Source organism: Meriones unguiculatus, chromosome 8, assembly GCF_030254825.1.
Source record: "Meriones unguiculatus strain TT.TT164.6M chromosome 8, Bangor_MerUng_6.1, whole genome shotgun sequence".
Taxonomy (NCBI): Eukaryota; Metazoa; Chordata; class Mammalia; order Rodentia; family Muridae; genus Meriones; species Meriones unguiculatus.
The window spans coordinates 98,022,403-98,150,989 of record NC_083356.1 but is presented as its reverse complement, the minus strand read 5'-3'; the positions used below and the strand labels follow the sequence as shown (position 1 = coordinate 98,150,989).

The window sequence follows — 128,587 nt, the reverse complement described above, 5'->3', positions numbered from 1 at the left end:
AAATCCACATATGTTTAAAGGAATTGTATCACCTGGTACCGACAAGAATAGAGACAGTATGTCTGGAAGAGGGAAGCAGACAATGAGAATGATTCAACTACAAGAATGACCTACATCCTCTGGCACTTTTTAAGGATGTGCTAGTGATTGAGACTAAATGTAGAGCAAAAGGCCGTGGAGAATTCCTTGGTAGTAGGTCTGAGCTCTAGTCAAGAAGCTGGGAACATGTACTGGGCTATATTTTTTGATTATGGACCAGTGCCTACTGTGTTTTATCTTTTGGCTCCTTTTCAAATGAGCACACTTCATGCTCCTCCATCCACCACCATCACATGCCAGGCATGTGTGGAGTAGAGAAATCATCTGTTCAGCTCACATATCTTCAGATCAACAGGGTTAGCATCCAGCGTGGAAACCTCAAGGGAATGTGCTCTAAGACAGTGGTCCTCAATCTTCCTGATGCTGTGACCCTTCAGTACAGTTCCTGATGTTGGTGACCCTCCAACCATATTGTTTCTATTTTTACTTCATAACTGTAGTTTTGCTACTGTTAGAAGTCTTAATGTAAACAGTTGTGTTTTCTAATGGTTTTAGGCGATCACTGTGACAGGGTCATGACCCACAGGTTGAGAACTGCTGCTCTAATGACTTTATCTAAATTGGAGATTAAAGCCACATGGCAGAAGAAGAGAACTGATGGCCTGAAAGTTTTCTTCTGACCACTACGAGCATGCAGAGGCACCCAGCCCCTCCCACACTGCCCTTCCTGTTCCCCCCCACACTCACTCACACACACACACACACACACACACACACACACACTAAAACAATTTTTAAAAGATATGTATTCACTATTAGTGATTAATTTATTTCCATTTGAAGAAGTGACTTCAACTGTAGGTGGTTTCACACTCAAGCACAAGCATTTCTCTCTGCTGGTCCATGAAGGATCACGAGGTAGAAACTGCACAGAATAGAGCATAAAATTAGAAGGGCTCTGGGAAAGCCGTTTGTTTCCCTTGTTAGGAAACATGCATGGGCGATTTTCACAGCTCAGAATTATCAGGGAGAGAAAGAAAGGGAACAGGAGTGGATCCAGCTTGTGTTGTATCACACATTTTTATTCATTAATATTGTCCCCAAAATATATGAAATGAAATGTAAAATATATTGCAATTTAATAAAACTATAAACATGTTTTGTACAAACAATATCGAACCACCCCCCACCCCCCTGAATCTTTTGGCTCTATTTATAGGCAATTTACAGTTGCCTGATTCGTGACATCCTCTTGGGGGCAATGTATCCACCTCATGATCTTTCATGGACCGGCACAGAGAGATGCTTGGTGTGTGAGTGAGACAGCACCTGGTGTAAAGCCACTTCCTCAAATAGAAATCAGACAATTAGGTGGCTCTTCCTTTTGGTCAAAGTTTCCTGTCTTAGGATAACTATCTCGCCACTTTCTCTAGCTTCCATCACCACCAATCTCTGAGAAGGGGTCAGGCTTTTTTTTACAACACATTTTAAGGAATATTTATTTTGTGGTATAATTTCTGTTTTCAAAATTGTATTGACTTATATTCTGTGTTTTTCTTATCTAAAAGTGTACACATTTTTCTGCACAAGACTCTCAACTGCTACCATTAATTTTGGTGTTTTTTTTGTTTGTTTGTTTTGATTATTTATTTTTTCTTTATTAATTACACTTTATTCACTTTGTATCCCCCCCTGTGGTTCTCTCCCTCCTCCCGTCCCAATCCCTACCTTCCTCCACCCTCCATGCATGTCCCTCTCCAAGTCCACTGATAGGGGAGGACTTCTTTTCCTTCCTTCTGATCCTAGTCAATTAGGTCTCATCAGGAGTGGCTGCGTTGTCTTCTTCTGTGGCCCGGTAATGCTGCTTCCTTCTCAGGGGGAGGTAATTAAAGGGCAGGCCAATCATGTCAGAGACAGTCCCTGTTCCTATTACAATGGAAAATGGAACCCACTTGGAAACTGAACTGCCATGGGCTACATCTGTGCAGGGGTCTTAGGTTATCTCCATGTATAGTCCTTGGTTGGAATATCAGTCTCAGGAAAGACCCCTGTGCTCAGATTTTTTGGTTCTGTTGCTCTCCTTGTGGAGTTCCTGTCCTCTCCAGATATTACAGTTTCCCACTTCTTTCATAAGATTCCCTGCACTCTGCCCAAAGGTTGGCCATAAGTCTCAGCATCTGCATTGATAGTCTGCAGGGCAGAGCTTTTCAGAGGTCCTCTGTGTTAGGCTCCTGACTTGTTCCCTCTTTTCTTCTTCTTCTGATGTCCATCCTCTTTGCCTTTCTGGATAGGGATTGAGCATTTTAGCAAGTCAGGCTTGTTTTTTATGTCACTAAGGTGGCAGCACCATGTCAGCCCAAACCTTGCTATGTTTGGTTGTGTGCCAAAATTTCCTGGAGAGCTTGGGAAAATTGCAGGTTTCAACGGTCCATGAGCTTCTGCATGTCATGCTTTTTGCACCTGTCCCTTCTTTTCATGCCCAATAACACTGTTCTATTTAAAAATGTTTTTTTTTTTCCTCCAGAAATTTGGAATTGTGTATTAATTGGTGTCAAATCACTCTTATAAGACTGCTTTTGCGAGGTCAGTCTTTCCAAATTTCTACATCATATATGTTGTCCCAGTGTTAAGTAACTGTTGATACACCACTCTTTTCCTTGAGAATACAATCAGTTATCTGTAGTCTAGAATCTAGCAATACACCATTACCAGGGAGGACTTTTCCAATATATCTTAGTTCTTCTCTAATATAATTTCACACTGGTACCAACAGGTTAACGAGCCTCTTAGTTTTGTTCCAGGATGTTGCTGTAAAACATCACAGAGTGCACAGATCAAACAGCAAACATTTATTTCTCACAGTTCCAGAGGCTGAGAAGCCTAAGGAAAGGTTAACCAGGAGACAGATCTTCTGCTTTGAATCCCCTTCCTGTTTTATATTAGTCATAACAAAAGGCAAGTGGCAGAGGCAGGTAAGGAAAGGAAGGCACATGACTCCCACAGAAGGCACAGTTCATTAGACACAAGGGCATGGAGACCATGACTGGGCCTTGAGGTGCAAGGAAGATCATTAGACAGAAATAATACAAAATGGAGACCGAAACACGATAGAACCTTAAAGGGAAGTACAGACTTCCTTTGAAGGTCAGGAGAGAAGATTCATTAAGGAGGATAAGGGCGGTGGAGCAGGGGATTACCTAGCTGACAGAATGATGTTAGCAGGGAAGCTAGAGGACCCTCTTCAAAGAGCAGTCTTCCTTAGGAGTGTCTGGACCAGACCTGAAAACAAAGGAAGATTTTGACTTTTTATAGCCTCTTTTGGGGTGGCAGGAATTTACATATCACATGATTTGGTTCAATATAGCCTACGTGACAAAAAAAAAAAAAAAAAGAAAAAAGAAAAAAGCCTGGAAGAACAAAACAGTGCAATTTGACAGCTTTTGATTCACAGCAGAGGCTACTTCTTAATTTTCTGCCCCATACAGAGCTGGGGGAGGCATAGGGCTTGATTCTTTCAGGCTGTGAGATCTGGGGTCAGATCAGATACACAGGCCTGGGTTCTAACAGTTTGTAGTCAGCTGTCTTCTTTCTTGAGGTATATTCCAGAGGGGATATTGAAGTCTCCTGTTCTCATGAAGATCTCATACTATTTATGGCTCTCCACCGTCATGATCTCATCTGGATTTAGTTAACTCTCAGGGGCCCCACTATCTAATGCCACCAGCTAGAGGGTAGGGCCTCAACCTGTGAATATCAGGAGAAAGCAATCATTGAGTTCATAACACATTTCTCCTGATCAAGTTTGTTCTTGCTAATGACTGGTTTGATATAAACTCCTTCTCCTTTTAAAATATTCTGGTAAACTAGAAAGGTGGAGGTGCGGAAGCTGCAAGTTTGAGGCTAGCTTGGGCTACATGGTAAGACACTATCTCAAGAAACAAAAGCCAAAATGGAAACAAAACAAGAATCGATGGTGACATAGTTTCATACTTAGAAGTTTCTGGAGCAAATGATTCCCAGTTCTTATCCTTGGCTCAGACAGATTCCTTAAGGCTGAAACTCACTACATTTCTCTCTTTCTATTTGACTCTGTCTTACTCTTCTTCACTTCTATTTCAGTATCTTTTAAATTCAGAGGCATACTATTTAAGAAATACAATGAAATAATCAAATAAAAAAATAAACATAGTCACAACAATGTCTTCTGATCTACAGAATCTGGAAAGAAAAAAAAAATACCAGATGAGCAATGACACTGCCGAAGTGTGTACCTGCAAAGGCCTTGAATTCCTAATATAAAATAATTCACTGTTCAGTTAAAAGAGGATAAATGCCCTTTTCTTTGTCGGGCCAAAGATTGGTACACAAAGAAAAATGAACTGTTAATACACATGTGTAGAATGAATGAAAACATCCCGTATAGAGACTGGCATTTAAATATCTGGTCCTTGGTTATTGACACTGTTTGGAAAGGCTTAGGAGGCATAACCTTGCTAGAGAAAGTATGTCGCTGGGGGTGGATTTTGAGAGTTTGAGACTCTTGCCATTTTGAGTTCACTCTCTGTGTTTCCTGCTTGTGACTGAAGATGTAACCTCTCAGTAGACCCTGATGCCATGCCTGGTGCTAGTTGCCACACTTTGATCCCTCTGGAATTGTAAGCCAAATAAACTCTTCCTTATATAAGTTGCCCTGTGCATGGGGGTCTGCCACACCTATAGAAAAACAAACTAAGACATTCAGTGTTAGAAGTGAAAGGGAAAAACCAAGAGGTGAAACCCATACATACTCAAGAAAGTATGAAAGTGATGAAGACACTTCAGTATACTAGGATGCTGGGAAAATACAGAGCAGTTGGATCTATCATTCATTAATTAGAAAAATAAAATTCAACCACTATGAAAATTCCTTGCCTATTTCTTATAATTACATATTTGCATTTTCTCTATGGCCTATTAATGCCATTCCTCTTTAATCATTCAAAAAAAAAGAGTAAAGATATATGCCCACAGGATGATACTATCTTCATAGATATAAACTAATAATTGGGATTCTCATAAATGCCCATGGACTTAGAAACAGAGTTATGCTCATGTAGTACAGTAAATAATGCAGTAAGAGGAGAAATTCCACAATAATTGTATCATACATCTCAGATAAACGATTCTGAAACCAAAAGCACAACACAAAAGAGAAGACACTGAAACCGGGTAAAACTAATTTATGGTTAAAAAAGTAACAATTTTTTTTGTAATAAAAATCAGAACAATGCTGTGTATCTTAACTAGCATATGGCCTTTCCTATGTAAATATATAGGCTGGTTCCTATTCATGCCACATATCATTTATACATTAATAATAAGTGTAAAACAAAAGCTGTGCTTGGGGTGTACTCAAACTACGAGGGTATTTATGCAAGAATCTCAGTACACTCGAATGTTGGGCTTCTGGCCACTAATATCTCCAGACAGCAACTGCTTCAGGTGGTAATAGAGTGCCCCAAAATTCAGAAGGAAAATGAGGCTACTCTATAGGCCAGTGAGCTGACTTCCACTGGGGACAGAGACATTTTTAAAAGACTTAATTGTTTTAGCTTGAGTGTATGAATGTTTGTCCACATTCATGCCTGGGCTCTGCATGCGTGTAGTGCTCTGGGAGGCCAGAAGGCAGCAATGAATCCTTGGGAACTGGAGCTATGGAGTTGTTAGCTCCATGAAGGTGAGGGGAATGAACATGAGTCCTCTACAACAGTAAGAGCTCCAGACTACCGAACCATCTCTCCAGCCAAACCAGCACAATTCTTTTCCGGTTTACTTCTCAAGACAGGGTCTCTCTATGTAGCCCTGGATGTTCCGGAATTTCCCATGTAGACCAGGTTGTTCCCAGATTCATAGAGATCCACTTGCCTCTGCCTCTGCGAGTGCGGGAATTCTAGGTATTCACCATCACACGTAGCTAGCAAAGACAACTGTTGTAAGAATGAATCAGTGAATCAAATATCCAGAACTCAATTCTTCTTTTAGCATAACCTATTATTTTTCCATGTTCAGGAGTAGACTCACAGCTCTGCACTTAACAGACAAGCACTCTACCATTGACATATGTCCCAGACCTTTGCTTTTTTTGTATAACTTCCAAAAGCACTATTTAATTATAATCATAATGAGGGTGGCTTGGCTAAGAGAGTCTACTCGCTGAGAGTGACCTCAGTGTGTTAAGGACGTAGGAAAGGAAATGAATAGAATTATCAAATTATAATTTGTACTGCCAGTGAGGTTATGATGGCAGGAAGGATGGTGCAATTTTAGTAGAATTAGTGAACTGTCAGGCCTGGAAGAATCAAAGGACCGCTGGAGCTGGGCATTGGCAAAGGTGTTTCGCCAGTGAGATGATGGAAGGCTTTCAAATAATGACAGCAAAATGCCAAAGGCATATGCAGGGGAAAATGCTAAGAATAGAGGGAGTACAAAATGATTAAGAACACAAAGTCAAGGAACTGAACAATTAGAATGACTGAAGGATAGATCTGCAAGTATATATATAGATATATGTATGCATATAGATCTAGACCTAATATATAAAATACACATTACTATGTAAAAACTATATAGTCATTTAATATATGACTAATATATAATACATTACAATAAATAATAACTTGAAGAAGGGGCTGAGGATTTAGCTCGCTGATGGAGTGTTTGTCTAACATGCATGACACTGGATTCAAGTCCCTGTACTACAAAATCAACCATGACCCAGAAAGAATTGTGATGATAGATCAGTAGTAAAAGTGAATGACATGAAAGTATGATGTCCTAGGGTTGGACCCCAACACTCATCTAAAGATCCAGGAGTAGTGGCATTGCTAGTTATTGCAGTGCTGGGAAAATAGAGAGATACAGATCCCTGAGACTACTTGACCAGTTAGCAAATCCCAATTGATGAGCTCTGGGTCCCAGTGAGAAAGACGCTGTTTCAAAAAACAACAACAACAAAAAAACCAAAACCAAACCAAAACAAAACAAAAACAAGTAAATGTCTCTTGAGGATGGTACCTAAAGTTGACCTCTGGCCTTCACATATAATCATACATGTGTGTACATCCACATACGTGGACACACACACAAACCTGTGTACATATGCACCAAAAAAGTATAGGAATTATGATGTGGTGGAGAAAATGAGAGACAGAGCTGGATTCTGAAATTTGCAAATCAATGGATGGCTAGGGTTCTGGAGAGAGCCTTCAGGTACCTGCAAAGAGAGGTGTATAGACTAGTTAATCAGTATATAACTAGTTAGTTAATGTATAGCTGTTAGTGTGAGCCATTCTTGCTTTTATCTCTCTTGGCCCCTGGAGTCAGCAAGTCACTGAGTCCTGTTAAGCTATTCCTTTTCTCAACATTAGTTCCACTTTAATTGTCAGTAGAGTTTTTTTTTTTTTCTTTTTAAAACCATTTCTCCCTGATTTAGAACATTAGTTTTCTAATTGGTCTCACAGTATCTATTCTTGTCAGTCTAGAATCTTTGTTGCTGCTACTGAACTTTCCTCAGTAAATTTTGTCACGTCTTTTAAGCCCACTTATCTTCTTCTTCAAAGCCACCACTTAAAAATTTCTGCGGCCTTAAAAGGACCCAGGTGATCTGGTTTCAGCTCTCCCATTTCAGTCCCATTTAGCGATACTTCCCACCCTAATATTGTTGTCCTCCAAAGCCAGAGTGTTCCCGCTCACTCTCCCGGGTTATTGTACGTGCAGCGTGCTTTCTCTGGAACATTCTCTCCTTCCCCGTTCTGCTTCCTCCAATTTAATTCATAGTCTTCCGTTAAAGCTCAGTTCAAAAATCACCAGCCTAAGGAAGCCAGGTCAATCACTTCTCAGACGAGGGTTGTCTGTGCATGTGTTCACACATACCCATCCATAGCGACAGCTGAAGGAACCTTTAGATTGGCTTGAAGTGGAGGTTTCTGGTTTCCTTGAAGACTCACTTTTGTCAAGTGAGCTCTCATGTGCAAGGGGGGTGACTTTGGCCAGCTGAGAACATCCGTGGGGGGACTCTGAGGAGAGGAGATGTACAGATGCCTACACATAGAGAGACATAGTTTTGCAGACCCGTCGTTTCTTAGATCGCTGGGCTGATCTTCATGCTTTGGCCACATGATTTTGCAGAAAGGAACATTCCAGAGAAGTTCTCGGGGCTTGAAGCTTTTGCCGACTTAGTGTTGCTGCTTTGTGTTGGCCTTTGAACTGCGCGGCTGGTATCCTGCAGACCGAGTTTGGTAATCCCCCAAGGACCCTTAACCCTAATCATCGGGAATTAGATATAAGAGGTTTGCAGCCCTTTTCCCTACTAATCTCCTACCTAAGGTGGGGTAGGGTGGGGGCTGGGGGATTGGAAGGGAGGTGAAGGAGTCTAAGAACCCTAAATAAAGTCGGTTTTTTAGGTGAAAGCCCTAAGCCTACATAGGCTCATACGTGCAGAGGTGAAGTAGTGCCATAATGACCACGTACAGACTGAAGAGACAAGAAAAATGAGGCGCTTGGTCTATGAAGCTAGACATCTCAGAAAGAGAAGATTCAATGATGGAGCAGTAGAGGATAAACACCCAGAAGCCCCCTGGACGTCTACTAGTGCAAGTCAAGGTCAAAGCTGAAAAGGTAGCAGTCTGATGGCCACAGGTGGTGGTGCAGTAGCAAAACCAAAAGCAATGAGCAAATATCAGTTGAAGAAGAAGTTAGCAAAACATAGGTGAGAGCTTCTCTTTTCTGATTTTTGCTCCGCCTGGGTTCCTAGATGTATGTATGTATGTATGTATGTATGTATGTATGTATGTATGTGTGATGTGTGTGTGTATGTGTGTGTTTAAGTATGCATCTGTCATCTATCATATATTTATTATCTATCTCTACCTATCATCTATTTATTTATTATTTATCTGTCCATTTACTATATATCTACCTATCTGTAATCTATCTCTATTTTATCTATCATCTGTCTATTGTATCTATCTTTCTATCATCTATTTATCATTTATTATCTATGATCAATCCATTTGCCATCATCATCGTTACCTGCCATCTATCATCTATGTAATTATCTAGTTTCTTTCTCTTACCCTCTCTCTTTCTCCAGATTATATCTTTAAGGGAAGAAAACACACAAGTTTATCTACAGTGTGATATGTTTACTACTGTTACAAAATGCGATATAAGAAAACACACCTATTTTTCTTATTTGCGAAAAAGGAATTATGAGAATGATTAAATTATGAGTTGATGTGACTGGTTGCCAACAGGGATGGAAGGAATGAGAAGGAAAAAAATAGGGGACTGAAAATGGGTAGAAAGGATGAATAGGGACACTTCTCTAATGCCTGTGACTTTCTCATATTTGTAAATGAGAAGTGTTTCAGTTCTTATAAAATATTATTAATTGGTATGTTGGAGAAACTCAAATAAGATGCAAACAGGATCCAATGATCTAGTTGCACTAAAAATGAATACCCCAACCATGACCAATGGACCAAAAATAAAAAAGAATAAACATAAAAATCAGTGGAAGACAATGTAATAATTTTGTGATGAGTAACTTTTTACTGACGTGGCCTGTTACAACAGAGTAAACAAACAACAAACAACACAAGATAAACCTAGATTGAATTATGGTGCCAGAATATGTACTCAAAATGGTGGCAGAACATTGAAAAGACTAGAAGTCTATCTGAAGGATGTTTTGATGGCCAAACCAAGGAAAGAGAGGATGACAATAACAACAACAAAGTTGATTATTACTCATAGAAGATAAATATGCATGAGTTCCTACTGACAGATAACTGAATAAATAAGGAAATGTGGGAGAAAGGACAGGGAAGCTTTGGAATTACAGTAGAGTCTCAAAGAATAAGTGTGGAAGGAGTGACAGAGATACAGCATTGTCATTTGATGATGCCAGAGAAATAACTATTTCAGAGAACACTCGGTGGATGCTAAAACTAATAAGCAATAATGCAGTTCAAATTAAGATGTTGTATAATCTCATGCCGTGTAGTATGTGGAGAAACATGATGGACACTGACATCCTGTGTTTCTTGATATGATGTACCAAGAAGCAGAACTTGTTTCTGTGATGTTCTTTCCACAAATATGCAACTCCAACGTAACTGTGATAGATTACTGGACAAAGTCAAAGAGTATTCAATGTAACAACTGACTATGCTCTTCAAAATTGACAAGGTCATTAGAGACCAAGTGTACCTAAGGAACATTTGTGTATATATATATATATGTGTGTGTGTGTGTGTGTGTAAATATATATGTATCTTTTATATTTGTGTGTGTGTGCATGTGTTTTTTTTTTTTTTGTGTGTGTGTGTGTGTGTGTGTGTGTGCATTTCCATATTTCAGCAACTGTGGAGAGCAGATAATTGAATGCAGTGCAGAGGACCAGCAAGGGCCAAAAGAGCAGGGCTACAGTCTGGTTTTGATGCAACAGATGGAGCTGTTAGTTGAACACGAGCTGGTGAGTAATCTGGGTGTGTGTGTGGGGGGGTTATTGATCACAGAACCTTAGTGCCTCTCCTAGTACTCTATTTATTTGACATGACATTTGTCAAGACATAATTTAGGTCTGTTTTTCCTAGAATGTAAAGTCCATGAACACAGGTAAGTTTCACATCTATCTTGTTTGCAACATGGTGAAAGTTCTCAATACACTGCCCTGCACACAGTGGTGTTCAGTCAACACACTTGGAGAAATACGACCTCCACCTTCTGCTGACCAAGCCTGTGGGAGCAGCATTATGCCTTGTCTTTGCTCTGGTCAGATGTGCTGCTTGGCTGCTCTGTCTACAGGTGACTGAGGGCTCAATCTCTTTATTGCATGTGTCTCTCTCCTCTAAGCGGCACACAGGTCAATCTTACAGTAGCTGTGCCTTGGGGTTTAAAGGGTAGGTAGGATCAAGTTCACTTCCTTCCCTTCCAAGTCTGTATTCTAGGCTTCTGTTCAGTTTCTACTGCCAGTTGCAACCATGATCACAGTGGTCTATAGTGGGAGTGAGGGTACTCTTCCTTCTTCTGCTGCTACCTTTTGAGCTTAAAGCTGGAAGTCTTGTCTTCTTTGTAGCCAACTCAGCCTGTTTTGCCTCTGAGTTCTACAAATAGGCAAATGATCACTAGGAGAAGCTTTTATAAGGGTGTAAAGGCACAATATTGGGGATAGAACATGGAAGTGTAGCCTCCAAGAACAACGAGAAAAGACAGTATGCTGTTTTCATAGCCAGAAGAGTTGGGTGGCAGTCTTGTGCGTGGATTACAGTTTCACAGATCATAGGAGACTATTAACTTCCATCCAATACAAACCTTATGTCAGGACCAATCACAAGCTCCCATAGGCACTGCCTCTTCTGACTATGACACGTATGTTGCTGAGCACTAAGAGCAAGTGCCTGCCTCTTTCTGACTTAGTCAAGGAGTACATACAAACTGGAGCAACCAGAGCTGGGGCCTTCTGGAGCAACAGCTGCTGCAAATACCTCCAACAGGTTGATGAGGCTTGGTGCTAGTTGGGACATTTGGTTTGTATTAAGACCTTCTGACACAGAGTGACTTGGGAAGCAGCCATGATAATAGTTGGGTTGGCTTCCTCATGGCATCCAGGAAGTGTTCAAAGCAATCTGGATGACATGTTGATAATCCAGCCAGTGGTCAGAGAGGTTGCTCAGGTATCAGCTCCCTGCTCAAAGTGGCTGAGCAAAAAAAAGTGGGTCCTGACAGTTGTTGAAAGGCCACATTAGTCTGGCCCCACCATTTTAGCTTATTTCAAAAAAGGGTGAACATTAAGAGGCGCTTATCATAAAAACCTAGGAACAATGGAAAGACTCTTAGGAGAACTGAGTAGCGCTTACTCCTAGCTGTACCCGTGGGTACGGCTGATCACTCTGATTTTTCTCACAGACGTATTTTAGGTTCATGGTTTCCAACTTCTAAAATCCAGTAAGACTCAAGGCCTGGTACAAAACTGCTCTTACATCTCAAGCATGGGGGCAGGACCTCCCCACATGTCCTCACACCGAGTTTGCTCAGTCAGAGAGGGGGATTTGAGTAAGTGGAGCTCATGTCCTATCCAAGGGGAGGTACAACAGATGAGAAGCCACATGCTGGGGAGCTGCTGACAGTTTCCAAGGGCAGAGGGATAGTCACTGTAGGCTGAGTGGTGGCACTGAGGCAGGGCATGTGACGACAATAACTCAAGTTTGACAGAGGCAGCATTAAGGCAGAATCCTAAATTCATTCCCTGCACACCTTCCAGCAAGACTGGAATTGGCTACAACCCAAGTTTCTCAAAGATCAGATTACCAAATAGAACGTGAGGATGCTCTGAGGCATCTTCTCCTTCCATCTCCAAGTCTATGACCTGCAATTTCTATTTTCAAGTTGATGAGAGACTTAATCAGATTCCTGAGAGAAAGCGAGGCAAATGTTCTTTCCTCACTAGAGGCTGTAGCCAGCTGGCCTTTGTTGGTGCATCCTGCCCTCTGCTGGATCCGGCTAGCAAAATGAGTCTGCGTTGCCTTATAAAGAATTAATTAAGGCTGGAGGCGTTTAGATTTATCTGAAAATAAATATTTGCTTGCATGCTGATGAGGTTTTAATTAACCAGGGGATGCACTTGTTACGTGATGTCTTCATTCTCAGAGGATTTCCAGGTATCCAAGAAAACATCACCATGCACCAAATGCATTCCCCTTGCATAACAAACACTCTATGCCACCATTTTCAAAGACATGCAAACAATCATAATAACTGAAAATCTGATAGTTTTTAAAGGAACCACATAGTGTTTTGGTGTCATAGGAAAAGTTCCAGGAGAGCCAGAGCTGATGAACTAATTCTCCAAGGTGCCAGAGCTCTCTCGGGCTCAGTCTGTCAGGAATCAGAGATGGAGCTGTTAAAAGGCTGCTGTGTGGTCAATTGCTCTACCACTGAGCTATACCCACGGCCAAGCATTAGGTGGAGCTCAGGGAATCCAGCAGAATAGGGGGAGGAAGGCTTGTAGGAGCCAGAGGGGTCGAAGACACAAAAGAAAGCCAAAGAGTCAACTAACCTGGGCTCATGGGGGCTCACAGAAACTGAACCAACAATCAGGGAGCCTGCATGGGTCTGACCTAGGCCCTCTGCATATATGTTATGTATATATAGGAGTTGTGGGACTCTTAACACTGGGAGCCAGGACTGTCTGAATCTTTTGTCTGCTTTTGGGGCCGTTTTCTTGCACTGTAATGCCTTGTCCAACCTTAGTATGAGGAGAGGAGCTAGTGTTATTGTAATTCGATATGCCAAATTCCATTGAGATCCCTTGGAGGACACTTTCTGAAGGGAGATGGAGAAGGAGTGGATGTGAGGAGAAGGGAAGTTTCAGGGAGGGCCTGGGGGGAGAAGAGGATTTAATACATGAGAAAAGAATAAGTAATTTTTTTAAAAGGCTGCTATGGGGCCACTAGAAGCACTATTTCCCCATGCTCAAGTCAAGTGGGGTAAAGCACATCCACATGGCACATTTCACACAGGTGCTAAGTGAGCCATGTTAACAGCAGTGTAGAATTAGTGACATCCTAAATTTCAGTTTGGGCAAAGCAGAAACTCGAATACTAATATAAATCTAGAGAACTCTTTCTAAAGGAAGGAGAATGCCCTAAAAATAACTTTTTTGGTAAAGGCTGAGGAGACAGAAAGCCTTGCTATTCACTGTTGATCATGGGGTCTTGTTCAATCTACATACGCACACGTACGTCTCACTTTTATGAAACATTGGTGAAAATAATTCTAAGAATAATGTTTTACAGCAGCCAATCTCTTCCAAAGCTGTTCTTTTCCCTTTCCTTCTGGCTCCTTCTTGAGCTTTCCGCCCTGCTTTCTTGTTTACTTTGAAACCAGATGGAAGCGGTTTTAGCTGGCACTCTCTGAGCTGCAGGACACTTGGCTGTTCCACAGGTGTGTTTCCTTCAGTGCTGTGGCTGTGATGAGAGCAGACTCCACAGCATCCAGCTCCTGGCCACCTTAGGGGTGTCGGGATGAGCGACTGGGAGCAATGATGATGTTAATGCAGCCATTCTTTGATAATAGCAACAGGTCTGCTTGTACCGTAATTTGTTTAATTGATTTTGTTTTCTTCATTAGCAGCTCCTCTTAATCAAAACTCTTTTAAACTCTCATCTGGATGTCCTGCCAAAGAGCAAAGCCATGTACAATCGATCACCTTGCCAGCCACAGCCAGTGCTAAATTGATGTGTTCTAGAAAGTCCAAGTTCAACAAAGTTTCTACAGTAGTTGCTTGAGACACAAAGACATGATATGATCTCAACACACAAAATGTTGAATGCTCAGGTATGTATCTGTCTAAATAAATAAATATGCATTAGGCGGGTGATAAGGGAATTAGGAAGGGAATAAGCAGAAGCTGTCTTCTGACTTTTTTCTTCTGAATTCTGCTTTACTAAATATACACGTATATTTATTTATGCATAGTATATATTTATGAGATGCAGCGTAGAATTTTAATTTTATCTTTACAATGTTTAATGATCTGATTGGAATGACTAATGTGTGATTTATTATTTCTTTGGATGGGTAACATTCAAAATCCTCTCTCTTAGCTATTTTTGAATGATGCCATCAGATGTCAGCAACTGGTTACCCTGCTTTGATACTGAACATTAGAAGTTACTCTTCCTGTCCAAATGACCTCCTGTACTCATTTACCCCCTGCCTCTGTTCCTGGCTTACTTCAACTTCCAGGCCCTAGCAACCATTGATGTGTGTTTTTTTGTTTTTTATTTTTATTTTTTTCTTTCACATCGGTTTGAGCTTTTACATATACATAAAAAATATACTTATCATCTATCTCTGGCTTATTTCCCTTAATATAAAGTTCTTTAGTTTTGTCAGTGTTTTGCCAATGACAGAATTCTGTTCTTTGTGTAGACACATCACACTTTATTCATTCATCTGTTGATGGCAACTGTGGCTGATTCCCTTTCTTGGCTCCTTGGCATGCTGATATCATTTCCTTATTTTCTTGGGGTATATACCTAGTAGTGAGACTGCCAGGTCATTCGAGAGTTCTATTTCTGCATTTTCTGAGGAAGTTCCATAATGTTTTTCACAATAGCTGAAGAAATTTAGTTTCCCAGCACCAATGTGGGAGAGTTCCCCTCTGTCCTCTTACTGACCAGCATTTGTTTTCAAAAATATTTTGGGTATTTTAATTGAACTTGAAGAGTGATGGTTTCTATGTCAATAAAGTGTGTGGTGTGTGTGTGTGTGTGTGTGTGTGTGTATGTGTGTGTTAAATGACAGATTGATGTTTTACTTCCTTGGTATGTCATCCAGTTAAGCACATGTTTACCAGGGAGAAAAGATCAGTTGTAAATGATGTTACAGTGTCTTTTGACGTTTAAAATATAAGTCAGTTTCTATCAGAGACTTATGGCTTTGTTTGCTGCAAACTGGGCTGTGCTGTTGACCGCCTGAACTTAAGAGAATCTTAGCCTCATACTGATCAGTAGAAGACAGCAGGGTGAATCCCTTTTGATCGATTAGAAACTCATATAACCTAAGAAGGAACTGCCAGCCCCCTTTGTCCTGTTCATGTCACACAACCATATACTCTATGAGCGGTTCATGGTCTGAGGAAGATTTAGTAATGGCCTCAGTCATTTTTCTGTATCTAGCTTGCCATTTTGTAACAAAACAGCTGGGAAAGTCCTGAGGACAAAGGTCGTGATTCACCAGCCAGGTTAGCTTATCTGGCTCAACATAAATACAGATCATTTATATGAACATCTCAGTATTACAACAGTGACTTCAATTCCGCTTGTCTCCTATAGCAATTCTGCAAGTGTTGAAAGAAACAAAGATTATCCATACTAAAACTTTGCTTATGGCTTCTTGAAAGGAAGCCATTCAAATTCGTGTCTCTAAATTTCTGCGTTTGTAATAAGATTTATAGGCAATTTAAATATATTTTTTTTTTGTCTTGTGCTTGCTCAGCACTGCACACAGTAGGAACCTTCTAAGGAACGGAGCACATTGCATTCAACAACCTAAACAGAAATAAGTACTAATAAGTAGCTGTAGCTTGGTATGTAGTGACCTGTGCAAACAGGCAAACTGACGAAAGCCCCACAGGAGTCCATTTACCTCCAGTGCCATGCACACAGCAGGTACTCAGGAAAGATCGAGAAGGGAACAAGAGTGTGGCTTTTTGAACAATTTAGCTTGCAGTCATTATCTTAAGGGTGTGTTCAAGTAAAAGTTAAATCATGACTACTTAGCCTTATGAGTTAATGTTTACAAAGTGCTTTGAACCTCTTAAAAAAAAAGAATGTTTTTGTTGGCACTGTGGCATACTTGCCAAGGTGCAAGAATTCTTCCAGCTTCAGCTGCCAGGGCTGTGCCCTCCCTCCGCGTGAGGCTGGGCTCTCCCATTCCTGCCACCTCTAGGCTGCTCCAGCACAGGTAGGGAAGGAACAAACTGTGGACAGATTGCTTCAGGACTCCTGGGAAAGTCTGGGGGAATGAAGATAGGGTCTGTAATAACGTTTCTTAGAGTGATTGGTGTCAAGAAGGGTGCAGGAGCCTGGTCAGCCATAGGAGACGTCAGGAGACACACAGTCTTCGATGGGACCATCCAGCTCAACCCTCATGGGCGTAGAGAGGTGTATAGACAGCCTGGAGTTGATGTCAAAGTTGCCTCTGTGGATTTTAGGTAGATTATGTGCTTTGCTTGACTAATGTCTGGCTTGCAGTTCTGTTAGCAAGTACCCGTAAGGCAGATTTCTGTTTAGATGGGCGAGGAATATATCTATTACAATTTCTTTCCTCGTAGTTTTTCTTCCTTGTGTTTCATAATTGCAAACAGCAGTGTTCAAGTCCACATATGGTCAGCCAGAGCTGTGATGTTTCACAACCTGTTTGCCACCGTCTCCAAACACACTGACTTTAGGTTTGGGAATGTGGTGATTGAACAGGTGAAATGAGGTCTGTGGCACTCAAGCTGTGGTTTCTACAGAGAATGGATGTCCACGGGAGTAAATTCAAACAAAAGAGTTTATTTTTATTTATTGTTTTTTATTTTTGGAGGTTATGACACACTAACTTGAAACTAATCACACACAATAAAGCTTTCAAAGTAATGCCACAGCGGGATGCAAATAAATAGAGTGGCTCCCCGTGACAGAGCTAGCTTTAAAGGTAGCAACAACGCCTATTTTCCACCCTGAAGCAACTTGTTTTCCAACGCAGACCGTGAGGGTTTCTGTGTGGGTGGAAATTTTCCATAATACATATTTATACCATAGCTGTTGTCCATGTGGCACATTTGCTCTCAAAACTGTTTCTAGGGACTGGAAATGAATGTCATGTGAGCAAAAACCAACAGGGTATGTATTCTTTTAAAGCTACAGATCACACACACACACACACACACACACAAAAAGAAAGAAAGAAAGAAAGAAAGAGAGAAAGAAAGAAAGAAAGAAAGAAAGAAAGAAAGAAAGAAAGAAAAAAAGAAAGAAAGAAAATTGATGCCTGTCTTCCTTCCGAGAAGAACTCAGGTAAGCCTGGCTTTAACTGAATGCTAAAGAAGTTAACTAGCAGTAGGGCTCTAGGGTTCCAACAAAAATTATAGACAGAAACTTCCTTCTAATTCTATACCTGAAAGAAAAAAAAAGTAGAGTAAAATTTATAGTTAGAGTATAATAGGCAGCTTTTGGCAGTCTGAAAACTCACAGTCCACATGAAGGAAAACCACAAGAAAAACATCTGTTTGGGAATGGCTCGAGATAAGAAGCCCCCCTGATTCATTGGTGAACGAATTTCCCTTTTGGACAGGACTGTGGATCCACGTACACAGCATTGGATTTCATATTTATTTATTTATTTACTGTCTGTTTGTAACAATCTGTCCCTGTTTTGGAAAAAAAAAAAAAAGGATGGGAGTTCCTTTAGGAAAAATGAATTGGGTAGAACGAGCTAGGGCCAGATGGTGTTTCCTTTTCTGTCTGTAAGTGTCTTGTGGCATTGCAGGGGGCTGCAAACGCCCAGGAGTAGAGTGGGCAAGACCTCATTTGCTCTGCCCTGGAGAGCAGGAGGTGTTCCTACTGATGTTTGCTAGCTACAGTCCTATGGTGAGTTTGGATGGGAAAAGTGGGGTTTGATTCTCATCATGCATTCCTCTACCTGATTCGAGGGAGGGGAGAAAGTGAACACATTTTAACGGGGTCTTGTGCGTTGAGAGAAGTAAATTGTTGCCACTAGATCTTTGGGGTTTCTTTTCTAAATATTTTGGCCTTCTACACTTGCTTGAAGATCTGTTTATGCATATGAACATATATATCTGTGAGTGTGTATATATATATCATTTGGTCAGTGGATTTGCTGGTGGATTTATCTTTCAGGGTAAATACTGAGCCGATGACATGTAGATAAAGTTTATCACAGTCAGTAAGGTTTAATGACTATGAGAGTGTGGCATCGCTTCAAGAAGAGCAAAGACAAAGACAAAGGTCAAATATGGTGTTCCGATAATTTAGATAGGACAAGGCAACTAGTGAGAATTTACTTTGTGTGCATACAAGCACATATGTGTGTGTGTGTGTATGTATGTGTGTACTTTTGTTTAGGGAAATTAGACATCCATTCTTCTTGTCCTTTTAGCGCTGCATCATCCGTAAGGAACAAACATTTTAATTAACAACTATCACATTTTGTGGCTGTTACAAGAACAAGTCAGTGAACTCCTTGCTTTTAGATGTGCCCTGAAGGCAGGCCTGCCTGAGATGCTCAGAACTCAGGCAGGAACAAGTGACAATCAAATTTCCAGCCAAAAAACTGAGATATTAGCCAGACACAAAGAATTCTACCCTTAAGCCCTGTTGTGTTTGAGTTACACTTTAGGGTTAGACCACCAGGGGTCAGGCCATTGTGTTTAGAGAGCCTTTGTTAAGTACTGTTGGGTGGCTTAGGAGAAAGACACAACGCGGTGGGTCTCAAATTTTGATGCATGTAGGCCGCTGGAGGGCTGGAGGAGAGCACTTAAATAAGCATTGGCCCTGGATCTCAATCCTGCTAAATCTGAGTCTGCAAATCTGAGTTGGAGGATGTATGCCTCTGAGAATTTTCGTGTTGTAGTAGACACAGGCATTAGGGAAAATGCCTGTTTTCCTGTAGTGTGTGTGTGTGTGTGTAAGCCAAAGGTTGATGTCCAGATGTCTTTCTCAGTGACTTCTCCACTTTGTTATTTTTGAGACAGTCTCTCAGCGTCTCTCAGTGAGCCAGGAGCTTTCCATCTGAGATAAGCTGCCCTCTATCTGTGCCCGACCACCAAGGCTACAATCATGCATCGCCACACCCAGATTTTATTCAGGTGTTGGAATCAGAACTCAGGTCCTCATACTTGCACTAAGATTACTTTATACACTGAGCCGTCTCCCCAGGCTCCTCTTTTTTTAGTTTTGTTTGAGATAGATTCTCATCCAGGCTGGCTGGTCGCTCCTGAGCCTCATGCTTTTGCTGCCAGAGTACTGGGAACGAACCACCACACACTCAGACAGCCTGGCTTTGAAAGAAAAAAATTGCAGGGTTCTCTAGCCCTCATATAGTAAAACAATTATCAAATGTTAGAGGAGGAATGTCAGGTGTGCCTTGTGTGGAAGGAAAATGTCACAGAAAGGGTATCAACAACTAGGGGACTAGGTCATAGGTTTTGAGGGTCAAAGGCCTATGTTTTGGGATAGATCCTACACTGGACAGTAAATAAGGACAGCCCCAGGAATATAGCTCAGTATTAGCATGCTTGATTAGCATCCTTGAGGTCCTGGGTGAGATCCACTGCAAACTATGATATAAATAGGAGACATCTTTCCCTAACACTTCGTGCTTTATTTTTTCTTTCTTTTTTTTTTTTTTTCTAAGACTAATAGTGAGTAACCAAGATGGCACCAGTAACTGCAACTATAATTGATCCCACAATGGTATTTCAGTCAATAGTTGAATTGATTTCCTTTGGGAAGATCATTATGAGAGCCACTAAAAGAGAACAAAGTGCAGTGCATCCAATTCTGTGATTTGTTCACATCTACCGCTCACCATACAGGGAGGCGACACATGAAGAGAAAGGTGGTAAAGTAAAGAAAAGCTTAAATACACCAGTGATACTGTGTACAGTAGGGTCTGTGAAACCAGCAGGTCATCTCCCATGCAGCTGGTCCCAAGAACTCTCTTCAAATCACAGCTCTGATAGTAAAACAAACAACACTGATATCTCAGGTGCTTTTCTTCCTTCCTTCCTTCCTTCCTTCCTTCCTTCCTTCCTTCCTTCCTTCCTTCCTTCCTTCCTTCCTTCCTTCCTTTTTAGTGTTGGATAGCTTTATTAGGATGTAATTAAATATATAAAATTAAATACGTTTTTAATTTTATTTTTTCACAATTTTTTCTAAATTGTGGAAAGCCCCCTTCCTCAACTCCTCCCAGTCCCACCCTCCCTCTCCCCCCATCCCCTTTGCCTAGTCCACTGAAAGGGGGAGTTCTCCACCATTGCCATCTGCTCATAGCGTGTTGAGTCTCATCAGGACTGACTGGATCCTCTTCCTCCGTGGCCTGGCAAGGCTTCATCACCAGGGGTGAGTGATCAAAGAACAGGCAACCAAGTTCATGAGAGAGGCAGATACAGAAATTGTGGTACATCTGCACAATAGAATACTATTCAGCTATTAAAAACAAGGAAATCATGAAATTTGCAGGCAAATGGATGGAACTAGAAAAGATCACCCAGAGTGAGGTGATCAAGAAATAGAAAGACAGGCATGGTATATACTCACTTATAAGTGGATATTAGCCGTATAATACAGGATAACCATCTACAGACCTAAAGAAGCTAAACAAAAAGGGGGCCCCTAGGGAGGATGCTGAAATTTCATTCAGAATGGCAAATGGGATAGACACCAGAAGTGGTGGAAGGGAGGAAACAGGATGGGAACCTACTATAGAGGGTCCTCTGAAAGCCTCCACCCAACAGGGGATTGAGCAGATGCTGAGACTCACAGCCAAACTTTGGGCAGAGCATAGGGAGTCTTATGGAGGGGGGGTGCATTTAGAGGGAAATGGAGGGTTCAGGATTTCCACAAGGAGACCAACAAAGCTAAAGAATCTGAGCCCAAGGGGTCCTGCAGAGACTGATGCACCAACGGAGGACCATGCGTGGAGAGGACCTAGACCCCCTGTCCAGGTGCTTTTCTTAAAGACTAAGATAGACTTGGGGAAACTCACACGATATGATCAGAGCACCAACAAACTGCTACATACAGAACACACAGGACAGTGGGGTGAAGTGGGACACTGTCACAGTTTCAGACTAACCAGATTAGGTCCTTTCTTTCGGTCTCCATCCACTGTAACACAACATATTTGGTAAGAGTCGCACCTTATTGTATGTTTTTCCCACTTGCAGAATAGTCCTTGAATTACCACCTAGCTATTTTGAGGAATTTTGTATGAATTATTAATTTTTTAATTTCTTTTTCCAAAAACAAAAATTTAAAATTAAATGTAGTTCTTAAACAGCACATTGCCGGTTCCATTTTATCTCTAGATAATGTTAGTATATTGCCCTTTTCACAGTCATTGAACGTAATGAAGACAAAGGGGCTCACAATGGTAGGCACCATTTTTGAACACCTGTCATTTGTTGGGTTACACTGCAGTAGTAATCCCATTTAGGAGGTATTTCTGTCGCTGTTTCCATATGAATTATGAAATATCACACAGCAAGAAAATCTGATTAATGTTCTTCAAACCACCCTGTGTCCCCACTCTTTACATATTTCTGACCTGTGCACTGCTGAAAAATTGCTAGCTAGCACATTTCCTCATGTCAAGTCCTGCCTACCAAACTAGAAACCTGTCTTGATATTAGACATGATTGTAGTTTACCAGGACATTGGTGTTCTACGAATTACATTACAGTACTAATTTGAATATATACATATTATTATTCCTCTCTACCTCAGATTAGAGTCAGAAATTGAATCCATTGCTTTCCTAGTCTATAACCTGTTTTCCCTCCTATGGTACATTACAAGCCCTCTGTTCCAATCCTTCACAGCCCGATTAATTCAGAGTTTCTGCTTCATCTTGCTGCTTACATGCGATGTTAATAGCTAAGGGACTGACTCGGTTTTCGCGTGTGTTGTCTTCTGTTGAAGAGATGGATATCTCATGTTGTTTCTACTTTTATTAATGAGTTCACCGAATAGTCAACTGCCAGGAGCACAACTATTGGAAGCAATGTTTACTTTTCCAATTACTTAAACTTTGCCAAGTTTATCTTTTCCTTTGTGAGGCTTTGTTTTTCTGTAAAAATAAAAACCGAAAACCACACAGCACAATTAAGTACTACGAGAGTTTCAATCCCAGCCCACATAAAGGTATCCCCTTCAACCTTGCCAGTCAAACACAGGCTTCTGCCTTGAAGACAAGATGTGCACTTCTTTTGGGATACAAGTATGTGGTGAGCTCAGGGCTGGGCCTGCCGTCCTTTCCAAGTCTTCTTCTTCCCTCAGAGGAGGAGGATCCTACAGGCTATAATAGGTGCATGTTCAGAAGCTAGTGCCGGCTCTTCTTTCTTACAGGTTTAAGAGTGCTTCTCTTGTTGGTCCGTGTACTTGGTTCAGTAGTGAGAGGTATGCCCTTGGGAGCAGATGGAAAAATCTTGAGCATCGCTTCAGTCTTCTCTCTCAGGCTGCCTTGTTCTTTCCCTCTTTCCATCTTCTTTTTGATTTGACTCATAAATGGAAGGGCACAATTTTGGGTGGCAGTTGAGAGCCTAGGAGCCATTGGCATGCCCTTTGGTAAGCACTGTAGAAGGTGCCTTCCTCCAGGTACTATCAGGTGTGTATCATTTTTAACTCTGATTTTGGGAGTCTATATGCCAACCCTGGTAACAGAAAAGCATGTGCTCAACAACCTATTGCATTTATGACTATTGTGGAGGGGCATTGGGTGATGTAACATTGAACCTTTCTTATCTTTATAAAACACTGAATCTGGATGTGCACATCTGTACTCCTAGCATATGGAGACAGAACCAGGACCATTGAAATATGGAGTCATGCCTGGGCTACAAACTACATAGTGAGAACCATACCCCCCCAATAAAAACAAAATTGAAAGAGAAAAAGGTTAAAGTTAAAATCTATTCCAGGAAGCCATAGAACTCAATATTAAAGCATACAACTTGGCATCCAAGAGGACCAAAAGCATGTCTCTCAGCAGGAGATTAATGGAAAGCACTCATCAGCACAGGATTGCCATCAAAACATGAAGATACCACTATACCTCCTACCCCTTCCCCATCACAGAATCCCCAAACACTGATTCAAAACGGTCTCTGACAATGAGCTATAACAACAGAAACCTTCATTGCTGATGGTAATGCAGAATGGCACGGCCACTTTGGAAGAGAGTCTGGCAGCTTCTTTCAAAACTAGATATAGTCTTACTGTAAAATCTAGCAATTGTGTTGCTTGCTGATTTTCAAATCAGATGAAATTCATGTCCTACACACACACACACACACACACACACACACACACACACACACGCACATCTTTGTAGTGGTTTTGCTCAGGATTACAAAAACACAGAAGAAACCAGAACGTCCTTCAGGAAGTGAATGAATAAACAGATGATGATAGACTCTGCAGTGAAATATTATTTAGAGCCAAGATGAACAGTTATTGTTCATTCGGGTGTGAAAAACACAGAGGAGGCTTAACAGCATATCACTAGATGAAATGAGCCAGTATGAAAACGTTACACACACACACACACACACACACACACACACACACACACACGCAAGCACAATCACAGCAATATGACATTGTGGTAGAGAAAACACTGGGGCACAGTAAAGGTCAGGGGTTAAGCAGGGGACAGAAATGAATGAGATGGGACTCAGAGGACTTTTAGGGCAGCACATTACAGTGTTGACTGTCATGATTATACACTTGTCAAATCCATAGAATGTAGAACAGCAGGAGCAAGTGGTAATGTGTCCTCTGGAATCTGAGTGATGACAGTGAGTCAGGTATAACCTCTACACCACTGAGAGGCAGGATTTTGGTCATGGTGGAGGCGGTGTGCCAGTGGTGAGTGGGCACGTGAGAACTCTCTGAACTTTTCACTCTTTTTTTTTTTTTTTTTGGTAAGCCTAAGTCTGACTTAAAAAGTAAAACATATTAAATCGTATTTTATATAGATAATACTATCATAGTCACATTTAGCTGGATGTAGCAGACTTTATCATTTGTGTGGGACAGAATGATGTTATATGACTCCACTTCTCAGACAGAGGCTGTTTATAATATATAATATCACAGGCATGATTTGATCCTCTACCTTCTGCCTATAGTTTATTTACTTGTTTTTTGACAGGGGGAGGGAGAGACAAGGTCTCAGTGTGTCATCCATACTGGTTTTGTACTCAACAGAGATCCGTCTGCCGCTGTCCCCTGAGTGCTGAGCTTAAAAACCACCACTGCACCTGGCTTCACCTGGGTTTCATTCTGAGGTGACTGGGGAGGAGCACCACAGGTGCAAAGAGCCCACCCCTTCCTGGAAACCTGGTCCTGGGCAGTGAACACACTGTACTTTCAGCGTTACAGAGAACTGTACATCACACTTAACTGTTCTAAGTGATGCAATTCTACAATGACTGTTACTCAGAAGAACGGCAGTCCCTGGAATTCCATTTTCTTAGAAAACTTCTGCGTTCGTAACTTGAGCTGGCTTCTGAAGTAGGTTAGGAGAACCAGAAGAAACCCGAAATGGAAGCTGGCAAGTTGGACAGAGTGGGGGTGGGATCTCCTTTATTTTGCAAATTGTTTATAGCAAACTCGGAGGTAACCATGGGAGATTGGGCTCCTTTAAGGTAAGGGTGGGAAGAGAAACGCAGTGAGTCAGATTGAGAAGAAAGATCAGGTGTCAGGCACAGTGGCAGGTGCAGCAACTGACCACACAACAGAAGCCAAGGCTGAGCTAGACAGGTGCTTAGACTTAAAAAGCTGAGAATGTTGGAGACGTTGGCTAGCTGGGTCAAAGCAGGGCAGCACACAACATGACTACAGGAATCACCAGCGCATCTCTGTGTTGGAGTATGTTGAGACATGACAGAGTGCTTCTGAAACAAGCCTGTTTGCAGACAAACATTTCTTTTAATAGATTATATAAAATTTCAACCTTGTCTCTGAAATATTCTAGATGAGGTGTTTCAAAGGGATGGGTCTTGGGATTCAGTCTACCATTTTCTCTCTGTTTTTGACGCTGACAAACTTTCTCGGTCATGGTAAATTAGAAATTAGGGGCTGAGGTAAACAACAAAAGCAAATGTGATTTGCCCATTTGCTGTTGCTTTACTCTCTATAGTCTAGACGTTTGGAAGTTTTCAGCTTTCCTTTTAGTTGGACGTCCTAAGACATTTTCTAGGACTGAGAGAGCCTAGCTATTTCCTTCAAACATTTTCTGCCCCAGGAGCATGTACTCACTCACCTCTTCTTGCTTCTTACATTGCTCTATGCGTAGGAGAATTTATGGTCCATAGTTTCAGCTCTCCCCTGCCTATGTGGTTTCAGCAAACCTTTCCAGAGCCAGACCCTTACATTCATGTTCACATTAGAGCACATCCATGGTTAATATATTGAAGTTTCTATCTTTGGTTTCAACTTATCTTCTCAAATTTCTTTGGGGTGCAATGCTGCTCTTTTGTGTGAATCTGATTGCCACCACTCAAAGCACAAAGTCTAATAGGGAGTGAATACTTAAGTAGGTCACATGGAGAAGAATGGTGTTTCCTCTCATTTTCTTTCTAGAAGGCATCAATACATTTTCAAAAATTAAAATATAACCAGTTATTGACACCTAATAAACTTGTACAGAATCAAAGTATTCAAAATCTAATTTCCATTGAGTCATCGCTGAATTATTTTTATGGAGAGAACACTTTCTTTCCACTCAGTCTCAGGATATTGTATCAAGTTCCCCACCCAGGATGAGAAGTTAGTTCATACAAACAAGCTGTCATTGAGTCCCGGGGGCATTAATCACTATGGTACACACAACGTTGCTCTGCTTCGCTGTGCTGAGCCAAAGAGATGATGCCTGTGGGTTCACACTCCTCCACTCTCATCTTTCATCTCCACCTTCTCTCTGAAGGCAGTTTTGGCTGCCACCAAAAAAAAAAAAAAAAAAAAAATACCCAACTGCCAAATTTTCAAATGCAATTTGTGTTGTGCTTATTTCTGGGACATTACATACCTCAGAGTAGTCATCGGGGCATATTCCTACTGGCATATTGTTTGCAATTTTATAAATATCAAAGTTACAATCAGAATTACAAAATTCTAATTAAAATTGGAATCTGATTAGGTAGTCTCGGGTGTGTCTGGAGTATTAAGTGTGTTTACAAGCCAGGAACTATATCAACCTCACATATCCTTTTACCATGAAACATAAGCCCTGTCTTTTACCTTTTAGCAATCCATGCTGCCATTAACTTCTGACGTGTAGCTCTATCATCATTCAGTCATTCCGCTGGGAAGAGCAAGTAACCATTTACTAGGCTCTTGGTTTAGGTGTGAGAGGGTTAAGAGCAAAAACCAAGAAAGATTTTTAACCCTCAAAGAATGTTAGGCTAGTGTAAATGTTTTTATTTCCTCAGATGAGGGGATGAGATGAGGGCCAATCCCCAGCCTTTATAGCTCTTTCTGAACTCTCACTGGCTGGTTCAAATCAGATGTTCTGGCCTAAACTATTCTCCACGCTGACTGATTCAAACTGGCTTCTCTTTGCTTCTTACTGAATTGCTCTGCCTGGCGTCAAACTAATTCAGGCAATATGTTTTAATCTTCTGGCTCCTTCTCATTCTCTGGCTCATTCTGTCTTCACCTGTGTCTAGCTTGTTCTCTCTGCAACCCATCTTTGTAAAACTGTCCCTGCATGAAGGTTCCTTGGCAATCAGAGCATGGCTCTCTCTGACATGCACTCTGTTGCCTGCTTTTGGATCACTTTTTTGTAGCTGGGCTGACTTGTGTGTGTGTGTGTGTGTGTGTGTGTGTGTGTGTTGGGGGGTGTTGGTCAGTGGAAGAGGATGTTCCATATTGACTTGATGTACAGAGGTGGGTTGGGGGTGGGGCTTCTCTTTTCTGAGGAAAATGGGAGGGGGGGAGGAGAAGAGAAAGGAAGGGTAGGACCAGGAGGAGAGGAGGGAGGGGGCTGTGATAGGGATACAAAGTGAAAAACTAAATAAATTAAGAAAAGAAACTCTCAGTAAAAACTCTTTCTCTCCCTGTGCTGCCTTTTTTTTTTTTAAATTTCATTTTATTTGCTTTACATCCCAATGGTTCCCCCTCCCTCCTCTCCTTGCAGTTCCCCCTTCCTCTTATGCTCCCTTTTCCTCAACATTTCCTCCCAGAAAAAGAGGAGCCTCCTCCCAATGTATCAGCTCAGCACACCAAGTAACATCAGGACTCAGCATATTCTCATCCCCTGAGGCCAGGCCAGGCAGCCCTGCCAAGGAGAAGTGATCCAAAAGCAGGCAATAAAGTCCATCTTAGAAACAGCCCACCCCCTCCACTTGCTAGGTGCTCCCTATGAGACCAGGCCACTCATCAGCCACGTATGTGCAGGGGGCCTAGGTCCAGACCATGCATGATCCTTAGTCTCAGTCTCTGTAGATCCCCATGGGACTGGGTTAGTTGTCTCTGTTGGTCTTCTTCTGAACGTCTTGTCCCCTCTAAGTCCTTCCACCTTTCCTCCAACCATTTCACAGGACCCCTGGAGCTCTGCCCCATGCTTGGCTGTAAGTCCCAGCATCTGTCTCATTCTGCTGCTGGTTGGAGCCTCCCAGAGTCTGCAATCATGGCAGAACATCATTAACAGTATCGAGGGCTGGCTCTCTACTATGGGGTGGGTCTCAGGTTGGGTCAATTATTGGCTGGATATTTCCTCAATCTTTGTTCCCTCTTTATCCCTGCCCTTCTTGTAGGCAGGGTAATTTTTGGATCAAAGTTTTTGTCGGTGGGTTGGTGCTACCCTCTTTACACTAGTCCTGCCTGGCTAGGAGGTAGTCACGTCAGTTAAGGATAGCCTCTCTTTCCTGTCCTGTTCTTGTGAGAGTTAGGTGTATCCTATCTCTGACTCATTCTGTCAAATCTTTCTCTGCTTTGTCACTTTGTCTACCCCTCAATTAGACATTACTTTCAAACATGACTGTTTCGTTTTAGAAGCTAACTTGACTTCATTTTTGGGGGATTAAAGGTGTGTACTAAGGGGGTGTCTGCATAACAGCCAGATTATACCATAATCCAGGGTGATTCTGTATTCCAGCCAGATCACATAGACCTGGAAGGTCTTTGGATGTTATCCCTTGCCATGGCAGCCATGTTGCTGGATTAAAATTCCTCCATAGGCAAATAATAGAAAATGAACATCTTAGATTTCTGATATCTTGCTGACAAAGTGAAGTATTTATAATGGCCCTGCCTCAGAAGGCTTGCAGTATGAGATGAAGGTAAGGTAGGGGTCTGATTATGTCTCATCAGAGAAATGAAGAGGGAGCTGTGACGCCCTGGTGATCTGGAGGCTAAAAATTTAAGAGGTGTTTAACCACAGTGTAGGCCACTGGGGATTTATTTCTTGGTTTTCTGAAGTAATGCACCACTCAGTGGCCTCCCTGTTGAAGCAGCCCTTGTACAGATGACTCATGATTGAAGGGTACTTCAAAGATCTCAAAGCAGTTGGCTCTCTGTTGACTGGCATGATTTCTTTTTCCAAAATGAGAAGAAAATGACTAGGAAGACCAGAGCGGACAGTGTATCATACAAATTCTATGAACAATTTATCTACTAGTGAAATTAACTGCTTTCCAAGTATCACTGAATCCTTGTAGGTGATTTCCCCCCTTCAGTAACTTCATATAGGGCTAATTAAGGACTCTTCACTCCCCTATGCAATCATTCCCCTGTGTCATTGAGAATGTTGAGTGTGTAATTTGCATGGACCTCTACAAAGTTGTTATAATTCTCATACACATTCATTTATATTCACCACACAGAGACAGGCAAGGGAGATTTTGTGATTAGTCTATCTCTTCATTTATTTAATATCACCTTCATTTTATTCCAAAGGGAATTTCAGTGGCTAAGTTAATGAAATTCAGAAAGCGATCCCTTGACCACACTAAACAATTCCTCTATTCTTTAGAAAGCTTTCACACGAAAACATTCCTTGTGATGATGGAGTTATTACCAGTTAAAGAAAGAAGCACAGATATATTTCTTTTTCTGAAGTGCTAGAAATTTACATGAGGTGAAACTCTTGGGTCACAAGGCACAAAGTCAAGCTGAGACCCTATGAAAACCAAAATACCATTTCATGCGTTTCTAAGTTACGTGCTAAGTTAAACCAAACAGGAAACAACAGAAGAAGCCCGAGTCACAAATGAATCACTCTTTACTCATTTGAGTCTACAGGCAGTGCTATGATGCTACAGTCCTGAAATAATGAAATTCAACTGACCTTCATGGCGCAGTTACCATGGTTTCTTTCTCATATCGGGGAATGTCCTGAAAACTCCACTATTTTTCTCTCCCTTAAACTCCAGCACTTCATATTTCTGTATAGAATGTATTTTTGTAAATTTTTAAGAGACAGACACTTTGGTAAGAAGATAAATGCCCCACTCAGTCTTGCAAGTGACCTTCACACTAGATAATTTGACCAGGAAGGCTACATCTAAAAACAAATGAGAAGATCTCTCTCTCTCTCTCTCTCTCTCTGTGTGTGTGTGTGTGTGTGTGTTTGTGTGTGTGTGTGTGTTTGACATACTTGAAACAATACCGAGTCTCTTAAAACTTGTGGAAAGCTTAGCGTTAGGTGCAAAGCTATTGGAAGCACAAATCTCCATGGCCTGTGGTTGATGAGTCATCTGTAATATGCAGAAAACTTGTCACACCCAATTAAAATAGTGAAGAAGGGGAAGCAAGCTGGGGAAGTGGGAAGCGTGTATAACTGTACTTGTCTTAGTGGTCTTTAGGCATTTGGAAAATGCAGAAGTTGGCATATTGTTTTCAAAACCTTAATTTCCCTTCCTTTGCGAGGACACCTCTGAATGCTATTGACCTGTAGATCTGTGTTCTTCGGAGGAAAGAGAATGCCTTTCTTCCTAAAGCAAGTCTGAATCCATCCATGTTATACCAATAATTTGCACCTCTGAGTTCTTTGAGTATTTCTACTAACATTTATGGAGTGCATACAATGGTGTCAAGTACTTCTCAAATAATTTGATTTAAAAACCCTGGAAATGTTATTATTTTTACATAGACATGAACATGAAGGCATACAAAGACAAGACAGAGCTACGGCCAGTATGTGTCTTACATGTTGCCCTTCTAGGGAACTTGCAGCATTATTTATTCCTTTCCTCTATCTCAACATACACTTCTGTGTATCTCACTGCCCACTTAATATACCCACTTAACATCTCTCAAGGTAGGTACATTATTTCTTGCTATCCTATGGTCATTGTATGCTTGTCTCCTTGAATTGAGTACAATCTGTTTGAAGTCTAGGATATTTCTTTAAAATGTTCTGGCCATATACTTAGTCAAAAAGGAGTTCAAGACTTAGTGGTGTACATAATCAATAGCATTCATTTTGCCCACACATCTGCAGTTTGGGTTGGGCTCAGTGAAAATACACAGTCTTCACTGCACTTAGGGTTAACTGAGGCAGCTCAGAGGCTAATGCTGGGCTTGGATACCAGCTCCATTGCTCGCATATACTGTGGTTGATCTTGTTCTTAGCTGGAATCTCAGGAATGGCTATGGTGGAATCTATGTGCAGTGTTTCTATGAAGTACCTGGCTTCTTCAGAACACAGTGATTGCCTTCCAAAGATCCCAGGAGAACTGGGAAGAAACCTTCTGTAATTTCTCTGTGAAAACGCTTCATTTCTGTGGGCTTAGTCGGGTTTCAGTGGAGAAAACATCTCAACACCTACAATGTAAGGATGGCATGTGCGATGGGATAAAGCGATGACCCTATCTTAGCTATATGTGTTATGATCATATGTATTTTTATATGTGTCCTATCATATGTATTATGATCAAGTATACTTTCATCTCAGGCTCATTTCTCCATACTCTAGGCTTACATTTCTCAGTTTTATCAACAGTACATATTCAGTCAATGTCCAGGAAATATAGCTGGTGAATCAAAATTAAAAGGAGGTATCTTTCTGCATTGAGTTGGCCAACACTGATGGCAGATGTGCACCATTTACAAAAAAACCCTGTGCAAGGTATAAGGTCCCATTCGGAACAATTTATGGGCCTTGCCAGGAAAGGCACATAGAGTTTTGTCTTCATCTTGAAACTCTTTAGTGGTGATAGTTTGCTTGTTTGGGGGAAATGGAAGGATGTGCTGGGTTGAGCTTCTAAAGAACGGACACCTTTGGACTCTCAGTGAGTGAAATAATCTATAACCCTTTCAAAAGAAGCATGCTTAAAGTATCCAGGGCCCCAATATATGAAAATCATTTTATTAGCAGGAACAGAAAAAAAATGGAAATGATGAACACCAAATATGCGCTTTGGTTTGTGTTGGCATTAAAGTTGATTTTACTTACCTGAGGAGCCTGTCTGAGTAGAATATGAAGAACTGCCACCACTGTTGATTTTTCTCGCATCAAGACTGGGTCTGTAATACCAGTTGAGGCCTCTTGTTAACATAAAAAAGTGTATCTGCTAGCCAAGCCCTCAGAGTCAGTTGAGAGTAAGAAAAGTGCACAGGTAAATGGAAAGACACAGTCATACATGCATTTCAGAACTCATCCGCGTTATGACTTCGTCTTTCTTTTCCTTTTGTCTTTTCTGCAAAGTCCTTCATCCTCTGTCACATGGGATCTCCCCAGCCTGTGTCAATTTCCTCTGCTCTCAGAACATTAAGGCAGTTGCTCATTCTTGGGATTCTATCACTTAAAATGATAATCTGTAAACCAGCCCCTGCAAATCTCCCTCCCTCACTTCACACACATCTGTGTGTGTGTGTGTGTGTGTGTGTGTGTGTGTGTGTGTAAAATACACCCTTTCTTCCATTTTAGGTGTTGCAATTTGAGGATGAGAGCTCCATGGGCTGTTCTCATATTTCTAGTCTGGCTTAACTAGCTTTAAGGCTAGCAATCAGTAAATATTTGTAATAAAAACTTAGATTTAAACTGAAAAAGAACTTAATGTGTTCATGTTTAACTATGTTTGGAAAATGTCAGTCAAATCAACAAAGACAATATTATTTCCTCAAATTCTCTGGCTATGTGTACATACAACTCCAGCCAGGACTCTGGTTCCAGGTTTACTTGTAGGAGATGAAAATCCTACTGTATTTGTTCTTCATTCATATGGGTATTCAAAGTATGAGTTAATTTTCCTCCTAGAATTTAGGAATATTTTAATCTTTGGAGCATTGCCTTCTAACACATCTTTAAAGGCAAATTTCACCTACCCACCTGTCATTGTTTGCATGTGTTCCTCAACTGATAATATTCAGCAGCAGAGTTTGACTTCATGGTAATCACTGGAAATTCTTCCTTACAGGAAGAAGAACCACAAAAATGAGTTTCATAATATCATGAGAACCTTTGAATATTTGGGTCAGATTCCCTAATGGGAGATTGATCCAAAGGGATGGTTGGATTCTCAGTTCTCTAGCTGAGTTCAAGTTGTGGTTTTAAGAACAATTATTTTTTGAAAGCTACAAGATCTCGGTGCTTAATGACTACATTGCCAATGGCTTCAGTAGGGTAAAAAAAAAATATTATATTTTCCAATGTGGCAAGATGTTGTAGTTTAATTTCCAGCTCTTGAAAGTTTAGTTCTGGTTGCTGGAGTAATAACTGAAATACTGGTAATGAAATTAGGGCTGGGCAACAGAGCAAAATATTCAGACTCACTACCATCATTGTTCATGACATTGTCTTCTCTGTCCCTGGAGACAAGTCAGAATCCTGTGTCCCTCCCTTATTGCTCCTTAATCCCCCAAATCACAAAGTTCTACAGTCCTACTGATTACTTATTGGAGGTGCTTCTCATTTCTACTCCTAACGGCCACCCATTGTTTTAATTCAAGTGCTTATCACCCACTTTCAATATTATATGGCAGAAGTTTAGTTGCCTTTCAGCATCCCCTCCACCACCAAATCAGTTCCCTTAAAATTAGTTAACTTCTGGGGGGAATAAAAGCATAATATTTACTTTTATGGTAGAATCAAGTCCAAAGTATATAGTACACAATTCCCAGGAAGGTGGCTGGTCGTTGTCACCTCTACACCACACTCTACAAACACCAAGCCGCATTCGTTTCTGGTCCTTCCACTCTGTTTTCTCCTCTTGACAGCTTCCCTGACCTCATTCACCCTGACCACTGTTTTTCACTATTAAAATTATCTTTCTCTTTCAAAGGCAACTCCTGTTTCTGTCTAGAGGGGAAAGTCACATCTCTGCTGGAGCTTCTGGAAGAAGTCCTTTCATCCTGCTCTGTGGAGGAGGACAGCGGAGATGTTCTCCTAGACTGGCTCAGGAAGGACAAAGCTGGGACATCTCCATCCTTAGCACCATTTTCCTGTTGTTAGAGGCAAAGGGTCAGCCTTAGCTCAGTGGAGTTCTTTGGAATTGATTTTTTCACAGAATCCTTTTGAGAAGAGGTTAAATCTAATACAGACTACCAACCTATTATTATTTTTTCTGCATAAAGAGTATGTAAAAATGCAGTAAAAATGTATGGCTGGTTTGGTATCTAATAACTCAAATTATATTTAAAAATAAAAACTCAAAATGTGATTTTATAAAGACTATTTAAAACATGGTAGACAAAGAATTTACATCCTTGGGCTTAGACGGCAAGCCCCTTTAACGGCTGAGCCATCGTGTTGGCTCATAACTAATCACTTAAAGCTCTAAACCCAAAGTATATTAGTAATGTCAGTGATTGTTTATCCAGTACATCGGCACAGGGAGTCTTTAAGATTCTGAAATACAGTGGAGGAGGCTTCCCCTTTCTCCACAGCCTCTCCAGCATGTGTTGTCACTCGAGTTTTTCATCTTGGCCATTCTGATGGGTGTAAGGTAAAATCTCAGGGTCGTTTTGATTTGCATTTCCTTGATGGCTAATGACGTTGAGCATTTCTTTAAGTGTTTCTCTGCCATTCTATATTCCTCTACAGAGAGTTCTCTGCTTAGCTCTGTTCCCCATTTTTTAATTGGATTACTTGGTTTGCTGCTTTTCAGCTTCTTTAGTTCTTTATATATACTGGATATTAGCCCTCTGTCAGAAAAGGGTTGGTGAAGATTCTTTCCCAATCTGTAGACAGTCATTTTGTTTTGATGACGGTGTCCTTTGTTTTACACAAGCTTTTCAGTTTCATGAGGTCCCATTTACTGATTGTTGCTCTTAGAGCTTGTTCTGTTGGTGTTCTGTTCAGGAAGTTGTCTCCTGTACCAATGAGTTCTAGGGTCTTGCCCACTTTTTCTTCGAATTGATTTAATATGTCTGGTTTTATGTTGAGGTGTTTGATCCACTTGGACTTTAGTTTTGTGCAGGGTGATAAGTATGGATCTATTTGCATTTTTCTACACGTAGACATCCAGTTAGACCAGCACCATTTGTTGAAGATGCTGTCTTTTTTCCATTGTATGGTTTTGGCATCTTTGTCAAAGATCAGGTGTCCATAAGTGTGTGGGTTTATTTCTGGGTCTTCTGTTTAGTTCTGTTGATCCACCATTCTGTTTCTATGTAAACTTGTACAACCACTCTGGAAAGCAATCTGGCGCTTTCTCAGACAACTAGGAATAGAGCTTCCTCAAGATCCAGCCATACCACTCCTAGGCATATATCCAAAAGAGGCTCAAGTATACAATAAGGACATTTGATCAACCATGTCTGTAGCAGCCATGTTAATAGCCAGAAGCTGGAAACAGCCAAAATGCTCCTCAACTGAAGAATGGATGCAGAAATTGTGGTACATCTACACAATGGAATATTACTCAGCAATGAAAAATAAGGAAATCATGAAATTTGCAGGTAAATGGTGGGACCTGGAAAGGATCATCCCAGGAGCAGAAAGACACACACAGTATATACTCACTCATATAGACATGTAATATAGGATAAACCTACTAAAATCTGTACATCTAAAGAAACTAATCAAGAGAGAGGACCCTGACTAAAATACTCAATCCCCATTCCAAAAGGCAAAGAGGAAGGACATCAGAAGAATAAGAAAACAGGAAACAAGCTAGAAACCCACCACGGAGGGCCTCTGAAAGGCTCTGCCCTGCAGACTATCAAAGCAGATGCTGAGACTTATGACCAACTGTTGGGCAGAGTGCATGGAATCTTATGTAAGAAGTGGGAAATAGTAAGATCTGGAGAGGACAGGAACTCCACAAGGAGAGCAACAGAACCAGAAAATTTGAACACAGGGGTCTTCCCAGAGACTCATACTCCAACCAAGTCCCATGCATGGAGATAACCTAGAACCCCTGCACAGATGTAGCCCGTGGCAATTTAGTGTCCAAGTGAGTTACATAGTAATGGGAAGAGGGACTGCCTCTGACATAATCTGATTGGCCTGCTCTTTGACCACCTCCCCCTGAGGGGGGAGCAGCCTTACCAGGCCACAGAAGATGACAATGCAGCCACTCTTGGTGAAATCTAATAGACTAAGATCAGAAGGAAGGAGAGGAGGACCTCTCCTATCAGTGGACTTGGAGAGGGGCATGCGTGAAGAAGGGGGTAGGAGGGTGGGATCTGGAGGGGAGGAGAGAGGGTGGGGAGATACAAAGTGAATAAAGTGTAATTAATAAAAATAAATAAATAAATAAGTAAAAAGATTCTGAAATACACAACTTTACCTTTGTTCTCATCATCATGTTTAGAACTGAGCTCTGCTGTTGCGTATTTACGAGAAGAGGAACCTTCAGTGTTTGTTTTCCTCAGGTACACGAAGAAGCTCAGGCATAAGAGTAAGGGAACCTGAGATTTAGTGTTATGGAAAGTTGTTAATCAAAACCATCAAATCTTTTTTATTTTTATTTTAAAGGGAAGCTTTTTTTGTTGTGTCTTTTTCCAAGTCTTTCTTCTACTACAGGGTCTAGATTTTAGAGCTGGCTCTCCTTGTATGTCACAACTGTCTGTCAGTTACCTGCTTTAGTTCTGAATGGTGTATCATTTTTCCATCAGTATCTTCGGGTATTTTGCATTGTTTTGGGTAATGTTATTTATAATAGCCCTGCTATTTGGCCTCTCCAACACACATAGCTAATATTTTGGGCACAGATCTTTCTTTGAAGCCAGTGGGAGATTTATACACAGATGAAACATGCAGCAGGGAGAAGAGTGTTTCTCCCTTACTCTCTACTGGACGGACTCTTTCATCATAGCGGAAAAAGTACATAAGAAAAAGTAGATAAGAATCTTTGTTGTACATTTTCTATATTTAACACCGAGTCTAAAAGCTGTGAGGTAACAACAGACTTTTTCACCACATCCATGAAGATAAGCAAGCCAGACAATTAGGAGAGTATGGCGGTAACTGTGACCTGCAAACCAATAGATTTTGATAGTGTGTTCTAACCTGTTCTTGAGGAGAAACACAAGGAGACAGAGTAAGGCAATTTCCTCTGCTCCTCCATCTCATTTACATAAGGAAGATGGACTGTATTTTGCTTTGTCCACTTTCTTTGTTCTTTGCTTTTTAGGACTTGATAGATGGAGGCAGTGGCTCAGCCACACTGTTCAAGCTCTTATGTTTGGTCACTGAATTGCTTCCAGCTTTCCTTCCCAGATGCCTTATTTAACTTTGTGGAATCTCTGATGCTCTATGAATTCCCTCAGCAGTTCTTGTCAATGCTGAATGGACTTCTCTTTCAGCAAAGTGCCACCTAACCTGGTTGCTCACGGTGATTGCCAGCTTGTCCTTGTCTAGATGCTGAGGGTTCACATACTCGAAAAAGATGCGTAGCTGAAGTCCTTGTGATGGTCTAACCACTTTGAACCCTGTCACTGAGATTGTAACTTCTTCACCGCTTCTTTGTCTGAATTGAGACCTCCACAAAGTGTAACAGAAGTTTCCATAATGAAGTTCTCCTACATGCTCTAAACTTAATGTGTGTAGTTGGATTTTTCCCACTGAGATCAGCTCCAGTTGTTCTCTTTAAGAAACACCACAATGTGGAGCAAGGTGGTGGTGGAACACGCCTTTAATCCCAGAACTCAGAAGCAGAAGCAGGTGGATCTCTGTGAGGTTGAGGCCAGCCTAGTCTGTAGAGCAAGTTGGAAGACAGCCAGAGCTACACAGAGAAATCCTGTCTCAAAAAAAGCCAAAGCCCCCTCCACCCCCAAAAATTCACAAATCTGGGAGGGACAGTTTTTTTGCATGCAGAAAGAACCTCAGCCATCAGGCATGACAGGGTATACCAGGGACTGCAGCACTCAGAACAGAGGCAGGAGAGCCGTCAGTTCTAGGCCAGCCTGGGATATTCTGCCTCAAAAAATTAAAAACCAACCAACAAACAGAATGAATTCTGAAAATTTCAGTCTTCCAACATAATCTGCAGAGGACAGACCACTGGGCGATAGACAGTAAGTGGCTTCTAACTACTTGGTTATGTTATAGTAAGTATGGGATGAATCCAAAGATCCTTCATAATCAAGAGGTTTTTTGTTGTTGTTGTTGTGGTGGTGGTGGAATATAGTTATGTTTTCTAATTTATTTACAATTACTTTCCATGTATTTCTGAAAGTATTTTCTTTTTTGAAAAAGAGAGCTTTTCTAGGCAACACAATAGAAAGTTTTTGTAAAGATTATCCTCAAATTCTTTCTTTTTAGTGTATCAATGCTGAGCAAAAAATACTATGTCAATATCTATATGTGTTTTTAAAACTTATTACTGTCATATCAGAATCTTTGTAGCTTCCCACTTTAGACATCAAGAGTTTAGGATGGGGAAATATTCCTTAGTGCATTAAGTCTCTCTTTCATAGCCATGTGGTTCATAAGAAGGGGTATACAAATTCACATGTCCATATGGGTTATGATAGATTTTATTTCTTTGGTGTGCTTATTATTTTATTTTCAAATAAAAATTTGGTTATCATGATTTTCTATCTTCTCTTAATCATTGCAAATAATTGAGTTAAAAAATAAATAAAAGTTCTAGATTCATTTAGTTCCAGAGGACTTGAAAAGAGAAAACCTGTATTTCATCTAGGGCTATCTTCATGGGCTTCTCCCATGCACCTGAAGAATAAAACATTTTTGCCTTGCTTTTCTATAATTAAACTTCAGCACTGAAGACTTTTTTTTTTTTTGTCAGAATAGATGTCAAGTAATTTGGTAGATGCTGTAAAATCAATCAGTCTTTAAAATTTTTGTCCTGCCAAGACTGTAAAATACATTTGTACATATTCATTTCTGAATTGATGGATGGATGACAGGCAGTAGGCAGCAAGATTGAGCACTAAACGATCCTTGTGTCAGGCTTTAGCAGTCTTAGCAGTCTGATCCGTAGCACATGAAAAGGCATAGGAAAAGAGCAAAACCAGAAATATGTATGAGAATTTGGTCTTAAGTCAGGAAACAGCAGCAAGGAATTATTTTTACTGGGAGATACAGAAAAATAGTAAAGCTAGAAGGCTGGGACTTTTGATGAATAAATGAACCGATTATTTTATGTTTTATTGAAAACTTATGTTATCTTATGCCAGGTTGGACTCTTAGAGATGAGCGGAAAGAGAATAAAAATGAGTGAAGGGTTGGGAGGCTGATTTTATGAGGCAAATTAAAAAAAAAAATAGGCCAAGCTTTTCAGTAGATGATAGTGTGTTTCCTTGAGAAGAGTGACATTCCAGGAAGCAGAAGGCCAGTCCTCATCGACTGCTCCTTCCAGTGGCCCATTGTATCTTCACACAAGTGGCTACTCCTTTGTCAGACTCTCCAGTCAAATGTGGCATTGCATAGGAACTGAATGTCTTCCCACCTTCTAATGTAGTCAGAATACAAAGCGAGCAGAGGGGCAGAGTGTCTGGTGTCCGCTGGAAAGGGAAAGGACATCATTCATGTAGCTGGAGATGCAAAGACTTTGGGGAGCATTTCCAGTCTGTGCCGTGGCATTTGTGCGGCTCCCAGCTCTTCTTCCTTCTCACTGCAGAATTCCTCGGTGTCTTTTGTATTCACAGTCATGTCCAAACATCAGCTCTGAAAAAAAAGAATGAAAATAGAAAAATTAATGCAAGTTCAGTATCTTCTGTGGCATCTACTGGTTTGTTCTCAGCTTGCCCTACTTTTTCCTCAAACCTGGCTTGCATACCAATTTGGGGTGTTTCTTTGCAAATCTTTTCAGAGTTTTTGCAAGAAATAGCATGCGGTTATTTTTTTTTAATTTAGGAAAAAGAATTACAGTTATTAACCTGTATTAAACTTTTAGACTACGCTTCTGAAAGCAAACAACTCTGAAGTGTATTTCTTTCTGCTCCTAAGTCCTTCAGGAGTCCATGGACCAAGTAAATAATTAACTACCTACTGTATGCTCGGAAAATGGCGCAGAGGGCTTCAGGGTGTGTTGAACCAGCATTAGATGACTGCCAATGTTGCCTGTACTCCACATGTTCCAAAGTATCGATTCTGCCCTCAGGGAAATCACATTTCAAAACTGGAGGAAGGGGAAGCCTAAAGTAAGCCAACGTGTTTCACTGGAAAACAGCAGAAGCTGCTCTGCCCTCACCCTGTGTGTATGTTCCTGAGCACTTCCAACATTCATTTTAGAAAAACTACATTTTATTTTTCTACCCAAGGCATTCACCATTTTAGGTGACTTGGTTTTTCAGTTTCTTGGAACATGAGCCACCTTCCAGCCCTGAAACTAGTAAGCAAAGTGTGGCCAGTGGCCAGCAAGGGACACACTGGAGGCTGGAATTTCCAGAAAGCAACTCGTGGACTATTTACAATTTAAAGGGAATGTTGACCTTTCGAAAAAGTCAAATCAGATACAAAAGCAGTAGAACAGTGAAGGAGGAACTTCCAAATATTAACAAAGGCAAGGCTACCTCAGCGGAAAGACTGGTGGCTCTAACTCTACCTGGGTTTCAGTTAGCCAGGAGCGTATGCTCAGAAAAGCCTGATGTTTCACGCAAATTTGGGAAAGGTGTGGACTACATTAACGACCCATAAAAAGTCACTGGAGATCACCTCAGTCTTTTATGCATTTTTTTTCTCTCTCTCTCTTGGAGCCAGGCCACAGAGGAGGCATGACACACCTTCAGGCCCCTCTTCCCCTTAGTAAACTATCTGGTTTCTGGTTTCTGTGCCTCTACAGAATTATAAAGAGGCACAGGGGTATGGAACCTTCAGGGTCTGTCCTATTGACTCACACCTGTGCCCGTGATAGTATCAGTAGTTGCAAAATGAGCAAAGTTAATTGTCGTGTGTGTGACTGATCAGGGCTCTCCCTGCACTTGAGAAAAGATTCCTAACACACTGGGGGAGCAGTCTCTCCTTGGAAGGGAGTCAAAAGAGTATTCAAGGCCCACCTTGCAACCCCGGCATTTGCAGGTGAGAACTTGGGCGGGCATCTGGAGTGAAGAGGGAAGGAGCACGTCCTGTGGTTAAGCACTACCGTGCTATCTATAGAAAGATGGTTCTTATGAGTGAGAAAACACATGTGGTATGAACACACAGGCCTTGAGACAGCTACCGTTCGGGGAGGTGTACAGCAGCAGCATAAGAAAGACGAGGGAATATTAGCAAGCCTCTTCCTTGTTCCTGAGTGCTGTCTTACACACTGACTGTGGAACTGAGTGCCATATCCCGGAGGGGAGCGACAGATCGATACAATCTGGCTGCTTCTTCATTCAGTTTCTTAGCTCATGGCGAAGAGCCAGGGATATATTTTGCTCTTTGTTCCTCACTGCACACGTGCTCTGGCAAGCAGCTGCTATGTCTTCCTTTCAGTGCTCAGCCATGATCAGGGTACTTCTGTGAGGTCCTAGCAAGAATTTACATCAGTCCTGGCCAGTAATTACTGTCTCTTTCCAGACACAACTCTTACACGTTCTGCATTTTAATGCTCCAGTGCTGTGGAGTAAGTAGAGTGAGGCTAAAATGCTTGCTGTCATAAACCTTGGAGTGCTACCGCCATAAGCAAACAGTGCATCCTCTCAGCCAGGTGTAGTGGTGCATGTCTGTAGTCTCAGCTTTAGGATGCAGATGCCCACCAGGCAGAAATGGAGGAGGATCTGGAGTTCAAGGTCAGCCTGAGCGATAGGACATCTTGTCAAAAACATCAAAAAGAAAGGGGTGAAAAAGGCATCCTTTCTCCCTGTAACACGGACAAAAGCATCTTTTTTTTCAGATGCTGTTAATATAAGATGCTGGCATTTGGATGACTGTACTTGGCCTAGGTTGTTGTTTACTGACGCTCCAAATATTCAATAATCACATCTACTTTCTCCTCTGTTCTGCTCTGTTTAAACAACACACATCTGTCAGGGACAATGAGGATATTGTCTCCTCGTGTTCTCCTAAACATGCCTAGCATTCCTGACCAAGCTACTGAGTATCCTACCAAAGGAGCATGCTGTATAGTCTGAAATAAAATTCTTCCATTCAGTCTTTTCTTTATCTGCCCTGTGTCCTTCCTCCTCTCCCCAGAAACCTCTTTGTGAGGTTTAATTAAATCAACTATCCATTTCAAATAATTTTATTTCTGCATTTGCCATCTAGTCGTCGAAATTTTACAACAACATTGCTTAAGCTGGTGGGGAGGTGCCACCAAAGCATATAAAATGAGGTAACTAACCCGGAATGGTGATGTGACTAAGTGGGGATGTTCCAGAGGTAGTGTGAGGCAAATGGAGACTTGCTCAGGAGTTCAGGAGTGGTAAAGGCATCTATACCTGCTGTTGCTATAGAAAGATAGTTCAGAGGAGCGAACATCTGAGGTGAGGCACACAGAGTGCGCGGAATTTTATGAGTGATGAAAAGCAGGTTACAGGCAGGGAGAAGAGCTTAAAGATACTGAAGGGTGACTCTCCCAGGTGAACTGTCAGAAGGAAGACTAGTACATCTTACAGCAACGAGCCAGTTTGTTTAGATTAAAATTGACAGCTGAACAATTAAGTTGAAGAGTGCCCTGTAGATGAGTTTGAATGTAAAGATAGGAAGTGAAAACTCAGTTTGACGGGTGTGAAGTCACAATAAATTCAGGTGACAACCTTAGAAGATGGATAGCTGGGGACATCAAATGTAGGGAGACCGTTTTGTGGCTTGTTGTGTTGTGCTGAGGGCTGAGCCTTGAGTTCAAGACGAGGCGGAGACAGATGAAACAGTAGGACATTCAGAGGAAGAAGGGATAAACATGAGGCCCTATCATATAAGAAGAGACATCTGAGAAAAGTGGGCTGGCAGATTGTATACAGCTCTTATACAGCATCACCGCAGATAGTCTGGTTCTATCTATAGCTTAGTTTATGAATATCTTGTGGCAAGGAGAAAGCTGCAAACTATACTCCGTCAATTCTGTTGCACATCTTCCTATCTTTATATTTATGATATTAGGGTATTTCTTATTACCCTTGGGAACATTCAGCGTGATTATTTTTTTCATTGAAAAACAGTTAGTAAATCAATGGAACATATTTTAATTGATAGTGCCTTATTGACAAGGTGTAATATAAAATGTGCATTATTAAAATATTTCAGTTTTGCCTTAAAATAGTCATATTTGTTGCAATCAAGAGAAGCAATCCATAGTATAAACTACATTTACATATTAAAAACAACATGACTATCATTCAGCAAGCATACACATTGCCCTAAGTAAATAATCACAGAAAATAAATCAGCCTCCAGAGCTTTAAGGAAATTATAAATTCATCACTACTCACTGAGAACTCTGATAAATGTGTTTGGCTTTTAAGTGCTAGAGAAGGATACAATTAATGAGAAAAGAGCAATGTTTTGGTCTGGGGATACATGCGCGGAGTTCAGAAGAAGAAGAAAAGGCAAAGGTACTTCGTTTGAATAAGGCAGAATATGATGCATGATGGGAGACTTCCTATAGGTATTTTGGATTGTCTGAGAAAAGACTCTCATTGCTTTTGGGGGCATCAGGTGAAGCTTGGAGAAGGATGTGAAATTTAAGTTAAGCCTTGGGGTATGGGTACCAACAGATAAAGGACATGAATTCTGGTGAACCATGTGTTGTGAATAACAATGAGAGACAGAAAAGAATCCTGTGCATTCAGGAAAGGAGGCAGGACAGTGTCATTGGAAGGAAGGCTATGGGTCATAGTAACCATTCTGGGAAACTTGGAGCAATTACTATGTACTGGACATTGTGTGTCCCATATAATGATAGATAGCATCCTTGATCCTGTCGTAGAAGCTGAGCACAATGAAGCCTGGTTCAGTTAAGTAGGCTGGTCAAGAATGTAAGGACCTGTGCTTCACCGACAGGCCTTCCTTATTCCTTCTCTTAAGAAGGCACATGAAAGGCTATATATGCATGGGGACATGTGACTGGGAGGGGATGCTGGCCAAATGTCAGAAAATTTGTTGCAAAAGATGTGACGAAATCTGAACTTAACTCTGCAGCTGAAGTGATGGTATTTCCTGGACTTGGAATAACACGTGACCCCGCTATTGTTAGCACAGTAGAATTGTACATAGTGGCTTTAGTGATATGGTGATCAGGAAACTTAGGTTGTTTATTTTAGGGAACTTTTACACCCTTGATTTTATTGTAGTATTTTGTATCATGAAAGATACTTCTATCCATTATTATTTGATCCTCATAATAATGTGGCATTTCTCCCTGCATTGGGTATATGGAGAAACACTCCAAATGATGCTGTTCTTGTAAAACTCCTACAGATGGTGGGTGGTGGAGCTGGGGAATAGTAACTGTTCAGAGGCCTAGATGACTGCTGTTATCTTCTGGTTCTTGAGCTCCTTGATTTTATCCCATGAAACCTCACTCTGCTGTCATACAAATGGGCATGCATATGGATTTGGTTTGTTCTGGAAATCAAACTCCAGTGCAGAAGATGTTGTCTTTATTAAGTGGAATAATGGCCACACTGGATGCCCCCAAGAGCTCCAGCATGTGGAGTGTGTGGAAATTCCCCTGGACTTCATTATTGATTACACAACCATTTTGCTTCTCCCACCCACCCTCCATCTTGTTTTGACGTTTAGCCTTGCTCGACTAAAGAGACAGTGTCACTCACTGTTTCTGCATTGACCACACCTCACCATATATTGTTTGTAACATTTCAATGCCTTCCATTATACTTTGAGTCAGTATCCTGGCCTAGGCACTACCAGAAGAAAAGCACATGCTCCATTTTTAAACAAACAAAAAAAGTATTTATCTTTATTTCATGTGCATTGGTGCTTTCACCTGCATATTTGTCTGTGTCAGGGTGTTGGAATCCCTGAAACTGGAGTTAAAGACAGTTGTGAGCTGCCATATAGGTGCTGGGAATTGACCCTAGGTCCTCTGAAAGAACAGCAGTGCTCTTAACCACTGAGTAATCTCTCCAACCCACATGCTCCACCTTTAATATCATTTAGTCTCTAAAGAGTAGGAATGGATCATAAACTATGTTACTGATTAATCAAATGTAGAGGCTGAAATCAATAGGAAATTGGTCTCTTATAGTGTTGAGCCTGGAAATCTGAAATCAAGGCCCTACACCCTTGATATCAGACAGCACCCTTCCATGCCTTTTTTTCTAGTCTGCAAAGCTTCAACTTCAAAATCTGCTTCTATGGTCACATGGGTTTCTTCCCTGATGATAAGAACATTAATCCTATTGGACTAAATCCTATCCTAATGATATCACCTTATCATGACTATATCTGTGAAGACTTCAAACACATCCATTCTTACAGGGACCAAGGAGTAGGACTTCAACCTTTGAAAAAAAACTTTATGTTTTCGCTAGATTCTTAAACTCATGAGGACAAGAGTTGTATTTCCCATCTTCTCAGGGTTAGCACAGTTGTGGGGTAACAGAATCATAGCATGGTTGACTTGATCATCACAGGATTGTAACTCTGGCTGTATCAGGTCCTGGCTGTGTACCCTGGCAAGTATGTTAGATCTAGCACCCTTTGCTTAGCTGTTGCTATGGCTATTCACTTCAGAAATGTGTATAGTCTTCTGTTAATATCATTTAGTCTCTAAAGAGTAGGAATGGATCATAAGTTATGTTACAGATTAATCAAATGTAGTGTCTGAAACCAACAGAAAATTAGTCTCTCATAGTCTTGAGACTGGAAGTCCCAAGACTTGAGGAGACGGTGTGATGTATTGAGAGTTCTATCATTAAACCACTGTCGTTGGGCTTTAGTCTTCGCCTCCAAGTAAAAGATGTAATTTAGGTGACGCTGAGGTTTCCTCTACTCTGCAGCTTGTAGATTTGTCTTCTTGTACCTTTAAGTGAGAAGGGGCAAGAGAATGAGCGTGAACAATAGAGATTACTGATTATACATTTTATTGGAGATTCTAGTAAATATTATGGATTTAAGGAAAGACACATTGTTACTGGTTTAAGTCTCATGCTTAAAATTTTGTCCTATATCTACTTAGCGTCCTATTTTTAGTTAAATGAAATTCAAGAACTATTTCTTGTTTCCTTAAGTCAGGCTTTGTGTTAGATCAGGAATCACTAGAAATGATGAATATACTGTTTTTCATTGTATTACATTTAAATCTCAAAGCAACTGAGATTTTATATCTATTTAAAATTGTAAATAGGCAGGGGTAGAAATAAAAGAAAAAGATTCTGGTTTTCTAAGAAGTTACCTATTGCCCATCTGTAGCTCCTTCTGCTACACACCACACACACACACATACACACACACACACTTCTAGATTAGGGAAACACAAATGGAGAAGAGGCTGCACATTCCATCAGATTCTACGTGCTGACCTCTATGCTGATTCACCATGCTCGAAGACATCCTCCACAGGTGGCAGAGCCGCTCCCAGGAGCAGATGGAGAGCAGATTGGAGGGAGAACTCTTAAGGGAAAGCTTCCTGGGAGCTGTTCCTTTTGGATGTGGTTTAACATCTTCCTCCATCCAATTCATTTGAACTAGTGCCTCCCTAGTTCATTTTGAGCTGGCGTTTGGATGGAGAGAAAAGACAAGTGAACAAGGATTGGGGGAGCAGTCTTGTGGGACAAAGAAGGAGCACAAAAGCTCCCCAAAGGAGCTGCCTTCTGTGCAAGGGACAAAAGCAAGGCCACTCTGACTAGGTGTGATGTGGTATGAGGTCAGGTATCTACCAGAACAAGTAGGAGTAGGAACAGTGGATAAAGGGGAAACCACCCAGACTTTCACATAAATATTTTGTTATTCCAAGTATCTCTGTACAATTCTAGTTCCCAAGCAGGGGCATCTAGCTTTCTAAGAAAGACTTTCCCAATTCTTCAGGGCTAACTGCCCGCACCCAAATGAGAAGAGTGAAGTTATGTAAAAGGTGAGTCTTAGGGGAGGAGGAAGGAACACCCTCATTTGTTTATCTTGAATTCTTATGAAAGAGTTGGTTTTGAAATGTAATCGTGTGAGTGTGGTGAGGGAGAAAAGGACAAGAAATGACTTAAGAGACACTCAGGCAGACACACATACACACACACACACACAAACACATACACACCCCTTCCCCCCTCCTCCCCACACAATGGCCATCATAGAAACAACCAATGGATTTCAATAGCCCAGGTCAATGTTCTTTGCCTGTGATTTCATTCTCTCCTTAGCTGTTATTTTTTAGATACCTCATTAGACCTCTTGGAGGAAGAATTTTGCTTGGTTAGAAGAAGATGAAAAAGGACGAAAAAATAAATGAAGTACAATCTGTTTGCCAACCAACACCAGCTATCCACTAGATAAAACAATAATTATTATTAGTAAGCATAAACCAAAAAAAGAAAAAATGAGAACTTTAAAGCCAAGAGATACTGACAAACTCTAGATGGCTCCTCAAAATTATCTGTGAATTATTGAAATTTTGAAGGCTGACCTAACAGTGTGTAGATGAAAACATACATAAAAGGTTTATTCCCTTTTCCAATATGACTTTGATAATCATCTTTTCCTCTTTTTCTTCTCCAAGCACATTACCATTGGCTATTAATCCCACCTGTAGAGAATATGACAACAACCACAATTTAAAGCCAAATTTGAAGCAAGCTTTAATGAAATACTGGTCAGGTTGATGGACACTGGCCAGGTCCCTCTCTGGGCTTCAGAAAATGGCCCCAGTCACTTAAGGGACTTAAGGCAAACCCCACAATTTACCTCATTTTCCATTATTTCCAATCAGGGACAAGGGTAAGTCATGACATATTTACTGGTAACTGGGCTTAGCAGGTCACTTTGTGTTTTCGTGATTTTTTTTTTTTATTATTTTTTTGTTGTTGTTTTTATTTTATTTTATTTTTTTTGGTATTTTTTATATCTGTCTATGTTGTCTATGTTAGTGTTCATCCTTTTTTTTTTAAAGCAAAAGCAGCTCCGTAGCACACATGCCGCTCTTCTACGTTTGCCTTAGCACACGAATACCTGTTTTACCCTTTCCCGGCAGTGCATTGTATTCCATAGAATTAAACCACCACGGATGATTTAACCACATCTGGTATAACGCACAACTGAAACTTCTGTCTTGTAGTTACAATACCCCACAAGAATCATTCTTAAATGGTCTTTGTTGACAGAGAAGTTTGTCAGAACTCTTAAAGTTAGACTTACTGGTTGGATACTTAATTTGATACTGTAAAATGATATCATTAATAAGGCTCGATAGATGTATCTTTAGACTTTGGGTATGAAGTGCCCATTTATTTGCAACTTAGCCAGCACTATATCTCATCAAACTCTTTTTCATCTGGTAGGCAAGAATTAGTATTACTATTTCAATCTTTTTTTACTTCTTGTTTCACTAAGGAAGTTAAACACCAGAAAATGTACTGCCGATTTATATCTTCTCTAAATTACATTTATAGCTTTGTATTTTGAAAAATACTTCTCTAAAAAATACAACTTGAAGCACTCTTTTTCTGCTGTTTCTCCTCCTCCTTCTCTTCCTTCTTCCTCCTCCTCCTCCTCCTTCTTCCTCCTCCTCCTCCTTCTTCTTCTTCTCCTTCTTTTTTCCCAATTATATGGACCAAACCCATGGCCTTGACCTTGTCAGAGAGTGAGCTAAAGCCCCAACCAAAGCACAGCATGTATCACTACCACTAAGCAATTGTCTCTCCTGAGTAATACCTGCCTGGCTCTTAAAATTATCATTGTCCATTGTAATTTTCACTGAACAGAATTTATCTCATCTTTGTGCTGCTGATACTCTAAGTTTTTATTAATCGTGTAGGAAAATCATTCCTGGCTTTATCTTATTGAAATATTCTATATTTTCTGTTTCTTATATATTCTAGATGTTTACATGTGACTGCTTAAGTATCAGGTATTTATTCAATTCTGGTAAAAGGATATGAATTAATCCTCCCCTCAAATCGGTCCTAGTTTTACTTACTGGAAGATCTACTCTTTTCCGAATGAGTTGAAATTATTAGATTGTATAAGTTTGTGCACATACTTGGGTATGTTTGGGGACTCTCTATTCATTTGACAAAATTTGATAACATTCTTTTCCTTTTTAAAATATTTAAATTTTATCTTATTTTTATCCTTCTCTCATACATTACACCCCAACTTCAGTTCCCCCTCCTTCCACTGCTCCCAGTCCCTTCTCTACCACCTCTCCTTTCCCCCAGTTTCACTCCTCCTCTGTTTTTCTTCAAGAAAAAAAGAGAAGGCCTCCCAGGAATATCCACGAACGTGCAGCTCTGAGTTACGCTGCATGGCTCCATAGTCATGAGGAGAGTTTCCCAACGCTTCTCCTCACCTCCACACACCACCACTGTCATTTTACAATTGTCGTGACTAGCCTTACGCCTCTTCTCTTTCAGGTAACCGTAAGAATGTTTATTAAACACTATAAGCAAAACTGCAAATTTTGATTTGGAGCACATTGGATATTTTAGAGCATTTGAGGATAATAAGCATGGTTATAAGATGGCCCCCACTTGTGTGAGTAGGGGCTATGTTTCCCTCAGTCTAGATTTATATGTTTATAGATTTATAAACACCCTCATAAAGTTTTCAAAATGCTTTCTAGGGTCATGCTTGTTTACAACACTGTAGCTGTTTTGGATAATGGTTCTTTTACCCAGCATTTTAAGTCTCTTTATGATATTGCAATATAACAATGTAATAATTTTAATGATTAAGTGTATCTATAAGTATAACAAGAATTAGAAAGTGTCATATGTAAGAGTTGAAGTTTTATAAACAACTTACTTATTTTTGCATTGTATTATACTTCCTTCTTTCCTCTTTTGAAATGAGTGATAGGCTGTTGACCAGGCTTGCTTTCACCCCTGGGATCAAGCAATCCTCCTGCATCAGTGTCATGAGAGGCCGGAATCCCAGCACTGTACCATTGTGCCCTGTTAACTGTCTGTTCTATAATCAGCTACCTATCTTGGGAAGTCTAGTCATGGCAGACTAGAATTATTAAATTATTTGTGGGTGTGGAGCATAACTGGAAGAGTGACTGCAGGAAACACCAGCCTTTCATTTTTAGCGGACAGCTGGGGGTCTTTCTTTGCAGATTTAGATTTATATTACTTGTTTCTGTCGAAACCTAGCTTGCTTGGAATTTTTAAAAGTAAAATGCATATTTACAAAGGCAGTTCCATTCCATGAGGCTGTCTTTGTGAAGCAAATGTGGCTCCATTCAGCTCAGGTCAACTTGGTAAATGTATGGAAAATGATGGTTCTAGAAAAGTTACAGAGAAACTCAACTTGGTTTCCTTTAACTGGTGGTGACACTGTTTGCTTTGTCCTTTTATTGAAAGAGACAATTTTTTTTCCAGCCCCAGTTTTATCTCTCTAAAAAAGGGCCATGTCTGTGGAAACTGGGGGAGCTGTTCCTGGCCTGACACTTTGCTGCAGAGGAGTCAGTAGGCCATTGTTCTTCGGACACTGTGTGCGGGCCCCTTCTGTCTTCTATAGGCTTGTTGTTTTCTCTTGGCTCTTATTTTTATCACCTAAGTAAATTGTGCAACACGGAAGGAACTTAGCGCAAAGCACAACTACTGCAGGTCACAGCCAGGCGGGAAGTCAGAACCCTGTTACGCTCTCCTATCACCTTCTCTGTCTCTTTGGCAGATAATTTAAGGTATTGCCTTTTATCTGGAAAGGCACAACTTCAAAATTACTGCATTGACCTCCTCTAAAACCAAAGAAGTCTTGTGTACCACCGGATAATGTTGGATAAACCTGGAGCCATACACAGGAAAAGACGACTTTCAAAATGTACACATGTCCCTGTCTCCAAGTGACCCACATGCCACTTCACACCAGCAGCAGGAAATTTTACAGACATGTTTTTGCCATACACCCATTGCCAGGCACATGCTCTCCAAGGCTGAAGCAGGGAGAAACGAGAATGGAACTTTTATAAAGTTGTCAGTGATGCTTCTCTGATAAGTGAGTGAGTGGATGGATGTGGGCAAACATCTATTTTTACACTTGAAAGAGACAGAGTTAACTCATCAAAGTACTTCAAGCAAAGCTGATCTTGATAAGGCAACACACCTCAGATGCAGTTAGGGCCATCTCGGGGGTAATATGGTTCACCCATAGCTTCAAGAGCAAGTGAATTGAGTATGAATAGGTTAGAAAATTGTTTCCTTGCCTGTATGTTAAAAAACACTATGTTAATTAGTATTTCTGTTAGGGTTGAAGTTTTTCTCTTTGGTGTTTTAGCATGTGTTAGTCACTCCAATCTAGCACTTGGTGCTTCTTAACGCTGCGGTTACAGAGAACTTTATTGAGCCAACTCTCTTCTCCTTCTTTAAGGGGCTACCCTCTACAGACAGTCTTTCTGTATGATTTTAGGTTGCCTTTTTCTGAAGATGAATATTTGGTTTTGGAGAATGGTATCTAATTCCCACTGATTCCAGGAAAAGGCGAATGTTCACCTGCCCAAGCCAGTCATTAAAATGATGAGGGTGCTAGGCATACGGCTCAGTGATTAAGAGCACATGTCACTTTTCCAGAGGACTAGAGTTCAGATCGCAGCACCCATGTTGGTCCATTCACAACCTCCTGTAACTCTAGTTCCACAGAATGACACCCTCTTCTGGAACCATCCTAAAAGCATGTGCATGCCTACACACACACACACACACACACACACACACACACACACACACACAAACACAGCTCCAGGCACAGGCTCATTGTCCAGCTAGACCAACCAAATTAAGGTGCTTTAGGTTCAATGACAGATCCTGTCGCAGAAAACAAAGGTGGAGAACGGTGGAAAAATGATATTCTACACTGACCTCTGGCTTACAAACACATCATATGCACACATCACACTGCAATACACACACACACACACACACACACACACACACACACACACACACCCTCCACCTTAACACAGGTTTAATAAGATCTTAAAAGTATTGAGATGATTTTTATATTTAAAAAATAAATTAAGTAACTTTACAAAATTAAATTCACCCTCTACAAATTCAAATATGCAATAGTCTACTTTCAACTACGCAGCACTGACTCATGTCTTACGGAATCCATTGAGTCAAATAAAAGCTCCTGGTACAAATAGAGGCAAAGGATAGAATAAAATGAACACGTGGGCCAATAAACTAAAACAAAATGCATTCTAGAAAGGCAAATAAAGTCTCAAACAAATAATGTCACCAAGCCAGAATGAAAACCTAACTAGATTGTTGCAGAAAAATCTCCTTTCACTAACCCATGGTCATGGGACTGACTAGATTTCTTTTTGAGCTAAGAGGAATTCAGAAATTTCAGGAACTGGCCCTGACACTGCTTTGTGAATACACCTCGTTCAGCTCCTGCAGGGCCCACACACACATTGCAGCTTTCTACTCTGTGAGGGTGGTGAGGGTCCCTTTCCGGCCAGTTCATATGGAATTAAGGTTGTTTCCTTTGGAAGTTTCCTTTTTGAGTTCTTACTACTTAAAGCAAAATTCACTAACAACAGGTTACTTTGAACTGAGTGTTACACATGACCTCTTATCTCTGTTCCTCCTAAATGCCATGTTTATCAATGTGGAAACTGAAGTGTAGGGAGTATATGAGTCGGCTCAGGCTGCTAGACAATAGACATAGCACAACAAAGTCCATAGTGTAAGGCACACCGTATACTGGGTTGCTGTATACACCAAACATTTTTGTTTTCAGTGTTCCTTGCTGTGTCTTCATGTGGAAAGAGACCCCTCTGTTGTCTTTTCTTGCAAGGGCACAGACCCTTAGGTAAAGACTCTATCGCTTTGACCTCAGCTAACCTTGCATGCAGTCTACACTGGAGATTAGAGCTTTAACATGTGCACATAGTATGTCATGGGTTAGTCTGTATTCTTACGGCATCAGAGCTAGCATTTGAACCTTGAGGTCTGGCATCTGAGCAGTGAAGTCAATATTCTTGTCATTTTCATGGGTGGTTGGCAGGTTGGCCACAGTTTCTTGAAGAACTTCCGACCTTTCTGCCTATGTTCCAGGCTTCACACATCTTCTCATCTGCCTCTATTAAATCTTCCTATGCCCCTCAGTGAATGTTCACTTCATTCATACGTAAGAGGGATTTCTACATAAAAACAAAATGTTTCATGTAAGAGGATTACTACCCCCAAACAATGGAAAGCCGGTTTATGGAGCACACAGCAGACAGTCTTTTAAAGAAATTTGACTTCACCTTCATACCCTTGAAGAATATGATAGCCTCTTTGGAATAGGCCTTTCTTTCTTTCTTTCTTTCTTTCTTTCTTTCTTTCTTTCTTTCTCTCTCTCTCTCTTTCTTTCTTCCTTCCTTCTTTCCTTCCATTCTTCCCTTTCTTCCTTTTTTCTTTTTCTCTTTCTTTTTTCTTTTTTAGGTTGTTCTTACTTGATGATTCAGGAAGTTACTGTTTAATTAATTTTTAAAATATATATCTCTTCATTTTAACTTTTTCTTTTTATCCTTTTCTCCATAATGAAAGACTTTTATTTTACAGGTTTTATATGCAAAACATAAACTGTAAGCGTGAAGTTAAAAGATATCTCTTGGTCTCTCAAAAATGAGAGGAAGTGATGCATTGATGTAGAAACAGTCTTGTCTTCATCTCCCTCTGACCCACATGTGGTATTTAGAGCTTAAAAAATGATCTGAATATGACAGAGAGTAGAGAGGAAGGGACTTAGAACATGTTCCTCTTGCGCCATGGACAGTAAAGCATCCCTGAGACCTGTGTGGTACCCAGATGGATCAGATCATCTTCTTTAGCACCCCCTTCTCACGGTAACTTAGAGGCTGACCGAATGACAACCAGGCACTTACCATTCTCTACAAGCAAATCCTAGAGGGGGAAAAACCCATAGAACTTCGAAAGTCTACCTTTGTGAGCCAACAATTTGATGTCTGAGGGCCACATTGTCATTGAGGGATTGGTGTGTCACCACATTTTATCACAAATGACACTCCTGATCCGGATGCTATTTAAAATGTGTGGTAAGTGGCTTGATGCAGGCCTCAAGAATTAGAACAGAGAGTTGAACCATAGAAATTAGCCAGTTCGTAAACACGTAATTAGTGGGTGTGACCTGATTGTTGTGTAAATGCAGGGAGCAGACCTGCCTTTGACTGATTTTTAGTCTCATGGAATATAAAAGTAAATATACTTATTACAAGACTCAGCTTGCGAAGTGCGTTTCACAACTAGTGAAAAAAATGCTTGATTTCCCTGGTTAATCACTAATGTCTGTAACCTATGCTCTAATACCTTAAGATACTGAATTCATACAATTTTAGTTTTCATCCATGAAACTCGGCATGATTTATTGCTTTGGAATACTGACACACTTACCTAACTGTGAAGTTCCTAGAGGATTGACGTTATCTATTAATTGTATTACATGTTTGATGCTTTTCTAATACCACTTCCTAACACACACAGTCACCCACCCAACCACACATCCACATACCCCATACACACACAATCATATCATGCGTTGATGGACATGCGCTCGCTATACGGATACCTTTATGACCCACTGATTGTTTAGCTCCCGAAGTCACTGCCGCTTCCATTTGAATTACACTTACCTGTCCCCTAAAACCACGTGTGTTTGTAATCTCTCACTTAGATTTTACATGTTATGGGGGACACCATTTTGCTTCTATCTTAATGCAGTTCCAACAGCAAGGAGTCAAGCCATGGCAGAGCTTTACCATTCTCTGATTTGGCTCTCTTTTTTTGATTAATTGTAAAGATTTTATGACTCACACTTGGCCAGTTCTCCTTGAGCTGAACTCACCTCGACTTCCAGTGCCCACATTCCATTCTGGCTTGAAGCTTTTCTAATTCTTGTAAACTCTTGCCATGACCTTCCAAATGACTTTTCGATGTGTGTTTGACTTCTGTGCTATTTAAAACTTCTCTTTTTTACTTTTGCTTTGACTGTACCTTCTACGTTCCTGCTCTGCTTCTCGGTGAAACCAGTTATCTTAAAAAAAAAAATCCAAAATAAATAAATAGAAAAGCAATTGTATTCAAGTCCCCTGTGATGGCATGCTACGAGTGAATCCATCCTGTGTTACAACCTTGACTGCTCCCTTCTTGCCTACCTCATTCTTTTCCCCTAATGCTACAGCTGTGTTCACTTTCAGATGTGACCAGCATTCTACAGTAAATACGCTGCCTCTTCTTTTCCTCACCATTGTGCCCTATAAAGTTGGTGGGTAGTTTAAGAAAGGACAGAGCAGCATAAAGGCAACCAGGCAAATGGCAAATGACTACAGATCAAGGGATTGAATGTCTTCTTGGTGAACTTCAGCAAGCTAGGGTCTAGTTCTGGGGTGGAATACTACAAGGACTTTATCAGACAGCAACCTGGCCAGCACTTCCTGTATTTACAGCCCAAACAGTGAGTGTTGATGCACTCTGTCTAGGGCACTGAGGCACTAATATTAAATGAGGGCATGGCTAGGCAACAAATGAGAACTTGAACAAGTTTTTTTTTTTTTTTCTTTCTTTCTTTTTTCCTCTCTTTTAAGAACTGGAAAATTCTGTTTTGAATACAACTAGCCATAAAATATCAAATTCTAAGTGTTCTGTCTGTTTGAAGGAAGAAAAAACAAGGTGATTTTTTTTTTAACTGCAGAGAAGGACTGTGAGGTTCTCTCAGGAGCCCTGGGGAGTGGGAGTGACCTCCCAGATAGGGTTTGTGCCTCAAACCACAGCAGTCACATGGCCTTTTTCTGCTTTGCTACTTTTTGACTGCGCGTCAGAGGGCCGTGCATTTCGCTTCCCCCCTCCCCTCCTGCAAGGCCACCGAAGCATGTGCAGGCAGGATTAATCTTTGTCCACAATGTCCCTGCACAGGCTCCTGCAGCAGCAGAACTGCAATGGCAACTTGGAGTACTGTGCTGATCCTGCCTACAGCTACTTCTCCACACTCACAGGCTCCCTTACGATGGAAGACAACAGAAGGATTCAAACGCTGGCAGACACTGTGGCCACTTTGCCTCGGGGACGAAAGCAGGTATGACTGCAGCTCTGTCTAGAACATTCATGTGGGTTTGACTAGCACTGATAGCGGCACTTGCTCCTGTGTGTCCCCGAGAATTCCTTGACTCCCCGTCCTCAAAAGTCATTTCTGTTCTTATTCAGGAGAGAATTCTTTTCCCCCAAGGACAACCTCCATCTACTAAGCCAATTTACTTAGGAGATAATGACTGAGAGAAAAGGCAAGGTCGGAGGTGACATGCCCACAAGAGATAGCGTAGGAGTTGAAAAAACAGTCACTTCTAAAAAAAAAATGTAAGAGAATATTTCTTTTTCAGTTAAAGATGTGCTCAAGAGAAATGAAAGGTGTTGAGCATAACAAACTTGAAGGTGATTTAGAGATAAGTTACCAGTGCCCTCCTCTTTCTCCCTTTGTGTCTCCACTGATTCTCTCCCTTCTAAGTTTTCTCCCCCAGGTCTTGGTAGTCCTATCAGTTCACAGTCAAGAAAAAGACTTTTCCCTTGAACGCAAAATTTGTCAACCACGTAAATTTTTGAGCCCCAGAGAACTGGCACAAGCTGGGGCTCTTGGGACTTTTTGGGGGGGAAGAAGGGGGAGTTAAACGTTGGCTAGGGACCCAGCTAAGCTACTTAATAGCTGTGGCACCAGAGCAAGTTGCTAGCCTTCCTCACATTGTGTGCTTTCTAAAAGGACAAAAGACGCTATCAGGCTAAATTCCATCCATTTCATTAAGTAACAGCAGAAACAACCTCCTTGAACTCTACGCTCCATAAGTAACAAAATGTGCGGGGCAGTCGGTACTTCGAAAAGGCTGTTCGAAAATTGTTATTGCATAAAATTTCTCAGGAGATTTAAAACTCACTTGGAGGAAATCTGTGTCTATGTGAATGTGTTCTGAATTTTTGGTCTTTAATTTTTAACACATAAAAATTAACTGTATACCTCTTTAGATATTTTTATCATGTGACTTGGTATAAGGCCCAAAGTGTGTATTTGAATTGACATACAGCAGTTGTGCACAAGATATTTAGAAATGACTGAGAGCATGGCCCACAATTTTGTGTGTTATCAAGTTTTCCGCTGAAGGCTCCTAAACCCAGAAGGCATTACAGAGTTCTGGCTTGGCAGAGAGGGAGGATGGTCCTTCAATGATATGGAGAACTGATTCCTTGGCATTCTCCACAGGAATGAAGATGACGGTATCCCTTGCCAAGATATGATTATCATTCTCAATGCAAAGTGCTTTCATGATACAGAGTTTGGTGAACATCTGTATCAGTGTATAAATGGGTAACCCAGGAAAACATCACCATCTTTACTCAGATTCCTGGGAGAGAACAGCCCTTTTCTCTATTTGCTGCAAAGCTGTTAAACTAAATTTCTGTTCACTTGTTAGTCTGTGTTTCATTCCCCACTTACTTTACTTGCCAGGAAAGAAACTTGTTACTTTTTGCATCAGGGAGGGATCCTTCCTCATCCCCTTTTCAGCTCAGGAATTACATCATGCTGGATCCCTGCAAGATGAAAAACATCAAAGTAGCTACATCAGCCATGAGGGTATGTTTCCTTCCTGGAAGGGTTAGCATTAAGAGACAGAATGGACACCTGTTGTGTGGCATATATGTAACGTGTCTGAAAGTCACCTTTCAGGCTATTATTCTGAAGCAAGGGAATCCTTAATGTGAGTGTACACAGGGTCTGGTGTGTCAGGGAGGTTCAATGTGCCTATGAGAGGTCAGAGCAGAGACAGACATGTGGGCACACTTCCTTGAGAGAACAGTGAGGTTGGCTGTTGCTATCCACAGGCATTGGTTCCAAAACCACCATCCATGAAAATTAAGGACTGGAGATGTCTGAGTCCCCGATTTAAAGGAACAGCATATTTGCATATAAACTATTAAGACCATATAAGACAATATCACTGGCTATCGAATAGCTGTCATGTTATATTGTTTAGAGACTGGGGGCAGAAAGGAAACTTATACATGCTCAGTACAGGTGTAAAACATTTTGTTCCTGTGGCATATTTTCATCTGCAGCTGGTTGAATAAATGGATGCAGGGAGATGACTGTGATCTGACGGACATCCAGAGTCAATGAATAGGTTTGAGGTGTTGTGGATGTTAGGAACCTCATTCTAGAAATGTGGATGTTGGGGGAGGGACTTATCTGACGGTTGGGGAGAGAGAAAATGGAGCAATGGTGAGAGCGTAAAGACTCGGGGTCCGATGGCGCTGAAGACCAAGGAGGCACAGCTGGCTTTCGAGGGTGCGTTAAGATGGTATGAACTGGAAAAGGGCAATAAGTTGGCTGGTTACCAGAGGAAAAGATAGAGACTTCTGCACACAAAATGTGTGAACACACAGACTTCCTGCACCATTAACCCATGTACATGCTCTTCTCTAGTTTCTCTTTCTCTTCTCACATTCTTTAACACACTGTGTGGCGCGCTTCCCCTCTTCTTAACGCTTTTCCTTACTTTTATATTTCCCTAGTGAAAACAAACAAACAAACAAATAAGCAAAACTAATCCAAACCTTTTGCCCATGGACTTGTGGCTCTCTGAAATCACAGTGAAATCATGCAGGTATAGGCCAAGATTTTATACTTTTCCACTGGACATTTGCTTCCTATTAATTGTTTTCTTAGAAAAACAAACAGCAACAATAACAAAAAGAGAGAACCAGCCCTCTGGCACTATCTCAGTGGTCTGCAACAGGATCCCTGTGAGGTAATTGTGGTGGCAGGTGTTCCTCTGTCTGCTGTTATTTTCAACACTTTGGGGGCTGACGTCAACATTCATACTTCTTGTTATTGTGGCTTTGGTTTCTGCAAAACTATATCTGGCTAGCTTCTAGCTTCAGCTTGATCTTCAGAATCCGCTGGTTGTGTGTACTCAGAATTGTTTAAAAATACATTTCTGTGTGTGCGTATTATTTCAGTACCTGCCTTGGCAGGAAGTGCCAGACAGATCAGTAATGCTTCTAATTTTGAACATAGTGTCTTTTTGTTTGTTTTGCTTTGTTTTGGCAAAGCCCCTACAAGATAAACTCCTGAGGGAGGGTGATGGAAGGGAAGGGAAGTCTTATAAGCATGCCATAGGTAGACATCATGCCTGACTGCCAGGACCACAGGCTCTAATGAAGGTGGCTCTCATCTACCTGCAGTGAGAACCAGGAATCTGGCATGCAGGTCTGAAGTTTGGCTATGAGTTAGACCCAAACATTTTGTTGTTCTAGTTTTCTTTTATTGATGAAATTACCGCTAAATAGAAAACTTGCAGAAGGCTAGTTTCCCATAAAATTTCAGGTAGAGATGGTGCTAAATACTTGCACCCGGTAGAGTTCTGGGTAGGGTTCTGCCCACAGGGACTTTCTTTGTACTTCTGCTAGTACCTTATTAGCCAACATCAACACTGCAGTGCTCTACTTGGGTTAGTACCCAACCATTCTTCTTTCCAGAGGTGTGGGACTGTAATCAGACCTTTCTGGAAGCTGGACCGTCCTATTCACCTCCCATATGGATATAATAAGTTAGGGCATTGACTTTAGTTTCATTATTCTGTTGTCTTTGGATAGTTTCAAAATCCTTTCTGTCTTAACGGTCTGACTTTCAAAAGCGGGGGAGAGCTATATTCATGAAACAGTTGGGAATAAAAGTGAGACGGGCAAGGAACCGGACAGAGCCAAGGACATATTTTGAAACAAAGTACTTTAAAATAAAGCCCACCTCTGATCTGTACTCTCTCCTTACCACAGCCACAACTTTTGTTGGAAACCAGTACACAGAACCAGGCCCAGAGTACAATAGTCTGAGTTAGCAGCAAAAGTGGCTTCAGTGTTGGTCTCTGAGCTGCTCTAGGCAAGTTCACCACCAAGCTTGTTTCCGATTTCCTGTCTGTTTTACATACTGACAGCTGCTGTATTTGGTCTTGATTTTCCACTAAAGAGAGACCTGTGAATCACTGCATAGCAAGAGACATTCTGTGTGGAATATTAATGCCTTGTCTTTTAAGTCATCTCACTGAAGGCAGAGAAGCCTCCCTAAGACCAGCCCCAGGCATCAGTAGGCTCCAGGCTAGTAAAGAGCTGAAGAGCCTGGTCCGCTGCAGTCAGAGCCGAATGTGTGGCTCTCAAGCCTGCCAAATCGCTAGACCTAGACTTCTCATATTAGATAATGTGTAATAAAAGACAGCTGTTGCCAGCATATGCTGTGAATTGCACACTAGTTCTCCATTCAGAATTTTTGTTGATGCTATTGTCGGGCTGTCACTACAACTCAGAGAGATGCTGGCTGGGAGGGCAGTCTGAGCACATCCCCTCCAAGTGCATCTTTAAACGGCTGTTACACTCTAGGGAGAGGGACCAAGAAAACCTTGATTCAGATGAGTCTTGATAAAGCCTTGGACGTACTCCAGGGCTGACAGGCAGTTTAGCAGGTGAGCAAGGCAGACCTTGGGAATTTTCATTTTACGTCACCCCTTAGGACAGCCCAGATAAAAAACCAAAAAAACATTGTGCCAAGATGTGGCTGCCCACACCCATCAAAGAGCCTGATGGGCGCTAATGTATTTTAATTGTTTTTTTTCTTATTTGTATGTTCATTGCTTAAATGACCTCTTTACCAGTCCAGAGTGGAAACTAATTTGGAGTCTGATTCAATCTGAACTTTTTATGTCACTGATAACACAAAGAAATGGGCCGCGGGAGTGCTATCATTCACTTTTAGCCAGTGAGAAGCACCGTTTAAAGGAGGGAGGTGAAAAAAAATCCTCTTCTGTATAGAGAAATCTGATCTGTTTGCTGGACCTAAAAGAGTTTAGACTTAAATCTACCTAAAATGACCTGTCTCTTGAGGCATCCTAAGGAAATCTTGAGGCTCCAACCAATTCTATGAATATGGGGTGAGGAAAGGGGCATTTAAGACTATGGTAGCCAGATATTTTATTAATTCTTGCCAACATTCTCTCTCTTTTTTTTTTTTTTTTGGCATCAGGCATTAAGATATCACTATTTTTCTTTTCTTCTTTCTTCTTTCTAGACTACCTGATATTTGAGTAATCCTCCCCCCACTCCCTACCCCCACGCTGTTTCCTTTGGCTTTTAAAATCCTTCTATAGGTTTGAGATTTTCATTGTCATCTTTAAAAAGATTCCCTTTGAATTTTTTCCTATGAACATTTAATTTAATGAAGGACAACGTGAAAGAGGGTCTTAGCATATCCGCTTGAAGCTGAACATTTCTCTTGGGGTCTTTCCCCATCATGAAGTTGCAGATGGCATCTGAGGCTTAGTTCTGTCTGTCTGTGTGACTATTTTTAAAGTCACAAGCTACTCTCGGTCTCATGTGAAGCACTCGGGTGGAAAGTAAAACCTGCGTATTTCCCCAGCGTCTCAAAGTGTACAGATGGCTATCCACGGAAGTGAAGCATTTGGTCAAATGTGCTCTTCATACAAATGTACATAGATAGACACATAGACACCTCAGTGTGAGTGCTAATAGGAATGATACGACAGACCAAAATAACAAGAGCAATGTTTGAAAAAAAAAAAAAAAACATAAAGCTCCTCATTGTGACTATAGTTAATGATTGAATATAGCTGAACTAAGTACTTGACAATCTGAATTTAGGGTGAGATGCAAGGAAATAGCTCTAATGAAGGCACATCAAGAAAACATGAAGACACTGTAGGGGTGAGATGGACAGTGCTTATGAATATCACCTTTTTTTTTTACTTCCTTTTACAGGGATTCAGCCTTCTGACTTAACTGAAAAGTTCCCATTCTTGAAAATCTCTCTCTCCCTCTCTCTCCCCCTCTGTGTATGTGTGTGTGCGTGTGCTCATGTACCTTGTGTGTTTGTGTATTCACATACATTAAGTATTTTTTAGGCACAAAAAATCAGACTATGACAAACCATTCAAATTTCTGTAGATATCCCATAATTAGACCTTATAAATCAAAAGTAGAAACTTACTACAATCCTAGAGGCTAATTTTGGGTCTGAGCCCTACTGCTTGAGACTCCAGGTCTAACTGACCAAAGAAGACAATGCTATTGTTATAGGTAACATCTATGGGATGACCTCATCTCTTCATTAGACACAGTGGCTAGTGGCTAAGTTCTCAACACTGAGACATTGCAGAGTATTTGTGAAAATGTTGGCATTTGGTACCTGGCAAGTTGAATAATTCGGGCTTCTGTGGGACTTGTCCTGTATGCATTAATTTCTCCTATTCATGTTCTATGTGTTTTTTTTAAATCCTCACATTATTTCTATTTATCTGCACCAACTGCTCTGATACACTATTTCGTTTGTTTGCTTATGAATGGCAGTTGCAGTTAAACACCGTGACTTATTGGCTAGAAAGATGGCTCATAGTTAAAAGCACTTGCTGCTGTTGTAGAGCACCTGGGTTCAGTTTCCAGTACCCTCATAAAAACTCACAACGGGTAGCTCTTAATTCTGATTCCAAAGATCTCATTATTCCTGACCTACACAGACACCAGTCATACACGCGGTGTACATACATACATGTATATGTGTGTGTATACACACACATATATAATATACATATATTTTAAGTATATAGATAGATATGTATAATAAAAGTAAGAAAGACTTTAAAAAAATCATGGCAACTCAGTGGCAGGCTCTTTGTTCACCTCCCCCTGAGGGAGGAGCAGACTTGCCAGGCCACAGAGGAGGACAATGAAGCCAGTCCTGAAGAGACCCGATAATATAAAAATTACACATATACATACATATATATTATTATATATATCATATATATAAATATAGTATCTTGGCTTGATTAGGGCCAAAGAGTATGTCTTGAGTCCTTGGAACAGTATTTAAGAAAAGACTAATTAACAACTAACATTTACTAAATATTTCTTAAACAAATGAAACCAAGACTACAACAGCCTTGAAAATTGATTGCAGTCTTTTTCAACTAAGGTCTTCCCCTTTGCCGACCCTCTTTATCATAGTTTGGGTCTGTCCAAGAGGCTAATGCTCATATGGCTTTCCCTAGCATGTGCCGAGCAGTGAAATGTGTTGTTATTTATAGCATTATGAGGCTTTTTTCCCCTTTCTTGGCAGGAAATCTTACTATGTTTTTTTTTTTTCAAAAAACTATTGTGAAAATAAATCATAATCAGAATTGAGGTTTCGAGTCCCTCCCTCGCTTTTCTGAATGCGTTTCTTATCTGCTATCCCATTTATTAGCGTGGGTGGGTGGGTGGGTGGCAGTGGAAGGGACCGGGTGTGTATGTGTATGCAGTGCTGTGCATGGAGAACTCAGAGTTGCGGGAGCTGGTTCTCTCCTCCCACCAGTCAAAGCTAGGTGGTGACTGTCTTTACCCACTGAACCATCCTGCCAGCACCTGGAATCATATTTCTGTATGTAATCTCATTCTTTACAGATTTTCTTATCCTGGTAAAAAAGAGTAACACGTTGAACTGTTACAATAAACATAAACATTTCAACAGAATTCACAGAAAAAATATGGATTGTGTGACGGCTTTCATGCTATTCTATGGAAAGGTGTTTCAGTATGGTTGTAAATTGTTATGGCTCATTTTGAGAGGTTGACATAAATGCAAGTTAGACTTAAAGCAATCTTTGGAAGCTTAGAGTTCTGCTACAAGGCGTGAGCATTCTCTCTGCACAGTATATTACTATATGAGTTTCTCCTCATCTTCTTGATAGAATGTCTGGGAGTCCCTGTTCTTAAGAAAGAATGAACATTACTAAACATTAATAGTCTCATCTAACAAGGTTTCCAATGATGAGAGTGAACAAAGTCCTCTGTGATCCAGAACTGTTGCAGACATGTCTTAAAGACCTTGTGATAACTTGATGCTTTTTATATTTTTCAGCTTGCATTGGCCAGATCAAGTTCTCTAGGTGACTTTTCCTGGTCTCAAAGGTAAAGATATTGGTTGTTTCATCTTTAATGTTCTCTTCTTTTCTTTTCTTTCCTCTTCTTTCTTTTCCTTTTTTTTTCTTTCTTCCTTCCTCCCTTCCTTCTCTCCTCGCTTTCTTTCTTTTTCTCTCTTTAAGTCTTGGCCCAAGATATTTAGAAACATTACCACTACACACACACGCACACACACAAATACTCACACACATACCCACGCACACAACTCTAACTCATATTACAATTACAGAAATGAAAGCTAGTTTTCATTGTAGCAGTTATTGTTAATGCTAAATATATACCAAATATGGTACTTTGGCATTTATGCACTCTATTATTATTTTTTTTCTTACAGAAAGCTTGTTACCGTGGAAAAGCACGATAATGGAGCATTTGGATTTGAAATTCAGGTGGGCAGTTTTTAAACATTCTAGATTTCTGGGGGGGGAAAACAGGCACCAATTACATCATGATATCTGCAAAGAACAATGAAGCTAAAGTAGGATTAGAACGATGATGGAGACTGGATTTTGTTTTATTTTATTTTATTTCAGTGTTTTGAGGACCACCAGGGAGAAAACACTGAAGTTTATTAGATATTTCCCTAGAGATGCACTTCTGACCTTGTGCTCAGTCACTACAGTCTTCCTTAAGGATAAGTCCAAACAGAGATGCTTCCTGTTTCAGAACCTTAAGTGGGAAAGCTAAGGGCATTTATAAAAATTTGTTTTCATATAATCATGTTCTTGTATTGTATGCAAATTAGATTCTAAGTACTTAAACTGGGCACGCCCAAGACACCTCTCACCAGCTCTTCAAGGTTGCCTAGTGATAGCAACTGAAAACCAGATGACTACCTGCCCATCTGGTTTTCCCTTCCCTCTCTGGTAGGATGCACATCACTGCTTCCTTCTTCCTCACCACAAGTGTGTGTGTAGAACCAAAGTCAAAATCGTCCTTCCTAGACAACAGGTCACAGAAACATGAAAGCTTAGTAGCTCAATGAGACTTGATGGTGTCCCCTCTGAACTATATCACACACGATATCTCAGAAGTCAATGGCTTGCGGGGGTGCTGTTGACAATTCCTTCCTGGGCCAACCAAAAGCACAGGAATGGGAGATGTGGAGAGCAGATGGGGTCATGTTACTTGATCAAGCATTCTTTTCTGTGCCTTCACGGCTTCTGGTATTCCCTTTCTATCTCTAATCGCCAAGTTTACAGCTGCGGTTCAAAGTGCGTTTGCTGGCTATGTACATGGAAGTGCTTTTCCTGCTCTGTGCTCACTTTGATACCTGGGGGATGGAAGGTGGGTGTCCCTGTTGGTGAGGGTTGACAGGACAGTGACTTCTAAAATGTCTCTCAGTTCACATGTTGGCTGCTGCAGCGTGTGAAGCAGGTTAGCTTCTGTTGGTAGAGGATCTGCTCTGTGGCATGGTCTGAAGCAGAAAGCTCTCTGAAGGTTTCTGAAATAGCTGGAACCTCTGTTACAGGCTCCTCTGCTTCTCAAACAGAGGATTCTACAGGTGTTAGAGTTGAGTGGAAATCCCTCTGCATTTAACAGAACCAAGTGGCCAGGCCTAGAAATGATCTGCATGGGTCTGATTATGGTCTCAGGCGCAGATTTCTCTGGAAGACAGCAACACTCAGGCATGGCTTAGGTTTTTAGAAATCAGATCTTTAAAGGACGACTCAACACACTGATTTGGATTCTAGATAGAACTCAATCCCACAACGCAAATGTTTTAGAAAGAAAGCATGCTTGTTTGGAGTTATGGAAGTGCTATAGGTAGCAAAAGTGTCCTTAGCGTTTTTCTACATTTTGAGGTTAAAAACTAAAAACACCAACAATAAAACCCAGCACCACTGAATTATTTGTGTCAAAATGAGACACCTGAAGAAGCATCTCTCTCTCTTTTTCTTTTAGTCAGATGACTGAGGAACTGGTGAGAATCCAGGACAGGAGGGATCTGTGTGCTCCAAAATGAAATTGATTGAGTCACTTAGAGCATTTAGGACAAGCACAGGGCAGAACATCATTATCTGCAGAACTCTGATCTAATATAATCACTGTTGGCCCATCTTCCTGCTGGGTATTTTGTATCTCAGACTCTCTCTTGAAAGACACATCAGGATCATTTCCTTTACACTTGGCTGCAATTGTTTCATTCCATATTTTTTTAATGAATGGAATTAGCTGTCCATTATCTGGTAGAATTGCAAAATTGGTTCAGTGAACAGCGAGGAAAACTTTTCCAAATTGTCCATTGCACTTACCTGTTATGCCACTTAAGGCTGTTGGCATGATTTTATGTTTTGATGGATATTTGTTGACTTTTTTGACATAATCTACTGATGTTTATAGACCTACAGGCTCCAGAATCAGAATGTCTGCTCCTCAGAAGTATGCACTATGATCTGCAAAGTACAGGAAGACAGCCCCGCTCACTGCGCTGGCCTGCAAGCTGGTAATGTAGTTCTGCTCATGCTAAAAGCTGTCTAAATAGCAAGAAACTCTTTGATAGTGAAGGTTAGGAAGGTTAGGTTTTTAATTTTTTGAGTGACACTATGGTTTCGACACTTGCTTGTTTGGCTTCATTTTTATGTTAGGAGCTTAGTTTAAGTAACTAATAAAATCCTCTTTTTTTCTTTTCCCTTGGCATCTCCCAGGTGACATCCTTACAAATATCAATGGTGTGTGCACAGAAGGTTTTACACACAAACAAGTGGTTGACCTGATCCGGTCGTCAGGAAATCTGCTAACGTAAATATCCACTTAGTTGCTATGGGGTTTCAAAGATGTTTGGGTGTCTGAGGATGCCTGATGAGTGACTGAGTAGAGTTTTCTGTGGTTTACCAGAATGAAGGCAGCATCTACAGGTTTGGGATGGGTACTGACATTTTTGTGGGCTCCTTTTTTTTTTATCAAGGCTTCATGAGTTATGAATATATTGTCAACATCTGAAATCAGGGGTGATGAGTAGACAAAAACTTCATGGGAAGACATCATTTATTAATGTATTTCTAATATTTTATTCAATAAAACTGGCACACATTTATTAGGACCAAGAGAAATAGGTCCTGTTTCCATAGTTCATGTAATCTTCTAACTACAATGTTTTTCTCTCTCATATGCCTCAAGCTTTTTATTTTTCTGTTACATTCCATAAGAAATAATGAAAATAAGTTTCATCAACTTTCCTCACCTTTGAATATACATAGTTACGTGTATTAATGTTCCACTTATCAGAAGACACTGGTTTTCCCAGCTAGTTGATAGGTTTAATCTTTAAGATTGACATTAACAATCTTAAGGAGATATAGCTACAAAAGCACCCATTGTTATCGACAAAGTCACAATTGTCTAAGAAAATTAAACAAACAAACAAACAAACAAACAAACAACTCAAACCATTGGTCTTGTTTTCACTGTGTCCCCAAAAGCCCAATAAGACTTAATAATTAGTTACAACACAATTCTTTATTGCATGAAAATCATATGTACTAAACAAATATCAAGTTTCTATCCGTGTGTTCTAAGGAGGCAAAAACCAAACACTGTTGAACTCTAAAATTTCTAGAAGATTTCTAAGGAAAACCTGACTTTTTTATTACAATTATTGACAACCACTCTAAGAAAGGGAGTACAGTGAAACAGGCAAGTACACTAATTAAGACGGTGGCAGCTGAGCTTAGATAGTCAAAGTGCTTCACTTCGCACAAGTATGGTTGAGCCCGAGACTAAACATATGGGAGAAATGGCCATATAAACTCCTGGCAGGAACGTGTAGGTAAAGAAAGACGTCTTTCAGTCCTGGAAATGGATTTGGCACATCCCAAGGTAGTGGTGGAACTGGTGGCTGGTGGATTAGGGAGGAAGCATGAGTGGTGAAGTCACAGTTGGCCAAGCATCAGATCAGGAGATGCCTTGCTGTGCCAGGGCATTTAGAATTATTATGAGGTAGGTGGCTTCAACATTACCTAATTTCGTTTTTGTTTTTTGTTTTGTTTTGGTTTGGTTTTTTTCCTTCACAGCCCCTTTGTCAGTCCAGGTTTGCTCATTTATGTAGATGAAGTGCCTGGGGCTAAAGAGAGGTTCTTAAGTTCACTGAGTATTGAGCGACAATGGGATCCAGTTTGTTGAGGATGTCAGGGTTGGCTTTTTCCAGTTACGGCTGTTCAGTGTGAACTGCTTGTAGAATCTACCAGATTTTTTTACTTAATACTTCAAAGAAAGTTCTGGGTGGGTCTGTGGAGTCAGTTTAAAAGATGATTGATGATGGCAGAGCATAGGCCAACCTTTTGAGTTTTAGTTCTTAGGGGTAAAAGTTAGGAACACTCTTGTCTCAAAGAAACCTAGAACCATATAGACTTCAACAGAAAACGGTATTGATTAGAGTCAGAAAAATAGGTCTCATGTAGATGAAGCAAGAAGACCACAGGTAAAAAAGGGTATAGAGAGAGTTCCTAGAAATTCACAGGTGGGTAAAATGTGAGACAGCGTGCACGAATACTGAATTGTCCACCTTTACAGTTGTGCGCATCCATTGCTTAGAGAGACTAGAACAACACTGAGAGTCTCATGTAGCTTCATAGTGAATCTATTGTCCAAATGACAGACATTGTCTCAATCAGAAATCAGACAGCGCTTGTCGGACTATCATCTTATTATATGGGGTCTATGTTGGAAGAATAGAGAAAAGATGGTTTCACATTTCATGCTCTTTCCACATTGTTAATTTTTTCCTCACACTTTCATAAATATAACTAAATATATTCGTCAAAAAATTAGAACAAATACTTTAATGTGTTTAAGATTGTGATTCCAAGCTATCACACTCAAGTGGAGGATTTGTCGTCAAAACAATGGTCAAAACAAACCAACTCCAGAGAGAACAAACCTAGTTTTAGAAAATCTTTGATTTGAGAAGAGAACATTATTAAGCCAATAATCTTAGATTGCCATTTGTAGAGTAAAGGTTTTGAGATTAGTTATATCCAGTTGCAGAAAAATTTTCCATGTTTCAAGGAATAGCACATCGAGTCCACTGTTGTGGAAGTCCTGAATACTATCTTTCTTTCTTTCTTTCTTTCTTTCTTTCTTTCTTTCTTTCTTTCTTTCTTTCTTTCTTTCTTTCTTTCTTTCTTTCTTAACCATCTGGCTCATAGTAGATGCCCAATATTCACCAAATGACTGAGATTATTCAGATTCAGCATGAACAGAATCTGGTGGAGAACAACCATCATTAGCATGGAAAGCCTTTCAGAAAATTAGCTATGGTTTGTAAATTAACCAAAATCTTTTGCTCCACTCTTTGATGGGCAGTTTTTAATCTCCTTTTCTTTCCTCTACTCTGGCTGGGAAATTTGGCTTAGGTCCAGATTCCCAAGTATCCACACTCCATAGTTAAAAGCCTAAGAAAGGGTGACATTTATGTTGTGTTTCTAGTATGTTCTGCTCTCCACATGCAGTGATTCATAAAGATGGCACCTCTTTGAAGATCCCTGTTTGAAGATAGCTCTGTTATTTACTCTCACTTTCCCCTTCTCTTAAAACAGGATAGAGACTCTTAATGGAACAACAATTCACAGAAGAGCAGAACTTGAAGCAAAACTGCAGGCTTTAAAGGTAATTTGATTTAACTCAGCACGACATCTTTCATCCTTGAATGTGTGAGTAGTAGAATAATGATCTACCTGAGGAACTGAGATAGCCCTTGAAGGGAAAATGTCAGGATGCATCTAAACTACTGACTTGTCAAGGGCCACACAATTACCTTTGCAGGACTATCTAAGACTGTCAATATGTGTAAATCACCCTCTTCTGTCCTCATTCAGAGTCTATGAGGCTCAGAAAGCCAGCGGGAAGGCATATTACCTGAAGAACTATTCAGTGATGCACCTGTGATCGCTCTTGATTTACATTTTGTTTAAGGAGGAAAAGGAGTAAGAGTTAGTGCTGAGTGCTGCAGAGTGCTGGTGCACCCACCACCTGCCTTTGCTTTTCCAGTTTCCTCCTTTGTCTCCCTCCCATTTTTCTGCAAACAAACTATCTACCACTAACCCTGTGGCCGTCCTTGAATCTGCTTCTACTGGCAAACATACTATTACCTTGAAAAGAAAGAAAAAATGTCACAAGTGACAGTGCCTAATGCAGGATGCTCAGCGCAAATTCCCTGGCATGGCTTGTCAAAGGTTTTCAAAATTTCAGTTCTCCAGCTTGGTAAGTCTACCAGGCTATGAATTCTGGACACTCACTGAGTGAGTCAAAGGTGCTCCTCCCAGGTCTCAGCTGAACATCTCATCCCAGTACTCCTCCTGCAGGACAGTGGAGCCACCTCTGGCCTACTCAGAGATGGTTTGGCTACAGGCAAGCTTTATTCACTTGTACTTTGTAAGAGTCCGAATTCAGTAGGTCTTCTCATGAAGTACACTTATTAATAACTGATTTCAAGGGGACAGTTCATTGTATTCACGTTTTATCTAGAATCTTTCTCTTCCACCATGTTCATTCACTAGCAAGCCTTATTAATACTGGCTTTGACATTCTTGCCTTGGTGCCATTCCTGTTAGTTTTAAAAACCATTAAAAAAATCATTGAAGAATACCCTCTGCTCACATTTTGATAGTAATTAAAGTTTGTTCATAAAGTAAGTGAGATAAATTGAAATCTTTGAATATAAGTTTTCTATTTTTATTCAGTATTTCGTAGACTGTACAATAGCTTCCTTCAAACATTTTCAAATGCATTCTCTACCTTAAAAAAGCTAACCCTTTTTATTTTGTCTTGTTTTTTTAAGTTCAGTTATTCAATTAATTTACTTTTCTTCTCTTATAGCATTGGCTAGGATCTTTAGTATATTGTAAATTGTTGTATTATTCTTGACTTAAAAACTGTTTCTAAAATTTGTATTGCATTCTTATGGGAAGTAATAAATGCTTTATACTATATTTGGATTTATTAAAACTTCCAAAGTTAATTTATTTTTGTAAACAGTAAATAATCTTGATGAACATCTTTTTTTTTAATGTTGAGTTCTCAGTCTTTTGCTTAAAAAAAAGGAAATATGAAAATCAGACTACTGATTTTATTACATGGAATAATTACATTTATGACTCATGCAAACAAGTGCTTACTTGAAAAAAATATTATTTTATGCTTTTCAGCAACTGCTACTCTTTGAACAGAATTTTAATAAAATGTCTGTAATATTACCATACATACTTAACCAGTTTAAAATAACAATGTACAAGCCTTTCAATATCTCTATTCTCTTCTAGAGTATAAGTAGGCACTTATACTTTGTATATATATAATATATATATAATATACATATATACCTTATACAAAGTATACATATATATACTTTGAATGTCTACTCAAGAGTTCATCTTCATGGTTCTTATTTACTGTAGAGCATTCCATCAATTAAAGTGTACATAATGTGAGATTTTATTATTAATAGTGTGAAATTAAAACATATCCTAATGTCTTCCATTGGTGTACTTGCACTTGGCTGTTTGTCATTCTGAATATTATTTTATTAAATGGTGATCACTAGGTCTTTCCAGAAAAGTTCTAATAGACATATTACTACTTTTAAAGAACTGTTTTCTAGGTACTTGAAAGTACTCTGAGTTAATGAGATATAAGTTTTGTTTCCTTAGTTCTTTGGAAATCTTTGGTATATTTGTTTATAAAGGAGCTTCTAAGTGTTGTTCAGTTATCAATCATCTACATTAAAGAATTTTCCCTAAATATTTAGTTGTTTTTCTTTTTCACTTTGAAGTCTTTAATTCATCCAGAAATACTCTTGGCATACAATATAAAGTATGGGATAACTTGAAATTATTTTTTCCATATACACAGGCAGTTGTCCCAATATAATTCATTTTGTATTTTGCTTTTCTCATCAATTGAGCTGCTGTGAAACTTATGTTTTAAAATAGTTTTCATGTATTCCACATTTACATTAGGTTCTCTAATATGGTCCACTGGTCAATTTGTTTTTTATCTGCAACTAAGTTTTTAAATAGTCATACCTAATTGGACAATGTTCTTTGTCTGTTGATCATCTGTCAAATTTTCAATTTCCATGAATAAATGTTAGAGGTTTGATTGACATTTAACTTTGTATAGCTAAGTCAGTGTCAAGAGCATTAAATAATACATGGTATTTCATTTTTTTTATTGCTAGGTTGTCTTAACCATTTTACTCTTTTTCTTGCATCTTTCAAAAAATCTGATAATTTTACTCATATAGGTCATATAGTTTTTTGTATTGTATGTTAAAATTGTATTATAGTTTTTTATAAAAATAAATTTATGGTTAGTGTATAGATACATGTAAATTACTTTTCTGCTGTTGTTATCAGTCAAGCACTTTGTTTAACTATATAATCTCCATTAAATTATTTGTATATTATTTGGTATGCTCCACAAGAATAATAACTATACAAAATAGATCTGTTCCCTTTCCTTCTCTGCTGTGCTATCCTGGGCTAGGATTTGCTAAAGATGAGGAAACAATCCTGGGCACGATTCTTCCAACTCTTTCACTTTAAGGATGAATTATTTTTATGAATAGACTTCAGGTTCAAGAGGCTTCCACCCGAACCACATTTTTACTATTGTTACGATGTTTATATATTAAAAATTCCAGTAAATACCATTTTGTGCAACTGATAAGAAAGTCTTTTCAAAGATTCATTAGAAGTATCAATCAATATGGTGAATGATGCTGAAATGTTTTCCTAATGTAAAAATTCCCTTTAAATTTGAAGATGAACCCAGCATGATTACCTTGAGACTTAACAATCATTTTATATACTGTTAGGCTACTTTGCCATTGTTGGTAAATTTTTAAAACATACCTGATTGACCTACATTTCTATTTCTCAGGCTCCTTTTTAGGTTCAGTGCTAAATTTACTACGTTTATGATATGGACTGCATTGTTCTTCTTCTCTGGTAGAATTTTTATAATATCATCTGAATCAATCAGGACTTGGAGTTCTTTCTGGATGCAGTATTAACAAATCATGGTTTTGGTTTCTTTATTATTTAGTAAATTTACTCAGATCTCTTTCTAGAACAGGTTTAGTGAGTTCTGTGATGGCCAGTAGAGTTTTCTAATTTTCAAATGTATAGAAGGGCCTGATAAAACTCTCTTTCTTAACATTTAAACTTCTGCTTTAGCTGTGATCCTTGTCCTCATTTTTACTTATTCTATTCTTTTTTCCTTGGTAATTTTCTCTTGGGGACATTCTAATTACATTATCTCCCTCCGTGTGTGTGTGTGTGTGTGTGTATGTGTGTGCGTGCCTCTCCCTCTCCCTCCTGGCTACTTTTCACTACAACTTAATTAGGTCCAGACTCATAGCTCAATTCATACTGTTTAAAATTGGCACTGATCTTCTTATCTACAGACATGTGAGTCTAGCTCTGGAAAACCACCTCACTGGATGCATTGTCTGTACTACTGCCTACATTATCTTGTGCAATTGTGTTAGAAATGTGTTTGGGCCTTTTGATTTGCCTTCCTTAATGATGAATGACTTTAGAGGAATCCTCGTTTTCTGGGTTCTATATAGAATGTGTTCTTTCCAATGAGCTTTTAAATGTGATGCATACTTTATAAGAAGTTCCCCCCCCCGACACACACACACACACGTTTTTATTTCTTTCAACATTTTTGTGCCTACAAACATTGATTTCATTTTTCTATCGGAATTTATAGCATTTTGCTGTCTCTTTTGGATCTTTCCAATTTCTATGTTGTGTGGAGAGATCCATGCCTTGAGTAGCATTCCTCTGCCTTCCCTGCCATTGAGCATCTGAAGATGCTGGGGGGTGTGGGGGGGTGACAGCTACTTCTTCATCTCCAGGCACAGTTCTCTCCGCACAAGGCTTCAAAGCTCCCCTTCCAGGTCCAGGTCTAGCAGCTTGACTGCCTCTCTCAGAGAGTAAATGTACCGTTTGGCCCACATCACGAGGTGTGCCGGTGTGCCGTGTCCCTGTCTCCCAAGGTGCCTCTAGATGAGAGGAGATTTTGTCAGCATCCTTTTTTTAGTAATATCCAGCCAGGGTTCTTTTCTCAAGATGGAAATTTGGCTGACTTCCTCATGTTAAACAGACACATTGAAATACCTCAGGATTTAAACTCCTGACTACCACTCGGTGCTCCTGCTTGACAGCTCCTGAAGTTCATTTCTGTTTACCATCTCACATTTGCGTCTAACAACCAATCTTGAAGTTATGAGATGTGAGTTAATCCCTCAAGGCAGAAATGAGTGGGTCTGACCTATAACTGAAGTTAGGCTAGCTTCCCCTCTGCGTGGTGGCATTTATTTTGAATCCCATATACGTGAGCATGCTATTCACGAAGACTGAGCAGAGCCCTAATCTCTTCTTTGGAGGGAGTTCTCCCTTCTGAATCACATTTTCAGGGACTTCCTTTATCACAACCTATGCTTCAAATGCTTAGCACAAACATGGAACTAGTTTAAAAATCTAGTTTTAAATCTATCTCTGCTACTTACTTAGGCCTATTATATACCTTGAGAAATAGTTTGCTGCAACGAAACTTTAATTTTTCAGCTTATAACAAAATTATGAAAATTAGACGGTATTTTACCTGTGAAAGCACAAGGAAATGATTAGGTGCCAGGAGAAGTGCTCTTTGTCCTATGTAGAAGGAAAGTACTGAGGCCATATCTGGAACCAACTCAGTGTGTGATAGCTTAGGTTGTTTTAGGGAGCTGTTTGTGTGTCTGTGTTCCTTCAACCATATTCAACTATTCCTTCAGCTGCCATGTATGGGTCCAGCCATGTAATGTGGCATCATAAGGCCAGATGCACAAATGCTTTAACACTCTTCTGATGTGGAACGTTTAGATGTGACTAATGTGTAATTGTGATGGCAGTAATACAGATAGAAGTAACCCTGAGAAAAATAGAATGCAGTCTCTGATGGAAAACTGTCACTTTGTTACTTTTCTTTATGCTGGTGTTTTCCTGGTGTATGTAAGTCATGGTATACTTGGAGGACTAGGGTATGCCATCAAATCAGAGATCTTCAAACCTTCTGTCACAAACATGAACTATTTGGAAAGTTCTGTCTATATACTTTTGAAAACTAAAATTCAGAAATATAACATTTTTGTTTTTGAGTCTTTAGTTTTGACCAGCAACCTGCCTTGTTCCTCTACTGTGTCCTGCTCTCTTGTAGGAGATAAATATCTTTAGCAAACAAGAAATCTGTAGGTATATATGCTAGCTCTGGTTAGTCCTGTGCTCCCTAGGCCTCTGATTCTGGTCTTCATATAACTACAGACTTACTTACAAGAAGACAAAAACAATGACTGATGCAGCCAGCTATCCCATAACTACTATAGAATGGTATCACAGTTCAGAAACAAACAAATAAACAAACAAACAAACAAAAAGGAGCTGAGCTAAGTATTTTGCTGCGTTTATTGCTTGACCGAATATTGTCAGCCATAGAATGGCTTCAGATGCTGCTGTGAGCCAGTTCTGCAGATTGAGTTCTGCAGAATGACCCCTGCTCCTCAGTCATTTAATGATGTTCTTGAGAATTTTATTTTCTTCCCCTTCTCCCATTTTCTTTCAAACGTACATTAAAATATCTTTCTATTTTAATCATTGCTCTTTTCCAACTAGGCCATCTTTCTTAGGGATAAATGTCTTTGGCAAGTCTGAGCTATGCCCACATGCTGGCCTTGCTATTGGGGCCTAAAATAGCAAAGGCAGGGTAAAGCAGGGGGCAGGAAGTAGGAAGGAGAGTGAGCATGTAACACCTGCCTTTCCAGATGGCTACTTCTCAGTTGGCTTTGACTTCCATTGACTTGGCTAGTCTGTGGGCCAGACCAGGCCAGGCCTTCTGTGCTGGTTGACTGTTCTCATAGTCCATTCATTCTCATTATGGTCACTCTTCTCATTTGCTACCGTAGCCAAGGAAAGAATCAGTTGTGAAGTTGGGGTGTAGGCTGGGAATACAGCTCAGTTAGTAGAGTGTTTGCTTAACATGCGTCATGTCTTGGGATTGCTCCCCGGAACCTCATCAATGCCATGGTGGAGCAGGTACTTGGGAATTGGAAGAAGGAGAATCCAACGTTCAGTATCATCTTCAATTACATAGTGAGGTAAAGAGTCCAGATTAGCCTGGGCTACACGAGATGACACCACGTGTTATGTTTACCATTCATGTGGAAACAGCTAGTAAGTGCTTTCAAACCTAAGCAATATAGTTCTATATTTTTAAGATCAAACTACCTGAAAGTCATTGTTTTTCTTCTTTTCTAAGAAAAGACTTGTTGGTCCCTGAGAAATCAGTATTCCTAGTATGCTCTGTAGTTCAGCAGATGTCTTTAAAGAATGAGCACTGGCAGTGCTGACAAGTCTCCACTGCCTTGCCTACTTGGGATTTCCTACAACTCTGAACCTTTCCCCCCATCTTTCTCACAGCAAACCTTGAAGAAAAAATGGGTGGAGTTCAGGTCTCTGCACTTACAGGAACAACGCCTGCTTCATGGTAAGCTCAATTTCCTGTCAGGAAACCACATACTCATCACACCCTCTCAGTATCTCTGCCTCCAAATATTTTAAGAGTATGACTCTTACAGTAAACATTTGCTTAGCAGCAATGAAGGATATTGGTCTGTGTTTTGCTGGAATGAACAGTAGACTCAGCTCTGTGTTTGGAAGAGGCTGACTCAAGCTACACTCTCTTCAACACACACAGTACATATGTGCATATGAAAACATTCATGGGTGCAGGAATGCATATACTTGCAAGAGGTGACCAAACATTCCAGAAGATCTGGAGGAAACATTGCCTGCCATTTGTACCACATAGGCCATGAATTAGATTCCTGAGAATGATTTTCTCACTAAGGCTACTCAAACTGGAAGAGCTGTGTACCTTGTAGGTAGAGTGTCAGCGGTTTTCGAAATTACATTAAGTTACTTATGCCAAGAATCTCAGGACCAAGACAGACATGGAAAATCATTATGTTGGTAAGAGGCACTTGCTATCTATGTGTTTTGTTGCAAGGAGTTGATCTAGTTAGCTGTTACTTCAGGAGGGAACTTTTTTGAGAAGTCAGTCGAGCCAGTGTTCTGCTATAGTGCCCTGCCTATTCTGGTTGCTCACCGTGTAGCTCACGCTAGATTCCTCGTGCCTCAGGCCCCACAAGCACCGAAGTTTCAGGTATGCACCACCGTAGCTGGCAGAAAGGAACTATATGCGCAAGTAATTTACTGGAGTCACTAGCTGTGTGAGCTGGAATGTAGGTCATCTCTTCTTCAGACAGCATTCAGTTAACCTCTATTTGACATCTGAAATACTTGCTCAAATGGCAACTACTTTGCAGAAAAAGATTCAATTTAAAAATTCTTTAAAACGGAGTCGTGAAGCCATACAAACTGTACTTATTCATGAATTTCCTGTGATATGTATGAGACATGTTGTGATGATAATATAATGGGCATTGTGTGATGTTTAAGTCAAGATAAACTAACTCCTCAGGCATTTGTTTAGTCATTCATTTACGATTTATTGACTTATTTTGGTAGTAAAAGCTCTTAAGCTATCTTCCTAGGTTTTAGAGGTTTACAGTAGACTCTTGTTAGCTGTAGCCACAGTACCAGGTGTAACACACCAAAGCTCTCACTCCAACTGGATTGTAATTAGTGCCCTTGGGTCAAGGTTTCCATTCATCTCTCCTTGCTATCGCCCTGCCCAGCCTCAGGTAACCTCCGTTCACCTCTCAACAGTTCTCAGACCAACATTTTCAGATCGTGCATGTAATGAGATAAATTCATATTTGTGTTTTTGTACCCACACTCTTTCACCTAACATGTCCGTGTCCATACATGCTATCACAAAGAATGACATTTTTGTTTTTATTTTTTTATGGGTAAATGATATTTCGCTCTGCAAGTACAGTATTTTCTTCCTCCATTCATCAGATGACAGATATCTGTGTAGATCCCATGTTTCAGCCACTGTGAATAAGGTGAGCGTGCGAGTGCAGGTTTTGTGGATTCACCGATTCTGCTCCCTATGGCCATACAGGCAGTACTGGCATTGCTGGTTTGTGCAGTGGTTTGGTATTTGGTTTGTGTGGGGCGTCCATACTGTTTTCCACGGTAGATGAACTTTGTGAGGGTTGTTTTGTTCTCCACACCTTTGCCATTGTGTCTTTTTGGTATAAGTATTCTTAGGGGGATGAGGTGACTCTCACTCTGGCTTTATTTGTGCTTAATAGTTGAGCACATATGAAAAATGATGTCATTTTTTCATATCCTTTCGGCCAATTTCATGACCTCTTTTGACATATATCTACTCAAGTCTCCTCTACATTGTATCTTATAGTGTTTTATTTTCCTGCTTTCTGAAGTTCCTTTACATCCTTAACTATCATTTAGGCATTGATTCACAGTTTAGAGACTTGCTTTTCACTTTTTTCTAGACAAGCTTGAAACTTGGACAGTTCACTTCTCTTTTTAAATTTATTTACTCTGTCTGTGTGTGTCTATGCTCTCACACACAAACTCACATGGCCACACACAGTTTGTGCCACAGTGTGTATGTGTGAAGTTCAGGGGACAATTTGTGAGAGTCAGTTCTCTCATTCTACCGTTTGGGTCCCAGGGGTTGACCTCAGGTTATCAGTTTAGCCCTTTCTAACTGAGTCATCTGGCTGGCCCACTTTTCGTTTTTATATACTGAGCTCTATCATACCACATTTTGGAAAATCAGAAGGGTTTTTTTCTTTTTTTTTTTTTTTTTTTTTTAGTGTGGGAGGGTTGTTAGTTTACTTTTTTTTCAGATCATTAAGTTTTTATTTTATTATGTTTTACATTTTATCCACTTTGTATCCCGATTATAGCCTCCTCCCTCATCTCCTCCCAGTCCCACCCTCCCTCCTCCTTTCTTCCCTAATCCCCTCCCAGTGCACTGAAAAGGGGGAGTCCTCTTTCCTTATTATCTGACCCTAGCCTTTCAAGTCCCTTAAGGACTGCCTGGATTCTCTTGAGAGACAGACTTCCTTGCAGCCTTCTTGCTTAACTTCCTGGCTTTCTTAGACACGGGGTGTTTCAGAAGCCTTAGCTCACCTACTGAGGCTTCCTGAACAGCCCAGGGTACAGCTTACACAAGTACAGCAACAGTCTTGAATAGATCTAATATCAGGAGCTATACTGCTGCACATTTTTGAGGGACTAGAGGTATCCATTCATCTGCTTTTTCTAGAACTAGAGGAAGAAGCCAGAACATGAGGGTCTATAAAGCAATTGCTCTTTCATCCAGATTTATCAGCTCACTGTAAGATGAAACCCAGCAGGTTGTAGTGGCACAAAGGAAAGCCCTATGCAGGCTGGCTGCTTGGACTCATAGATCAAATGGAGTCAGAGCAGTGTCTCTTTCTGCATTGTCAACCAAACACGCAGGAAAGCAGAGGAAAGAGGTCTAACACAGGATACCTTGTGGAGAGCCTCTTCTTGAAGCAGACTCAGATTCTCAGTTACGCTTTTTTGAGCACACTCGCTGACCAAGTAGTGAGAAGCTGGGGCGGCAGGGCAGAATGTGACTCATCACTCAATTTGGGGAACCCATGTGTGGTTTCTGAAGCACTGATGGAAAAACTCGGCCAAGCAGATAGAAATCAGTTTTCTGAGGACAGAGATGCTTTCTATGCACAGCTCCATTGTAGAATATTCAGCTATTCTAGGAGGAAATGTGAAATATTGAGACTGGAACATGTCGTTGATTTCATAAGCCCCTTTCTAAGCACATGTTCTGACTTGTAACTGTTTTCCCCATATATTTTAGATGGCTTTATAATAAAGTTATAAAGTTGTGATTTTTTTTTAAGGCAACTAATCAGAAACAGAGAAGAATTGTCTGAGCGTTTATTTTGACTTAACTTCTGTGCACATTTTCACAGCAGTTTCCAGAGTTACACAATGTAAGAAATTTAGCACTTGGAGGTTCCCACAGTCACATTGTCATAGCGCCAGTTGGGCTGAACTGATTTCATATCAAGTATGCTGAGGTCTGCCACTAAGGTAAATCAGCTTACAAAAACAGAAGCTTATTTGGCTCCGTGTTTGAAGGTCTCAGTCCATAATGAGCTGGCTTGGGTCTCATATGGCACATCATGGAAGAAACACTCAGTAGAATAAAGTTGTTCTGTTAGTGACTGGAGAGTGAGCAGAATAAACAGGCCAGGACACAGAAGTTTTAACCCAAGACCATGTCCCCAGCCACCTAAATTCTCCCTGGAGGTGGCATCTTTTAAAGTTTTCACCGTCTCCCAGTAGCATCACCACGTTGAGTCTCATGGAATAAATTCTATATCCAAGCTATGGGCATGACTTATCTTTAAAAAATTTATTCTAGGTTGTAATTTTCCGGACTCTTCCCTTAGGAACTGGCTTACAAATGTCGGTTTGGGTAACCTCCCTAACCATATTTACATGCAAGTGAAAACTCAGGCCAAAATGTTTGTCCTTTCTCTCTTGGGGTCTTTAAAGTCGGGTGAGCTTTCTTGTAGGGACTGGTAGTCGCATCCATCTCACAGTAGACCCTTCTCTGTATTGTAGGAGATGCAGTAAACGCCCCAAATTTGGAAAATATGGACCTGGATGAGTCGTCCTTGTTTGGAAACCTGCTAGGGCCAGGGCCAGCCCTCCTGGACCGGCACCGATTGTTCAGTGAGAACAGCTGTAAGAGTCGGCTGAGCTCCCTGACGGTGGACAGCGAGGACGGCTACGGGACAAGCGTTTCTGAGGACTCCAGCCGGGGCGCCTTCAGCCGGCAGACCAGCACGGAGGATGAGTGCTTTCTCTCTAAGGACGGGGACGATTTTCTGAGAATCGCTTCTTCCAGGAGAAACCGGAGCATCAGTGTCACCAGCACTGGGTCCTTATCTCCCTTGTGGGAGAGCAATTACTCAAGCATGTTTGGGACTCTGCCCCGGAAAAGCAGACGGGGAAGTGTCCGGAAGCAAATTTTGAAATTCATCCCCGGCCTTCATCGTGCTGTGGAAGAGGAAGAGAGTCGCTTTTGACAGGCGGCAGGGACCTTTCACCTCAGTCTGTTTCGCAATTCTCTCTCCACCCGCCTGGATGAGCTCCACCTGGCTTAGTGGGAAAGTCCACACCGACCGCTGAAGCTCACATTCCCATTTCACAACACCGTTGACCTTTAAATTCTTATATTGTTATGTTTTGAATCTTACATCAGTTTTTTTAGTTCAAGTTCGAAGCACAATAGGTTAGGTAAAATAATCATATGCTCGTACATTCTAATGCTGGCCACAAAAGCACAAAAATATTTATTTTACTGGCTATGCTCGTAAAAAGCGGAGAACTCTCAGAGTCAAGTGTGACTATGGAAGGGCAGAACGTAATCACTGGGTTGCCTTTCATGGGTTAATTTGGTAGGCTACAAAATCCCGTGCCTGCTTAATGCTCAGTAGCCTCTGGAGAAGCCTTCACAAGAAAGAATTAAAGTTAGTTTGTTTTTTTCTTCAAACTTTCAAAGGAACATGAACAAAGACGACCATAAACAAAGAGATAGCGAGTCCCCCCGCCACTTTTAAACAGAATGAGTGAGAGTCTCATTATTTTTTGCCCATTTCAATTTCTCTTCTGCCTAAACATGGATGCCACGCCCAGAAATCTCAGGATCCCATAGATCTGTGGTTTATTTTGCTGCAAACGTCCAAAATTCTAAAGATGAGAGTAGGAAAAGGTGTTCGTCTCTCATGTTTATTTTTTTTCCTGCTGCTCCTTATTATACATTCCACATGGGTGTCATCTCAGCGCCCTCACTTTCCTGTTAAAGATGCTGTTATTGTATTCTCACTTTTCAGTCATTCTCTATTTTATTTCAACACCCATTAAAGTCTTTGTTCTGGTAATGGAGCTGTTAGTTACCTATATGCTAAAGTAAACAGTCTGAACCTTATGATAAAGACTTAAGTTGATTCTAGCTGTGTGTGTGTGTGTCTTCAACAGAATTGCTACATTTAAGTGAATTTCTAGTTGGCCTATAGAAAGCAATTTTTGAGAAAATAGTGAGGTAAGAACGTTTGTAGGATATCAAGTATCAAACTAGTAAAATATGTATCTAGGTAGGACCTGCTGTCTACAAACTCCCTAAATTAAGACACCGTCTTGTGTGTGGGTCTCATGTAGCATCCTTCTCAGGCATGCCAATAGTCCTGCCTCCCAAAACATGGAGTGTCAGGCCAGCTAAGAGCACTATACATGTGATACTGGAACAACTGGAGACAGGGTACAAAACATAAAAAAAAAAAAAATAGAAATCAGGGATGCAGTTGCTATGGTCACATGGCTTCTCTGTGCCCTGGCCGAAACTGAAAGCCATGTCTTCTTATCCAGCCAGTACTCTTGGTCTCTTTACACAGCCTAACTCTTTTGCTGGTTCTGAAAAGGCCATGGATATGTCTTCTCTAGAAGGTTTCTATTTTTATTTTCATTTATATTATTTAGAGTGGAAATTGGCAAAGACCGGGCTAATTTCTGTTGAGACTGGTCGGTTCTCTAAGTCATAATGCACCACATGAATGGAAGGACAACACCCTCTGTGCATGCCTTTCTGCCCCAACCATGGGAATGGTTATCTCCTGATTGTATGCTGCTCACTCCAGCCGGGTAATCGACCCCCAGCTATGTCCATCTCTGAATTCGGTTCATTAGCTACTGTCCTCGACCTTCTGTTAGCTGATGGCCTTCTAGTAGTTGATATTGTAGATGTATCGCTGGCTGATAATTTGTCATCACATTTATATGACCAGCTTTCAGTTTTATCGTGGCACAGGGCTAAGTCAATCCCAGCTACCAAGGTGTAGCTGCAGCCGTCCTTTTGACTTTATTTTTTAGCTGTTTGTTCGTGGGGTGGCCTTCTTTCTCAGCTAGATGGAAGCGTCATGTTAGACGATCTCCTTACAGTTTAGTCGGTCACAGATGAATCAGAAGCAAGACTGTATGAAAGGGTAACTGTCTTGTGTATGTTCCCTTGGTGCTGAAATTGCAAGGGATTGACCTGGCTAGGGCAACGGGAAAACAGCAATAAAAGACACAAGTACAGAGAAGCTGGATGGAGTGGGCCCTATGCTCTGATGACCATGTGCCAGCGTCCAGGAAACTCAGCATTCCACAGCTGAGCAAGGAGGCGGGTTTATAATGTGCAGTGGAACAAGGGTACAGTTTGAGAAGAGGTCTCTACAGGGGAGCAGTCTAAGGCTGAAGTCATCCCTGAGGAGAAAGCTGTACATGATACTTTCACACACTGTCAACATCTGTATTCAGACCAAGGGAAGGCCTGGCCATTGCTGTGGGGCTGAGACACTGGGGTCTTTTGACATGGCAGCACTCATGTCAACAGCATACATTCATTCTAAACTTTATCCACTCCCCAGAACATTGGCTATTTGGCCTGTCAATACTGACATTACTACCTAGAGTCTGTCTGTTTTTGCACCTAGTCAACATGTATCTCATATTCAGCTGCCAGCTCTCTTCTTCATCTTTATTGGAACTTTTGGCCTAATGGTTTCAGCTCCAACCGTCATTTTAACCCCAGTATCTGTTTTGACCTTTACCTTTGTGAACAACAAAGAATCTTCACCATGAGCTCAATTTCCTTACTACCTGCAGAGATAGCTCCCACATCACCTCTGTACAATTCTCACTGTAATACTTTTAATTCACCTGCCAGAAAATATTAAAACATAAATTGTAGACACAGCACAGAAAAAAAATCATGTTGTCTCTGACAAATAAGAAATCAAACATTTAAGGTGATCCTTTTCTTAGATTTCATTAGCAAGATTTCAAATATAGGTACATTAGTACCTAAATGCTACAATACATTTTTTTACAATACATCAGTTAATTGCAATGCATTAATGTTTTCTTAAGAGCTTATAAACCAATTGCCATTCATCTAGCACATCATTTTTTTTTCATCTTCTGGGATGATACTGTTACACATCAGCTTACAGGAACACAGCATCTTACTCATGAATTACAGGGAAGATGCGTGCATTTATATGGGTCGGGGTGACATTAAAGTTTCTTGAACGTGAAAACCGTTTCAGAGCTACGTTAAATCATCTGGAAAAGCAAAGCATAGGTTACCAGTTCTTTTGTGGCTTTAATGCAGAAGTGCAAACATTCAAAATTTGCAAAAATGTCAGATGCAAAGTGGGGACAGGGAAGGGACAGAGCAAGTATCAAGTTCATCTGTACTGGGAAGAATTAGCATCGAAAGGTAGACATGTATTCTTGGGTTTGTGGGAGAGGAAGCGAAGCTGCTTAACCAAGGCACAAGAAAGAAGACTTGCTGTATGCTTGGTGTTCAAAAGCAGTTGAATGGAAATGTGGGTGAATTTCACATCACATTTTAGTCTGCATGTGGCCTGAGTGGGACATTAGGAGACGCTTCTGTGACTCACTTGGATATAATTTATAAGGAAAATAACTTAGAAGCAGTTTTACATTTTGTTTTTGAATTTCAAAGTTGCCAAGTATGTAATTCTGGTGTATTGGAATAATTGACAATTTGTCATGAAAATGCTGTTTTCTAAAATGACGTCTGATAAACCAATTCTGAGTTTTGCATATTCTGAACTGCATAACCATGTAGTTAAAAGAATGTGGCATCAAACAAATAGGAAATGTATTTTTTCCTTTTTTTAAAAAGATTTTTCTTAATTTATATGTCTGAGTGTTACTTCTGCATCCACGTATATGCCTGGTGCCTGTGGGGATCAGAAGGCATCTGATTTCCTGGAATTAGATTTAAAGATGGTTGTTTGCCTCTGTGTAGATGCTGAGAACCGAGCCTGGCCCTCTTCAAGAACAGCCACTGCTTTAAGCACTGACCCATCCTTCCAGCCCCAGGAAAGGCATTTTTTAAAAAATAACAAACTTTAACTCAAAACATTCTATTTTTAATGCTTTCCTATCTTAAGTGCATGCTACACATGATAACAGAAATAACAGTCTGAGTCAAAGAAACTGAACTTGGATATAATTTATGTGCATTCATCAAGAAGTATATTTATGCATGTAAACAATGTAGAATAGCTAATATGCATCTAGTCTGAGCCCTTCAGGTCACAAACACTGTTGCTTACTGTCTACTTGCATACAGAATTACGAACTACAAAATAAAAATATTTATTTTTAAAAATAAAGAATGCTTGCTTTGGATGTCAGCATCCCCCCTCTCTTTTCTGCTCTTCCTTCCCTATTATAAGGGAAAAGTTTGTTTTAAAGGCAGATTTAAAAACACCTGAGTGACTTCTTGAGACTTCTGTGATGTCATTTGTGGTACTCTGGATTAGACTGGCCCCCACAAGCTCATGTTCCAATACTTGGTCCCCAGTTGGTGGAACTATTCAGGAAGGATTAGGAAATGTGTCTTTGTTGGAGGAGGCATGTCAATGGGTGTGAGATTTGAGGCTTTCAAAAGACTCAGTTTTGTCCCATTGTTTCTCTGTCTTGTGCTTCAAGATATGGATTTGTAGCTACTACTCCAGAGGTAGACCAGCCTGCCTGCTGCCATACTCCCCACCATGTTGCATGTTGGTCACAGACTCTAACCCTCTAAAACCATAATCTCCAAATTAAATGTTTTCTTTATAAGTTACTTTGTCGTTGATGTTTTTATTACAGCAATAGAAAAATTAACCAAGACAGGATTAAAAGGCACCACAGTGTTTGGGCATAGATAGATCAAGGGAGAGCTGTTGCCTAGTATGAGCAGGGATCTGTGCTCAATTCCATTACCTCAAATAACTAAATCAAACCAAATGACACCTACTTCTTTTTAGAGAGTTTACAGTCATTAATTTTTAACCACTATTCAAAAAATTGTCACAAATGAAGAGCTGGGTCACATGTCCAGGAACAATGATGGGTCTGCTTAGTATCTCAGAGACTTATAGTTAAGTGATTAACCAGGTTCGAGTTCTCATCTGAAGTCTAGAGTGGGAAATCACTTGTAAACTCTTGGTTGTCATCAGAATATTGTCCCTGTGGCCATGTGATGCAAGTCATCTTATTTCTTAAAGCCATCAATGGAAAGGAAGGGAGAGGCCACGAGCAAGACAGAATCTCAAATAACTCAATTTAGCCATGGGTGACAGACAATAACCTTCATTGTATACTATGACCACTGAAATGTCTTCCCACGCTCTTGGCCAAATGATGTAACATGGGCATGGCATCCTGCCACTTGGGCTATTATCAGAGTGGAATCATAGAGTACCACCCTATGAAGGTGTGTGCCTTTTATTAGAAGCAAGAAATATCCTCCACCTTCTAGAAGCAGAATATTTTTCATTTACACATCTCTAAAAATTATTTTTATTTAAGTATCTGTGTAAATAAGTGCATGTCACCTCTGTGACATAACCTACCCACATACACCAGAATAGTGGGTCATATACCCTGGAGCTGGAATCATAGCATTTTGAATGACCTGATGCAGGTTCTGGGAATTGAACTTGGGTCCTTCTAGAATAGCAACAAGTTCCCCTAACCACTAAGCCACCTCTCCAGGCACTTGGAGCAGGAATTTGAAAGAGGCACAGACATTAGGAGGTGGGAATGGTTAACCCTCACAGTATCTAGGGGCAGCACCATTCAAAGACTCTACGAACTGAGCAGTATGAAAGTGTTAGGATTTCCTGAAACCATTTTGGGTGAAAACAAGATGTGGGTGTTACAATCCTAATTTTAATAATCAAAGAATTGTCACATTAAAGAATTTTAGAATTAGTCACAAAAATTGAGCAGGCATCTGGAGCCAAGGCCATTGTTGACTTTTTGGTTCTGTCTTCAGTGTGTATGGAATGGCAAGAGGCTTTAAAGAGTGGCTGTGGACGGAAGCAAGTGCTTCCCTCCAAATCCTCCTTAGTTTATCTGAGCTCAGTGACAGTTGTGTCTTTACAAGCAAAAGGGAGGAAAGATTCATAGACATGTAAAAATAAAGCATGTGTTATCAAAATTATACAACAGAAAACAAAATGATCAACCATGAAAAAAGTCAGACATAGTGACACATGTCACCCCAACACATGTCAGCTGGGGTAGAAGGATTGCCTCTGCTGTATGGTGATGGCCAGACCAGCCAGGTGTTCATAATAGACTCTGTTTAAAAAGAGCGATGAGGGTGGGACTAGATCAAGAGACATCACAAACAAATTTAGTGGAAAATGAGGAAAAGAAACTGGTTACTTTCCAGGAAATGAAAAATAGGAGATAAAAAAAAGATGCATAAGAAAAAAGAGAGTAAGGACGCTGGATGGCAATGAGGAGGGGGTGAGTAAAACAAGGAAGATACAATGGTGTGTGTGTGTGTGTGTGTGTGTGCATATATTATAATGAAACACATTATTTTAGATGATAAGTAAAACATTAATTTTACATAGCTCCTGAATGGAGCTATGTAAAATTTTATTCTATAAAATAACTTTATTCTATCCCCCAAAATTTAATTCAAATTTTGTGAAGATGATTCAAAAAACACAGATAATTAAAAAGTAGGGTACAAATAGGTTATATCAAACTATAAAAGTTCTACACAGCAAAGGAAAAAAGAAAGTAGAGAAAATGTTTGGGGAAAAATTTTTAGGAATTATGCATCAAGTAAGTAAAATCCAGAATATACAAAGAATGAAAACTACTCAATAATAAGAATCCTGTTTCTAAAGTAGGTAAAGGACTCAAACAGATTTTTCACAAAAGAAGTCACACACAAATAGCCACAGATACATGAAAAATATATTTAACTTTTATAATCATGAGAGAAATGCAAATTAACACCACTGTGAGGAATTACCTTATACTCATTAGCCTGGCTATTCTGAGAATAATAAAAGAAAACAAACATTGTCAGTATGTGGATAAAAGAAAACCATCCTTCCTCACGTACTGCTGCTGATGTGAGAAGTTACGCTAGCCATTCTGAAAATACCGTGGAGGTTCCTCAGCAAACTAAGTATGGAATTGTCTTATGATTCCATCTTATATCTGGGTCACTACCTAGAACAATTGATATCAGATTACCAATGAGATATTGGCATGTCCAAATTCCTTAGTGCAATATGTATGGTATGGAAGCAGCCGTAGTGTCTGTCCATCAACAAATGAATTGGTCCTTTAAAAGCTTTTACTTATATGTAACAGAATATGATTCAATTCTAAAGTGCCCCAATTTAGCCTGGAGTTAGCTCTATGTGATTACTGCTCAACATAAACTTTTTCAATGAGGAGTGAAAAGAATCCTCCTTGCCTTGTGACACTAAAAGCGTGTGCCAAACAACTCTCAGGACACCACTGCACAGAGGGAAAGAAGACATGATTGGTCTTTCTTCATCTGGAGAATGACATTTGTAATTATTTTCTTTCAAAATGTCCACATGTTAATTAAAGGGCTTGATGTCTCCCAACGTTGTTCCTATTTCAGAGAGAGAAAACGAGAAGGAAATGAGTTGACCAGAACATAGAGTCTCTTATAAAAGCTGCTTTACAATACTGACTGCCATTTTTGTCATTAAAAAATAATGTGGTGAACAAAAATGTTGAAGTTCCTTTGAAGTAAAAAGTATGAAGAGCCTGGATGAGGACAGTGACTGAGATTCTTGTCTCAATGAGCTGTATTTGAAGAGCTGATTGCCGTTTCCTTACCACAATGCACTGCACTCTTAGTCTGCTTACAAACTAACAGATCCACTAGTTAAAACAGGATGTGGGTGAAGAGGCACACATGAAACTGGCTGGCCCAGACATGAGCTCAACTGTCTGAACTTCAGTCTTCAAGCAACCACAGGCCTGCAGTATATCAAATGCAGATTTCCAGGCCCCAAACCTAAGCAATGCTGCCCAATAAGCCTGGGTGGCTGTTGACAGGTCCTGCTGTTTGCGGACACAGCCCACCATTTCTGGACTGCTCTTCTGATCTGGGCACAGAAAGGAGGACTCCCTTTCTCAGTAGAGAGTTTCTTTCTCTCTGCCTGAATTCATTTGGAGGATGTTTCTAAGTATGACCCCCACCACTGAAGCCACATCACGCAGGCCATGGCAAAAATGCAGAATCAACTTCCTTTCTCCTGATAAGAACCTGGGTAACTCCACAGAACATGAGTTACCATCCCCCAGCAACAGAGAGCTAACACCATCTTGACTTCTCATAACCTATCTCCACAGCACTAAAAATCCAGCCCATACAAAAGGACAGCTGAGAATATCTGGAATTCCTGGAATGTAAAGCATCCTCAGCCCCTTAAGCCAATAACTTACACCTACTGTGGGAACCTCTCACCCATTCCCTAAGAACTATATAACCCTTGTTTACCCCAAATAAAGTTGAGCTGTCTCACTGAAGATGCTCCTGGAAGTCAGTCATTTTGTTGTAGTCACAAGTCATCTAACTCCAGGTCCTGCCTCTGCTGCCTTTGATTATATCAGCTGATTATCCCTGTGGGAAAGGAGGGTCAAAGATGGCAGAAATATCTTTCCTACCTACTCAAATTGGGTTTCCAGAAGATTTAAGATGCTTGGTCAATGTAACAGAACCCCAGACCTTGGTAGGTCCCCAGATCTTGTCACAATTGACTCCATGATTGAATTACCATGCAGACCATAAAACTCACCATGTAGACAGAACCATCTGCCAAAACTAAAACAAAGGCTTAATCCATCAAAGTACATATAGTTCTGGGAAAGCCTCAAAATGTACTAACCTTGCTTTTTGGCATCTGTAGTTTTACTTCTGGGTAACTATTCAACACAGGTCATGGTTTTTTTCTTTCTTTTTTTTTGTGTGCTTAAAAGTTCACCCTGAGAAAGGCTTGGTGCTACACTGGGACCATGAACACTCAGTGTAATCACCAGCCAGCTAATAGACTTTCTGTTGGCTTAAACTCATGTCTGTGCAGTCTTCTTTAGTGAACATCCCACAATAGTCAAGAATCTATAGTTTGTTACATGCTCCTCAAAAATGTTAATTTCTTTATGTGCCCTGACATGGGTTAAGGGTGACAACAATGGCTAATAATGGAGTAAAGGAAAAATGTCAACAATATTCAATATTCTCTTGTAAGAAACTGACTCCTGATCATATCTGTAGATTTCCCATGTTGGTTTTATGAAGTCGCTTCCAACCTCGGACTGTGACAGTCCCAGGTTTACTGAAGTAGAAACCCTCTGAGAGGGGCTCATTCAAAACACTTACCTTTCCCTCCTTTGTACAATTCCTGAGAGAAAGGAATTAACTGGAGTGAATACCCCCTTCACACCCTTATCTCTTCTAATATACTCCCTTCCAAAGAATTCTGACAACCCATGAGACTGTGACATCTTTCCATCTGTAGTGTCATCTCCAATTCAGTTTTTTTCCAATTTAGCTTTTAATTTTCATTGTGGAGACCTTTAATATTCTGGATTACAGTTATTTCCAGGTGTTTCTGAAGCTATTGTGAATGGGATGGGATTGTTGTCCTGTTTTATTTCATAACTATTTAAGAAAGCTACACATTTTATATGTTTACTTTGTGCCTGAGTGCTTTGATGAAAGTGTTCATCACATCTAAGTACTTTCTGGAAAAAAAAATTTTGGCCTTTATGAATAGGATTATGTATTTTGAAAATATAATTTCAATCAAGAAGGAGGACTCTAGCTAAGATGCTCAATCCCCAACCAGAAAAGCAAAGAGGATGGACATCAGAAGAGGGAGAAAACAGGGAACAGGACAGGAGCCTATCACAGAGGACCTCTGAAGGGCTCTACCCTGCAGGGTTTCAAAGCAGAGCCGGGACTTATAGCCAAACTTTGGGCAGACTGCAGGGAATCTTCTGAAAGAAGGGGGAGATAGAAAGACCTGGAGTGGACAGGAGCTCCACAAGGAGAGCAACAGAACTAAAAAATCTTGGCACAGGGGTCTTTTCTGAGACTGATACTCCAACCAAGAACCATGTATGGAGATAATCTAGAATCCCTGCACAGATGTAGCCCATGGCAGTTCAGTGTCCTAGTGGGTTCCATAGTAATAGGAACAGGAACTGTTTCTAATATGAACTGATTGGCCTGCTCTCTGATCACCTCCTTGTGAGGAGAAGCAGCCTTACCAGGCCACAGAAGAAGACAATGCAGCCACTCCTGATGAGACCTGATAGAGGGAAGGAGAAGAAGACCTCCCCCATCAGTGGACTTGGGGAGGAGCATGGGTGAAGAAGGGGAAGGGAGGGAGCTTCGGGGGGGGGATGCAAAGTGAATAAACTGTAATTAATAAAAATTAAAATATATAAAAAATATAGTTTCACTCATGCTTTTAAAAACATTGATTTATTTATTTTGCGTTTATGGAGGCTTTGTCTGCATTTAAATATATAAAGGAGACTATAAAGACCAAAAGAGGGTATTGAATTTGCTGGTACTGGGATTACAGATAGTTATGGGTACTGGTAATCAAACCTGACATTGGGCAGAGTCTTGCTGTTTTTGCTGAGTGGTATCACCTTGGTTGCCATTGTGTGGTGTTTGCTGCTGCTGCTGCTGCTATTGGTTTGCTGCTTTGTTGTTTGACTGGACTGCTAGACTCCTGACTACTGAGATTGTCATATTAAGAACTCAATGACAATAATCAACAGGGAGTAGCTAAAAGAGGTCTATAGCCCCTTTCTCTAATAATCTCCAACCTGAGGTCAGGGCGTGGGAAGGGAGGTAGAGGAAGTTAAGAACATTTAATAAAGTAGGTGTTTGAAAAATCTAAGCTAACATGTGTGCCCCCTGAAACACCCCCCCACTAACTTCACTTACTGGAGATTCCAGCTCTAGTTTAGACCCATGATCCCTGAGCCCTTTCATCTCTGTGTCTCCAGATAATTCTTGGCTTTACTGAAACCTACTTGCTGGATTCTCTTTTCCACCACACTTCTAACTCCCTGTAAATTCTACCTATAGGTGTAAACAGAATCTCTTTAGCTCTTTTGTGAAGTGCTTCTCAGCCTTTTACCCTAGCTCACCTCTATCCACCCCCCCCACACTTGAATGCAAAAAAACTCTCTGCCAGGCAACCCATAGCCTGCACACTTCCCTAAGATCCAGTGTGGACAACAGACTAACCCACACAACAAAGACCATTTTAACACCTACCTTCATCCCTACCCTACATGCCTAGAATCAGTGTAAAAACATCAACACCAGCCAGGGAAATATATCTCCACCAGAACCCACCAATTCTACCACTGTAGACCCTGAAAAATGTAACACAGCTGAAGTATAAGAAAAGGACTTCAAAATAGAGATTATCAATATGTTTAAGAACTTAAGAGAGGACGTGAATTAATTCCTTAATGAAGTCTGTGAAATACAATGGAAGGAAATAACAAAAACAGTTCAAGCCATGAAATTAGAAATACATCCATTAAAAGAAACCCAAAACTAAGATAAAACTGGAAATGAAAAATTTGGGAAGTCAAACAAAAACCCTAGAGGTAAGCCTCACCAATACAGTAGAAGACATGGGAGAAAAAAATCAGGCACTAAAGGCAAGGTAGAATTAACTGTTAAATCTAAAAACAATTGCAACATAAAGCATTCAGGAAATCTGGGATATTATTAAAAGACCAAATATGAACAATAAGATTAGAGAAGGAGAAAAAAATCCAGGTCAAAGTCTCAGAAAATACTTTCAACAAAATCATAGAAGAAAACTTCAGTAACCTAAAGAAGGAGATGCATGTAAAGGTACAAAAAGCATACACATCTGAGTGTGGTGTACACGCCTTCAATCCCAGCACTCAGAGAGGCAGAGGCAGGTGGCTTGCTATGAGTTGGAGGCCAGTCTAGTCTACAAAGCAAGTACAGCACAGCCTAGTTTACACAGAGAAACCTTGTCTGGAAAAAAACAAAACAAAACAAAACAAAACAAAAAAAAAAACAAAACCAAAAATCACACAGAACACCAAATACACTAGATCTGAAAAAAAAAAAAAAAACACCCCCTGCAAGGGGAAAACTTACAAAACATAGAAAGAACTTAAAAGCTGCAAGAGTTTAAGACAAAGTAGGGCATGAAAGCAGACCCATTAGAATAATAACTGCCTTCTCAATAGAGACTCTAAAAGCCAGAAGGGCCTATATGGATATTCTAGTAACTAAGATCACAGATGCTAAGCCAGACTACTATATTCACAAAACTATTGATCACAATACTTAGAGAAAGAAAATATTCCATAATAAAATGAGATATAAAGAGCATGTAACTACATATCCAGCTAGAAGGTGCTATATGGAAACTTTTAGTCCAAAGAAGTTAGCTATGATATAGGAGACATGAGAAATAAATAATGTCAGAAGAGCAAATGAAAAGAAGAGGGAAAAAAGCTACACAACACAATAACACAAAAATAACAGGAATCAATAAATACAACTCATTGATGACTTTAACTTTCAACGATAATATTATCAATTCCCTAATCAAAAGACACAAATTAACAAACTGGATTAGAAAACAGAATCCAGCTTTCTTCTGTATCCAAAAGAAAAAAAAAAAAAGAAAAAGAAAATACACCTCACCATCAAGAATAGCTATCTCTTCAGGGTAAAAGTGTAGAAGAAATTCCAAGCGAATGTACCTAAGAATCCAGTTCTATATCCATTTTTTATATCTGACAAAATAGACTTTAAGCCAAAACTGATCAGAAAGAAGGAAGGAGACTACATAGTCATGAAAGGAAAAGACCCACCCAGAGGTTCTAACAATTCTAAATATTCATGCACCAAATACAAGGCCAAGTTATAAGAGAAGCACTACGATAACTAAAACCGCATATTGACCCCTCCCCCCTTTTTTCTTTAATCTTGCTTTGTGCTCTAGCTAAGACTTCAGCCTCCACATTTACTAACAGTTCAGGAAGTAGACTCCCTTGTCTAGTAGCTGTTTCAGAGAAAATGCTTTCAGGATTTCCTCTATTGTGGATTTTTATCTACTACATTAAGGTACGGTCATGCTATTCTTACTTTTCTTATGGCTTTTGTCACGAAGGGATGTAAAACTTTGTTTTTCTGCATCTTTTGAGGCTTTTTTCTGCATCTTTTGAGATGATTGTATGATTTGTGTTCTTATATATACTTATGTAATGTGTTGCCTTAATTTGCATACATTGAACAATTGTTGTTCCTTGAATGAAACCAAATAGGCCTTGATATTGAATCTTTCTACTGTCTTCTTGAATTTGAATTTGGTTTGTGTGTATTATGCTAAGCCTTTTTTAAATATTTATGTTTATTAGAAATATTTGTCTTTATATTTTTTGTTGTGTCCTTATTTGGCTTTGGTTTTCGGTAATACTGGGTTTATACAATGATTTGGTACTGTCCTTTCTCTCCTGGCTTTATGGATCACTTTTAAAAGCACTTTCCCTTCTTTAAAAGTCTGGCAGAATGCAGCAGTGAACCCAGTCTTGTTTCTTGTTACAGATTTGTTTAAGTGGTTTATATCCCCTTGATTTAATTTTGGTAGCTCTGGCTTTCTAACCACTCACCCATTTCTTGTGGGTTCTCTAGGGGTCTGGAATGTAAATTTGACTATATTAGTGAATGGTTTTTTGTATCTTCCTGGTATCTATTTTAATATTCCTTCTAGTTTCCAAATTTATTTACTTGGATTTTTCTCTCTCTTTCTTTTGGTTAGTTTGTTAAAGGTTTTATTGATCTTGTTTTAATTTTAAGAACCCACTGCCTCCCTGTCTCATTGATTTATTGTTCCTTTAGTTTTCATTTTATTAATTTCTTTTCTGATATTTATTTATTTCTCCTTTCCTATTGCTTTGAAGTTCATCTTGTTATATTTTGTGACCTTTAGATGCATCTTAAGCTCTTTACTTATTTACTTACAAGCTCTTTAATTTAAAAAAATGAAACACTCACAGCTATAAAATTTTATCTTTGGACTCTCTTTCCCACGTCTCAAGAGTTCTGACAAATTATATTTTCATTTGCTTTAAGTGTATGAAAATTTAAATGACTTCTATGATTTCTTTGATGATACACTGGTTAGCTATGAGAATATTGTTCAGTTTCCAAGTTCTTCATTACTTCTGTGGTTTTCATTACACTGTGATCTGATAAGATTCAAGAAAGTACTTCAATCATATTTGTTAAGATTGTTTTAAGATCTAAGATGTTCTTTCTCTCTGTCCTGCTCTTTCTCTTTCTCCCTCTCAGACTGGCTGAACGGATCAAGAAACAAATCTATTACTTCGTTAGCTACAAGAAACACATATTAGCTTTAAAGATAAGTACTGCCTTAGAATTAAAAAGAAAAAATAGACGAAAATACCCTAATCAAATGGTACCAGGATATAAGCAGACATTGATAGTCTAACACCTGACCAAATAAGAGTTTAAACTAAAACAAATCAGAAGAAATAAACAGGAACACTTCATTTTAATCAAGGAGACATTATTATTCTAAACATATATGTACCAAGCACTGATGTACCCAATTTCATAAAAAAAAAAAAAAAAAAGAAAACTACTCCTATTGCTTTTACAGACACAGTTGAACATACCCATAAATAGTAAATGATTTCAATGCCCTGCTTTCTCCAACAGCCAAGTCATTTGGACAAAAACCAAATAAAGAAGCATCAGAATTAATTGACACCATACATCAAATGTACTTAACAGATATCTACAGAACATTTTGTCCAGACACCAAGGAACACACATTCTACTCAGCATCACACAGAAGCTTCTCTAAAATAGACCACAATTTTTTAGAAATCCCAAAAGATTGAAATAACTGTATTCTTGACCATAATGCAATAAACCTTAAAATTGGCAATAAATAAATTTCTAATAAATACACAAACTCATGTAGATTAAATGACTCATTACCGAATGATAAGTGAGCCAAAGAAGAATAAAGGAAAAATAAAATAAAAATTTCCAAAAACTAAATGAAAATGAAAACGCAACAGAACCTCTGTGACACCTCAAAAGCAGTCCTATGAGGGAAATTTATTCATTTTTTTTCTTTTACTGAAAATAGATTTTCTTTCTTTCTTTCTTTCTTTTTTACTTTTCTTTCTTTTTTTAATTTTTTTTATCAGTTACATTTTTTTAACTCTGTATCCCAGCCGTGTCCCGATCCCTCATTCCCTCCCAGTCCCTCCCTCCCTCCCTCATCTCCACCATGCCCCTTTCCAAGTCCACTGATAGGGGGGACCTCCTCCCCATTCATCTGATCCTGTTTTATCAGGTATCTTCAGGACTGGCTGCAAAGCCCTCCTCTGTGGCCTAACAGGACTGCTCCTCCCTTCGGGGGTGGGGAGACCAAAGAGTCAGTCATTGAGTTCCTGTTAGAAATAGTCCCTGTTCCCCTCTCTTTGGGAAACCAATTGGTTACTGAGCTACCACAGGCTACGTCTGAGTGGAGGTTCTAGGTTATGTCCATACATGGTCCTTGGTTGAATGTCAGTCTCAGAAAAGACCCTGTGCCCAGATATATTTGGTCCTTGTGGAGCTCCTATCCTTTCCCCATCAGACTAACCCCCCTTCTTTCTTATGATTCCCTGTACTCTGCCAAAGGTTTGGTCATGAGTCTTTGCTTTGAAAACACTGCTAGTTAGAGTCTTTCAGATGCGCTCAGTAGACTCCTGTCATACGTTCAATGCATATCCCATCTGTCTTTCTAAATGAGGATTGATCATCTTACTCCATGTCTGCTCAATTGATTATCTTTTTTAGGTATATAGATTTCATTATGTTTATCATATCTTATAGGTCTATATAAGTGAGTATATCCCATGTTTGTCTTTCTCCTTCTGGGATATTTCACTCAGAATGATCTTTTCTAGATCCCACCATTTGCCTGCAAATTTCATGATTTCCTCCTTTTTGATTGCTGAGTAGTATTCCATTGTATAAAAATACCACAATTTCTGTACCCATTCCACCGTTGATGGACATCTGGGTTGTTTCCAGGTTCTGGCTATTACAAATAGAGCTGCTATAAACATGGTTGAGCAAGTGTCCTTTTTGTGTACTTGAACAAACTTTGGGTATATACCTAGCAGTGGTATAGCTGGGTCTGGAGGAAGCATTATTCCTATTTGTCTTAGAAAGCGCCAGACAGCTTTCCAGAGTGGTTGTACCAGTTTACATTCCCACCAGCAGTGGAGGAGGGTTCCCCTTTCTCCACAACCTCTCCAGCATGTGTTATCGCTTGAGTTTTTGATCTTGGCCATTCTGATGGGTGTAAGGTGATATCTCAGGGTTGTTTTGATTTGCATTTCCCTGATGGCTAATGAGGATGAGCATTTCTTTAAGTGTTTTTCTGCCATTCGATATTCCTCTGTCGAGAATTCTCTGTTTAGCTCTGTTCCCCATTTTTTAATTGGATTACTTGGATTGCTGCTTTTCAGCTTCTTTAGTTCTTTGTATATACTGGATATTAGTCCTCTGTCAGATAAAGGGTTAGTGAAGATTCTTTCCCAATCTGTAGGCAGTCGTTTTGTTTTGATGACGGTATCCTTTGCTTTACAGAAACTTTTCAGTTTCATGAGGTCCCATTTATTGATTGTTGCTCTTAGAGCCTGTGCTGTTGGTGTTCTGTTCAGGAAGTTGTCTCCTGTGCCAATGAGTTCTAGGCTGTTCCCCACTTTTTTTTCCAATTGATTTAGGGTATCTGGTTTTATGTTGAGGTCCTTGATCCACTTTGACTTTAGTTTTGTGCAGGGTGATAAATATGGATCTATTTTCATTTTTCTGCATGTAGACAACCAGTTGGTCCAGCACCATTTGTTGAAGATGCTGTCTTTTTTCCATTGAATGGAATTGGCTTCTTTGTAGAATATCGAGTATTCATAGGTGTGTGGGTTTATTTCTGGGTCTTCTATGCGGTTCCATTGATCCTCCTTTCTGTTTCTATGCCAATACCATTCAGTTTTTATTACTGTTGCCCTGTAGTACAGCTTGAGATCAGGAATGGAGATACCTCCAGATGATCTGTTGTCGTACAGGATCGTTTTGGAGATTCTGGGTTTTTTGTTTCTCCATATGAAGCTGAGAATCTTTTTTTCAAGGTCTGTAAAGAATTGAGTTGGTATTTTGATGGGAATTGCATTGAATCTGTAGATTGCTTTTGGCAGTATGGCCATTCTGAAAATAGATTTTCATACAATATAATTTGTTTACAGTTTTCCCTCCCCTAACTCTTCCCAATTTCTTCCACCTCCACTTCCCTCTGGAGCCACACCCTTTTGTATTCTCCTTAGAAAATAAACAAGTGCTTTTCTCCTGCCTGCCTGTCTGGAGAAACAGCTGCCATAGCTCCATAACCTTCCTTCTTGAGGAGGACTGCCAGCCTCAGGATTATCTAGGCCTGTAGGACAGCAGGAACATCCAGGTTAGAACCTGTCCAACATTTCTTCTTCCCATCTGGGATAGAACCAGCAGAGGATGCAGGTCACCAGGAACACCCAGCCAGCAACAGTGAGCAGTTTGCTCTTCTCTGAGGTCCACTATCAGGCTCAAGGCTCTGACTGCCTTCTGGATGAGTCCTGTCAGCATCAGGAACATCCACCTAACACAAGGGACAACCAGATGGCTAAAGACCTGCATAAGAGTACAACCAACCAGAGCCAGGGCAACAAGGCATCACCAGATCCCAGCTATCCTATTACAGCAAGCCCTGGACACCCTGATACAGATGAAACAAAAGAAGATGACCTTAAATCCAACCTTATAAAGATGATAACGGCCTAAAAGAGGATATGAATAAATCCCTTATAGAGATACAAGAAAATTTAATCAAACAAGTGAAGGAAATAAATAAATTCTTTAATGAAATACAGGAAAATACAATTAAACAAGCGAAGGAAATGAATAATACTGTACAAGACCTGAAAATGCAAATAGAAGCAATAAAGAAAGCACAAACTGAGGCAATGGAGATGGAAAACTGAGGGACAAGAACAGGAACTACAAACAAAAGCATCACCAACAAAAATATAAGAGATGGAGGAAAGAATCTCAGGTATAGAAGATACTATTGAAGAAATCGATACATCAGTCAAAAAATATGTTAAATCTAAAAAATTTCTGACACAAACATCCAAGAAATCTGGGACCCTATAAAAAGACTAAATCTTAGAATAACAGGAGTAGAAGAAAGAAAAGACTTCCAGCTACAAGGTCCAAAAAATATTTTCAACAAAATCAAAGAAGAAAACTTCCCCAAGCTAAAGAAAGAGATGACTATTAATGTACAAGAAGCCAACAAGACACCAAATAGATTGGACCAGAAAAAAAAAATCCTGCCACACAATAGTCAAGACACTAAATGTACAGAATAAATAATGTTAAAAACAGCAAGGGAAAAATGCCAAGTCACATATAAAGATAGGCCTATCAGAATTTTACCTGACTTCTCAACAGAGCCAGAAGGTCCTGGGCAGATATCTTACAGATTCTAAAAGACCACAGATGTCAGTCCTGATTACTATACCCAGGAAAACTTTTAATCACTATAGATGGAGAAAACAAGATATTCCACAAAATATTTATCCACAAATCTAGCCTTACAGAAGATACTAGCAGGAAAACTCCAACCCAAGGAGGCTGACTACCCCCAAGAAAACAGAAAATGAATAACTCCACATTAACAAAACCAAAAGAAGGGAAGTGTGTGCATGCACACACACACACACACACACACACACACACACACACACATCACATCCTCTCTGCCAACACCAGCATAAAAATAACAGGAATTTACAGTCATTGGTCATTAATATCTGTCAATATCAATGGGTTCAGTTCCCCAAGAAAATGATACAGGCTGACAGAATGGATGCAAAAATAGGATTCATCATCCATACACAAAACACACTTCAGCAACAAAGATAGACATTATCTCAGAGTAAAGGACTGGAAAAAAGCTTTCCAAGCAAGTGGACCCAAGAAGCAAGCTGTAGTAGCCATTATAGTATCTAATAAAATAGACTCTCAACCAAAATTAATCAAAAGAGATAGAGCAGGACACTTCATACTCATCAAAGTAAAAAATCCACCAAGACGATGTCTCAGTTCTGTAAAATTATGCCCCAAAGCCAAGGTACCCACCTTTGTAAAAGAAACATTACTAAAACTTAAATCACATATCAAGCCCCAAACATTAATAGCGAGAGACTTTAAAACCCCACTCTCACCAATGGACAGATCATCAAGACAGAATCTAAATAGAGAAATAAGAGAATTAACAGCCATTATGAATCAAATGGATCTATCAGATATCTGCAGAACATTTCACCTAAACACAAAAAACATTCTTTTTTCTATTTTTTTTATTTTTTATTTTTTTTATCAGTTACATTTTTTTAACTCTGTATCCCAGCCGTGTCCCGATCCCTCATTCCCTCCCAGTCCCTCCCTCCCTCCCTCATCTCCACCATGCCCCTTTCCAAGTCCACTGATAGGGGGGACCTCCTCCCCATTCATCTGATCCTGTTTTATCAGGTATCTTCAGGACTGGCTGCAAAGCCCTCCTCTGTGGCCTAACAGGACTGCTTCTCCCTTCGGGGGTGGGAAGATCAAAGAGCCAGTCATTGAGTTCCTGTTAGAAATAGTCCCTGTTCCCCTCTCTTTGGGAAACCAATTGGTTACTGAGCTACCACAGGCTACATCTGAGTGGAGGTTCTAGGTTATATCCATACATGGTCCTTGGTTGAATGTCAGTCTCAGAAAAGACCCTGTGCCCAGATATATTTGGTCCTTGTGGAGCTCCTATCCTTTCCCCATCAGACTAACTCCCCTTCTTTCTTATGATTCCCTGTACTCTGCCAAAGGTTTGGTCATGAGTCTTTGCTTTGAAAACACTGCTAGTTAGAGTCTTTCAGATGCGCTCAGTAGACTCCTGTCATACGTTCAATGCACATCCCATCTGTCTTTCTAAATGAGGATTGATCATCTTACCCCATGTCCACTCAATTGATTATCTTTTTTAGGTGTATAGATTTCATTATGTTTATCATATCTTATAGGTCTATATAAGTGAGTATATCCCATGTTTGTCTTTCTCCTTCTGGGATATTTCACTCAGAATGATCTTTTCTAGATCCCACCATTTGCCTGCAAATTTCATGATTTCCTCCTTTTTGATTGCTGAGTAGTATTCCATTGTATAAAAATACCACAATTTCTGTACCCATTCCACCGTTGATGGACATTCTTATCATCACTTCATGGAACCTTCTCCAAAACTGACCATATAGTTGGTCACAAAGCAAATCTCAACTGATGTAAGAAAATTGATCCAACCTCTTGTATCTTATCAGATCACAATAGATTAAAGCTAGATTTCAACAACAACACAAACAAGAGAAACTGAAGCACTTTCTGCTCAATGAACACTGGGTCAGGGAAGAAATAAAGAATTTAAAGGTTTTCTAGAATTCAATAAAAATGAAGGCACAACATAGCCAAACTTATGAGACACAATGAAAGCAGTGCTAAAGGAAAAGTTCATAGTACTAAGTGCCTTCATAAAGAAATTGGAGAGTTCCCAAAAACAGTTTAAAACCACATCTAAAAGCTTTAGAACAAGAAGAAGCAAAGACACCCAAGAGGAGTCGATGACAGGAGCTAATCAAACTCAGGGCTGAAATCAATAACTTAGAAACAAAGAGGACAATACAAAGATTCAATGAAACTAAGACATGGTTCTGTGAGAAAATAAAAGAATAGACAAACCCTTATCCAAACTAACTAAAAGGCAGAGAAACAGTATCCAAATTAACAAAACTCAGCTATGAAAAGAAGGACATAACAACAGACACTAAGGAAATCCAAAGTATCATTATATGTAACTTCAAAAGCTTGCAATCCACAAAATTGGAAAATCTAAAGGAAATGAATTATTTTATTGATAAATTTTACTTACCACAGTTAAATCAAGAGCATGTAAACAGAGTAAACAGTACTATAATCTCTAAGGAAATTGAGGCATTTAACAAAATCTCCTAAACCTCCCAAAAAGTGCAGTGTCAGATAGTTCTTTAGAGATCTTAACAGAACAATTCTCAACTTCATATGGAAAAATGAAACAAACAAACAAACAACAACAACAACAAAAAACAGAATAACTAAAACAATCCTATACAATATTAGAACTTTTTGAGGTATCTCCATTCCTAACTTCAAGCTGTATTACAGAGCAATAGCAATAAAAATGCATGGTATTGGCATAGAAACAGACAGGTTGATCAATGGAATAAAATCAAAGACCCAGAAATAAACCTACACATCAACAGATACTTGATTTTTGACAAAGAAGCCAAAAGCATATAGTGGAAAAAAAGGAAAGAATCTTCAGCAAATGGTTCTGGTCTAACTGGATGTCTACAAGTAGAAAAATACAAATAGCTCCATATTTATCAGCTTGGATAAAACTCAAGTCTAAGTTGATCACAGCCCTCAACATAAAACCAGAAACACTAAATCTATTAGAAAAGAAAGTGGAAATTAGCCTTGAACTCTTTAACACGGGTGACAACTTTCTTAACATAACACCAACGACTAAGGCTCTAAGATCAACAATTAATAAATGAGATCACACAAAACTAAAAAGCTCCTGTAAGGCAAAGGACACTGTCAACAGAACAAAATGGCAGCCTACAGATTGGGAAAAGATAGTCCAACCCCACATCAGACAAAGGGCTAATATCCCAAATTTATAAAGAACTCAAGAAATTAAATACCAATAAACCAAATAATCTAAATAAAAAATGGGGTACAGAGCTAAACAGAGAATTCTCAGCAGAGGAATCTCAAATGGCCAAGAAGTCCTTAAAGAAATGCTCAGTGTCCTTAGTCATCAGGGAAATGCAAATCAAAAAGACTCTGAAATTCCATCTTACACCTGTCAGAATAGCTATGATAAAAAAAAAAAAAGAAACTCAAGTGACAGCACATGCTGGTAAGGATGTGGAGGAAGGGAATTGTTGGTGGGAGTACAAACTTGTACAACAACTTTGGAAATCAATCTGACACTTTCTCGGAAAATTGGGAATAGCTCTACCTCAAGACCCTGCTGTACCACTCCTGGTCATATACCCAAAAGATGCAACTAAGTTAGTTACCATGCAACTAAGACATTTTCTGAACTATGTTCATAGGAGCTTTATTTCTAATAGCCAGAAACTGGAAACAACCCAGATGTTCCTCAATAGAAGAATAGATAAAGAAACTGTGGTACATTTACATAATGAAATACTACTCAGCAATTAAAAACAAGAAATCATGAAATTTACAGGCAAATGACAGAACTAAAAAAGATCATCCTGTGTGAGGTAACCCAGAGCCAGAAAGAAGCACATCATATAATACAGGGAAACCATAGACCCAAAGAAGTTAAGTAACAAGGTGGGCCCAGGGGTGATGTTTGAATCTCACTTAGAAGGGGAAGCAGAGTAGACACTGGAAGTGGTTGAAGAGAGGAAACAGTATAAGAAAGGAAGTGCAGAGGAAATTGAGGGTGGAGATCAGATAGGGGGAGAATGGGGGGCAGGAGTACAGAGGGCTTGCAGAGAAGAAACAAGGACCATCTCTGAGACAAGCTGGACACTTTGGTCAGGGTAGGTTCCTGGGAGGATATGGGGGTGACTCTAGCTGAGACCCCTAGTAGTGGTGGTCATGGAGACTGAAAAGGCTACCTTCTAATCAGACAGGACTCGCAGTGGAGAGAGGGGAACTCCAACCCATTCACAAAAACTTTGACCTAAAATTTACCCTGCCTACAAGATGTTCAGGGATAAAGTTAGAGCAGATATTGAGGGAATATCTATCAAATGCCTGGACGAAACTGATATCCACACCAAGGGGCAGAGCCAACCCCTAACACTATTAACAACACTCTGTTATGCTTGCAGATCATAACCTAACATAGCTGTCCTCTGAGAGGCTCCACCTGGAAAATGATGGAAACAGATGCTGAGACTCACAGCCAAATATTGGATGGAATTCAGGGAGCTTTGTGGAAGAACGAGGAGGATAGAAGGACCTGGTGGGGACAGGAACTCCACAAGACCAACAGAGCCAATTAACCTGGGTCCTGGGGAGCTTGTGCAGACTGAAAAACCAACCAAGGACCACGCAGGGACTGGACTTGATAAGCAGTTTGGTCTTTGTGTGAGTGCTCTAGTAAGGGGAGGAGGGCCTGTCTCTGACAAAGACTCTGTTGCATGTTTTTTGATACTTTACTGTTGGCGGGGCTGCCTTGCCAGGCCACTGAAGAAGAAGAGGATGCGCTCACTCCTGATGTGACTTGATGTGCTGAGGTGGTGGGTGGAGGGCTCCTCTTTTCTGAGGGATAGAAGGGGGAGTAGAGGGAAAAGAGAGGTAAGGTAGGACCAGGAGGAGAGGAAGGAGAGGGCTATGATTATAATGTAATGTGAATTAATTAATTAATTAATTAATTAACAAAGAAAACAATCAGGCTTCTGAGGAATAAAAACAAAACAAACAAATCAGAATAGGACTACAAACTTACAGAAGAAAAAGAGCCAAATAAAAAGCACAAGAAACATAGACACAGAGACATGTATGTTTGCACACACAGGAATCTCATAAAGACACACAGCTAAGAGCCATGATATACATCCAAAGGACCTGTGGGATTTTAAAAATATGCTGTGAAATAACATTATGAGACAAAGAACCTCCAAAGATGCCACTGAATTCTTATTGTGTTGGCCATCTACTGCTGGGAATGAGGGCTACCCATAAGACCGGTTTGGTTCTAAGGGCCTACATTTAAAAAGTAGAAATAGAATAAATAAATTATTTAAAGATGAAATTCTAACATTTGAAAAATAAAATAAAATAGAATCCAAACATAATCAATGTCAAGAAATAATAAAATTCAGACTAGAAATTAATGATATAAAAACAGTGAAAATGATAGAAAGAATAAAGAACTCTAAGCATTTCCTCTTTGAGAAGATAAATAAGATTGAGTGTCACCTGGGCCAATTAATCAAAAGAAAAAAGGAAATGACCCAAATTAACAGAATAAGAAATGCTCAGGGAAGCATTGTAACAGACGCTGAAGAAATTCAGAATATTAAAAGAGTATACTTGAAAAATCTGTACTTCATTAAGCTGAGAAAACTAAAATAAATGGGTGAATTTCTAGATTCAGAAAGGAGAAGATTGAAATAATAATTTAAAACTTTTTAGCAAATTCACATCAGAATTCTTCTAGACTTTTGATGAAGAGTTACAGCAAATTCTTCTTAAACTATTCAAATATAAGAAAGAAAAGAAACCAAATACCCAGACTCCTTCTCCGAACATCACTCTCATATCTAAACAAGTAAAAGGCACAGCAACAACCAATAATAAAAGTACAGGCCAATCAATACCATTGGCGCACATACATTCAAAATGCTCAGTAATATACTTGCAAACAGAATACAGGCATATATGTTGAAGTTGTCTTTTTCCTTTAAATGGAAGGATGCCCAACATACTCAATTCAAAAAACCACATAAATGGGCTTAAAGATAAATATCACATAATTTTCTCAATAGAGTCATAAAAAGCCTGTGACACAATGCTTTCATGATAAAAGTCCTAGAGACTGTAGTACTAAAGGGAACATACCTCAACATAATAAAAGCTGTATATGAGAACCCTACAGCCAAATTCGTCCCAAATTGAGAAAAACTTGAAACAATCTCACTGACATCAGGAATCAGATAAGGCTGTTCATTATCCCCATTCCTTTTCAATATTGTGCCCAATGTACCAGCTGAAGCAATAAGATAAAAGAAAGAACTTAAAGGAAAACAAACAGGGAAAGAGGAAGTCAAACTATCCCTATTTGCAGATGATATCACATTATACATTAGAAAATCTCTACATTCTACTAAAACATTTCTAGAAATCGCAGATTCAGTGATGTGGCAAGATACAGACTCAAGTCCACAAATCCTCAGTGTTTCTATACACTGACAACAAACATACTGAGAAAAAAAAATCATAGACACACTCCCATTCACAACATCCTTAAGTAAAGTAAATTATCTGGGAATACAGCTAACCAAAGATGTTCAGGACCTCTATAACAACAACAAGAATAAATCAAGCAGCTGAAGAAAGAGATAAAGACACTAGAAAATGGAAAGGTGCCATATGCTCATGGATTGGTAGAATTAGTATTGTAAAAATGACCATTTTTTCCCCAAAAGCCTTTTTAGAGATTCAATGTAATCCCAATCAAAGCCCCAACTTCATTCTTTACAGAAATAGAAAAAGCCAATTAAAATTCAAATGGAACCACAAAAGACCAGGCTAGCATAAACAACCCTGAACAAAATGTGCAAAGCTGGAAGGATTACCATTTCAGATCTTAAGATATATTACAGAGCCTTAGTAATATGGTACTGTAAAACAAACAGACAGACAGACAGACAGACAGAGATACAGACCAGTAAAACAAAATTGAAGACATGAGTGCACATAACTTCAGTCTTTTAATATTTGGTGAAGACATCAGAATCACGTAGAGAGAAATAGAGCACGTTCAACAAGTAGTGCTGGGAAAACTGCATGTCCACGTGCAGAAGAATGAAAATAGACTTGTATCTGTCATTTTGCTAAAACAAAAACAAAACAGCAAAATATACAAAGAAAAACTAACACCAAAGGTTAACAAAGACCTAAAACTCAACATTTAAAACATTGAAAGAAAAACAGAGAACCCTACAAGACAAAGGACTCCATTTCTTTTTCATGATGAAAGTCCTAGAGAATATAATATGAGAAGGAAGATAACATAATAAAAGTTACAACTGAGCACCCTATACACCAACATCATCTTAAACTGAGAAAGTTTTGAAACAATCTCACTGATGCCAGAAATGAGATAGGGTTATCCATTATCCCCAAATATGACACCATTTGCCCAAGAATTAAGGCCAACATTGACAAGTGGAACTTCATAAAACTTCTACATATATTAAAGAAACAATAAACAAACACACGAAAAACATCTACCAAGTGAAAAGGAGGCTCACAAAATGGGAGAAAATCTTTGCCAGCTATACATCTGATAGAGGATTAGTATGAACAATATGTAAAGAACTCAAAAAATCCAAAAATCTCAAAAAAGTGTTCACCATCCGTAGATAATAGGAAAACACAAATCAAACGATTTTAGGGTTTTATCTTATCCCACCCAGAATGGTAAAGATTAACAAAACAACTGACAGCTAATGCTTGAGAGAGTTCATGGAACCCTTATTCACTGCTGGTGGGATTGCAAACTGGTGCAGTCACTGTGGTAATCAATGTGGAGAATCTTCAGAAAACATAAAAATAAATCTAGTATGTGACCCAGTTATACCACTCCTTGGCGTATGCTCAAAGGACTGGGCATTGTGCTCCACAGGTGCTTGCTGCGGTTCTAGTCACAATACCTAGGAAATGTAAACAGCCTAATGTCCTTCAGCCAACGAATGGGTAATTGAAATGTGGTACACATACACTATGGAATTCTACTCAGCTGAAAGAAAAATGGCATCATAAACTTTGAAAGTAAGTGGATGGAACTGGAAGAGATCATATTGAGTGAGGTAACCCAGACCCAGAAAGACAAATGTCAGGTGTTCACAATCATCTGAAGCTCCTAGTTCTAAATCTTCAGATGTGACTGCATATCCTGGAGTAACTGCAAAAACCAGCAAAGTAAAAAGAAGCCATTGCCTGGGTGAGTTGGGTGGGGGAGCCATAGAGCTTAGAGACAGGAGTGTCCTTCCTGTTTGTCTTATTCAAGATTCTCTAATAGTTGTCTGACCTGGCACATTTCTTCATTTTTAAGCTGGAGGTAAGAATGTTGCTTATGTTGGATGGTCCGGTAGGATGATTTATGATGGCTTTCAGCATGGTATCTGTCCTGTAGTAAAGGTACATGGCGATCATGTTTAAAAACTGTAGCATTTTGGCATGTCCCTGACACCATTGGACATTCTACATATACTTACATGGGAAGGTATGATACGATAAAGGACACTGAAGACGAGGAACTCTCGATGTTTTTAGATTTATTTAATACAAATGGATTTTTAAATACAAAAGAATGCAGTTTTGAAACCTATGCCCAAAGACCCTATAGTGTGAGGATGAGCTAGTGCTTTAAAGGAGCAGCGTCTCATTTGTTTCTTCCAGCTGCCCTGTTATATTTATAGTCAGTGTGACAGGATATAGACTTAACTAGGAGACAAACGTTGAGGGTGTCTGTAAGGGATTTCCTACAGAGTCGAGGTGAGGAGATCTGAATGGTAAGCCCACCAGAGAACACACAGATGCTCTTAAAGCCAAAAAGGAGGTCTTTGTTGCTACAGAAAACTTGCCTAAATCATGCAGTCCAAAGACTTGCTGTTCTTTGCCTTCTAGGCATAAAAGGTTAACAAATGTCAGTTAGCAGGAATAAGTAACAAGAAGCAAAACTATGGAAGCTAAAAAGCACAATTTGTACATTTAGGGACTTTCCTGGATCCTGGAAGTAGGCCTTTGAAGGATTAGGTCTTTGTTCCAATTTTGGCAGTTGTTGGAGGCTACGTGCAAGGTTTTAGAGTCAGAATGGTGCATCCAACATGGCAACAGTCGTGCTAAGGCCTGTAAATGTGGGTTTGCATGTAAATGTGGGTTCCACCATTTCATAGGCTGGAGTCTAGAAGTGCATAAACAGAAAGTGAGCTGAGGACTCCATCTCTCTCTGCTTCCTGGCTATATGGGCCTCAGCCTCCTGTTCTCATGTCTCCCTTACCATAACAGACTCTACCCTCAAAATGTGAGCTTCAAATAAACTCTTTTGCCAAGTTGCTCTTGGGAAGTACAAAAACAGTGACAAAAATGACTACCGCAAACCCCAGAGGATTGATACTTGAATCTTGAGATTCCATGGTTGGTAACAGATTATGTAGGTATACATGTCCTTTTTACTCCATACTCTGTATTTTCCAAAACACATGATTTCCCAGTCCAGTTGCCCTTATTCGTCTGTAGATCCTAGTTCCCTTTCTTCTACTGAAGGCAAAAACTATTTCTAGGTTCTAGAGAGGGACAGTGCTGCTTGCTGACAATTAATGAAAAGGAAAACTTGTCTATGCTTATTGCATGAAAATGTCCCTATTCCTTCACCACTTAGTTGTCCAATTTACTGGGGCTGTTTCACCATCATTCTATGTCATCACTTGTTTCGTGACATAATATCTAAATTTTAACTTAAGTTACTCTTTTATATCTCAAGTAACTGGTTAAAACTGTTCTGAGCTTGGAATCTTCAAATCACTTCCATTCTACATCCTGTGGCTAAAATGAGCTGACTGTTTCCCATCTGCACCAAGTTGGTAAACCAATGTCTACAGTTACATCTACGCATAGAAATAAAGATTAATATAAATTTCCATAACCCAAGTCTGGTGTCATGCCATCTTTATAATTCTCTTTGCATCATTTATCAGGGTATATTAAGGGCTACAAATTGAACGCAAGAGCTTTCTATAGGAAATCTTAGACAATTTTACTTGCATTGCAAGGACTTAGCCTGGGATTGTATTCTGCTCTTTTATTAAGGACAAAGATTCTTGGGCATTTTGTCTGTGATACAAATGGAGACTGAACAGTTTTTGTTTGGTTCTATTCACCTTCACAAGTAAGAAAGCTTTGACATACATAATGCGATTATTTCAAAAATCTTTCTGTAAAAGGTGGAAGCCTTTGCATTGCTTGGAAGCCTGAAAAACAGTCTGCAACTAGCTAACAAGAATGAGAAAAGGATTGAGGAAAGGTTAAAGCTGCTATAGTTAAGGGCTCCAATAAACAGCTGAGTTTTTTCAGCATTTTGTAAAAGTTGGCTTACTAGACTTTTCACTAAGAGAACGTTCTGAGTGAACCAAAAGATTAAGTTCAATTTTTCCCATTGAGAAGCTCATTAGAGGGCTTATAAATATGCCTTTCTTGAGAGACATAGTTTAAATTTAACTGTTAACAAAGGCACTTCATCAGTCTTGGCCACCTTTTGAACCCAATCAGCTCAAACTTCCGCAGTTCAAAAGTACAAAGAGCAGAAAGGATCGTTCTTTGCATTTTCCAGGCGTGTTTAAAGCTTTTCCCTTTTATATTTTATGTCATCCTTTTGTGCTTTATAATTTTCTCAGCTTTTGTCCTTTGTCCATTGTCCGAGGATATTATGGATCAGATTTTATTGCGATTCAGTTTCATGGCGGTGGAGATTACTGAAAGTGAAAGAATTCTATGGTCTTGTGTTAAATGTAAGCAGAAGTAAAATAACAGATTATGACATTGGAATGAAATGGAGAATGCAACAAGCCTTGAACCCCTTGTTTTCTTACAATAGTCACAAATACTAGAAATAATATTTACTTGTGTATCTGCAAGGAACTCACAATATATTATCCATACTTTTCTAACATCTGGTCAACTCTTCTCATTTTCACACTGTTTTATGGGCATGTTTTGTCTTTAACATTAATTTGGGACTCCTACTCTGCAGGGCAGAAAGCAGCTGAAAACAGATAAAGGAACTGCTGCCTTGATAGCTCTTTTCAAAATGTTACATGAACAGAGAGGTTTTCTGCTTTTACTGCCAAAATACATTTTACTGCCATCTCTTAAAGTGACTGTTTCTGCCTCCACTTTGCAACATCGAGGCAAAACAGCATCATTGCTCTTTGGTCCATGTTACTGAATGTACCAAATACCTAAGTGATTTCTTCTTATTTCTGTCCCTACCTGTGTATAACGAGATTGAGCTTTAAAACTTTAACTTGGGTTGTACCAATGTACCCTTTGTTGAGTTGCTGCCCTTTGAAGTTGGATTGTATTAAAAACTCATTCTCACGAGTGAACATCTCTGTTCTGGCTCTACCTCCTATACTGTCTCTGTAACTGCATTCTTATACCCTCGTGTCACACACCCTGACCTCTCTTCCTGAAGCACTACTTGCTTGACCCTGTGCTTGCCTCTGCTGTTAACTTTGATCTCTGGGAACCTTCTCCTTATCTGGCTCCTACTCCAATTACCCAATATAAGGCCTTGTTGGTTCCCATCTCTGTTGCTTTCTCTAATTCTACTGTTCAGTTTACTTTCTTTATAATACTTATTGTTATCTGTCATTATCTATCAATTTGCCTCATTACTTAGTTTCTGTGTAGATGCAGGATAAATGCATGTTGAATGGATAAATATCTAAAGAGTATTGTGCTTGAAGAGAATCTCCTACTGAAATGAAGAATTCTCCATGTGTTAGCTGTGGCAGATAGAATCGTCTCAAACAAATATAATATTATAAATATAAATATAGCTAAATAATCCATGCCTTTGCCAGTCTGATTCCCAGGGGCTAAATGTGTAGCGTGTTAAAATAAACATATTTAGAAACAACCCCTTGGGAAAATTTAAGGTAAAGGAAAGCCAAACAGAAGATCCACTTTTGGAGTGATATGAAATCTGATTGCTAGTTATTATCCTTGCTTATGTCAGAGAACAAGGAGTGTGTCATGACATACTCCTGAACATCTTCCCTTAGTATTAGTTGCCCAAGTTATAACTCAGTTTGTCTTGTAGAGCTTAACATGGTATATAAAACAGTTGGTTTTGCTATATTTAAAAATTGTGGAAAAAAAAATCAAATGCCAGAAACAGGGGGAGCGAAAGATGTAGCAAGGGCTGCCCAGTGATAAATTAGCCACGAGGGAGTACATGAACTTTTCTGTCTATTTTAAAATTCCAAATTAAAACAATTTCTTGTTTTAATTCTGTGCACCAAGCAAGATAATTAAGAACCCATTTTGTTTGCCATGGATGGTCACAGAAGTGAAGTCCAGGGATTTTAATAATTTGGGGCTTGTTGGTAGAGAGTATTATAAATAATTGCCAAAGCATAAGGAATTATACTTAAAGAGTTTACATCCCACTACCTGAAAATCAAGGTGATAATTGACCTGTGTTTCTAATGATGAAACTGAATGTCAGAGATCTAGAAGGATTTACTTAAACACGAAAGGGCCAAGGTAACATGTATGAAACATGTTCCCATGTCTCTGACTATTTGAAACATATACTCCTTTTAATCCCTTTTCTTTCTTGCTGGTAAATGGTTTGGATTAGAGGCATCTACAAAAAACAAAAACAAAAACAAAACAAAACAAAACAACAACAACAAATCAAAAACAAAAAACAAAACAAAAAAAAGGTGTGAGCTTGATTATGCTTTGCATTAACATGGCACAAGTATAAACACTGGAAGCTAAAAATGTCCAGAATTTCTGGCACTGCCAGCTCCAAAGAATGACATGGGAACTTTTTATATTTATTATATTATATTTATTATGAAAAGCTTAGCCTTAGCTTAGGCTTGTTCCCAACTAGATCTTATCCCGAGCTAACCTGCCTCTATTTATCTATGTTCTGCCATGTGGCCCATTACCCTACAGTCTTAGTAGTGGCACTGTTTCTTCCTCTGTGTCTGTCTGGCGAATCCTGTGCCTGATTCTTTCCCAGAGTTCCTATCTCTCCCAGAAGTCTGACCTTCCTCTCCTTCCTTTTCAACTCTTTATTAAACCAATCAGAAGGTGTTGGAAGGAGTGTTTATAAAATATGATGCAGCCAAAGAATAACAGTACCAAAGTCCCACTTTGCTATTTGCTGGGACAGAAATCAGCATTTGAATAATGCAAAGACAACTTTACACAATAAACAAACAAGATCACCCCAGCACCCAAGCAATCTTATTATTTCTATAAAACCTGAGATTCAGCTTATAATTAAAGAGGAAAGGAATAGATTTTTGTATTAATGAAACAGAATGATACTCTTGGCAGAAGTATAGACTAGGTCTTACTTAAACTTTAGTCCAAAACAGAACAAATCACTTAAGTATTCCCATGAGGCTGTGGTAATTAACAGTCCATTAAAGTGCCCATCATTTTTGTCTACTCTTCAGTACTCCGTTAAGTCACAGTGTTTGCTATTAATTTGGTCACAGCTGGGAAGAGCTTTAAGTAGACTTGGGAAGCAATTCAGCAGTGTTAATGTTATATGTTGACCAGACAATCCAATAGTTTATCAACTAGGACGTTTGTTCTGGCCCTTCCATATGGTTCCTCATGTTGCGGTGACCCTCAACCACTGTTACTTCATAACCATAATTTTGCTACTGTTATGAGTTATAAATGTCAGTGCTTTCTGATGATCTTAGGTAACCTCTGTGAATGGGTCATTCTACCCCAAAGGGGTGACCACCCACTGTTTGAGAACAGTCGTTCTAGAGCGTTGAACTAGAACCAAGAAGTCCTTGTTATAAGGGATCCAGTCTCAGTTTCCATTTAAAAATGATTCAATAAACTTTCTCAGAAGAAAATGTGCCAATGAAAAATCAGGGGAAATCCAAGCAAAGATTTGTTGATCTCTTAAAAGCTTCCAAGGAACAGAGACAATTTCCAGTTACCCACATACAATGGTTCATTCTAGAAACAATTTAACTAAAAAGGGAGCCTCAGAAATCTCATATCCGTGATTTTAAAAGAAACTTTATTTTATTTAATGATGTTTGCAATTCACATCTTCAATCTTAGAACTGTTGACCCAATAGCACTGACATTGTCTATGACCTCTTTGCACTTCTGCTCAGATCTACTTGCCTCATACTGCTAAATTCTTAGTTCATGGGGCTTTTACTACGTGTGGCTTCTCGTTATCAAGACATCTCTTGCTCCATGACTTCTTTTTACTGGTTTCTTTCTCTCTTTTTTGGCTTATGACATCTCTATTATCTAATAATTTTCCCCGTGACTCATTTTACAATTTCTAGTTCAGTGGTTCTCAGCCTGTGGTTCTTGACCCCTTCGGGGGTTGAAAGATAGATCCAAATTTATCAACCTGCACAAAACTAAAGTCCAAGTGTAACAAAAACCTCAATATAAAACCAGACATACTAGATCGCTTAGAAGAAAAAGTGGGGAAGAGCCTAGAACTCATTGGCACAGGAGACAACTTCCTGAACAGAACACCAACAGCCAGGCTCTAAGAGCAACAAACAATAATGGGACCTCATGAAACTGAAAAGTTTCTGTAAAGCAAAGGACACTGTCATCAGAACAAAACAACAGTCTAGAGACTGGAAAGAATCTTCACCAGCCCTATATCTGACAGAGGGCTAATATCCAGAATATATAAAAACTAAAGAAGTTAAAAAGCAAAAAATCAAGTAATCCAATTAAAAAATAGGGTATAGAGCTAAACAGAGAATTCTCTGTAGAGAAATATAGAATGACAGTGAAACACTTACAGAAATGCTCAATGTCCTTAGTTATCAGAGAAATGCAAATCAAAACAACCCTGAGAGTTCACCTTACACCCATCAGATGGCTAAGATAAAAAAATTCAAGTGACAATACATGCTGGAGACCATGTAGAGAAAGGGGAACCCTCCTCCATTGCTGGTGGGAATTTAAACTTGTACAACCACTTTGTAAATCAATCTGGCACTTTGTCAGACAATTAGGAATAGTTGTTAATAGTTGTTAATAGTTCTTAATTCCTTAAGATCCAGCTATACCACTCTTAGGCATATATACAAAAGATGCTCAAGTACACAAGGACATTTGTTCAACTATGTTTGTAGCAACTTTATTCATAATAGCCAGAACCTGGAAACAATCCAAATGTCCCTCAACAGAGGAATGGATACAGAAATTGTGGTATATTTACCAAATGGAATACTACTCAGCAATTAAAAACAAGGAAATCATGAAATTTGCAGGCAAATGGTGGGATCTAGAAAAGATCATCCTGTGTAAGGTATCTCAGAAGCATAAAGACACACATGGAATATAGTCACTTATAAGTGGATACTAGACATATAATATAGGTTAAACATACTAAAAGCTATACACCTAAAGAAATTAAGCAAGAAGAAGGACCCTGGGTAAGATGATCAATTCTCACTCAGAAAGACATATGGGATGACATTGGAAGAAGGAGAAAACAGGAAACAGGACAGGAGCCTACCACATAGGGCCTCTGAAAGACTCTACCGAGCAGTGTGTAAATGCAGATTCTGAGACTCATAACTAAACTTTGGGCAGAGTTCACGGAATCTTAGGAAAGAAGAGGGAGACAGTAAGACCTGGAAGGGACAGGAACTCCACAAAGAGAACAATAGAACCAAAATATCTGAGCACAAGGGGTCTTTTCTGAGACTGATACTCTAAACAAGCACCATTCCTGGATATAACCTAGAACCCCTGCACAGATGTAGCCCATGGCAGTTCATTATCCAAGTGGCTTCCCTAGTAAGGAGAAGAGGGAATGTCAGTGGCTGGATTTTTACTCTTCCCCCCTCCCCAAGTGGGATAGTCTTGCCAGGCCACAGAGGAAGACAATGCACGCAGTCCTGATGAGACCTGATAAGTTACGGTCAGATGGAAGGGGAGGAGGTCCTCCCCTATCAGTGGAGTTGGAAAGGGGCAGGAAGGAGATGAGGGAGGGAGGGTAGGATTAGGAGGGAATGAAGGAGGGGGTTACAGTTGAGATACAAAGTGAATAAACTGTAATTAATATAAAAATAAAAATTCAATTAAAAAAGAAAGACCCTTACACACACACACACACACACACACACACACACACACACAACCGTGATAATCAAGGAGTATTTAGAATCTGAACTGCTGAAATAGAGAAACCCAAGTATTGAAAGATCCTCTCATAGACTGGATTGTGAGATTTCGGGTCACTCGGGCAGATGGTATGAGACTGAGTGCTGCTGAAACCCAGAGACTGAGTAAGGTTATTACTTATCCATTCTTTAAACAGTGGCTGCACAACCTGAGGCAGTATTAGGGCAATAAGCCATTGAGGGACTGGCTCAGAAGAGGGATTAAGGACACTTAGTATGACTGACTGATCTCCCTATGGAAAAAACTGAAAGATAATAGAGGAAGGTCATGCATTACTAAGGAAACTAGGCACAAGGGAGGGTTTGATGCCAAGTCTATAAAGCCTGATAAGACACCTTCACAAGGGGTGCGGGGGTGGCAATGCTTATTTAGCCAGATGCTTGACCAGCTTAAGGCCTTTCGGCATCCTGGTGAGGCTGATGGAAAGGCAAGAGATGATCCGTGAACCTTCATTTTATTCTAGGTAATGTTCCAGAGTGAATTATGAAAGAGCTGAATCCTGAAAACCAAGAACAGACTCAAATGACAATTCAATCAGTTTACAACAGAGTGACATCGCTTTGTTCTCTGGAAATAAATACCATCTCTTAAATGCATCTGATATTCCAGAACATTCAGTCCTTACATGAAATTTCTGGAGAAATCATGGAGAAGAGTATCTAATGCAATGATAGATATCTGACAGGAAGATGGTTTATTGTATCTGAATATAGATTGCCTGACAGGCTGATGCTATCCAAACAAGATACTTTTAATGTTGCTTCTCCAAAGCCATCCACATTTACCATTGGTTGCAGGACAAATCTGTTGGCCATGGATTCCCTTTCACTGGAGATGGAGTTCTGATCCCGGCACGTGCACATTTAAACACTGAATATTTTACTCAGCTCGGTCTAGGCTTGCCTACTTTCTAACAGAAGCCTGCTGTACTGCCTACTACAGAGCTGTTATAAGCACTTCCTGACTCTCGCTTCCCTCCTGGTTGTTTTATTTTGTGAATGAAATGAAATGCACTTTGATGATGATGTGATTAGGCGTTTCAGCCTACCTGGGACATTTATCCTGCATGGAGTTCTCTGTTCTTTTTGTATTAGTGATTTGGTGTTTCTCAAGAGGTTTTGGAATTTCTTGGTTATTTTTAATTTAATGAATTCTTCTGTTCCGTTCTCCTGTCTTTTACTGTATCTTGTGACTGTTACACCTTTTGAAACAATGCTGAAGTTCTCAGATGTTTTGTTCTTATAGGGCTCATGTGCTGTAAGTTTGGAAGTCATCACTTCCATCCTTATGAGAAAGAATAGACAGGAGGGGAAGGTTGGGAGAATATGGAAAGGGGCAACAGCATTTCCCTCTTACCTGAACCTGACTTAGAACTCATTTTGATAGTGTCAATAATTTCAATATAGCTGACAAGAAACTATTCTACAAAGAGACTATACAGAGAAAGCATTCCCTTTCTTTAATACACCACAGATGATTTAATCAAATAGCTAATGAACCATGCTCAGGATAAAAACATGTCTTAATTTTTTTGTGTGTAATTTACCTATAGCAAAACTTCTGTAGCTGTGTATCCAAGTTTTTGTCTTAGTTACACTGTTTTCAATGTATGCCCACTAAGTACTTAATATATCTCTTGTAATTTAATTTAACAAAAACAAAATCTTCAGGACTGAAGAGATGACTTGGTGATTAAGAGGGAGCTCTGCTCTTGCAGAGGCCTGGAGTTTCCTTACAGCACGGAAGTCTAGTGGCAAAGAACTGACTGAAATACTGGCTCTGGGGGTTTGGATCCTCCTCTAGCTTTGTCAAGTACATGCAGTAAGTATGCACATGCATGCACAAAGGCACACACACAGTTAAAAAAATAAGAACAACTTAGCTTCTTTAGGTGTGCAGCTTTTATTATGTTTAACCTATATTATATGTCTAATACCCACTTATAAGTGACTATATTCCGTGTGTGTCTTTCTGCTTCTGGGATACCTCACTCAGGATGATCTTTTCTAGTTCCCATCATTTGCCTGCAAATTTCATGATTTCCTTCTTTTTAATAGCTGAGTAATATTCTATTGTGTAAATATGCCACAATTTCTGTATCCATTCCTCAACTGAGGGACATCTGGGTTGTTTCCAAATTCTAGCCATTACGGTTAAAGCTGCTCTGAACATGGTTGAACAAATGTCCTGGGTAAGATGATCAATCCTCATTCGAGAGGCAAATGGGATAGACCTCAGAAGACGGAGAAAACAGGGAACAGGATAGGAACCTATCACAGAGGGACTCTGAAAAACATCCACCCAACAGATGCTGAGACTCATAAACAAACTTTGGGCAGAGTTCAGGGAATCTTATAAAAGAAGGGGGAGATAGAAAAACCTGGAGGGGACAGGAGCTCCACAAGATCAACAGAACCAAAAAATCTGGGCTCAGGGATCTTTTCTGAGACTGATACTCCAACCAAGGACCATGCATCATGCATGGAGATAACCTAGAACCCCTGCATAGATGTATCCCATAGCAGCTCAGTTTCTAAGTGGCTTCCCTAGTAATGGGAACAGGGACTGTCTCTGACACGAACTCAGTGGCTGGCTCTTTGGTCACCTCCCCCTGAGGCGGGGAGCAGCCTTACAAAGCTACAGAGGAAGACAATACAGCCAGTCTTGATGAGACCTGATAGGCTAGGGTCAGATGGAAGGGGAGGAGGAGCTCCCCTATCAGTGTGCTTGGGAAGGGGCATGGGAGGAGAAGAGGGAGAGAGTTCAGGATTGGGAGGGGACAAGGGAGGGGGCTACAGCTGGGATACAAAGTGAATAAATTGAAATGATTAAAAAATTAAAAAACAAAGGAAGAAAAAAGAAACTTAAAAAAATAAGAAAAAACAAAATCATGTTTTAGGAATAGAAGAATGTATTGTGTCTTTGTCAGCCTTAGTTACAAATCAGTTTCTTTAGACAGTAAGGCTCTCAAAGCCCCCAAACCACTTGTATAGCTGCCTTTGAAGTACTTCCTGAGCTCCTCCCCTGAATCCTGTACTTACCTCCCTGCTCTGACCTGTCTGTCCAACCCTTCTATCAACAGATTCATTATCTTCACTCGGAAGTCCATCCAGTCATCCAATTCTCTTCTAAGACAGGAGTCTCAGCCACACGTGGGTAGGGGCTCTGGATTCTAAGGGGACTCCTAAGATTGTGTAGAGCTGTATTCCTTATCAATAGAGTCACAACAACTGAGAGAACTGAAAACCGGTGAATTTTCTTGGAGGTAACAGACATCTAAAATTTCAGAGCAGAACATTGGGCTGTTCTTTTTTTAAGTTTAATTTTTAATATTAATTACAGTTTATTCACTTTTTATCCCCGCTGTAGCCTCTTCTCTCATTCCCTTCCAATCCCACCGTCCCTCCCTCATCTCCTTTCATCCACTGGGTTGAACTACTTTCTCTATTAAAGAACTTAGAAGCATTAGTGTGCTTGACCTCACTGTGATTTCCCGAGAGGCCAAAGCCTATATGTAGTGTTTCCAAGCATCTTTGACCATGGATGTGTTTTTGTTTTCTCATTTTGCATTTTAAAATTGTGAGGTGATGAACAAGACATATAATCTCTGGGGACCCGGTTTTCTTGGACATGGAATGTAAATAATGATTTCTCAAAGAGTCCTGCTGAAGTAACTAAATGAGAACAGTGTTGAAAACACCTGTTATTGTGCTGAGTTCAGAGGGAGCACTGAGTCAGCGTGGGAAGATTTTAGGTACTATTTTTTTCTCTCTTCAGGAGTATTGTCTTTAGAAAATGATCTTAAGAAATAAATCCTGTTTGAAATACTTAACAATTGTTATGACTTGGGCAATGAGTAATCATTAAAGAACAACTGTCACTATTAATAGTGATACCAGGAGAGTTCCAGGAAGTGAGTAAAGATGGCCACTTAAGACAAATACCAGAACCAGAACGTTGTATCCAAAACAGTGAAACTAGTTTAGTATTTTAATGCTCAGAGTCTCTATAGTAATACAATATCATACACACACACACACATATACACACCTGCTCACTGTCAACTTGCACATAAGTACATGTTCAGTACATATAGCAACAACAAACCATGTAGTGCTGTAGGAGAAACAGCTCAAGGAGCCAGAGATGTTCATCCCAGAAAAGAGGAGACTTAAAGGAAAGGGGTGGGCATGAAAGCTGTCTTCAAATATCTACAGGATTGTCAGGCAGAAGACAGGCTAGACGTTTTTCTGTATCTCCAAAAGGTTCAATCAGGAACAGTTAATATATGAAAGCAATAGAGCATGAAAGTTCAGCCCTACACAAGAAAAATTTTCAGAATTTAGAAGTGTTTAGAGGATGCTCCCATGAAGTAACACATTTTTCTTCATTAAAGGATGTTCAGAAAGACAGAGCCAAGTGTCCAGATGTTGAGTGTTAGGTGGGTGTTCTGTAGGAGACATAGTCACTAAACAGTTCAGTAGATACTGGCAATCTCAAGTATCCTTGGTCCAAAAGGCAGGGGGTTCTGGTGGTTAGTAGGGCATCTCCATGAACTGATTCTGTATAGTACATCAAGTTGATTCCCATCTTGCCCTGAGGAAAGTGTGAGGAGAGAATTATGGAATTTACACAGAAAGGACAGCTTCTGGTAAATTACAGAGCAACTTGAAAACCATTAAAGACTATGAAAAACAAGAAGGGTGAATAGCAGCAGTCCCCTATCACAGAGAAAGCAGTTCAAACCCGAACCCAGCTTATTTCTTCTGAAGAATTTTGAAATGTTCACTTTTTTTCTCAATCCAAATGTATTTTAGTTCCATGTAAACATCAGCTGATTTAGTGAGAAAAGGCCAACAGCATGTTAAGATGCCGGGCACACAAAGCAAAGATAGAGAAATTGAGGCAGGAGGAAGCAACAAGTGGAAGGTGACGTCATTCATTCATTCTCCTGCCCCCCTGACTTTCTTTCCCTCCTTTTGCCTCACAGAACTCCATCTCTCTGAGCACTGGGCTTTTCATCTGTAGAGGAGGTGGTTGGGAAATATTCTGCGTTTTCATCCAGCCAACATGTCTGCAGTGCACAGCGGGGTGCTGTGTGGGATGTGACATCTCTGGCTCTGACTCATCCTCTCATTTTCCAACTGAGTGACCAGATACTTTCGACACAGGACTGCCAGGTGCCGCTTTTGCAAGACTCACGATAGAACTTCCCTTTAACAGTTTTCTTCAGCTCTAGCAGCTGATGCCCTGGTGGAGGGTGTGAACATTAGGACCTACCACCTGCATGCACATTATCAATACGTCCAGATGAGTTGACAAAGAGTGTGGAGTGGTGGGCATTAGGGGTGAGAGAGGAAACAAATGTCTGGGAAATTGCCGCCAATTTTGTTACTGGCACGACTGGATTTTGACTCATTCTCTGAGCCATGTTCCTCTTCTTCTTCGGACTTTGGAAAGAAGTGATAAGTGTCTCCCTAAATTTTGTCCTAGGCATGACTTTTGTTCTTTCATTGTAGTGTCTTGAGAATATATCTATATATAGGTATCTATATCTATATATATCTCCATTGAACTATGCCATATTGTACATGGAAGGAGTAAGTATAAGCCTTGTGCTTTCTGGTGCATGTTAACTATTTTTCTCAAAACCAGCCCATCATAGAACTTCATCCTTCTGGTCTTTGTAAACCTTCATTGCTATAAAGAGTGAGCTTGTTTTATTGTGTATCTGGGTTTTTTTTTATTAGAAATGTAAACAACTCTAGATATAATTTGCAAATGTCCATGAACACTGGACTAAAGGATTATTAACAACGAGAATTCAGCATTGAGATGTTGCAATACAAAGGAAGAAAACGGGCAATTTCAATTAAGATAAGTTAATGTAGGCGTGTGGCAAACACACGCACACACACACGCACACACACACACACACACACACACACACACTGATAGAATGCATTAGAAAAGTGGAAAAGTTGCCAGTCACTGTCATAGGTTTTACGTTTTACCAGGATCCACCACTAAATAGAAAGAAATCTTTTCATTTATTTTGAAGTATCACACACAATATGGTTAGGCAGTTGTGTGCGTGTGTGTGTGTGTGTGTGTGTGTGTGTGTGTGTGTGTTTGTCTCATGCTGACTTCAGGCTCCACACAGCCATACAGGGCATCAAAACTTTCATCCTCCTGCTTCTTATCAAATGGTTCTACAGTGACAGGATCGAAACCAGTGCTTTATTTATGCAGGTAAGCCAAGCAGTCTACTCAGTGAGCCCCACAGTAAGCTCAGTTTTGCTATGTTCACAATAAGGAAGAGATCTATGTTGACATCATGCTCTCTGCTGCAACTTCTGGTCCTCACTATACAGATAACCTCAGCAAGTCGCCTACACTCTTTGCACTCCAGGGTCTTCATTTGTAAAATGATGGAAGAAAACAGCCATCCCAACACGTTATTGGAACATTAAGGACCTGTGTGGAAAGTGCTTTGCCTAATGATTGGTTCACAGTAAACGCTTTATATATGATTCTTATCATTATTGCCATTATTCTGAGAAGTGTTATTGTCCCAAGACTCTAAGTTCTTAAGAAATATGGATGTAAAATAAAAGGCAACAGCTTTCTGCTCAAGATACCTGCTGCCTTTTATTTGTCCCAGTTTGAGTAGGGGCTGGAAATTAGGAAGTCCATCATTGCTTGTTAGAATGTGCATACCAGAATTGGGTGCACCAGATACTTGTTTATAATGCACAATTTTGGAACTCAACACTATCAGAATAGCAGACACTGTCATCTAGAAATACATTGTTTTAAATGAGGCATCCAGAGGATTCTCAGGCAGGCAAGCTGGAGACTGAAGATAACAGAACAGAGCACTCCTGGTCTGCTTTTTCCTACTCAAAGCCATAATTCTCTCTGTAAACATATGCTATACACAGCTACTGACCTCTTGGGATGGGAGCTTATTTAACCGCCACAACAGTATGAACGGGCAGCATCTACGATGTGCTCAACTTTTAGATCAGAATTGCATGTAGCCCCATGCAATTCCTTTGTTAAATTATTGGTCAGTGCACACTAGGGATGGAATCAGCTATGTCTGGCCAGATTCTGATTGTGCCAGAGAGTTTTCAGTCTGTCTTCTTTTTGATACGTTTTTCCCCCTTGAAAATTTTTGCCTGGAATATTTACTGCCATGAGAGTCAAAGATAACATATTGACCACTCCAAGCAAAACTGCATATCCCATTGAGAAAGTCAGTGCAATAGCTATGTAAGGAGTGTGGGTGAATACGGAATCAGCCACGAACTCAAATTTTATTTGCCAGTGTGTAGCTTTATATACGTTCACATCACATTCCTTCTCTGTAAGAAAATCCAGCACTTAGATCCTCAATCTCTAAAATTTAAGCAGACAAAAAACACCTTTATAAAGTAGATATAAAGATAGATATAAAGATAGATAGATAAACGATAGATGATAGATAGATAGATAGATAGAATGGAAACTGGAGCTAGGGATACATCAAGCGAATTTACTGTCGCATTCTAATCCCTGAAACAGCTAGTTATTACCAACTGAAAGCATATTTACATAACAGACATAAGACAGGTGCTGTGATTGCCCATGGAGAAAGGCAAAAACATCTACACAACTGCAATGATATGACCATAAATAGCATTGTGAGGCATGAAACCACAAATATTTTGCCATGGAATATAATAGTTTCAAAACTCCATGAAGAATACACAAACAAGATGCCCCAAAGATCCAAACATTTAAATAAATTTCCTGAGACAATACACCTTTTCAGTGACAAGCTGAGATTTAGGTTGATCTCTTTCTGTTTAAGCAAAAGGTAAGACAATTGTGTAACTACTAAAGCAAGGCAGGATGGTGAGTTATCAGAAAACAATGTCAAAATAATTTGCCAAAGGGGCTTAAAGAAAGCATAAGTTGAGTCTTTGGGTAACAGTTTTATAATGATTGTGGCAAACGTGCAGTGTTGGAGAGTGCTAATGACACTGCCTTGGGTAGAGACAATGGGAAGGATGTTAGGCTATTCAAGAAGGCAGGAATTCCAGACATGAAAGAGCAAGGCTTTTCACCATATTTCTTCAATGTAGTACTTGCAGGTCTAGCTAGAGCAATAAGAGAAGTAAAGGAGATCAAAGGGATATAAATTGGAAGAGAATTCAAAGTATCTCTTATGTATATGATATACATAAGTGAGTCCCAAGATTCTACCAGAGAACTCCTTTGGCTAAGAAACACCTTCAACAAAGTGTTTGGATATGAAATTAACTCAAAAAAGCAAGTAGCCCTCCTTTATGCAAGAGACAAAAGGGCTGAGAAAGAAATTAGGGAAACAGCGCCCTTCATAATAGCAACAAATAATATAAAATATCTTGGTGTAACTCCAACCAAACAAGTGAAAGACTTGTATGACAAGAACTTCACATCTTTGAAGAAAGAAATTGAAGAAGTTTTGGAAGATGTATAGATCATCCATGCTCATAGATCAGCAGGATTAACATAGAAAAAATAGCCATCTTACCAAAGCAATCTACAGATTCAATTCAATTCTTATCAAAATTCCAACACAATTTTTTACAGACCTGGAAAGAGCAACCATTAAATTCATACAAAAAGAAAAATAAAAGACAGAGGATAGCCAAAACAATTCTGTACAATAAAAGAAATTCTGGTGGTATCAATATCCCCGATTTCAAGCTATACTACAGAGTAATAGTTTAAAAAAAAAACCTGCATGGTATTGGCATAGAGACAGACAGATTGATCAATGAAATTGAAGATCCAGAAATAAACCCATACTCCTATAGACACTTGATTTTTCAACCAAGAAGCCAAAACCATACAATGTGAAAAATAAAGCATCTTTAGCAAATGGTACTAGTCTAATTGGATGTCTACATGTAGAACAATGCAAATAGAGTCATATTAATCACCCTGAACAAAACTCAAGTCCAGGTGGATTAAAGACCTTGAACTCAAGACATTAGGCTTTTGTGACAAGTGCTTTCACCCACCAAATCCTGATAATCTTGTGCATTTTTCTTTTTCCTCAGGATTTATTTCATTTAGTGTGTGTGTGCTAGGAAGCACACATTTAAAACAAACACATCACGGTTTCAGGTGCCCAAGGAGGCCAGAGACAACTGATCCCCTGGAGCTGAAATGGCAGATACTTGTGGGCCATCTGTTATTGATACTGAGAACAGAACTTGGACACTTAGCAGAACACTCGCATCCTTAGCAACTGAGCCATCTCTCTAGCCTCTACTAGCATTCTACTTTTGCAAAGGTGAGCAAGTAACATTACATGGAGGATCACGGCCCTTGTTCATGTCTTCAAAAAGTCAGCAGCATGTGGATACCTGTCCAGTGTTCCTCGACACAGAGGCTTGACGGGAGATCCTAGTATGCTTGGAAATATTTCCTACTTAGCCCCCCTCCCCCCCCCCAATAAAAAACTGACTCAGCTAAATTGACAGATACACCCTAAGAAAATCTCTGTTATGCTTACACCATTAATTACACCATTACACGTTCCGACAGGTGCTGACTCACAGTAGATTCAGTTTTCCTTTCTAACAAAAAATATGTTTAATACAAATTTTTTTTGCCTCCTTTAAAAAACAACATGTTGCCCTAACTTTACTGACATCAAAAATAGTTTGAGATGGTTAATGCTGAAGAAGGCATTGCACTCATACAATTCTGCTTCCCCAGGAGGATTATGCAATGCGTTCAAACTACTAAGGAGTCTGTATGCACAAATGCTCTCTGTGGTTTTATAAATATCCACACTAATTCCCTGTCTGTTTTTTTTAAACACTCGGAGAGTCTCTGGGAGTAAACAAATCATCCCATTAGAATTCTACGAGAAAGCGGCGAGGATTGCTCAGTAGGTAAGAATGCTTGCTGTGCACGCATGACGATCTACGTTTGGATCTCCACAATTCATGGAAAAAGCCAGGTGTGGCCCCGCAGCCTTGTAACATCAGCATCAGGGGGAAGTCTGGTGGGGCCTGTCGGGCTGTCAGCCAAGCTTCTGGTTCAATGACAGACCCCGTCTCAAAGAAAGACAATAAAGAGTGATGGATCAGGATACCCAACATCCTTCTTTGGCTTCTGTGTTTTGTGCATACATAAGTGTATGTGCCCCCCCCACGTGCACATAAAGCACTTGCGTACTCATGAAAGTGCAGCGAGAAATATTCCATCACAAGTAAGGCAGGGTTATAATCGCCTAGCTAAAAACTGTAAAGAGTCCAGCTCACTGGGCGCCCTCCTTAAGTATTTAGGGTAACATACTTAAAATGAGGGCCAAGAGAGTAATCAATTTTGGAGGGGGGATTTTGGCCATTCATATCTTTATGGTGGCTGTGTTACTTAAAGCAACCCATGCTGGGTAGGAGAGGCTCATGAACTCTACCCCTAGTTGTGGAGCTATGTGCAGTTGTTGACCTTGTGGGAGGGAGAGTTCAGTTACCTTAAGGGTGTGTGTGGGTCCTGTCAGGTTGACCACAATCCGGAGAATGGCTCTATGACCACAAGGATACAGGCAGCTCAAATTGGATTTTGTGGGTTATGATAAAAAAAAAAGTAGATACAAAGTTAGGAGGGAGAGGTTAGATGGAGTGGATATGAAGGAGTTGAGAGAAAAGCATGGGCTGAACATACTCAAAATGCAATTGCATAAGCATATGAAATTCTCAAAGAATTTATAATAACATGTTTAACACAATATCTAGACACAAACATGTCTACTGTGATATATATATATATATATATATGTATATATATATATATATAATATGTTATAGACTTTCTGAGTTTGAGTGAGAGAGACATACAGGCTGAGGTTTGCAGATCACCTTCTTAGACTAGATTCACAATTTAATCTTTTTCCAAGTCAATTTCCTACACTGTTTATAGTGGTTATTTGTAGGTATGGACATGGTGATCATATAGCGTTCTCAATGAAAGACAAAAAAGGTGAAGCCATGGTACCCATCTGAATGTGTGCGAGTGACGTTAGTGTTAATAATTATCTCCTAAGGATGCACCCTGGTCTAAGAAAGAAGTGGACTAAAGCCACATGCTGCATACAGATTCCACATTTGCCAGCTCGTTTTTTGGCAACTGGCACATCTCAGCAGCCATCTATCATCCCGCTCTGTACCCATCCTGCCTCCTAATGCACAGAAAGAGCTCCCAGGACTTTGACTCAAGGCCATTACAGAAGCCAAAGATCAGAACTTACTGCACAAGCAGTTAATGTGGATGAAATATGACATATGCCTTTGTGACACTTTTCTCTTAAAAAGGAATAAAAATAACCTCTACTGTCTGTGGATCTCTATCATGCACCATGCCTGTGCTAAGTATTTGGTCCCAGATTGCTTTAACAGTCACAATACATCGCAAATGCCATCATCCCTACTAGCAGATGGATTCCTGGATCTCGGGAAGACTTTTCTAAAGCCACATGGCTTGCAGTATAAATAATGCTAATGTAACTATTAGTAAAATAACAATAGGTCAAATATGGAAGAAATACTTATTGTGTTATGCTGTTCTAAACCCTCCCCCATGTTAGTTTATTTGAGTTTTACATGCTTTAAAGAATATATAAAATTTGTATCTACCTTTAATACATGAGGAATCTACTACATGCTTGTATGTGCATTATGCTTTGTGTGTTGTGTGTATATGGTAAATAAATATACCTCCAAGTGGGTGTATATGTGTGTATTTGTGTACATGTGTAGTTGTATATGCACATGTACATAAAGAGACCAAAAGAAGATATCAAGTGTCTGCTTCTATCTCACTTCATCCTATTTCCTTGAGACAAACTCACTGACTTGCCTGGAAACTCACCATTTTGGCTAAGCTGGCTGCCTAATGACCCTCCCAGATCTGCCAGTCTTTGCCTTAAAAGGATGTTGAGAATTCAACTTCAGGTCCTCAGGCCTACACAACAAAGTGCTCTTACCTACTGATCCATTTCCTCCTCCTAAGAATCTAGTCCGTTAATACAGGAAGTGCCTATTTGCCATTTTCTTTTTCTGTGTTTATAGTCTTGCTCTTGGGCAGATTCTTCCCAGAAATGGACCCCTCTAGTTCTCACAGTAGGTTCAGAAATTAGTCAATATCCCAGGCTAGCTCAATGGGGGCCATCATCGGGACTTGGAATAAATTAATGGGGAATAAATTCTTTCCTATCTCCAGTTTCCATATGACTATTTACCAAGATATGTGGTGGATCTCTTTGGGAAAAATCCAATATAAAGGAAGTAGAACAATGAAAGTGATGAGAGAAAACAGAGGGCAGAAATTCCTAAAACCAGAATAAATCCTATCGCTATTGAATGTTTTGGCCAAATCCCTTTTCATTGTTAACTAAAGAAACATTGCAAAGAAAGGAGTACCATCGATGGACTGAGATTATAAACCTGAAATTGTGAGACTACATCAACAGAACTTGCCCACTCCTAATTCTCAAAATGACCATCACCTTAACTAATTGTACCTCCAACTCTTGAGTCAGATTTCCAATTTAAGGTTGAATTTTTGGAGACTTTTTAGAAAAATTCCAGGATGTTGGACAGTTTGTGATTTTCTTGTAGCTTTTAGTAAACTTAGAAATTTTAGACAAACTTGAATTGTCAATAATAAGAAGACAAACACACAACATTGTTAAAGAGATTATTTTGGTCAACACAAAATAATTTAAGATAGCTGGGATTAAAAAAATACACATCCTTTTTGGTCTGTTGACAGTATCCTTTGCCTTAAAGAACTTTTTAAGTTTCATGAGGTCCCATTTATTAATTGTTTATCTGAGAGCCTGAGCTGTTGGTGTTCTGTTCAGGGAGTTGTCTCCTGTGCCAATGAATTCAAGGTTGATCCCATTATTTTCTTCTAATAGATTTAGTCTTTCTGGT

The 128,587-nt window shown here is 39.8% G+C and overlaps 1 protein-coding gene and 1 long non-coding RNA gene across 4 annotated transcripts; one reads left to right on the top strand and one right to left on the bottom strand.

Annotated features, from left to right (window-relative positions):
- The first annotated feature begins 14,061 nt into the window (after positions 1–14,061).
- Cytip (cytohesin 1 interacting protein) lies at positions 14,062–81,708 on the top strand. 3 transcript variants are annotated; one of them, XM_060390192.1, is made up of 9 exons: positions 14,062–14,418; positions 55,689–55,848; positions 63,718–63,767; positions 64,114–64,168; positions 66,123–66,225; positions 66,428–66,521; positions 69,317–69,386; positions 76,244–76,310; positions 80,387–81,708. In XM_060390192.1, the coding sequence occupies exons 1-9, from the start codon at positions 14,411–14,413 to the stop codon at positions 80,851–80,853; spliced, it is 1,074 nt and encodes a 357-aa protein (XP_060246175.1). In that variant the 5' UTR covers positions 14,062–14,410; the 3' UTR covers positions 80,854–81,708. The 3 variants fall into 3 exon arrangements, with proteins under 3 accessions (XP_060246175.1, XP_060246176.1, XP_021494405.1); XM_060390193.1 differs by lacking the exon at positions 14,062–14,418 and adding an exon at positions 17,071–17,648; XM_021638730.2 differs by lacking the exon at positions 14,062–14,418 and having other exon boundaries at positions 55,567–55,848.
- Positions 38,846–39,689, bottom strand: LOC132656036 (uncharacterized). The gene is made up of 2 exons (XR_009593993.1): positions 39,612–39,689; positions 38,846–39,399 (listed from the first exon to the last, which is right to left on the bottom strand). It is a non-coding gene; the product is annotated as an uncharacterized LOC132656036 (long non-coding RNA).
- Positions 81,709–128,587: the final 46,879 nt, after the last annotated feature.

What these genes read in the sequence shown, in the direction of transcription:
- Cytip (XM_021638730.2), top strand. Translation starts at nt 55,675, where the DNA reads ATGTCCCTGCACAGGCTCCTGCAGCAGCAGAACTGCAATGGCAACTTG. An exon ending in CATTTGGATTTGAAATTCAG is followed by an intron (nt 64,169 to 66,122) that starts GTGGGCAGTTTT and finishes TGATGTTTATAG; the next exon opens with ACCTACAGGCTCCAGAATCA. An exon ending in GGAACAACGCCTGCTTCATG is followed by an intron (nt 76,311 to 80,386) that starts GTAAGCTCAATT and finishes TCTGTATTGTAG; the next exon opens with GAGATGCAGTAAACGCCCCA.